The following is a 144,179-nucleotide window of genomic DNA, read 5'->3' as shown; positions in this document are numbered from 1 at the left end:
GGAGAAAATCTGGACTGCACCGTGCGATACCGCACAGAACCCCTGTTAATGTGCATTGGACTGCATCACGAAAAAATTGAATTGCTTGTCCTACCCAACTGCACTTCTGAAATTCTCCTCGGCTTGCCATGGCTCCAACGTCATTCTCCTACCCTTGACTGGACCACCGGGGAGATCAAAAGCTTGGGTTCTTCTTGTTTCAAAAAATGCCTCACGTCTGCTCCCAGCCCTGTCACTCAAACCCCTGTGGCTCCACCTATACCAGGTCTTCCCAAGGCCTACCAGGACTATGCCGATGTTTTCTGTAAAAAAACAAGCAGAGACTTTTCCACCTTATGACTGCCCTATTGACCTCCTTCCTGGTACTACTCCCCCCCGGGGCAGGATCTATCCTCTGTCCGCTCCTGAGACTCAAGGCCTGTTGGACTACATCCAGGAAAATTTAAAGAGGGGATTCATTCGCAAGTCCTCATCCCCTGCCGGAGCGGGGTTCTTCTTTGTTTCAAAAAAAGACGGTACCCTACGGCCGTGTATTGACTACCGTGGTTTAAATAAAATCCCTATCAAAAACCGCTATCCCCTGCCTCTAATCTCAGAACTCTTTGACCGCCTTCGTGGCGCCAACATCTACACTAAATTGGACTTAAGAGGCGCATATAATCTCATTCTCATCAGGAAAGGGGATGAGTGGAAAACCGCATTTAATACCAGAGACGGACATTTTGAATATCTCGTTATGCCCTTTGGGCTCTGCAACGCCCCTGCAGTCTTCCAGGACTTCGTTAATGAAATATTTGGGACTTGTTATATACCTGTGTTGGGGTTTACCTGGACGACATCTTGATTTTTTCCTCTAGTCTAGAGGAACACCGTCGTCATGTCCACCTAGTGCTCCAAATACTCCGCGAAAATCAACTATATGCCAAGATGGAGAAATGTCTCTTTGAATGCCAATCTCTTCCCTTCTTAGGTTACCTAGTCTCTGGCCAGGGACTTCAAATGGACCCAGACAAACTGTCAGCGGTTCTGGATTGGCCACGCCCTTCTGGACTCTGAGCTATCCAACGCTTCTTAGGATTTGCCAATTACTACCGACAGTTTATTCCTCATTTTTCCACCATTGTGGCTCCGATTGTGGCCCTAACCAGGAAGAATGCCAACCCTAAGTCCTGGCCTCCCCAAGCGGATGAGGCCTTCAATCACCTCAAAACTGCCTTCGCTTCTGCTCCAGTACTGTCCAGACCTGACCCATCGAAACCTTTCTTGCTGGAAGTGGATGCCTCCTCAGTCGGAGCTGGAGCCGTACTTCTTCAAAAAAACTCTACCGGACATAATATTACATGTGGTTTCTTTTCTAAAACCTTCTCTCCGGCGGAGAAAAATTACTCCATTGGTGATCGTGAACTTCTGGCCATCAAACTAGCTCTTGAAGAATGGAGGCATCTACTGGAAGGTTCCAAACACCCTATTGTCATCTACACAGATCACAAGAATCTCTCGTATCTCCAGTCTGCTCAACTTCTGAACCCTCGCCATGCTAGGTGGTCGTTGTTTTTTGCCTGCTTTAACTTCGAGATTCACTTTCGTCCTGCTGACAAAAACGTCAGGGCTGACGCCCTTTCACGTTCCTCTGATGCTACCGAATCTGAAGCCCCTCTGAAGCCCCCCTGAAGCCCCATTGTACCTCCTGAATGCCTGGTCTCCTCTTCTCCAGCTTCTATTAGACAAACTCCTCCTGGAAAGACCCTTGTCCCTCCACGCCAGCGCCTCAAGATTCTCAAGTGGGGACACTCCTCGCACCTCGCTGGCCACGCTGGCATCAAGAAATCCATCCAACTCATCTCTCGTTTATATTGGTGGCCTACCCTGGAGGGTGATGTCGCTGATTTCATTCGGGGCTGTACAGTTTGTGCCCGAGACAAGACTCCTCGCCAGAAGCCTGCTGGACTCATCCTTCCTTTACCTGTTCCTGAGCAACCATGGTCACAAATTGCCATGGATTTTATCACGGATCTGCCTTTATCCCATGGTAACACAGTCATCTGGGTGGTCGTTGATCGCTTCTCCATGATGGCACATTTAATTCTGCTTCCAGGTCTTCCTTCTGCGCCACAGTTGGCGAAGCAATTTTTTATGCATATTTTTTGGCTTCACGGGCTCCCCACGCATATCGTCTCGGATAGAGGCGTACAATTTGTATCGAAATTTTGGAGAGCTCTCTGTAATCAATTAAAAATCTAATAAAATTTCTTGTCCTCCTATCATCCCCAATCCAATGGGCAAGTAGAGAGAGTTAACCAGATCCTTGGTGACTATTTGCGACATTTTGTTTCCTCCCGCCAAGACGATTGGGTCCACCTTCAACCCTGGGCTGAATTCTCGTACAATTTCAAAAACTCTGAATCCTCCGCCAAATCCCCGTTCTTTGTGGTGTACGGCCGTCACCCTCTGCCCCCCCTCCCCATTCCCACTTCTTCTGGATTGCCTGCCGTTGACGAAGTTACCCGGGACTTCTCTTTCATCTGGAGGGAAACTTAAAAGTCCCTCCTACAAACTTCTTCTTCCCCCTTCTCTCCGTATTCCTAACTCTTTTCACGTTTCCCTTCTCAAACCTCTTGTCCTTAACCGTTTCTCTCCCAAGGTTGTCGCTCCAGCTCCTGTCTCTGGCTCCTCCGATGTCTTCACTGTTAAAGAAATTCTCGTATCCAAATGGTTAGAGGTAAAAAAAAAATTCTCGCAAATTGGGAGAATTGTAGACCTGAAGAGTGGTCTTGGGAACCCGAGAATAACATCCTCGACAAGGAGCTCATTCACAGGTTTTCAGGTTCCAAAAAGAGGGGGAGACCCAGGGGGAGGGGGTACTGTTACGCCGAGCGCTCCGGGTCCCCGCTCCTCCCCGGAGCGCTCGCGGCGTTCACCTTCTTGCAGCGCCCTGGTCAGACCCGCTGACCGGGATCGCTGCATCAATGTCACTGGCGGGTACGCGACCCGCGCCCGCTCGCGGCTCGCGTCCCAGTCACCTCACCTCTCCTGTCCCCCGTCGGCTCAGTCCCGGCGCGCGTGGCCACGCTCCCTAGGGCGGGCGCGCGCCGGCTCTCTGCGATTTACAGGGCCAGTGCGCCACCGATTGGCCCCTGGCTCAATCAGTGCTCTCACCTGTGGCCTCAGTATAAAACCTCACTTCCCCTTCCCAGCATCGCCGGATCTTGTTGCCCTTGTGCCAGTGAAAGCGTTCCTTGTATGTCCCAAGCCAGTGTTCCAGACCCTCTGCCGTTGCCCCTGACTATGATCCTTGCTGCCTGCCTTGACCTTCTGCTACGTCCGACCTTGCTCTTGCCTAATCCCTTGTACCGCGCCTATCTCAGCCGTCAGTTGGGGTTGAGTCGCTATCGGGTGGAACGACCTGGGGGTTACCTGCCAACTGCAAGTCCATCCCGCTTTGCTGCGGGCTCTGGTGAAAGCCAGTAACCTCTTAGACTCTGTTCCCCTGGTACGGCCCACGTCATCACCCCACTGACACAGAGGATCCACCACCAGTATCCTCACAGTATCCGGATCCTGACACCTGCATTTGCCTTACTCCTGCATCATGGAAGCTATATCTGCTCAGGTGGAGTCTCACTCAGCTAGTCCAGGATTTAGCTGAGAGACTTCAGCAACATGAGTCTTGTCAGTCCCAGTCCAACTTAATCCAGACTTTGACTCAGAGACTGCAAGATTAGGAACAGCTAATTCACGGCTTGCTAACCAGAATCCAGGAGCTGGAGTCTGCTCGTTGTCTCTGATATCTCCTGTCCTTGCTTCAGCTCCCTTGGAACCCCAAGTTAGTCTCCCGGATAATTTTTCTGCTAACTGGAAAACATTTAAAACCTTTTGTGAGAGCTGTAAACTGTATTTTCAGTTAAGACCTTACATGTCTGTACTGAGGCCCAAAGAGTTGGTATAATTATGTCTCTTATGCAAGGGGGTCCCCAGGAATGGGTATTTTTTCTTGATCCCGATGTTACTGAGTTGTACTCAGTGAACTCTTTATTTACGGGATTGGGTCTCTTGTACGCTCAATCGGACCGAGCTGCATAAGCTGAGTCTCAGCTGTGTACATTAAAGCAAGGATTCAGACCAGTTGAGGAGTTTTGTGCAGACTTCAGAAAGTGGTGTGTGGTCTCCCAATGGAACACCACAGCTTTAATTTGTTTGTTCAGACTGGGGTTATCTGACAATTTAAGGACATGCTGGTAATTTACCCCTCTTCTGACACTCTTGACCAAGCTATGATGTTAGCTGTGTGTTTAGATAGACGTCTGCATGAACGCAGATGGGAGTGCTCATCTTTGTTTACATCTCCTCTTCTACTTGGCTCCTATCCTGTCTCTAATCACCAACCTGTGCCTGAGGAGGAACCCATGCAGATAGGGTCCATTCGTACCCTGAAGGAGCAAAGGAGATTTCGCCAACTATACGGCCTGTGTTTCTACTGTTGAGAGCACACATATTTCATCAGGTCCTGTGTCAAGCATTCGCATCCAAGTGGTAATCATGGAGGCCACTTGGGTGCGCACAGGTATGTCATGCCTCTCAGAGAACTATGCCTTGCAAAGTTCTTCTGGGGGGGGGGGGGGGGGGGGCTCAACTGCGACAGCATGGGCAATAAGTGTTTGGAGAGTGCTCATGCAGACTTGGAGTCAGAAAAGAGTAAGGATGATTTGGAAAATGATTGTGAGGACTCCAATGAGTGGTGTGACATTGAGGATGAGGATACAGATGAGGAAATTGATGGTCCATCTGTATCCACGTCAATACCTCTGTTTTCCCAGGTTTTTAAGGGTCCAGTGGCCCCTCGTAAAAGGGGGGGGGGTACTGTAATGACTCGTCCGTGTTTGACCCGAAGGGTTAAACTTCCTTGCGTTTTTGCTTAGTTTGGTTGCTGTGGCTACGCCTAGCTGTCTGGGCTGGTCAGCTGACCTTGCTGGGATCACACCTGTGTAGCTGGCTATTTAAACCTGCAGTGTTCCTTCAGTCCTTGACAGTGAAAGACTTTGTTTAGTAACCAGCATTCTTATGGGGTTTTCTATCTTCAGGTTATTGATTCTTGGCTTTCTGACCCTTCTTCTCTATTTGCATCTTGGTACTTCGACAAATCCTGTTGCTGACTCAGCTAGCTTTAACCCTGACTTCTGCATGTTAGTCTTATTTCTGTTAGTGTTTGTGTGCCTCCAGCTGTTCCTGATCTTTTGTCAGTTTTTGTAGTTTATTATTGGGTTCATCAAACACCTGTTACATCTTACGAGTTGTGCCATAGCTGTTAAGTAAAATGGGCATATATTTGACACGGATTTGCCCTGTGACTGCATAGGGACATGGACTGGTGGTGGAAGACATGGTGGGGATTAGTGTTGCTCGCGAATATTCGCAATGCGTGAATATTCATGAATATAGCACTATATATTCGCAATTACGAATATTTGTTTTTTTTGTTTTTTTCCACAGTACACATCACAATGATCATCCCTCTCTGCTTCCAGCTTGTGTGGTGTAAAGAAGGCTCTAATACTACTGTGTGAGACTGGCGTACGAATTTTCGCATATGTGAAAATTTGCGTATGCTAATTTTTGTTTATGCTAATTTTAGCATATGCTAATTTTTGCATATGCAAATATTCACATATGCAAAAATAAAGCACGAATATTACGAATATGCGAATTTAGCGAATATGACGAATATTCGTCCATATCTTTGCGAAATATCGCGAATTCGAATATGGCTTATGCTGCTCAACACTAGTGGGGATACTGTAAGGAATAATGGTGGATGTGCTAAGGAGAACGAGTATGCCACAATCACACATTAGAAGTTCTTACTGAGTGATGGTGATGATAAAGAGGGGTTTAAAGAGGAGGATGTCGGCAGCCCTTTTGGTCTGAGCAGGTCAGGAGCAATTGAGGGTGACACTGGTGCTGGATCTGCAGGCTTGAAAAAAAAATTCTAGAACAGGGGCACAGTCAGGTGGTGATGTACCTAGCTATTTACGGCATCCTGCCATGAGGAAATTCTTTCCTATGTTACTAGATACAGGAAGGCAGGCTCAGTCCCGTATCTGCAGAAAGAAAGTAAGGCACAGGCAGGGTCCGAATTTAGGAATTTGGCCTCTATATCAGCACATGGAGAGGCATCACAAAGCCTGGCTAGAAGTATACCTAATGTCTGCTGTCTTGTGGCTATAGGTAACACTACATCACCACCGCCTGCTGTCCGCTGGCTAGTGGCTACAGTTACCAGGAGTCCCCACTATGCACAGTCAGGGGGGCCGGCCTTAGACCCCCACCGATCACCTCAGAACAAAGCAGGCTGGCAGCTCTGAGTGTTCTCCTTTGTGAACAAAGCAGACTGTCAGCTCGTAGTGTTTAGGACTCCAGCATGAGTCTGAAATGCTTGCTGCCAGGACTGGTAGGGAGACCCCTAGTGGTCATTTCTTCAAAGTGGAAAATTAAATAGAAAGAAGCATATTTTTTGAATAACATGCAATTGTAAAGTTATTCTGCATACACTAATCTATAATATATCAAAAGTTTTTTTGATGAGAGGTACCCTTTAAGGAAAATAAATGACTACTGGATAGCAACATTCTTAGACCCTCGGTATAAAGCCAAAGTGGGGGATTTTTCTCAGCTTCCGAGAAGGAGGCTAAATTGGAGTTCTATAAGGAGAAGCTACACAGCCAGCTGCCGTGGCTTTTTAGCACCAAGCACCTGCTGAACAGGGGTCCACTCTCTGCTCTCCACTCCCTTTGCTAGCATGACCCTCTGCAAGAGGAAGGATCAGTAGCAGCATCTTCATGCTGAAGCACATGATGACAACGTTTCTGCATCCGGTATTCCCCTCTGAGATCAATCATTGTCTCAAGGATGTGAACCTCCCCCTGAACAACCAGGTTAAGGCTAAGTTTCCACTTGTTTTTTTTTCTGTCAGTTTTTGGAAAACTGCCACAGCAGTTTTGCGAAAAAGTCAGACATGGATCCATAAGGGAGGAGAAGTGCAAGTACTTCCATGATATTTCCCTTTCCTTTTGAATACACTTCTGGCTTTGGCTCAAAAACTGCCAGAAAAAAAAACAAGTGGAAACTTAGCCTAAGACCTACTTTACCAGTGTCCTTTCTCTGACAGACACCATGAGCCCACACCCCATGGACTTCTGGGTCACCAGATTAGACCATTGGCCAGAACTTGCTTAGTTGGCCATGGGTGTTTTCAGTGCAGCAGATGGCAACGTCACCCCAATGCAAACAAGATTGTCAGCCAGCAACGTAAAAAAGCTGACATTCACCCAAATCTACCAGGCATGGATCAGTGAGGACGTTAAACCTCCTGTGCCAGATGCTACTGATTAGACACTAGTGTTGAGCGGCATAGGCCATATTTGAATTCGCGAATATATGGATGAATATTCCTCATATATTCGCTAAATTCACATATTCGTAATATTCTCATTTTATTTTCGCATATGCGAAAATTTGCATATGCGAAAATGCGCGTATGTGAAAATTAACATATGCAAACATTAGCATATACAAAAATTTGCATATGTATATGTTTGCATATGCGAAAATCCACACGCCAGTCTCACACAGTAGTATTAGAGCCTTCTTTACACCACACAAGCTGGAAGAAGAGAGGGGTGATCACTGTGATGTGTACTGTGAAAAAAAACTAAACAAAAAACGATGTGATATTCGCGAATAAAATTTGCATTGCGAATATTCGTGAGCAACACTATTAGACACTACTACCACCACCCCTGCTGTACGCTGACTACTTACTAGTAGCTACTTCCACCTGCCTGCCACCTCCTGCTATACACTGGCTAATGACAGTCCACCAATTCTGTTGCTACTCCCAAAAAGGGATAATTTTTGAACAGCAAAAAAATCGCTGTCATCTTCATTGCTTGGCAGACTAAAAATCTGTTGCCACTCCCAAAAAGGGATCATTTTTTTAATGGCTGAAAAAAGCCACTGCGGCATACGATTCCTCCGTGTGCATTTTAATACCAACAGACATCTACCCACAACCAGTGATACTTTATGTTGCTTTACCAGTGAATAAACCTCAGAAATCCACAAGTGCATTTAAGAAACTGTTAGTTACCCTGGGTTACCAAATGTCACCATAACTTAGCCTTAAAAAAAAAATACTTACCATTGTTAGAGAGGGCTTCACAGCTGTTAGGCAGTGTTAGAAATGTGTTTGGGGCTTATTTAAGAGTAGGTTCTTGTTGAACCAACAATTTTGAAAACGTTCAATCAACTCTTTTATAGGGATTATACTGTGCATGTAATTTCTTTACTGCATCCTTTGTATGAGAGTTTTAATTTATTTTCACTCTATTCATGTAATTGGTTTTGGCAAGAGCTATGATTAAAGGGGTACTCCGCCCCTGGCATCATATCCCCTATCCAAAGGATAGGGGATAAGATGTTAGATCGCCGCGGTCCCGCTGCTGGGGACCCCGGGGATCGCCGCTGCGGCACCCCGCTATCAATACTGTGCAGAGTGAGATCGCTCTGTGCGTAATGACGGGCGATACAGGGGCCGGAGCAGCGTGATGTCATGGCTCCGCCCCTCATGACATCACGTCCCGTCCCCTTAATGCAAGTCTATGGCAGGGGCCGTGATGACCGCCACTCCCCCTCCCATAGACTTGTATTGACGGAGGCGGACCGTGACGTCACGAGGGGCGGGACCGTGATGTAACGATGCTCCGGCCCCTGTATTGCCCGTCATTACGTGCAGAGCGATCTCGCTCTGCGCAGTAATGATAGCGGGGTGCTGCAACAGCGATCCCCAGGGTCCCCAGCAGCGGGACCCCAGCGATCTGACATCTTATCCCCTTTCCTTTGGATAGGGGATAAGATGTCTAGGGGCGGAATACCCCTTTAATTGGCAGGCTGATTTTACTTTTTAGCCATTCTTTTTTGTTATATTTTATTTTGGGGATTCACTATATTCCTTTTCTTTTCTTGTGTGACGTGGTGGATTTTAGTAACATATCATTAAAAGTTATGTTTTATGATGGCACCTCGGTCTTGTGACATGTTGATTTAAGTTATGAATTCCTTTCTGTTGTTAAAATGAAGACACCCGCAATAGAATTTATTTGCAAAGCACTGGCACTAGTCTTAGAAAAAATCTTATTTTACCTTCCACAAAAAAAGGTACAATCAAAAAATGGATACAGTACTACAATACCCCCCCCCCCCCCCCCAACAAAAAAAATAAAAAACATTTTGAAATGTATAAAAACCTATTTACAGTACATATATGATGTTTTTATATTGTGGGAAGACTCTCAGAACCAGTTAAAAAATGTTATTACATATCTTAAGTCTAATGAATGCAACATGATATTCACCATCAACTTTTGGGGAGCACAAACTTAAGTTCCTGGATGTATTAGTTAACATAAAACATGTTACTCATTACTAGCAGTAAACTGTTTCTAATGCACTTTTGCACTTCAATAGCTTTGATCCTACACATACTAAACAAGCGACGTTCTACTTATACTTAAAGGGGCATTCCAGGCAAAAACATTTTTTATATGTATCAACTGGCTCCAGAAAGTTAAACAGATTTGTAAATTACTTCTATTAAAAAATCTTAATCCTTCCAATAGTTATTAGCTTCTGAAGTTTTCTGTCTAACTGCTCAATGATGATGTCACGTCCCGGGAGCTGTGCATGATGGGAGAATATCCCCATAGGAGCTGGACAGCTCCCGGGATGTGAGTCATCAGAAAGCAGTTAGACAGAAAACAGCAACTCAACTTCACAAGCTAATAACTATTGGAAGGATTAAGATTTTTTAATAGAAGTAATTTACAAATCTGTTTAACTTTCCGGAGCCAGTTGATATATAAAAAAAAGTTTTGGCCTGGAATACCCCTTTAAACAAGCTATTTCATCCAATTTCAGCAAGGAAGATCACTTCATCTCAAAAGCAGAAAAAATTACAAATGTTTTTTTCCTACCTAGTTATCCTAAAAAAAACTGTCACAAAAAAGTAAGATTCGTCTTTTCATCAAAGTATAATAACCTGTCTAACACTATCTCTACTATTTACTATCATGAACAATTGGCACATCCTTGAAAATAACCCTGCTATAAAATAAATGGCCTTAGGCTAAGTTTTTTGTCCTGTGTTTTTTGGTTTTAAAAAAATGCAAGAAAAAACGCCAGTGCAATTTCCTGGCACTTTTCCATTTGTGTCGAAATTCCATTTTTTGCCCCTTTGGCGTTTCTTTTTTTCTTTTTCTTTTTTGGTACCCAACAAATTTGTTGGGTGCCAAAAAAAAAAAAAAGAGGATGCAGTAGTGATAGAAAAAAAAATATTAAATGAAATTTATATTTTTATAACAAAATTTTAATTAAATTTTTAATAAAGTGTGTGTGTTTCACTTTTTTCCCCCTCTCTTTTTTGAAATTTTTTAGGTAGTACTAGTACTCCCAGCATAGAACACACTGTTCCATGATGGGAGTAGCAGTACCTGTACTAATAGATATATCGGCTGATTGTCCATAATATAGCAGAGATGCGGAGCGGCTCTATACAGCACTAAAATCTCTACTCTGTACTCCAGCCAGTGATGTGAATAGAAATTCAAATAGCTCATTCATATTTTCCACCCAGAGTGGTGATTGGCCAGATGGTTGCAGCCAATCACAGCTCTCAGAGGGAAATATGAATGAGTGATGTTCTATTCACATCACTGGCCGGAGTACAGAGCAGAGATGCAAGCGCTGTATAGAGCCGCTCCGCATCTCTACAATAGAAAGGACGATCACAGCAGATGTCAGGAGTGATACCCGCTGTGATCTGTCTTTTAATGCAGGTGCACTCTGTTCCATGTTGGGAGCAGTTAAGGAAAGATCACAGTGGATGTCACTCCTGACACCAGCTGTGATCCTCCAGTATAATGGATAGATGCGGCCGGATACTCTTCTATGTTCCCCTTCACTGACATATATATACACCTATTCATATTTCCCACAGAGAGTTGTGATTGGCTGCAACCATCTGGCCAATCACAGCTCTCTGTGGGAAATATGAATAGGTGTATATATACGGCAGTGCAGGGGACCATAGAAGAGCAGCCGGCCGCATCTAAACATTATACAGGAGGATCACAACGGAACCCGGGGCAATCTGTCAATTAGTTCAGGTACCACTACTCCCATCATAGAACAGTGTGAATTCCATGATGGGAGTAGTAGTAAAAAAATAAAGAATAAAAAGTGAAAAACACACACACTATATTTTTATTATTGTCAGCTATATTTTTAGTGCCCTGCCTGCCCACATAAATTGATCTCTGATTAAAAAGTAATAAAAATCTTGTTATAAAAAAGGTTAATTTCGCTAAATAAAAATTTTTCTATCACTACTGTATCTTTATTATTATTATTTTTTAATGGTACCTTACGAAATTTTATTAAAAAGGTGTCTCCATCACTATTTTGGATCACTAAAGCCCAAAAGAGATTAAAATCACATGGCGTTTTTCTTGGCTTTTTTTTTTATACCCATAGACTTCTACGGGAGAAAATGCCACAATTTCAGGGGAAAAAACGCCAGTGGCTCAACATGCTGCAAATTTGCAAAACCACCAAGGAGCTGAAAAATGCCAAAAAAAGAGTGAAAAAACACAAAAAGGATAAAAAAAAAAAACGTCAAACTGAAAAACGCCAAGTGGAAAACGATTTTGCGATTTCTCATTGATTTACAGCTAACACCTGGCCGCAGCGTTTTTTGGCTCAAAAAAACGACAAGTAGAAACTTAGCCTTAAACAAAGCACTAATAACCTTCAGATAAAGTTTACAAAACCTTCTTATACGTAGCACTCTCCCTATAGAGAAAGAGAAAAACTGGCTAAAAAGCTGCTCACCAAAAGGGAATCACAAATGTGAATCATGCACGACTGAAAGTATTTGACTCCAGGAAAAAACATTTAATGTGGGAGGTGAAACTATTAATGTATGCAAATGTATTAAATGCAGAACCAGCCATGAAATATATTGTAGTGCTTGTTCATGTAAGCGCTTTCACATCAGCTCGAGCTCCCATTCTATACATATTCATCTTAGAGAGCATCATCGTTTTATATGGACAGGTGTTGAATAGTGTTGAGCGGCATAGGCCATATTCGAATTCGCGAATATTCGCGAATATATGGACGAATATTCGTCATATATTCGCGAATATTCGCATATTCGTTATATTCTCGTTTTATTTTCGCATATGCGAAACTTCGCAAATGCGAAAATAAAAATATGTGAATATTAGCATATACAAAATTAGCATACGCGAAAATTCGTATATGCGAAAATTATCATATGCGAATTTTCGCATATGCGAATTTTCGCACGCCAGTCTCACACAGTAGTATTAGAGCCTTCTTTACACCACACAAGCTGGAAGCAGAGAGGGATGATCACTGTGATGTGTACTGTGAAAAAAACAAACAAAAAAAAAAACGAATATTCGTAATTACGAATATATAGCGCTATATTCGCGAAATTCGCGAATTCGCGAATATGCGATATTCGCGAATAATATTCGAATTGCGAATATTCGTGAGCAACACTAGTGTTGAATCAGCCCGTTTTATCAAGCACTTGCAAGAAGAGCACTGCAGAAGCAGAGATACTTTAAATGGACACTGTCAGATTAAAAACTTTTTATATGTTGTACATCTTGGCAAAACATTAACTTTTCTAATATTCCTCATAAGAAAATGTTATTTGCTTTTTATAGAAATCATGGCTTATAAAATCATGACTTTGTCCAAGGCATGGACAAAGTTGAGTAAATGAGGGTGGGCTTTCTCCTGTCTGATAGCACTCCTCTGTGCTCCCTCCTGTCTGACAGCACTCCTCTGTGCTCTCTCCTGTCTGATAGGACTCCTCTGTGCTCTCTCCTGTCTGATAGGACTCCTCTGTGTTCCCTCCTGTCTGACAGCACTCCTCTGTGCTCTCTCCTGTCTGATAGGACTCCTCTGTGCTCTCTCCTGTCTGATAGGACTCCTCTGGGCTCTCCCCTGTCTGATAGGACTCCCATGTGCTCTCTCCTGTCTGATAGGACTCCTATGTGCTCTCTCCTGTCTGATAGGACTCCTCTGTGCTATCTCCTGTCTGATAGTACTCCTCTGTGCTCTTTCCTGTCTGATAGTACTCCTCTGTGCTCTCTCCTGTCTGATAGTACTCCTCTGTGCTCTCTCCTATCTGATATTACTCCTCTGTACTTTCTCCAGGCTGATAGTACTCCTCTGTGCTCTCTCCTGTCTGATAGGACTCCTCTGTGCTCTTTCCTGTCTGATAGGACTCCTCTGTGCTCTCTCCTGTCTGATAGGACTCCTCTGTGCTCTCTCCTGTCTGATAGGACTCCTCTGTGCTCTCCCCTGTCTGATAGGACTCCCATGTGCTCTCTTATTTTTGATAGTACTCTGTGCTCTCTCATGTCTGATAGTGCTCCTCTGTCTGATAGTACTCCTTTGTGCTCTCCCCTGTCTGATAGGACTCCCCTGTGCTCGCTCCTTGTCTGTGTTCTCTCCTGTCTGTTTCACAATGTTTTGATTGAAATTTTATGAACATAAGAAATATAACATATTATGACCTCAGATGTGTCAGAGTTTACATATGAACATGCATAATAACCTGGACTGGTGGAGCATAATCGTTCATCCAAACAGTGTTACACATATTCACAAAGGATCTATTAGGTCCAAAGGGACCGTGTTCTCTCCTGTCTGATAGTTATCCTCTGTGCCCTCTCCTGTCTGATAGTACTCCTCTGTGCTCTCTTCTGTTTGATAGTATTCCTCTGTGCTCTCTCCTGTCTGCTAGTACTCCTCTGTGATCTCTCCTGTCTGATAGCACTCCTATGTGCTCTCTCCTGTCTGCTAGTACTCCCCTCTGCTCTCTCCTGTCTGATAGTACTGCTCTGTGCTCTCTCCTGTCTGATAGTCCTCTGTGCTCTCTTCTGTCTGATAGGAATCCTCTGTGCTCTCTCCTGTCTGATAGGACTCCCATGTGCTCTCTCCTGTCTGATAGCACTCCTCTGTGCTTTCTCCTGTCTGATAGTATTCCTCTGTGCTCTCTCCTGTCTGATAGTAATCTTCTGTGCTCTCTCCTGTCTGATAGGACTCCTCTGTGCTCTCTCCTGTCTGATAGTACTCCTCTGTGCTCTCTCCTGTCTGATAGTACTCCTCTGTGCTCTTTCCTATCTTATATTACTCCTCTGTGCTCTCTCCTGTCTGATAGGACTTCTCTGTGCTCTCTCCTGTCTGATAGGACTCCTATGTGCTCTCTCCAGGCAGATAGTACTCCTCTGTGCTCTCTCCTGTCTGATATTACTCCTCTGTGCTCTTTCCTGTCTGATAGGACTCCTCTGTGCTCTCTCCTATCTGATAGGACTCCTCTGTGCTCTCCCTTGTCTGATAGGACTCCCATGAGCTCTCTCCTTTCTGATAGTACTCCTCTGTGCTCTCTCCTGTCTGATAAGACTCTGTGCTCTCTCCTGTCTGATAGTGCTCCTCTGTGCTCTCCCCTGTCTGATAGGACTCCCCGTGCTCTCTCCTGTCTGATAGGACTCCTATGTGCTCCTAGTACTCCTATGTGCTCTCTCCTGTCTGATAGTACTCCTCTGTGCTCTCTCCTGTCTGATAGTACTCCTCTGTGATCTCTTCTGTCTGATAGCACTCCTCTGTGCTCTCTCCTGTCTGCTAGTACTCCCCTCTGCTCTCTCCTGTCTGATAGTACTCCTCTGTGCTCTCTCCTGTCTGATAGTACTCCTCTGTGCTCTCTCCGGTCTGATAGTACTCCTCTGTGCTCTCTCCTGTCTGATAGTACTGCTCTGTGCTCCCCCCTATCTGATATTACTACTCTGTACTTTCTCCAGGCTGATAGTGCTCCTCTGTGCTATTTCCTGTCTGATAGGACTCCTCTGTGCTCTCTCCTGTCTGATAGTACTCCTCTGTGCTCTGTCTGATAGGACTCCCCTGTGTTCTTTCCTGTCTGATAGTACTCCTATGTGCTCTCTCCTGTCTCAAAGTACTCCTCCGTGCTCTCCCCTGTCTGATAGTACTCCTCTGTGCTCTCTCCTGTCTGATAGTATTCCTCTGTGCTCTCTCCTGTCTGATAGTACTCCTCTGTGATCTCTCCTGTCTGCTAGTGCTCCCCTCTGCTCTCTCTTGTCTGATAGTACTCCTCTGTGCTCTCTCCTTTCTGATAGTACTCCTCTGTGCTCTCTCCTGTCTGATAAGACTCTGTGCTCTCTCCTGTCTGATAAGACTCTGTGCTCTCTCCTGTCTGATAGTACTCCTCTGTGCCCTGTCTGATAGGACTCCTATGTGCTCCTAGTACTCCTCTGTGCTCTCTCCTGTCTGATAGTACTCCTCTGTGCTCTCTCCTGTCTGATAGTATTCCTCTGTGCTCTCTCCTGTCTGATAGTACTCCTCTCTGCTCTCTCCTGTCTGATAGCACTCCTCTGTGCTCTCTCCTGTCTGATATCACTCCTCTGTGCTCTCTCCGGTCTGATAGGACTCCCATGTGCTCTCTCCTGTCTGATAGCACTCCTCTGTGCTCTCTCCTGTCTGATAGTATTCCTCTGTGCTCTCTCCTGTCTGATAGTACTCCTCTGTGCTCTCTCCTGTCTGATAGTACTCCTCTGTGCCCTGTCTGATAGGACTCCTATGTACTCCTAGTACTCCTATGTGCTCTCTCCTGTACTCCTCTGTGCTCTCTCCTGTCTGATAGTACTCCTCTGTGCTCTCTCCTGTCTGATAGTACTCCTCTGTGCTCTCTCCTGTCTGATAGCACTCCTCTGTGCTCTCTCCTGTCTGATATTACCCCTCTGTACTTTCTCCTGTCTGATAGCACTCCTCTGTGCTCTCTCCTGTCTGATAGTACTCCTCTGTGTTCTCTCATGTCTGATAGTACTCCTATGTGCTATTTCCTGTCTGATAGGACTCCTCTGTGCTCTCTCCTGTCTGCTAGTACTCCCCTCTGCTCTCTCCTGTCTGATAGTACTCCTCTGTGCTCTCTCCTGTCTGATAGCACTCCTCTGTGCTCACTCCTGTCTGATAGTACTCCTCTGTGCTCTCTCCTGTCTGATATTACCCCTCTGTACTTTCTCCTGTCTGATAGCACTCCTCTGTGCTCTCTCCTGTCTGATAGTACTCCTCTGTGTTCTCTCATGTCTGATAGTACTCCTATGTGCTATTTCCTGTCTGATAGGACTCCTCTGTGCTCTCTCCTGTCTGATAGTACTCCTCTGTGCTCTCTTCTATCTGATATTACTCCTCTGTACTTTCTCCTGTCTGATAGCACTTCTCTGTGCTCTCTCCTGTCTCATAGTACTCCCCTGTGTTCTCTCCTGTCTGATAGTACTCCTATGTGCTCTCTCCTGTCTCATAGTACTCCTCTGTGCTCTCTCCTGTCTGATAGTACTCCTCTGTGATCTCTCCTGTCTGATAGTATTCCTCTGTGCTCTCTCCTGTCTGATAGTACTCCTCTGTGATCTCTCCTGTCTGATAGCACTCCCCTGTGCTCTCTCCTGTCTGCTAGTGCTCCCCTCTGCTCTCTCTTGTCTGATAGTACTCCTCTGTGCTCTCTCCTTTCTGATAGTACTCCTCTGTGCTCTCTCCTGTCTGATAAGACACTGTGCTCTCTCCTGTCTGATAGTGCTCCTCTGTGCTCTCCCCTGTCTGATAGGACTCCCCTGTGCTCTCTCCTGTCTGATAGTACTCCTCTGTGCCCTGTCTGATAGGACTCATATGTGCTCAGTACTCCTGTGTGCTCTCTCCTTTCTGATAGTACTCCTCTGTGCTCTCTCCTGTCTGATAGTATTCCTCTGTGCTCTCTCCTGTCTGATAGTACTCCTCTGTGATTACTCCTGTCTGATAGCACTCCTATGTGCTCTTTCCTGTCTGCTAGTACTCCCCTCTGCTCTCTCCTGTCTGATAGTACTCTCCTGTGCTCTCTCCTGTCTGATAGGACTCCTCTGTGCTCTCTCCTGTCTGATAGCACTCCTCTGTGCTCTCTCCTGTCTGATATCACTCCTCTGTGCTCTCTCCTGTCTGATAGGACTCCCATGTGCTCTCTCCTGTCTGATAGCACTCATCTGTGCTCTCTCCTGTCTGATAGTATTCCTCTGTGCTCTCTCCTGTCTGATAGTACTCCTCTGTGCTCTCTCCTGTCTGATAGGACTCCTCTGTGCTCTCTCCTGTCTGATAGGACTCCTCTGTGCTCTCTCCTGTCTGATAGTACTCCTCTGTGCTCTCTCCGGTCTGATAGTACTCCTCTGTGCTCTCTCCTGTCTGATAGTACTCCTCTGTGCTCTCCCCTATCTGATATTACTACTCTGTACTTTCTCCAGGCTGATAGTGCTCCTCTGTGCTACTTCCTGTCTGATAGGACTCCTCTGTGCTCTCTCCTGTCTGATAGTACTCCTCTGTGTTCTCTTCTATCTGATATTACTCCTCTGTACTTTCTCCTGTCTGATAGCACTCCTCTGTGCTCTCTCCTGTCTGATAGTACTCCTCTTTGCCCTGTCTGATAGGACTCCCCTGTGTTCTCTCCTGTCTGATAATACTCCTATGTGCTCTCTCCTGTCTCATAGTACTCCTCTGTGCTCTCTCCTGTCTGATAGGACTCCTCTGTGCTCTCTCCTGTCTGATAGTACTCCTCTGTGCTCTCTCCTGTCTGATAGTATTCCTCTGTGCTCTCTCCTGTCTGCTAGTACTCCTCTGTGATCTCTCCTGTCTGATAGCACTCCTCTGTGCTCTCTCCTGTCTGCTAGTGCTCCCCTCTGCTCTCTCTTGTCTGATAGGACTCCTCTGTGCTCTCTCCTGTCTGATAGCACTCCTCTGTGCTCTCTCCTGTCTGATTGGACTCCCATGTGCTCTCTCCTGTCTGATAGCACTCATCTGTGATCTTTCCTGTCTGATAGTATTCCTCTGTGCTCTCTCCTGTCTGATAGTACTCCTCTGTGTTCTCGCCTGTCTGATAGTACTCCTCTGTGCTCTCTCCTGTCTGATAGGACTCCTCTGTGCTCTCTCCTATCTGATAGGACTCCTCTGTGCTCTCTCCTGTCTAATAGGACTCCTCTGCGCTCTCTCCTGTCTGATAGGACTCCTCTGTGCTTTCTCCTGTCTGATAGGACTCCTCTGTGCTCTCTCCTGTCTGATAGCACTCCTCTGTGCTCTCTCCTGTCTGATAGTACTCCTCTGTGCTCTCTCCGGTCTGATAGTACTCCTCTGTGCTCTCTCCTGTCTGATAGTACTCCTCTGTGCTCTCCCCTATCTGATATTACTACTCTGTACTTTCTCCAGGCTGATAGTGCTCCTCTGTGCTCCTTCCTGTCTGATAGCACTCATCTGTGATCTTTCCTGTCTGATAGTATTCCTCTGTGCTCTCTCCTGTCTGATAGTACTCTTCTGTGCTCTCTCCTGTCTGATAGTACTCCTCTGTGCTCTCTCCTGTCTTATAGGACTCCTCTGTGCTCTCTCCTGTCTGATAGGACTCCTCTGTGCTCTCTCCTGTCTGATAGGACTCCTCTGTGCTCTCTCCTGTCTGATAGTACTCCTCTGTGCTCTCTCCGGTCTGATAGTACTCCTCTGTGCTCTCTCCTGTCTGATAGTACTCCTCTGTGCTCTCCCCTATCTGATATTACTACTCTGTACTTTCTCCAGGCTGATAGTGCTCCTCTGTGCTACTTCCTGTCTGATAGGACTCCTCTGTGCTCTCTCCTGTCTGATAGTACTCCTCTGTGTTCTCTTCTATCTGATATTACTCCTCTGTACTTTCTCCTGTCTGATAGCACTCCTCTGTGCTCTCTCCTGTCTGATAGTACTCCTCTTTGCCCTGTCTGATAGGACTCCCCTGTGTTCTCTCCTGTCTGATAATACTCCTATGTGCTCTCTCCTGTCTCATAGTACTCCTCTGTGCTCTCTCCTGTCTGATAGGACTCCTCTGTGCTCTCTCCTGTCTGATAGTACTCCTCTGTGCTCTCTCCTATCTGATATTACTACTCTGTACTTTCTCCAGTCTGATAGTGCTCCTCTGTGCTCTCTCCTGTCAGATAGGACCCCTCTATGCTGTTTCCTGTCTGATAGGACTCCTCTGTGCTCTCTCCTGTCTGATAGTACTTCTCTATGCTGTCTCCTATCTGATATTACTCCTCTGTACTTTTTCCTGTCTGATAGTACTCCTCTGTGCTCTGTCCTATCTGATATTACTCATCTGGAAGGACAATGTGGAAAAAAAAACGGGTATAGTGGAGGCGCTGCTCAGAAGGCGGAATTACAGGATAGACTCAGGCGGTGCAGGACAACAAAATTTTATTAAGAATGTTTAGGACAACGCATTGAGGACAATTCCTTCCCTAGCACTTCTACACTGAACAACAATGAAGTTCGGGGTAAGTCAGAGACCATATAACACTATGAATATCCTATAAGTTGTTAACCACACTGAACACCAATGATCCTTGGTGTGTCCGAAACTGGGCAGCACCAAGAACTAACTCCTCAATGTTCACAACCCTCAAGCTGTACATATATACATAACACATCATATATACATAGACTCTTTTCCTCTTTTGGTAGAACTACCTATGAACATGAACTATATAGGTACTTGATTTTATCCTCTACTTTTGTATTATAATTTTCTTAGACCTTGATTTTATTTATTATTTATTTGTCTTTTACTATATGAAACTACCTCTGGATCCATTTGATTTTTACATTTGTGTTTTATGCATTCTATTCATATATTATATTAGTTCCTATATATTTTTTTCTTTTTGTAACATTGCTAATCTGCATACATGTATACCCTGGTCCTGTCTGTATATATCTGTATATGTCACCAATATGCATATATGTGTGCCTTGGTTCTGTTTATATACACCTATGTATACATATATGCCTATCCATATATCCATATGCACACGTTTGTTGATTTTGATCATCCCTTTTATATCCATTTGTGAGATTTCTCACACATCTGATGACATATATCTATACCATTTTTATGCATATTTATGCTTAAGATACATAGATATATCCTTTTTACTGTTTTAGAACTGCTAAGTGGACCTGAGGAAGGCATCAGCAGATGCCAAAACGCGTTGTCCTAAACATTCTTAATAAAATTTTGTTGTCCTGCACCACAGTAGTCTATCCTGTACTTCCGCCTTCTGAGCAGCACCTCCACTATACCCGTTTATTTTTTCCCACATTGTCCTTCCATATTGTATATCGGCTTCTAGCCTAGAAGCCCGATGCCGGTAGGAGTGCTGCAGCTCATCTAATACCAAGCACGTCGTCCATTACCTAAGGGCTGCACAGGCTCAAGTGTGGCCCTACTAAGGTCGGTATATCACTGTTTGGTGTGGTGGAGGACACACATCAGTGAATATACCTACTCAGGGAGCGCCCCCTGTATCTCTTTTTTTTCTCCCTCATATTACTCATCTGTACTTTCTCCAGGCTGATAGTACTCCTCTGTGCTCTCTCCTGTCCTACCACCTCTATTTTCGGACTGGAAAGAACTACACAACTTCTTATGGAGCATACGGCAGCTGATAAGTACTGGAAGGATTAAGATTTGTAATTTGTTTAACTTTTTGGCACAAGTATATTTGAAAACATTTGTTTTCCACCAAAGTACTCCTTTAAATGGGACATTTTTAAGAGCATCCTGAATAGATCTTGTGAACGCAATATACCCTACGGAAATATACAAGTTTGAAAAAGTAAAAAACCATTGTGGTTAACCAAAACAGTTAGGGATGCGATAAATAAGAAAAAATAAGTGTCCAGACTACTGATACAAGAAGGTAGTGGGGAGGCACTAAGCATGAGAAGAATACATTCTGTAAAAAAAATTAAAATAAAAAACAAATTGGCAAAAATTGCAACAGAGAGAAAGAATGCCAAAAGGGTCCCTGCCTGCCCACATAAATTGATCTCTGTTTAAAAATGTATTAAAATTTTGTTATAACAAAGATACATTTAGTTAAATACAATTTTTTCCATCACTACTGTATCTTTATTATTATTATTTTTTAATGGTACCCCACGAAATTTTATTAAAAAAGGTGTCTCCAGAATAATAACTGCCTGAAAAAATGCCAAAGTTAAAAAAAAAAAACTAATAAAATTGGCGCTATGGGGGGTCCAGGAGCGGCAAGCAGGTGAGTTAAATCGGTGCTGGGGGAGGCGCGGCCTCAGCATCTCCCGCAGCCCGCTAGCTGCCTCATGGCGGCATGTGGACCGCCCGCCACCCGCACACTACAATTGTCTATGCCCTTGGGACAGGTTGCGGCAGCTGTCCAGTTCTCTGCATGGTTGCCCGTTAGATGGTCCTGTCAGCTTGTCTGCTATCGTTAATCTAAAGTATAGTGCAATGCTCTGCGGAGGGTTGTTTCAATATAACGTTTGCTGTATACAGTGTGGTGCAATGCTCTGCAAAGAGTCGTTTCAATATAACTTGCTGTGTGCTGCGGTGCTCTGCGAGGTATATGGTGCCCTTGCAGTATATGGTACAGTGTAATGCTCTGCAAAGGGTCTTGTTACAATATAACATGTACTGTATAACAGTATAGTGCAGTGCTCTGCAGGCGGTCTCGATACAATATAGTATACATGATATACAGTTATGGTGCAGTGCTCTGCAGATGGTCTTGTTACAATATAGTATACATGATATATAGTTATGGTGCAATGCTCTGCAGATGGTCTTGTTACAATATAGTATACATGATATATAGCTATGGTGCTATGCTCTGCAGATGGTCTTGTTACAAAATAATATATACTATATACAGTATAGTGCAATACTCTGCAGATGGTCTCATTACAAACAAACTTTATACAGTTAGTGCAATGCTCTGCAGATAACTAAATTAGACTAAATTGACCCACTAAGGGGCACAAAAGGCCAACTACAACTATTATCCAAACCCTAGGGCTGTAGCCCAGGGTGCAAAACACCTCTTGTTATTCCCCTTATAAAATATAACTTTTATTATGTTCAATGAATAAAAGATAATCCCAGAAGAAATGATTTAAAAATTATGTGCTGAGAGGGATAATTCCGGTACAAGTGGGATCTAAAGACCTCCACACTAAAGGTTCTGCAGCAACCTCTAATCCACTCTCAAACACAGCTTTAAAAACACTATATTGCCGCCTCTACATGTTTCGCTGTCTCCACAGCGTTTTCAAGAGGCAAGACAGTGGCAACAACAGTCCAAAATGGCGGAAGGGGCTATTTATAGATGCCCTTCTTACATCATCAATAGTGGACCTACTATTCCACCTATTGGAATCATGATACCATATCCACCAATCACTAGAATATATTCCATATCACTTCCTGGGTTGAGTTTATATCCTGGTCCAATAGTAATCCACCTTGCATACTTACGATCCGTCCCCCGTCAGTCATGTGTGTTTACCTCATATCATAGCATCCTCATTGGCTATTTCGTCATCACCCGGCGCAGCGCATACTCTCTCGCATTATGTCTAGCGTTCCTATCTTCCTGCCGGCATTTGGGCAGCATTGCGCACGCGCCGAATGCCGCTCGGGCTTTCGCGCATGCGCCCGCACTTCTAATATGTCAGGACTCACTGGTCCCATTGCGCATGCCCAGGAACTTGTATTATAGCGAAGTTCACTAACTCCATTGCGCCTGCGTGGGGACTTACGCTCCTATATAGTTAAGTTCCACCAGTGGTTCTTATATATAAGTACTGGTATAAGCATCATTATATTCCCCTATTAGTCATTACGTATAATAAAGAATATAGCAATATATAGTGGTGCTGTCTTATCAGTGAATTGGATAACAATGCTATCAATAGTCATATGCACCTTAGATGTTAAATACAATTATTAATGTTTCAGTGTTAAAAGTGACAATCAATTAATTGGTTAACTTAAGAGTGAAAATATATATATGAATATTTATCCCAATTCTTACTATCAATAGAAATGGATATACCGATCTATGGATAAATACACCTTTTCATAGTGACTAAATTATCAATAGGTGGCTGTTACTACCTATTGTGTCCTGAATAATACCCCCCTAATAAAGTAGTAATAATATTAATAAAAATAATAGCCTCATGTGAAAACCTTATACATAAAAGATGCATATAATTATTGTTATTCAAATCCCATTTATTTTCTATTTGTTTCCTCCAATCTTCCAAGGAGGTATATATATATACACACATATACAGAAGAGGGGACCATTTGCGTATCAATCCTAATTATCACAAGGACCATCAATGGATGAAGACTAAATCAATAATAATATTACATTATCAATCTGCAGGGACCAATTCATAAAAAGGTAAGTATATTCGGAATATATCTATAATCTTGTCCAGATCACGTTCTAGATTAGTCACCATATAGGACTGATTAAACTACACTGGGAAATAATTAGTGAAAGATAAATTTTACAAATTACAAGAATGCTGCAAACGAAAAGCCCTCATTCAAACCCTTTGGTGTTTGACTATGTAGCCTCCAAATCCATTTTGCCTCCTCCCGTAGGAGGAGGTTATCAATATTGCCCTTTCATGGGCCCAGTTTCAACTGGCATAAACCCACAAATTGTAGATCCTTAATGCGACCACCATGCATCGCCCTCATGTGTCTCGAGACCGGTGTGTCTCGTTCTGTCATGATAGAGCTCAGGTGCTGTGAAATTCGTTTACAAAATTCCTGTATCGTCTTGCCCACATACCACTTGGGGCAGGGGCATTGGGCAATGTAAATGATATTACGGGTACTAGAGTTTATGAACAGCCTAATATCATATTGGCGACCATCCACAGGGTTACTTACTATCTTCGTCTTCCTTATCTGTGGGCAGAAGCTACAATGTCCGCAGGGATGGCATCCTACCGTTGTGTTTCTCAGCCATCCTTCTTCTCTCATGGTGGGCATCAGATGGCTATGTACTAATTGGTCTTTAATACTTGGACCTTTCCTAAAGGTGACACTAGGGATGCTTCCGACTACCTCTGCTAGATCTTGATCACGGGTTAGAAGATGCAAATGTCGGCGTAATATTGCCATCACCTGGTCCGTATGCCCATCATATGTTCCAATACATCTCACTTTCTTAGACGTATCCGCCATTCTAGTTGTGGTTAACAAGGTGTTCCTATCTGACTCACACGCTCTCTTATAAGCCCTCTTGAGATGTTCATTGAACATAATAAAAGTTATATTTTATAAGGGGAATAACAAGAGGTGTTTTGCACCCTGGGCTACGGCCCTAGGGTTTGGATAATAGATGCTCTGCAGATGGGATGGTTTCAATATAACATACTATATAGGGCATAGTGCAATGCTCTGCAGAGGGTCTTTACAGTTAGCATGTGCAGTGTGGTGCAGTGCTCTGCGAGGGGTGTCATTGCAACACAGGGTGGCATGTACTCTGTTTGGTGTGGTGCAATACTCTGCAGAGGATCTCATTGCAGGGTAGAATATGCTGTGTGTGGTGGTGCAATGCTCTGTATAGCATACGGTATACAGTAGGGCGCAATGCTCTGTAGAGATATAACATTGGCTACATCTAATTAAATCATAGTATACACAGTGTAATACTCGTTATTTGCACGGTCATGGTATCCATATGGTTTATACGCTTGGTTTATAATGGGCATACACGCATTACTGGTACAAGGTGCACACGGGTAGAGCATCTTCACGGTTTGATAACTCCATGAGTTTCTTATCGTCCGTACTCTCATGGTTAATTCATACGCTTATGGCACACTGCTCGTACGTGCATAGTATGTATACAGTTTCATGTGCTAATATCATTATACGGTACATATACTCACTGACGATATATTTATAGCATTTATTCTGTGCAAACTCGTTTATGCTGTTCACCTCATGGTTATTCTCTCACTCGCTGGTGTGTTACACGGTCCACAAACTTGGCATTTATGCTGTTCATATATTCTTGGCATGTTCATGGTCTTAGGTTCTTTCTATCCATGTTACGCTCATATTCAACAGGTGAGGACTTCCAAGGGGCGGTGAGGGATATCGGCGCTGACCAGGAACGTTCCTGGTCAGCGCCGATATGCCTCATCGCCCCTTGGAAGTCCTCACCTGTTGAATATTGCCTAGGTTGGGGAGGCTGCAGACCAGACTTGTTCTCTCATTCACGCAGACCATTGTTGTGTGTGAGTTCACACAACAGCCTTCGGTAAGGGTTTTTTACTATTACTATTTGGACCCTGGAGTAGCGGTTTTACGCTATGGAGCGCTCTTCCATCTTGTTTTATGTTACGTTCATGGCAGTCAAACACCTCGTACTTATCACTGGTTCATACACTCAAAGTGTCATTCAGTTCATATGTTAATGGTATTTCATACTTGTTACGGCAGTATACTGCCTAGGGCAATTATACGGTTCATACACTCATGGCAATTAGTGGTCACGAGCTCACGGTTCTCAAGTTGTTCACATGTTCACCGCATTCATACATGCAGGGTTCATACGATTTATACGCTCATGGCAGTTATATTGGTCACATGGTCATAGTTTTGTGGTTCACACGTTCACCGCATTCATACACGCAGGGTTCATACGGTTCATACGCTCATGGCAGTTATATTGGTTACATGGTCATGGTTTTTTTGTTCACACGTTCACCACATTCATACACACAGGTTTCATACGGTTCTCACACATAGTGTAATGCTGTTACGTGCGGTTGTGGCCACGCCCTCATAGCATGTTTACAGCATTATACTGCTCATAGTACTCATACCTCATAGCGTCATACCAAATATTAATTCATAGCACTCATGCCGCACATATGCTTGACGGTTATACTGCACAGGTACTTGTAGCATTTATACTGCACATACACATGGCCTACATCAGGCCCATACGCTCAGAGCATTGATACCTCAAGTATACTCATAGCATTATACTGCTCATGGTATCATACCACTATACACTCATAGCATTTATACCACATATACGCTCGTTGTATTCATACCACAGACCTGTTCACGTCATGTATATTGTACATATAATTGGAGCAATACACTACACGGACATTCGTAGCATTCATTCTGTACATACAATGGTAGTGTTTATTCTGCTGACACGTTGTAGTACTTATTCTGTGTACATGTAGCATTCATTCTGTTATGTTCTCTGCACTAACATCCATAGCGTTTACTGCACATGGGTAATGGTATTTATTCTGCATGTTCATCCATAGCGTCTACACTACACACATGCTCCCGTAGCTTTCACTGTACGTATGTTCATAGCATTCATTCTGTGTATTAATATATAGTCTTTATACGGAAAGTTCACTCAGGTTTGTCAGAATGTTGCCCTATTGCCTGACTCCTCTTCAGGTTAAGGGGTCAATGTCGGTTGCTACTGACTCGTTCAGAGCAATCGCATTGTTGTTTATTGTCATGACCTGACACGTTCTCAGGTCAGATACAACCTCCTCTGTTGTATTTCACGACTACGTTATCAGTTAGTTATAGTACACATATTCAATTATCCGGCACAGGTACTCATTCAAAGGGTGGTCATCATTTTAGTGGCACTAATCCGCTGTTCAATACCCGGTCACCTGACCGTTGCTATTGACTCGTTTTCAGAGCAATTTTGTCGTTTGTGTATTTGTTATGACCTGACACGTTTTCAGATCAGATACAACCTCGTCTGTTGTATTTCTCGATTACGTTATTTCGTTATAGTACACTGATTCAACTATCCGGCATAGTTGCACGTTACACTCATAGTCTGGTAGTCTGGTTTCGTTCATAGCTTTATTTTGTTGTACTGCACATGGGTAATAGTTTTTCTGCATTTCCATCCTTAGAGTCTACACTACACATATGCTCCCGTAGCTTTACTGTACTCATGCTCATAGCTTTCATACTGCATATTCGTGCACAGTGTTTATACGGAAAGCTTATACAGCTTTGTTAGGATGTTACCCTATTTGCCTGACTTCTTCAGCTTAAGGGGTTAATGTCGTTTGCTACCGACGAATTTTCAGAGCAATTAAATTGTGGTTTATTGTCATGACCTGACACGTTCTCAGGGCAGATACAACCTCCTCCGCGGTATTTCACGACCACGTTATCAGTTACTTATAGTAGACATATTCAACTATCCGGCATAGTTGCACGTTGTCTTTTATCTTTTTAGATATATATTGTTTCCACTCTATTTTCTAGGCGTGTATGAGGTACTCATAATGGTGTTAGAGCATAAATTCATAACGTTCCATACATTTTCACGGTACTTACGCTCCCAGCTTGTGTATGATACATGCACCAGTACACAGCATTGTTGCATACTACCATAGTTGCATGCGGGTAGGTTATTATGTGCATTCGTTCCTAGTGTTGAATAGCAGTTGCACCTCTGGCTGTACATATATTTACAATACACGATTACAGTATTCATATTGTGCTTACATTCATAGCAGATATATCGAGCACATATTCTTAAACCTCCCACGTCTGCAGGGGGGATGCACCACATAGGTTATTGTTACAGACATGTCTCAGAGCAATAACATATTGAGTAGCGACTTGTAGTTGGGTATACTGTTAGCAGGTTATGCTGTACATACAGTTAACATGTTTCATGAGGTGCATACAGTGGATGTAGGTCATTTGGTTAGGGTATTGGACACAATTGGTCCTTTTTGTTACTGACACGCCTTCAGAGCAACACGCCAGCTTCATACAGGTTTCTTGTCAGGAATACTCATGATGTTACCCTGCTGCCTGACTCCTCTTCAGGTTAAAGGTAATTTCAGTTGCTACTGACTCGTTTTCAGAGCAATTTTGTTGTTTGTTATATTTGTTATGACCTGACACGTTTTCAGGTCAGATACAACCTCGTCTGTTGTATTTCTCGATTACGTTATCATTTCGTTATAGTACACAGATTCAACTATCCGGCATAGTTGCACGTTCTCTTTTAAGGAGGGCTAGCATTTAATTGCAGATATATTGTGTATTTAATACACAGTTACATGACTCATTTCTTTAGGATCAGGGATTGAATCGTGGTTACTGCTGTCTCATTTCAGAGCAATTGGTTTTGACGTGGTGTGGAGGTAATCTGACATGTTTCAGATAGCATATAATCTCACTATGGCATTTCACACTTACGTATTTGGAAAAAAAAAAGTGGTTTACAAAGACCTGTTACTTTTACAGGCACGATGATTTCACAAAGACCTGTCATGTCTACAGGCTCAATGGTTTCGCGGGGACCTGTGACGGGTTCAGGCACGATGGTGTCACAAAGACCTGTCAGGTCTACAGGCATGATGTTTCACCTAAACACTGGTCACGTCTGCAGGTACGTTGCTCACGCAGGGAGCTGTCATCTGCAATGGGTCATCACTCCCAAGTCCAGTTGGGTCAGTACATTGGCTAGTGAGGTATGTCTGTTGTTACAGTCTCAATCAGGTAAGGTGCCTTTGTGAACCTTGTCAGGCGACATGACCCACACGGTCTATCAGGTAGATAGGTATTTCTTGTCATTTACCTGTCAGTTTAGTTTTTGCCTCTTAAAAAGCAGGGGATAGGTGCTTGTCAGACCTGCCATGAAGTTAGCCTTTCCGTGTCCATTTGAAGTAATGTCACAAGTAGAGATGGTAATAGGTATAGTTCAGTTAGTATATTTGGCAGGGCATGTTATCATTCTCAGGTCATTACTTTACAGATGGACGTTACTACCACGGTTTCCAAGGTATGGTTACCACCTCTAGTAGTCACTAGTTGATCGGGGCTACCCTTTCAGCATACTAGGTATAGTCTACTTCGGGTATGTGAAGATTGATGCTGGGTGTAGGATGTGTTATTTCAGGAATTGTATTTATCCTAGCATGGTTGCTTTTTGCCCTCTATAGGCGTTTCCTCATTGCGCGGTTATGGCACAACTCAGACCGCTATGCTAGGGTAAGATCTTGTATAGGTATGTAGGCAATCTTTCCTGTCACTAGTGCATGCATGGAGCCTGAGCACAAGTATAAAGCCCGCAGGGCTGTATTTGTGCGAGGGGCGGAAGTAATTATCGCTCTCTGCACTTCCAGGTGGGGTTTATTGGGAACAGGTGGGGGCGTGTGTATATAACTCCCCACTCTCCTACAGGGGCGGAGCACGTGTCATTTGTGGAACCCTCCCAACCCTCCCTTATTTTATTCCTTCACTATAGGGCATGCCCTCTATAGGCGTGCCCTCATTGCGCGGTCATGGCACAACTCAGATCGCTATGCTAGGGTAAGATCTTGTATAGGTATGTAGGAAATCTTTCCTGTCACTAGTACATGTATGGAGCCTGAGCACAAGACCAGTTATCCCCTTCTGATCTCTTGCCCATAATATTGATTTGTCCATACTATGTAAATACTACTGTCTTGAACCACTTTATTCACTATTATAGTGTTGTTTTCTAATAAATATATTGCATATGAAATATGTTGTTCTTGATTTCTATGGCTTTTCCCTAACATATTTCCCCTTACCTTAGATTAGTAACGTCTCCACAATTTACATCTATGCACTCCTTAAAAACCACTTAAGCAAGATGGCAGCTCCCATAATAATGCACCAAAAATGTAATAAAAAATATTGCAATCAGAAAATCCATTCTTGGCTTTAACTTTTAATTTAAACACTGTATTAAAAACCTGAACATGTGAACAAAGCATTTATTTAAATATAATTTATTTAAAATAATAGACTTTTAAATATCAACTAGAGCTGTTCGAGAAATTATATATTTTTTTCTATTCTTCTGTTGCTTTGCTAAAGAAGTTTAAATATAATATTTAAAAAATAAGACGATATTGTTGTTTGTTCATATGATCTACTTATGGTAATGAAACTGAATACTCCATACAAGTACAGACAATTATCTCTATACAGCTTTTGTATGTACTGACTTCACCAAGTTTGTTAATACAGTAGTCCCACAGACAGGACACGCTTCCCCTGCACACCGGTGACGTCTGCCTAATGAACAGATCAGGGGGTTTAGTTACTATGGACACCATCACTACTTTTTGTACCTTTTTATCTCCGTGGAAACGAGATGCTTCTAATCTATTTATTCTCAGAACTATTCGCGACACACACTCACACATCGCCAGGAACCAGGATGCATACAAGGAGGGGACTTTAAGCAGGAGAAGTTCCTTTATCTCTGTCTATTTTTCTCAATTACCCTTGAAGAGCTCACTGGCAGTGCTTAAGTTTTTATAGTGAGCTTGTAAAACTCTGAGCATGAGAGGTGAGCAGTCATACAGTGAACAGAACATGAACTCGCAGAAACAAGAGCCCATATAACAAACCTGCTGTTCTTCAAGGCTTAAGTACAACGTCTTCAGGAACTGGAACAAACTTGAAGCCCTGTAGATAGATCAAAGAACAATATACACAGTTTTTGATGAATCCATGTTTAACTCATTATTGATTAAAGACATTGTCAGACCTTACACAGCTAGTCAACTACTACCTCTGGCTGGACGGCGTTCAACCCATTTGGTCACATATCCATCACTTCGTCCATGAGACTGACTCTTGGACTGACCAGGCAGTGGACTTTGGTGATCATCGCTAAGAATTCCTGATTTATTGATCAGCTATAATCTGCAAGGTGGACAATCTAAGAGTATAAAGAAGGCAGTGAAGATGAATGTCTCTATCCAAATGTCGTCTTCAGACAGCTATCATCCTGAGTCGGTGCTTATCCCAGTGCTCTTCTCACTCATTTTCCTCGTGGGCACAGTGGGTAACAGCCTGGTCCTGGCAGTTCTGTTAAGGAATGGCAAGATAAACAACACCACCAATCTCTTCATTCTGAATTTAGGAGTTGCAGACCTTTGCTTTATCATATTCTGCGTACCCTTTCAAGCTACCATTTACACCCTGGACAGTTGGGTATTTGGCCCCTTTATGTGCAAAGCTGTGCACTTTTTCATATATCTCACCATGTATGCCTCCAGCTTCACCCTGACTACTGTGTCACTGGACAGGTAAGAACATTTCATATTGTGGATTTGATGGTCCTTGTAGTAATGTGTTAAATCACTATTGGGTGCAGAATATAATCCCCCTTTGCTTAGTTAGGCTAAAACTACTCACAGACTGTATGTATCCAGCTACAGCTGCAGTCTAGACAGCGTTTCTCTAAGCCATGAACTCTGGAAAGAGAAGAGTTAAAACAATATTCTAGTGAGAAGCATGAGCTGTAGTTGTCTATGGCTATTGCTGTTGAAAGTATTAGCTTATGGTGACAATAGCAAAAACTGAAAAATCTCCCTGCAAAAACTGAAGTCCGGATTTGATATGGCTGTTGTCGCATTATTTTCCCCCTTTACGTTTCATATTTTTACATATTTTTTTAATGTATTTATTCTATATTCCTACAATTACTCATTATTCATCACATATTTTATTCACATCCTAAGGCTAATTTTATTTTGCTTTTACCGTTGTTCATTTTACACATATTTTTATACATATTGACATATACCCTCAGAACCTATTTTTAAATAATTATCATCCAAATGTTTTTATTACTTGATGAAGAGGGGGTTACCCTCGAAACGCGTCATCTTTATTTTTTTTATTTTTGCCCCAATAAAAGTGATCCATCTCTGGATCTTTTACAAGAAACTCAGTGACTCTGATGTTTGAGCTAGCAGCACCTGGAACCGATGGTCTATTTTCCCTATTTTCTTCTACTTACTATACTGGACAGATTCCTCTGATTCCTGGAGACCTTCTGGCTGAGCAGCAGGCTACATCAATATATCTCTATATTGGGGTGATATGCTTTATTTCTTCTGTTACAAGGTGAGTGGCCACCTATAAGGGGCAATAATAACTGACTACTTGTTAGCCACCAAATCCTTGGGTAATACACGAGGCACCGTATGCGGTCTTCCTTCTGACCGAATTAATGTATATTCATAAAAAACCTGCAAAAGGAAAGAGGTCAAACACGGTTGCAAATGTGTATTTGCAGCAAGACCTTGCTGTAAAATGTGCCAAAATTTGGTTTGTACATGCACTGGCCCTCATTTACTAAGAGTGGAGTGTAGGTTTCTTTGTGGGTTTTAATTCCCTACAATTTTTTTTCCATGGTATTTACTAAGGTTCCCTACATTTTCCACTTTCCATACATTTAGCTTTTTTTACACATGCTCTGATCTGTCTGTTTTTTTCCTCAGCTCAAATCCACCACATTTAATGGGGAAACCTTAGCGAATATGTTGGGTTTTTGTGAAAATGTCGGGAACACGCCCCTTTCCGGAGACCACGCCCCCGTTTCCCAGCAGCCACGCCCCTTTTGGGTTTTCTTAGCAAAATGGAGAGTTAGTCTGTTTTTTTTTTCAATTCTGGCGCAAATTCTGGCGCAAAATCTGGCACAGACAGAATTTCTGGCGCAATGCGACATAATCTGGTGCACAACCCGACAAAACATGTCGGGTTTGCAATAGAAAATGAGGGCCATTGTGTATATATGTTGTAGATACTTTAGATAGGACTTGATAGGAAAGGGACATGGCCATCAGTTTGCCACACTTGCACAAAAATGTTGGTATAGAATTCTGGGGCAAAGTAGCCAACTTTAATATGGCAGCAGGTGTAGACCCACTATTCTACCTAACCAGGTTGAGTGACACCCAGTAGTGGAGTCTAAGTATTCTCTAAGTTTTCATCTTTTATTTTAATCCAGGATGTGGAATCTGGAGTGAGTGGTCTCAATTGAAAGGTCTTTATAAGTCAATTGGTGCCAAAAAGTTAAACAGATTTGTAAATTACTTCTATTAAAAAATCTTTACCCTTCATGATCTTTTTAGTGGCTGTATGCTACCGAGGAAATTCTGTTCTTTTTGAATTTCTGTTTTGTCTTGTCCACAGTGCTCTCTGCTGACACCTCTGTCCATGTCAGGAACCGTCCAGAGTAGCATAGGTTTGCTATGGGGATTTTCTCCTGCTCTGGACAGTTCCTGAAATGGACATCAGGTGTCAGCAAAGAGCACTGTGGACAAGACAAAAAATTAAAAAAGAACGGAATTTCCTCTGTAGCATACAGCTGTTAAAAGTACAGGAAGGGTAAAGATTTTTTTAATAGAAGTAATTTACAAATCTGTTTAACTTTCTGGCACCAGTTCATTAAAAAAAAAAAAAAAAAAAGGTTTTCCACCGGAGTACCCCTTTAACCCCTTAAGGACGCAGGACGTAAATGTACGTCCTGGTGAGGTGGTACTTAACGCACCAGGACATACATTTACGTCCTAAGCATAACCGCGGGCATCGGAGCGATGCCCGTGTCATGCGCGGCTGATCCCGGCTGCTGATCGCAGCCAGGGACCCGCCGGCAATGGCCGACGCCCGCGAGATCGCGAGTCCGCCATTAACCCCTCAGGTGCCGGGATCAATACAGATCCCGGCATCTGCGGCAGTTCGCGATTTAAATGAACGATCGGATCGCCCGCAGCGCTGCTGCGGGGATCCGATCATTCATAACGCCGCACTGAGGTCCCCTCTCCTTCCTCCGTGCGGCTCCCGGCGTCTCCTGCTCTGGTCTGTGATCGAGCAGACCAGAGCAGGAGATGACCGATAATACTGATCTGTTCTATGTCCTATACATAGAACAGATCAGTATTAACAATCATGGTATTGCTATGAATAGTCCCCTATGGGGGCTATTCAAGTGTAAAAAAAAATGTAAAAAAATGTAAAAGTAAAAGTAAAAAAAAAGTGAAAAATCCCCTCCCCCAATAAAAAAGTAAAACGTCCGTTTTTCCTATTTTACCCCCAAAAAGCGTAAAAAACATTTTTTATAGACATATTTGGTATCGCCACGTGCGTAAATGTCCGAACTATTAAAATAAAATGTTAATGATCCCGTACGGTGAACGGCATGAACGAAAAAAATTAAAAAATGTCCAAAATTCCTACTTTTTTAATACATTTTATTAAAAAAAAATTATAAAAAATGTATTAAAAGTTTTTTATATGCAAATGTGGTATCAAAAAAAAGTACAGATCATGGCGCAAAAAATGAGCCCACATACCGCCACTTAAACGGAAAAATAAAAAAGTTAGAGGTCATCAAAATAAAGGGATTATAAACGTACTAATTTGGTTAAAAAGTTTGTGATTTTTTTTAAGCGCAATATTAATATAAAAGTATGTAATAATGGGTATCATTTTAATCGTATTGACCCTCAGAATAAAGAACACATGCCATTTTTACCAGAAATTGTACGGCGTGAAAACAAAACCTTCCAAAATTAGCAAAATTGCGTTTTTTGTTTTAATTTCCCCACAAAAATAGTGTTTTTTGTTGCGCCATACATTTTATGATATAATGAGTGATGTCATTACAAAGGACAACTGGTCGTGCAAAAAACAAGCCCTCATACTAGTCTGTGGATGAAAATATAAAAAAGTTATGATTTTTAGAAGGCGAGGAGGAAAAAATGAAAACGTAAAAATTAAATTGTCTGAGTCCTTAAGGCCAAAATGGGCTGAGTCCTTAAGGGGTTAAAGTAGCGGCTGGTCCAGTAAACAAGGTGGCACTGGTGCGTGACATCAAAGGGTCAACCGAAGGCAAGTTATGGTCCTGGCAAGGGTTGTGGGTAGGCAGCAAGGTTCACAGTCAGATGCAGGCAGAAGCGTTATGAGGGTCAGCATAGTACAAAGCAGTCAGACAATGAAGATATATATATATATATATATATATATATATATAGAGAGAGAGAGAGAGAGAGAGAGAGAGAGAGAGAGAGAGAGAGAGAGAGAGAGAGAGAGAGAGAGAGAGAGACAACAAATCTATATCCAGATCATAGGCTCAGGTCATGCTTAGAATAACAGGTCAGATTCGGGAATATCTTAGCTAATGATAAACAACACCCCCAGGCACTTGGGAGTGGGTGAAGCAGCCTTAAGAAGGTTGTGCCAGGCAGGAATATGTGAAGAATATATTTAAGTAGGAAGGAGAGAAGAGCGGAAGCTGCAAATAGTAGGGGGGTAAGCAGGAAGAGGACAGAAGTAGGGAGCACAGGACAAATGACACGCTCTCCATTGTGCCTATTAATCAGATACCCACAGTGTGTTCTAATTTTTTTCAACAACTGAAAATCTGCAGGGTATATTAGATGTATAAATTGTGATATCTATCACCATATGGCCTCATTTGAACATCCATACAAGGAACGTCACATTGCCTGGTCTGGCGTGCCAAGGCCATAGACTAGTGGTTTTCAACTGGGCTGGGGAAGTTGTCTACATGACCAGCTAATCTCACAGCATCTTTCCTCTGGGATGCGCACAATGTGTAGCACACTCTAGTGGCTGCAGGAATAAGCTGTCTTTGGGCTAGAACTAGAAGAAGATGGCAAGCTACCTTTGGTGGGGTCCTACCTACAAGAAAAACTACCTTCAAGGGGTCCTACATTCAGAAGGCAGACTAACTATAGGGAAGTCCTACCTTCAGGGGCAAAATACCTGGGGGGGGGGCTACAAACAGGAGGGGCTCAACCTACAGAGGTGTCCCTACATACAGAAGACAAACTAGCTACAGGGGGAAAGCTACCATCTTACTTTCAGGGGAAAAGCTGTCTTCAGGTGGGTCCTACATACAGGAAGCAAACTACATACACGTGGCTTGAGGAACTGCCCAGTCGGCACGAAACTGCGCTGTCCCAGCCATAGGAGGGGGGCCTCCTGTACCTCCCTTCCCCAAGATGGACTGTGTCATGATCTGCTTTTTGGAATAAAGTCCACGCATTCTACAGCAGTGGTGAGTTGCCGAGTCTTTTCTTCTGCTTTGCTTTACTTATCGTATTCACGCAATACTCAGAGCACCACCTAGCTGTACAGCGGGGATCTGGAACACCTGTCTCCTCTTTTAGCCAGTTGTTGCACTTCTCAGGGTACTAGTAGTTCTGGATGAATAGGACTCTTCTATGTTGTGTTTTACACACAAATGGGTTCTAACTTGAGGGGGGAAACTACCATCAGGGGGGTCCTACATTTAGGGAACACATTACCTATAGGGCCGTTCTATCTACAGGAATGTCTCTACATACAGAAGGCAAACTACCTATTGGAGGTAATCTTCCTTTGGGTGAGGGGGGGGGGGGGGGTCCTACTTTCAGAGAGAAATCTGCCTTCAGGGGTGTCCTACATACAAAGGGACAATTCCCTGCAGGAGCAAGCTTCCCCCAGACTGACTGATGCAAACCTGGAAAAGTAGTTGGGAGTAGTATTACCAACAGCAGGTAACACCACATGCTTCACCTAAGAGAAGCAGGTGCAACCATTATGTTGGGTTGAGATATTTAAATCTTTGATTAAATATCGCTTGCTAATTTTTAAGTTTATAATTTTGTAGGGCATGCAATTTATTTCTATAAAATCCAAGTTGCCCTTGGCAGAAAATGTTTTCCCTATCAGTGTTGTATGCCCTTTATTGGTTGTTTTAATTTATATTTGATGTATGTTTTCAACATTCTATATAATTTTTTATGTGTTGGAGTAGCCCCATTTGCCACTGACCTGGGGTCAGTCCAAGGACAACACAAGTTAACATACTCAAATAACTAATTTTAATTTTGTATACAAGATATAAGCAGTCTTAAACGCTCAAAACATTAAGACACTTAAAAAATGAATGGGAGCAGCTCAGCTCACGTTCATGTCAATGGGAGCCGAGCTGCAATAATCCAGTGCCAATACTACACAATAACTTACGGCCATGGTCATTTTGTATGTGTGCCAGATCCAAAGCTTGCACGAACAGCTGATTGGCCCTGTCTCAGCCCCCTGCTGATCAGACATTGATGATCTATCCTGAGGACAGACCACCAATGTAAAAAGAACATTTATGATGAGAAGTGATAGAGAGCAATGAAGTCTACTCTACATCCACTGTACTGGGAAAGCTGACACAGAGATGGAGCCTTAAGAAGGGTAACCAAGGGGAAAATTACAGATTAGTCATTAAGTGGCTAGAAATAATGCTGCATCTCATGCAAACACAGAGGACGGCTTATCCTGAAAAGTCACCTTGCCTGACAAAACACCAGGGAACAGAATGGTAAGGCATGGTGAACTCCACTGAACAAAACAATTGTTACTAGAGAGATAAAATAACACTAGAGGAGTCTGACAGTGACGCTTACACAGAGCCAGTGCTAAACTATTTTACGCCCTAGACAAGTCCAGCTAATCGCAAAATCCCTCATTCCAATTTTTAAAAAAATTACCAACTTTGATTTTTAAACACAGGTTTGCAAAAGCTCTGGAGTTTAATACAGGATATAACTCAGGATCAATACAGTATAAGTAATATAATGTATGTACACAGTGACCCCACCAGCAGAATGGTGAGTACAGCTCTGGAGTATAATACAGGATATAACTCTGTGTGTGTCTGCTGTGTCTCCTGAGCTCCAGGGATTTCCACCTGTTCCACCTGGGGCCTGCTTCCTCCTCCCCAGGGAGGGAGTGGGTTTCCAGGCATGAGTGAGGGAGGCGAGGCCCAGGCTTCTGCTCCTCGGAATAGGCCGCAGGGGAGCAGTAGAAGCCAGCAAGCGGCCGGAACATCGGAGGATTTGGGGGTGAGGCGTTCCACCAGGAGTCGCAGCAATGCTGCTCCAACTCCCCCCACAGAGGCGAAAAACTCCAAGGTGGGATCCTCCTTGGGAAAGCTGGGTGCTGCCAGTGGAAAGCTGGGTTCGTCCGGAAGAAGGCAGAGTACTCACGGAGGTGAAGCCGACCTCAGTGAGGAAGGCTGGGGAGTGCTGAGGACCCGGGAGTCTATTTCCACCTATACCTCCCGGGTAAAAAGTCACCTCCGTGAGTATGAAGACGCCTGTAAGGCCATCAGGAGTCTCCGAGAGGAACTGCGGTGTGCCCGTGCCAGAGCCAAGGTTAGTCCTAAACGGAAAAAAACTGAGATCCAGTCAGAGATAAAAAGACTTATGGCTGACATGCAAGTTTTGGAGGAGAGGAGAGCAGCATTACTGGAGAAGAGTGGGCCATTTAAAGAAAAATTGGAAAATGAGGAGCGCTTCAGGGTGACAGAAGAAGAAAAAAATAAAAGGTTGATGGGGCTGCAACCTGAGAGCCAGGTGGATGATGCGGAGGAGATGGAGGAAGAACAACAGCCAGATCCACCTGGTGGCCTGCGGCAACAGCAGCAGGCCCCGTACAGTGGGCCCCCTGCACAGCAGCCAGCATTATCACCTGCCGACTCAGGAGAGGACAGTGACAGCAGCTACCAGGGAGGGGCGCTAATGGCCCAGATTCGTATGCTGGAATCCCCAGTGTGTCCTCAGAACCTGGTGTTTGGAGATGAGCTCCCAAATGAGGCACCTGGGGGTAAGAAGAAAAAGACCAAGCCAAAGCAGCAAGAAGTGGTGAGTTACATCTACACCCCCCTCCCTGTATACCCTGAGTCGGCCGCAGGGTCAGCTCATTGTGCAAGCCCCGTTACCCAGCCCAGCCCGTGTTCTGTGGTGGACTCGGTGCAAAGGTGCGGGGAGAGTACAGATACTAAAAGGGCGCAGAGCTCCATGCCTGTTTGCAGTAGCAGGGATGGAGCAGAGAAGGCATCGGCCGCAAGGCCGTACAGTGGGGGCGGCCCAGCGGTGGGCGGAGAGGCAGACTCCGGTGCTGTAGTTCGCTCCCCTGTGGGAGAGGGGGGTGACTCAGTGCCGGAGGTAGTAAAGGGCATAACAGACACTCCCAAAAGTGAAGAAAAACGTTTGTTTTGCATTGGTGCCGCTGATCCCATTGATCAGCGGCGCCATGAAAAGACTGGAGATGATGCTGATGAGGCGGAGGGCACTAATAAGAACAGGGCTGGGGCCTCCTCTAGACCGGGCAAGCATGCTGCCCGGTCCCTTAAAGGGCCAGCGGAGGTTGTCCCAGCCCCAGTGCCCCGTGATGCTGAGGCAAAACAGGAAAAAACATCATCATCATCATCCTCGTTTCCCGGATTTGCTATTTCTGGTCCAGCCAGTGTGAATGAGAAGGTAAATGGGGGTACGGGGTGTATGACTGGGGAGAGGATGGAGGTTAATGTTATTGGAGAAGGTGATTTTGCTGTTGCTGTAATTGGGGGTGGTGGTGATGGGACTACAGATGAGGCTATTGGAAACAATGTTGTTGGGGGAAGTGCTAATGTTGTTATTGAGGGTGGTGGGGATGTTGTCATTAGAAGTGGTGTAGGTGTAGGGTCTGGTCCGGTTGCCCCCCCAGTGGTGACAGATCATAGGAGTTATGCCAATGTCACTGCTGGGGGAAGTAGAATACTTTCCTCGTCTCCTGACTCTAGGGACGGTTTATTGCAGCGACGTCTCCTGGAAGCTCTGAAAAAGGGGGAAAGGTCGATTAATGTAGAGGGTAGAGCAGTTGATCTGTCCTTCTGGATAGAGAGACACGGTCTCTCTGCCTTCCGAGAGGAAAGAGGGGGCGATACTGTGTGGTCCCTCCCAACAGCCGGGGCAGGTAGTAACCGTAGGAATGTGGTCCGTCTTCGGTGGCAGGGTGAAGATATGTGTCCTTCAAGGACCAAAGTGGTTGAGCTCTTGCTAAAGATGGGCTTCAAGGCAGTTGATATCTTTGCCTTGATACATCCCTACGGTGCTCCTGAATTCGATATCAGTTTTGTTCGGCCAGAGGGGCTTGAGCTTTTCTGGTCGAATTATGAATTGGTAAAGAATGAGCCCGGCTGGCGAGACTTTGCCGTACAGGCATTGTCTCGTCAAAACGAAATCAAGAGAGTGACCGTTTTGACCCGTAACGAATCACTCTCTTGTGTTGACATTATCACCTGGTTAGGACGGTATGGCGAGGTAATGGGGGTCCCGCAGAAGAACAGGGACGAGTTTGGCATCTGGTCAGGAGCCTGGACGTTTTTGGTAAAACTTAAGCGTTCAGGAAATACAGTTACCCATATTCCATCCTCTGCCTTTCTCGGCAGGGATCGTATCCAGATTTTCTACCGGGGTCAGCCGAAGCTCTGTCACAGATGTGGTGACCCCACACACTTCAGTGCAAACTGTACGGTGCAGAAATGTGCCTTGTGTGGGGGTGTAGGCCATCTTGCCGCATCTTGTGCAGAGATTAGGTGTCACCTGTGTGGTGACTTAGGTCACCCATTCAGTCGTTGCCCTCGTTCTTTCGCTAATGCGGTCTTGTCCCCAGCGGGTGAAGATCACGAGCCGGAATCTGCTGGGGAGGGGACTAGCAGGGGTGGAGGAACTGAGGGGTCAGTGAGGAACAGCAAGAGAAAGACACCAGCCCAACTAAGACGTCTTGATAAACGCCAAAGGGATAGGGTGATGGGGAAAGCCCGGGTTACTGGGACGACCTCTCATTCTGTCCCAGAGGCCAACCTTGCTGCTGAGACCCCGAGGGATGGCGAGCTGAATGAGGAGGTCAGGAGGATCCAGAATGAGGAAGGTGCCATCTCCTCAGATAGCGTGGAGGAGGATGATATGGGATGGCAGAAGGAGACACGAAAGCGGGGTACAAGTAAAAAAAAAAAGGGAGATTTGAGATCTTCTCCCACCCTGGTCCAGGTGCCAAAGGAAGGCAAAACTGACTCCCCTCTGGTTGGCCTTTCCAATCGATTCCGACCCCTCAGGGACATCTCCTCCTCTTCTTCGGAAGGGGAGGATGAGGGGGAGGTGGCAGAGGGGCTTCCAGGGGGCGCCGAGTCCTCTTCCCCTGGGGAGGTTATGTCCTCGGGGGAAGGGACTGGCCTAGAATCCGGAGATGAGGAAAGTAAAACGACGTCTGGTGAGATGGACACTTCTATTTCTCTAAAGAGGGTGAAGAGTTCTTCTGATGTGGAGGGTGAGAAGGGGAGTGGGAAAAAGAAAGCTGTCTAACTCAATCACCCTTGATGGCGGCACCCTCTCCGTTGACTCTGGCATCCATTAATGTTGCCAGCATTAAGTCAGATACAGCTCGATTTGCGGCCTATGATTTTTTTGCCCATATTAATGCTGATATTTTATTTTTGCAGGAGACCAGGCTAACAGATATGTCATCTATCTACAAGGCTAAAAGAGAGTGGAGGAATGGGCCCTCCTACTGGTCTCTTGGGGCCGAGCCGTATAGCGGAGTGGCGGTCCTTTTTACCGCAGCGGTAGAATGCCGACGGGTTATCGAGTTAGAAATGGGGAGGTGCCTGATCTTAGATGTCCTCATGAGGGGACAAGAACTTCGCCTTATTAACATCTACGGCCCACAGTCTAAGTGGGACCGGAAGTGCCTCTTTATGAGGATCAAGCCCTATCTTTTTACAAGTCGGCAGGTGGTCTTTGGAGGGGACTTTAATGCTGTCACGAGGCCCCAAGACAGGGGAGGTGCCAGAGACAAGCTGACTTATGATAGCGTCGCCCTTAATAGCATAGCGAGTGAGGCTCGCCTGGTGGATGTCCACATCCGGCACACCCCAGGCCACGCGGGATTCACCTATCATAGGGGTAGTTGTAGGTCTAGGATAGACAGGTTTTATTTAAAGGAGGAAGCCGTCTCTTCAGCAGTGTCTGTTGTTGAGGTTGAGTTCTCCGATCACTGTTTAATTTTGTTTTCTCTGAATGTCACAGAGACCCCCCGGATGGGCAGAGGCTATTGGAAGCTGAATTCGTCTCTCTTGGAAGAAGCGGAGATAAGACAGTCCTTTGAGGATTTTCTTCAGAGCCAGATACCATTGCTGGGCCTTTGTAACAGTAAGTCAGAGTGGTGGGAGATCTTCAAGGAAAGGGTTGCGAGATTCTTCCGCCAGCTCTCGGGCCTCAGAAGCCTAAATAGGTACCGCTTGTACCAGGGCCTGAGGAAGAAACTAGAGAACCTTGTCTCGACTGGAGGTAGCCGAGAGGATATCTCCAGAGTGAAGTCCTTGCTGATGAAGTGCCAGTACGATAGGCACGCATCTTTGGTTTTTGAGAGGGATTACGGGAAGTACCGCTCGCCCGACCCTTACAGAAACTGCAAGATGTCAGTGAATAGTAAAATAGTCTCAGGACTGATTGATAGTACGGGATCCTTAAAAAGGTCCAGATCAGGGATCCTGGAGGTCGTCAGATCCTTCTACTCGCACCTCTTGGGAAGGAAGGATCTAGATCGAGATAAGGTATCAGCTTTCTTGGCTGAAACCATCCCTGAACCAGGAGTAGACCCCTCTCTTGACGTTTTGACAGAGATGATCAGGGAAGAGGAAGTCAGGACTGCTATTGATGGGCTTGCCCTCAAGAAGTCACCCGGTCCGGATGGCTTAACATCTGAGTTCTATAAGACCTTTAAGGACACTTTGGTTCCCCTCTTGACTGCGGTTTTTAATGAGTGTCTATCCTCGGGCACTCTGCCAAAGTCAATGAGGAGGTCAGCACTGATCATCCTGTCAAAGGGTAAAGACCCGTCCCACATTGAGAATTGGCGTCCCATAGCACTTCTCAATGCGGACAGAAAGATTCTGGCAAAAGTGCTGTTTAACCGGTTGGTGGAGTTTGCACCCCGGCTCCTTTCGGGGGCTCAGCATTGCTCTGTTCCGGGCCGCAGTACATTCAGTGCTGTGCTCAGTGTCCGAGAGGCTGTGGAGCAGGGTAGGGCTGGCCACTGGAAGGGGTACTTGCTGTCCTTGGATCAGGCAAAAGCGTTTGATCGGGTTAACCATGAGTACCTCTGGTCTGTCCTTCTGAGATATGGCCTGCCAGGGGGTTTTGTTGATTGGCTTAAGACCTTGTATGTAGGGGCAGAGAGTTTCCCGCTTGTGAATGGTTGGATTGGCCGCTCTTTTGAGGTTGGGTCTGGTGTCCGTCAGGGTTGTCCTTTGAGCCCTTTGCTGTACGTGTTTGCAATCGATCCTTTCCTTAGAAGGATTGGTTGTGGACCGTTGGCGGGGGTGAGAATGGACCTGGCGGTGACGGATTCGGCTCTGAGGGTGGTAGCGTACGCTGATGATATCACCGTGTTTGTCTCCTCACAAGAGGAGGGCAGATGGTTGATGTCAGAGGTGGACCGCTACTCGGAGGTATCCGGGTCCAAGATCAATCAGGATAAGTGTGAGAGTCTCTGGCTGGGAGGGGGAGATCCTGATTTTAATCTCCCGGACGCCCTTCCAGAGCCCCAGGAATCCGCAAAAGTCCTCGGCATCGAATTTGGTCAAGGGGATTACCCCAAACAAAACTGGGACAGCAGGCTTAAGATCGCCGCTCAGAGGGTGGATCAGTGGAAGGGTTGGTCTTTGACCCTCCGGGAAAGGGTTAACCTGATGAAAACTTTCCTGCTCCCTTTGCTGATATATCTGGGCAGTGTATGCATGTTGCCAGAACCTCTTTGGACCCGGGTCTACAGTGTGTTCTTCCAAATGTTATGGGGGAATAGACTGAACCTAGTGAAGAGGGAGGTTACTTACCGTACGAGGAGACTAGGGGGGTTGTGTATGGTCAACCCTGTGGTGTTCCTAGTGAATACCTTTCTTAAGACCAATATAGCAAACCTCTGGTCAGAGAGGGCTCCTCCGTGGGTATCCTCCTGTAGGGGATGGTTTCGGCCTTTCTTCCAGGAATGGGAGACAGGAGGGCAAGTGAAGGATCTTCGCACACCACACGGGCATCTCCCGGCTTACGCTACCCCGGCTCTGAAGGTTATTCGTCGGTGGGGTCTGGGGATGTGGGAGATTAGGACTCTGTCGAGGAAATTCCTTGACAAGAGGGTCCTGTCTTCTCATTTCCAGAGGCCATTGGCGCTCAAGGACTGCCCAAGTCGGGATCTGGAGGTGGGTTTAGAGCTTTTGAATTCTATCAGGATCCCCTTGAAGTTTTGGGACTTGACTTGGCGCTGCTTCCACGGGAAACTGTGTGTGAGGGACAATCTGAAGTGCAGGAGCTCTGATGACCGGGGATGTCCCCGCGAAGAGTGTGGAGGCATGCTGGAAAGCATGGAGCATTTTCTGCTTCATTGTCCCTTTAACACAGAGGTTTACAACAGGGTGGGCGCTTCCATTGGTTGGCCTCGGCTGGCCAGTCTCTCCTATGCGGAATGGGCCTATGGGGCATTCAGAAACCTTGGAGGCTGGGACCAGTGCACTTTATTCCTAGTCAGCTCAGTGGTTAGGTACTACACGTGGAACGCACGGTGTTTAGTGTCGACGCAGCGTAAAATCCTCCCTGTGGGTGAGGTGGTTAGGAACATTCTTGGTGACCTGGTGAAGGTGCGTTCTCTGGAGTACGAGAGGCTGGGTGCTGGCAGGGCCTCTCGTCTGTGGAGGGGCTCTGCCTTTAAAGTGCCTTAGCCTGTTGTCTCCCCCTGGTGGTGGGCTGATGCTGGCACATTAGTCTTTTTGTTTTGTGCTGTAGATATATGGTGATATAGGGCTTGCAGGCACTGAACTTGAGCTTTAGGGGATTGTGTGATTGAAAAGCCTTATTGTTGTTTGTTTTGTATAGTTTGTATTATTTTGTATATATTTGTTTTGTTTGTACATTTATGTATATGTGTATATATGTATATATATTGTTTTTTTTCTAGGTGTTGTGTTGGGGTTTAGTGTTAGGTTGGGTGGTGGGTAGATGGGGGGAGGGGGGTTTCTGTGTGGGACCTTTTATAAAAAAAAAAAAAAAAAAAATCCTGGACTGGTTCATGGACGTCTGTTATCATGTACTGGGGGCATGGGATGCGGGACCAGCTCAGGGCTAAAAAAAAATAAAAATAAATTGTGTATTCTGTTTTTCTGTTTGCGGTGTTTGTTGGTGGTTTGACACATATTTATTATATTTATTATTTTGGGTGGGGAAATGCAACCGGACCAGTTTTTTGTTATTATTATTACTGTAAGTATTATTATTATTGTAGAGTGTTTAGTAGTTGTTGTTCTTATAGCGGTGTGTTTGGTGAGAATGAGGCTGGACCAGAAGATACTTGGTTGGACATTTTTGGACTAATATGGACTCATTTTTGTATATATTATACAGGTGTATGTTGTTTGTATTATTGTTATGGTGATGTTCGTTCTTTTTGTAATGTTTTATATTTTTTAATAAAAGATCTACAGGATATAACTCAGGATCAGTACAGGATAAGTAATGTAATGTATGTACACAGTGACCTCACCAGCAGAATAGCGAGTGCAGGTCTGGAGTATAATACAGGATATAACTCAGGATCAGTACAGCATAAGTAATATAATGTATGCACACAGTGACCCCACCAGCAGAATAGTAAATTCAGCTCTGGAGTATAATACAGGATATAACTCAGGATCAGTACAGGATAAGTTATATAATGTATGTACACAGTGACCCCACCAGCAGAATAGTAAGTTCAGCTCTGGAGTATAATACAGGATATAACTCAGGATCAGTACAGGATAAGTTATATAATGTATGTACACAGTGACCCCACCAGCAGAATAGTGAGTACAGCTCTGGAGAGAGGGTGTGTTCTGCTGAGCTCCAGAGTTTCCTTGAGAAGCAGTGATTTTCTTCCACCCCTCCCCAGGTGTGTGGCAGACACCTGGGTAGGTTTTCCTGCTATGGAGCCCCGGGAAGCTGGGGCTTCATCTTGCACTCCCCGTTCTCGGCTGGCGGGGTGTGCAAAGGAAAATGCAACAGCCAGTAGTCAGGATGGGGTGAGGAGATCCACCAGGGTCCACAGCCATGTGGGACCCCCTCCCCCGACCTCAGCTGGGAGCTGCAAAGCTTCCAGCAGAAGCTCATCCAGGCAGCGGAGTGGAAAGGCATCTGCATCTGTTTCCTCAGAACCCCAGCAATGGGGGGTAAAGGGGCCCAGAGAATCCCTGGCCAGCTTTGGGTCGAGAATCCAGGCCAAGATGGCTCAATATGAACAGCTCGGCAAACAACTAAGAGGCCTCAGAGAGGAGCTGAAGTTTGCAAGTTACCAAGCAAACAATGCAGCAAAGACCAAGAGGGCAGCATTTTCCACCAAGGTGAGAGCTCTGAAGAAACAGGTGGATGAGATTGTGAGGCTGAGATCGGACATTGTGGAGGGAGGTGGTATACTCAGCGAGAAACTTGTGAACAAGGATCGTTTCTCCAGCATGAAGGTCTCAGGACAAGTGAGTAACCAAGATGACTGCCAGAGTGAGGAGGAGGAGATGGAGGGAGGTGAGGAGGGGGATGTGAGTGAGGGGGATATGGATACTGGACCTGTGTGTACCACCACCACTGTTACCCCAGACCCCCCACATACCCTCAGTGAGGACTATGTAAACCCGGCTCAGGTGGCCTTACCTCCCTCCAGTGAGGATGATGATGATGATGATGACGGCAGTGACTGCAGTGATGGCAGCGGCTTGGCAGATGGGGGTCTCCTGCGGGCAATTGTTATGCAGGAGTCCCCCACCCGTCTGGAAAACTTTTCCTTTGGGGATGATTTGGGCCCAGAGGAGAAGGGAAAGAAGAAGAAAGGAAAGGGCAAGAAGAGGAAGAAGACACAAGGAGTTAAGTTTGTCTTTTCTCCCTTCCAGCAGTCTGGGTCGGCTGAAAAGTCGGTTCAGGGTGCTGGGTCCCCCAATCTGCCAGACCCCGTTTCTGTAGTGGAGCGGGGCCAGCATGGGGGATACAGTAGTGCACCCAAAATCGCCGCGGGTGCTATAGAAAAAAAAGGGCACCCTCCTGTGAGGGGGGAGGGTGTCCAGGCACCGGAAAATGGCGGCAGATTCACCCGTTCGGGGGGCGGTCCCCTGGTTAAAGTGGGCGGTACAGGTCCTGGCACTGCAGGGCACTCTCCTGTGAGGGGGGGGGAGTGTCCGGGTGCCGGACCTTGTTGGTTCAGGGGGCGGTCCCCTAGATGGCGTGGTTGGTACTGGTTCTGGCGCCAGGGGGCACTCCACTATAAAGGGGGAGGTTCCCTGCACATCAGCTGTAGCGGGAGTTAGTCCGGAGGGACAGTCTTTTTGCGAGGGGGCGTGGCCACCCATGTCAGAGGCGGAGCCTGTGTCTGCACCCCAAGACACAGGAAGAAAGAACTATGCAGCACAAATCCTGAAACCGGCAACCCTTAAACATGAAGCAAAAGACCCAGCCAGCCCAGTCTGTAACACACCAAGGGAGAGTGAACGCAAGAATGAAAGTGAAAGGAAAAATGTGAATAAAAATGGTAATGTGCAGAATGTGAGTTATGGTGGTGTGCATGGGAGGAGTTGTAGTAGCAGTGTGGATGAGGGGGGTGCAAGCGGAGTGCAAGATAGGGGTGCAAGTAGTGTGCAAGAGAGGGGTACAAGAGGAGTGCAAGAGAGGGGTGCAAGAGGAGTGCAAGAGAGGGGTGCTAGTGAAATACAGGTAAGGAGTGGTAGTGGAATGGCAGAGAGAGGTGTTATGGCTGATGATTCTGTTAAGAGTAAGGGTCCAGGTTTGGCCTCTGGGTCAGTTCCTGGTTCGACTGCCCCCCCGGTAGTGACTGCTTCTCCCAGAAGCTATGCCAGCGTCACTGCCGGGGGATCAGGGGGATCCCCATCTCCGTCTGGCTCTGGGGGTCACTTGCAACAGCGCCTCCTGGAGGCTCTACGTAGAGGAGACAGGTCAATCCATGTAGAGGGGAGGGGTGAGGTTGACCTGTCTTTTTGGATAGAAAGACATGGCTTAGGCGCCTTCCGAGAACAAAATGGGGAGGTGGTCTGGTCCCTCCCGACATCCGGGCAGGAAAGTGGCCGTAGGAATGTGGTCCGTTTAGTGTGGAGGGGCGAAGATGCGTGTCCGCCTCGGGGTAAGGTGGTTGAGCTCCTCCTCCGGATGGAATTCAGGGCAAGTGACATCTTTGCCCTGATCCACCCCTATGGTACTTCCGAGTTTGACATTAGCTTTGTTCGGCCAGAGGGTTTGGAACTTTTCTGGTCGAATTATGAGGTGGTGAAAAGCGAGCCCGGCTGGCGGGATTTCACCGTAAAGGCGATATCCCGTCAGAATCTGGCCAAGAAAGTGACCGTTTTGACACGTAACGAGTCACTATCTTGCTATGACATTATGACCTGGCTTAGCCGATATGGGGATGTGACGGACATGCCAAAAAAGAACTATGACGAACATGGGATCTGGTCTGGGGCCTGGACGTTTTCCGTCAAACTGAAGCGTTCGGGGAGCACTGTTGCCCACATCCCATCAGCTGCTTTCCTTGGGAGAGACAGAATCCAAGTTTTCTACCAGGGGCAGCCCAAGGTCTGTCACAGGTGCGGCAGCCCCACCCACTTTAGCGCAGCCTGTACCGTGCAGGTCTGTGCACTGTGCGGTGGGGTAGGTCATCTTGCCGCATCCTGTAGGCAGATCAGGTGTCATCTGTGTGGTGTCTTAGGACACCCTTTCAGCCGTTGTCCTAGCGCCTTTGCCCGTGCGACGGTCACCTTGGCTGGGGAGAGCAGTAATGTTGCCTCAGCTGGGGAGGGCACGAGTGCGGGTGAAGGTGCAACAGGGTCAGTGAAGAGGAAAAGTCCCGCCAAGCTGAGGCGGGAGGCTAATCGGAGAAGGAGCAGGGAACTGGAGAGTTCCCATGTGGCAGGGGTAGCTTCTGACCCTGCTCCAGAGGTTAGTCCTGAAACTGCTGAGACCCTGGGGGAGAATGTGCTGGATGAGGAAATGGGGAGAATCTGTAAAGAAGAGGGCAGCAAGGCCAATCTTTCCGATTCCTCCCACTGTGAAAGTGTGGATGAGGAGGGTGAAGAGCGGCCAAAAAAGAAGGGCAGTAAAGGGAGAAAGAAGAGGTCGGAGCTCTCTAGTCCCCGTGCTGCAGACCAGGTCCCAAGCGGAAGCTTACCTGCCCCCCTCTGATTGATCTGTCTAACCGGTTCTCTGTCCTTGAAGACATCTCCTCCCCCTCCTTGGAGGGGGGGGGGTCAGGGATGGGGTGCCTGAAGTGGGGGAGCCTCCAGGGGGAACTGGGCCCTGTCCTGATGGGGCAATTTCCTCAGGGGATGGGGCCAAATCGGAGCCAGGCGGAGATGGGGATTCTAAAATGGACCAGTCAGAGTCTAAAAAACGGTCCAAAGAGAAGGAAGCCTCCTCATCTGGGGATGAGCGGGTAAAGAAGAAACAAAAATGAGGGGGTTAGGGCCATCTATCTCAATCACCCATGATGGCGGCACTCACCCCATTGACGCTGGCATCTATTAACTGTGCCAGTATAAAGTCTGATACGGCTAGATTCGCAGCCTTTGATTTTCTCGGCCGTGTTGAAGCCGATATTTTGTATCTGCAGGAGACCAGGTTGTCAGATCTAGCCTCTCTGGTAAAAGCCAGGAGAGAGTGGAGGCGCGGGCCCTCCCACTGGTCTCTTGCGGCTGAGCCGTATAGTGGGGTGGCGGTCCTTTTTACCGCTCCTGTTGAATGCAGACGGGTTATTGAGTTAGAAATGGGGAGGTGCCTGATCTTAGATGTCCTCATGAAGGGGCAAGAGCTCCGGCTTATTAACATCTACGCCCCACAAACCAAGTGGGGACGAAAAGATCTCTTTATGAGGATTAAGCCCTTTCTTTTTACAAGCCGACAGGTGATCTTTGGAGGGGATTTCAATACTGTCACGAGATCCCAAGATAGGAGAGGCTCCAATGATCGGTTGGCTTATGATAGCATAGCCCTCAATAGTATAGTTAGGGAAGCTCGCCTAGAGGATGCCCACATCCGGAGCCCCTCAGGCCACGCGGGTTTCACCTATCATCGAGGTAGCTGCAGGTCTAGAATAGACAGGTTTTATTTGAAGGAGGAAGCTGTCTCTTCTGCAGTGTCCGTGGTTGAGGTGGAGTTCTCCGATCACTGTATGATTTTGTTTTCCCTGAATGTTTCAGAGACCCCTCGGATGGGTAAAGGTTATTGGAAGCTGAATTTGTCCCTCCTGGAGGAAGCGGAGATAAGACAGTCCTTTGAGGATTTTCTTCAGAGTCAGGTACCTTTACTGGGCCTATGTAGTAGTAAGTCAGAGTGGTGGGAGATGTTCAAGAAGCGGGTTGCGGGGTTCTTCCGCCAGCTCTCGAGCCTCAGGTCCCTGAATAGGTATCGCCTGTATCAGGGACTGAGGAGGAAACTCGAGCTTCTCGTCTCGACTGGAGGTAGCCGGGAGGATATCTCCAGAGTGAAGTCCTTGCTGATGAGGTGTCAGTACGATAGGCACGCATCTTTGGTTTTTGAGAGGGATTTCGGGAAGTACCGCTCGCCCGACCCTTACAGAAACTGTAAGATGTCAGTGAGTAGTAAAGTCATTTCAGGACTGATTGATAGTACAGGATCTCTGAATCGGTCCAGATCAGGGATCTTGGAGGTCGTCAGATCCTTCTACTCGCATCTCTTGGGAAGGAAGGATCTAGATCGAGACGGGATGTCGGCTTTCCTGGCTGAAACCATTCCTGAGCCAGGGGTAGACCCCTCTCTTGATGTTTTGGCAGAAGAAATCAGGGAAGAGGAAGTGAGACTGGCGATTGAGGGGCTTGCCCCCAAGAAGTCACCAGGTCCGGATGGCTTAACATCCGAGTGGTACAAGACCTTTAAGGAGTCTTTAGCTCCCCTCTTGACTGAGGTATTCAATGAGTGTCTCTCCTCGGGCACTCTGCCGAAGTCAATGAGGAGGTCAGCCCTGATTCTTCTCTCAAAGGGTAAAGATCCCAGCCATATTGAGAATTGGAGGCCCATAGCTCTTCTCAATACGGACAGGAAGCTTCTGGCCAAGATACTGTTTAATCGGCTGGTGAAGTTTGCTCCCCGGCTCCTTTCGGGGGCCCAGCACTGCTCTGTTCCAGGCCGAAGCACCTTAAGTGCTGTTCTCGGTGTCCGGGAGGCAGTGGAGCGGAGTAGTGCAGGTCTCTGGAAGGGGTACTTGCTGTCCCTGGATCAGGCCAAAGCATTTGATCGGGTGAACCACGAGTACCTCTGGTCCGTCCTCCTGAGATATGGCTTACCGTGTGCTTTTATTAATTGGCTTAAGACCTTATATGCAGGGGCAGAGAGTTTCCCACTGGTGAACGGGTGGTCTGGCCGCTCTTTTGAGGTGGGGTCTGGAGTCCGTCAGGGTTGTCCTTTGAGCCCGCTTTTATACGTGTTCGCAATTGATCCCTTCGTCCGGAGGGTAGATTGTGGGCCGTTGGCGGGAGTCGGGATGAGTCTGGCGGAGCTGGATGTTGCCCAGAGAGTGGTGGCGTACGCTGATGATGTCACCATTTTCGTGTCCTCGAGAGAGGAGGTCGATGTGGTGATGTCGGAGGTGGAACGCTACTCGGAGGCATCCGGGTCTAAGATCAACCGGGATAAGTGTGAAAGTCTCTGGCTGGGAGGGGGAGATCCCACTTTTGATCTCCCGGACACCCTCCCAGGGCCCCAAGACTCAGCAAAAATTCTGGGCATCACATTCGGCCAGGATGATTATCCCACCAAAAACTGGGACAGTAAGCTACAGGATGCCACTCATAGGGTGGATCAGTGGAAGGGTTGGTCTATGACCCTCAGGGAAAGGGTACACCTGATCAAATCGTACCTGCTCCCCTTGTTTATCTATCTGGGCAGTGTATGTATCTTGCCAGATGCCTACTACACTAGGATCTACAGCCTGTTTTTCCAACTGTTATGGGGGAACAGGATGAACCTAGTCAAGAGAGAGGTTACGTACCGCACGAGGAGACTAGGGGGTTTATCTATGGTAAACCCTGTGGTGTTCTTAACAAACACCTTCTTGAAAGCCAACATCTCAAACCTCTGGTCAGAGAGGGCTCCTCCGTGGGTACTCTCCTGCAGGGAATGGTTTCGGCCTTTCTTCCAGGAATGGGAGACAGGAGGGCAAGTGAAGGACCTCCGTACGCCCCATGGGCATCTTCCGGCTTACGCTACCCCGACTCTGAAGGCGATACGTCGGTGGGGCCTGGGAGTGTGGGAGATCAGGACCCAGTCAAGGCAGTTCCTTGACAAACGGGTTCTGTTGACCCACTTCCAGAAGCCTCTGGCGCTCAGGGACTGCCCAGGTCGGGATCTGAGGGTGGGGTTGTATCTCTTAAATATGAAAAGGATCCCCCAGAAGTTTTGGGACTTGGCCTGGCGCTGCTTTCAGGGGAAGCTATATGTGAGGGACAATTTGAAGTGTAGGAGATCTGATGACCGGGGATGTCCCCGAGAAGAGTGCGGGGACATGCTGGAAAGCATGGACCATTTCCTGCTTCATTGTCCCTTTAATATAAGGGTCTACAACCGGGTGGGTGCTTCCATCGGCTGGAGTCAACTTGCCGGCCTTACCTATCCAGAGTGGGCTTATGGGGCATTCAGGAACCTGGGTGGCCGAGATCGGGGCACTTTGTTTTTAGTCAGCTTAGTGGTTAGATACTACACGTGGAATGCACGGTGTTTAGTGTCCACACAGCGCAAAGTCCTCTCCGAGGTGGAGGTCTGTAGGAATATCACCGGTGACCTCGGGAAGATCAGGTCTTTGGAGTATGGCAGTCTTGGTACCAGTAGGGCTTCTCTCCTATGGAGAGGGTTTTCTTTTGATGTGCCCTAGGTACTAGACCTTTTGGGTAGAGTACCCTTGTTTTTGTTAGGGACAGTGATATAGGGACAGGGTTAGGGTGATAGTAGGGTCAGTTTATTTTTAGGGATAATGGTAGGGTGAGAGGTAGGGTGCAGTTAGGGAAAGAATATACATTTTGTATGTATCAGGATTGCCATCCTTCTTCCTGGTGGTGGGCTAATGCATGTGCACCCTAGCTTTTTGTTTTGTTTTCAGATGCTATGGTTATGAAGGGCTTACAGGCACAGAACTTGGGCCTAAAGTGGGTTTTATTGTTTGCTTATGTATGTTAAAGCTGGTTATGGTTAAGTTGGTTGGGAGGAGTTCTAGGTTGGGAGGGTATATTTGTGGGTGGTGGTGGTCTTTTCTTTTGGTGGCCCTGGCATGGGTCAGTGGACTGGACATTGAGGACTATGAACTGTATAGAAAAAACTCTGACCCATGTACAGGAGGTTGGGTGGTGTGGGTGAAGGGTCAGTTTAGTGTAGAATGTTCTTTTATATTTGTAGGTGTGTTTTCTGTTTATAGGTGTATATAGTTTGTGTATAGTATTGTACATAGTAGTGTATATAGTCAGTTATGTATATAGTATGTATAATGTATGTTATATTATTATATTAAAAAAAAATAATAATTTAATTTATTTTTTAATTTTTTAAGTATATAGTATTTTAGTAGAGATAGACATGGCAGTCGAACCAGTTTTGTTTTTGTAGTAATGTTTCTTTAGTATCCCGTTGTGGATTTATTTTCTTTGGTTTATATATGTAGTATGTAGTAAAGATGTGTGTAAGCATGTGTGTATTGTGTTTTCTGTGATATTTTCCCGAGTTTGGGTATTTTGAGTTGAATTTAATTTATTTATTTATTTATTTTTTTTATTTATTTTTTTTGTTTCTTGGTTAAATGTAGTTAATATATTGATATATATGTGTGCATGTGTGAGTGTGGTATAGTGTTATTATTATTATTATTTAAAAAAAAAAAAAAAAAACATGGTGTGCAGTGTGAGTGCTTGTTGTGTTTTCTATGTATGATTTTCCCCGAGTTTGGGTGTTTTGAGTTAAAGCGAAATAGTGCTATATTTATGTTTCTTATGAGTGTGTTGTTTGGCTATGAAAGGTGTAATTATAATATTTCTAGTTCTAGTAGGAAAGCTGGGCTGGCCGGTTAGGCAGGATTTTTGTTCTTTTATTTAAATGTAAAGTTTGGGTTTATGTTATTTCATGTTGTTGTTTTCCGTTATGGCAAAGTTGTGCTGGTTTATGTTTTGTTATGATTTATATTTTTCTAATAAAAGATTTACAGGATATAAATCTAGATTTTCCTAGCTTGTGACGGAAAATATTAGTTATATGAAGACAGGAGGCGAGTATCTTATGCATTATTCTTTCTTTAATAATGCCCATAGCAGAAACAAAATTCAGTAACAATCAGTGTAGAGAAAAAACTACAACTCCCAGCAGCCCCAGGACCACAGCAGCCACTCCTAGACTGTAGCCCCTATATAAGGACTGCCCACATATAGATCCTCCTCTTTCTTCATGCGAATCAGAGCCGCACAGGAAACCGAACTCCAGCCAGACGTCCCCACCGCTCCTTGCATCTTCGGCCAGCCGGCCCGGAACTCAGGAAACAAGGCCAAACGACGGCCTAACTTCGTCCCAACGGGGACCGTAAAGAACTTAAGCAATGCGTAACCAACAGGTTATCCGTAATCGGGAAAACAGCCGATGCATTCAGTATCCTGAAAAATATAACAAAAAATCGTAATAGGGTGGGTAGGGAGGGAAGATACTCGCCTCCTGTCTTCATATAACTAATATTTTCCGTCACAAGCTAGGAAAATCTAGATTTATATATCAGACAGGAGGCTCATATCTTATGCAAGTTCAAAGCTAACAAATAGCGACAAAAGACGACAAACCAGACATAGCATTATAAAACTGACATGGAAACATGGGCCTCCGGCCTGAAGTAGAACCGGCGAAAGGTGGTCTCTGAAGACCAATCAGCAGCCATGAGCAAGTCAGAAAGGGAGCCCCCTGTTGTGACTATTTTAGTAGCCATAGCACCCCTGGAAGAATGAGCTCCGAACAGGGAGACGTCTATGCCCGCCATATCCATGGCCGAACGCACCCAACGCGCCAGAGTAGCGGAAGCCACTGGATGATGAGGTCTGACATAAGAGATGAGAAGTTGAGAAAAAATCCGGAGAACGCAGATCCGCAGTCTGCGATTCGTACGCCTGCAGGCAACGAACCACACAAAGTCGAGGGTGCGCGGGAAAGAACGGGTAGAAAACTGAGTGGATACCCGTCTTGGTCCGTCGGACCACCGAAAACTTGACCCCCTGAGGCGAAAATTGTCGCCTAGAGATGTCCAAAGCCTTCACGTCCGAGACGCGCTTAATAGACACTAAACATAAAAGGACAGTCAGTTTATATGACAACAGTTTCAGGGAAAGACAGTCATTGTCCTCCCACGAAACAAACATCTCGAGTAACCTGGAGACATCCCAGGTCGACTGATATCTCGGTCGAGGGGGACGCTTGAACTTAATGCCGCGCAGAAGCCTACATACCAGCGGGTGCTTGCCCACCGGCAAAGAGTCCACTGGGCAATGGTAAGCCCCGATAGCTGATCGGTATACGTTGATGGAACTATAAGATTTTCCAGATTCAAAAGAATCTGCCAAGTAGTTCACCACTACAGACACAGGTGCATGTACGGGATCAATCTGTCGTTGATCACACTAACGAACCCAGAGCCTCCAGGCTGATCGATAAGCCGATCTAGTCCCGGGGGCCCAGGCCAGGGCGAGGAGATCCCTAGCTGATCTTGAAAGGTCGTGATCCGCATCCGGGACCCCGAAACCAACCACGCTAGGAGAGGAAGGTTGCCCTCCACTACCAGAGGGTGAAGACCCCCGGTCGGGTTGGAGAGAAGCTGCGGAAATTGGGGTAGAAGTCTGGGATAGTCCACGGCCATCCCCAGAAGGAGAGGAAACCACGGTTGTGTCGGCCACCAAGGAGTGATCAGCACAATCGTCGCCCTCTGGTTCATCGTATGCAGGAGGACTCTGGAGATCATCTGGAATGGGGGAAACGCGTAGTGCGTTCCCCTGGGCCAGATGAGACGGAAAGCGTCGACTGCCGACGCCTCCGGGTCCGGTCTCCAGCTGAAAAAACGAGGCAGCTGATAATTGAGGCGAGAAGCGAAGAGATCCGTGCATAATGGACCCCAAAGCTGTCTCAACCGTACGAAAACGGACCGATCCAGCCGCCAATCGCTGGAATCTAGTAAATAGCGCGAATTCCAGTCGGCCACCGTGTTGGAGACCCCCGGAATATACTCCGCCACCGGGATAACGTTGCGATGTAGGCAGAAATGCCAGAAGTCCTTGGCCAGATCTGCTAGGATCTTGGACCTGGTGCCCCCTAGGCGGTTGACGTATTGGACCGCCGCCACGTTGTCCATGCATAACAAGACACAACAATTGGATGCCTGTGGCATGAAACTCTTGACGGCAAAAAATGCCGCCAGGAGTTCCAAGGCGTTGATGTGCAGATCGACCTCCGTGGCGGACCAAGTCCCTCCTGTGGAAGCCTCCCCGCACCGTGCACCCCAGCCGAGACGACTCGCGTCCGACTCTATGATGATGTCCGGACAGGAGTTGAATATGGTCTTGCCGTTCCACTCGACGGCATGACGAAGCCACCATTGTAACTCCTCGATGGCTGCCGGACAAAGAGGAACCTCGTCCGCAAATCTGAGGCCCTGACGCAGATGCATGATCTTGAGTCTCTGAAGGGCCCTGTAGTGCAAAGGGGCCGGGAAGATGGCTTGGATCGAGGCCGCTAGAAGCCCCACCAAACGTGCTAGTACTCTTAATGATAAGCACCCTCTGCGCAAGACTGCCCTGATCTCCTTGCGGATCAGGGCCAATTTGGATTTGGGAAGGCGGAGAACGGCCTGGTTGGTGTCCACCAAGAAGCCAAGGAACTCCATCTCCTGCATTGGGACCAAAACCGATTTTTCTCGGTTGATTATGAATCCCAGACTCTGCAGTAGCAATACCGTCCATGACATGTGGAGAGAGGCCTGAGCTTTGGAGCGGGCCATGATGAGGAGGTCGTCCAGATAAATAATCAGACGTACCCCTCTGCTCCTCAAGGATGCCACCACCGGTTTCATCAGTTTTGTGAAACACCACGGGGCTGATGAAAGGCCGAACGGAAGGCAAGTAAACTGCCACATGTGGTCTTTCCAGAGGAAACGAAGAAAATGTTGGGAATCTTGGTGGATAGGGACGGTGAGGTAGGCGTCTTTCAAATCCACCTTTACTAGCCAGTCGCCTGGTTGCAATAGATCGCGAAGGGAGTGAATTCCCTCCATCTTGAAATGGCGATACGTGACATGTTGGTTTAGTTCCCGAAGGTTTATGACCGGACGGTAACCGCCCCCTTTTTTCTTCACTAGGAAGAGGTTGCTTACGAATCCTAGGGAAGATGGGTCGATCTCTTGGATCGCCTGTTTGGATCGGAGATCCTGGATCTCGTTGTCTATGAGAACTATGTTTTGTTGTGAAAATCGGATAGGGATTGGTCGCACACCTAGAACCGGTAGGGATTGGAGTTCTATGTGGAATCCCGCTACTGTCTGAAGAATCCACGCGTCTGCCGTAATCGCAGACCAGGCGTGGGAAAAATACATCAGGCGCCCCCCCCACAGGAATGTGAACATGTGGAATACCAGGCACACTTACCGGTAGGTGGACGGGAACGGGGGTATCCACGTCCGCCACGTCCGCGCCAAGGTCGGCCTCTGGGAGGGAAGAAAGGCGACGGTTGTGCCAATGGGACGGTGTAGGACGGAGGAGCCTGAGGATATTGGTATTGGGCATGGGGTCTGCCCTGTGGCCTATAGGAGGGGGTGCGGCCGGCAGATCGGCCTCTACCTCTGCCGGTCCGAGGAAAAAGTTTACTGGTCCCTGATTTCTTTAATGAAGTCTGGGCCTTATCCAAACCTGTAAATAAGCCGACAAACCTGTTAATGTCTTTCATCAGGTTGTCCCCAAAAAGCATCCCTGCTGCTGCAGGCCCAGACTCGGTCTCAGCCAGGTGGGACAGTTGTGGGTCGAGGCGCATAAGAGTCGACCTACGTCTTTCAGTCGAGCAGGTGGTGTTGGCGGTACCTGCTAGACATATGGCTCTCTGGGCCCACCCGCGGAGTTGACGGGTATCGACGGGTTGATCCGTCGTTGCGGCCTGTTCAGACAGGATGAGTATTTTAGTGAGCGGGCCCATTAAATCCAGAATACGCTCCTGAATGGTTTTAAAGGAGCGTTCTATTCCCTTTTTAGGGAATTTACCCGATTTCATAAGATATTTTGTCAAAATGGGGTCTACTTCGGGGGTAGCCACCACTTTGTTGGGAATAAAGGGTCTAGGACACTCAGTTTGTTACGGCTGGTCCTGTCTAGGGACTTACGAGCCCAAAGCTCCACATACTGGGCTACGTGGGGGAGTGGGGACCATTCGCCCGATCTTGGATGAGAGATTGAATCAGGGTGAAAAAGGGGTTCACCTAGGGAGTCTAGGATCACAGTGCCCTGTGCAACAGGGTTGGCGTCGGTGTCAAACGCCGTATCCCCAGCATCCTCGATATCAGGAGTGGATTCATAACCGTCAGACTCGTTGGATGATCCCGACGAATCCTCATCCGAGGAATCTACGTATGAGTCGGGTTTGGTCCGCCTAGCAGATCTGTGCCTCTTCTCTTGTAACTCCCTGAGGCCCAGGGGTCGAGTGGAGTCTGATGGATGCTGGGGTTGGCAGACCGGGGTAGGGGCTGCCTGGAGCACATTATTGTCTTCCCCTGCCGGGGAGTCAGATGTCGCCAAAGTATGCTTCCTTTTATGGGAAACTTTGCCCTTTTTAATCGGCGGTTCTCCACCCTGAAATGGTGGGATAGACACACCGGATACCACAGGTAGTGATCCGGAGGGTATCATAGCGGAAGCCAAAGCCGCCTGAACAGATTTATTAATTAAATCCTGTATCTGGTTGGCGGTCATGAATTGGGCAGCATCTAAAGAAGAACTCTCCCCTCTGAGGGGAACAGATGAAGGTTCTTCAGCCATGGTGAGTAACAGGTTAAAAGTATAGTATAGCAAGGGAAAGGAATAAATTCCCATCTTAGGGGGGTAAATCTACCTACAGGATAATAGAACAGCTAAAGTAACAAGGGAAAGGAATAAAATTCCTGTCTTAAGGGGTAAATCTACCTACAGTAGAACAGTAAGGGTAGTACATGCTCCGTCCTCCACACCGCTAGCGTTGCACTGACGCAGCGGTGGGAGGTGAGCCCGAGAGTCCCTGTACCCGGGAACGAAGTCTCACGAGACTACGTCCGGCAGGGGTCTGATTGGAAGGCGCGGGAGCGCCTTCCAGTGACGAGAGTAAGAAACTCCTCCCCTCTCAGAGAGAAGGCCGCGAGGAGGAATGCGGCCGACACCCGGAGGATCCGCCCCTTTCCCGCGCGCGCGAAAGCGCCGAAGATGGAGAAGAAAAGAGCTGAGGCGCAGGTAAAATGGCGCCGGAAGAGGGGAAAGGGAGGACGGTTAAGGGTAGGATGAAGCGGACAGCAGAGAAAAGAATAGCGGAGCGGTAAACCGGCGCAAGGGGATAGTACCGGAGAAGCCGCTGACCGAAAAGGAAAACAATGTACAATATATGAAGGGGAGAAATAACCGCTCCCATAACACTATAAGCTCTAAAATCTACAATATCTATAATAGCTTAGAATGAGGAAAACACAATGTATGAAATCACAGAAAAACTTAGCTTGCATGCTCTGCCATGAGCAGAAAGAAAGAGGAGGATCTATATGTGTGCAGTCCTTATATAGGGGCTACAGTCTAGGAGTGGCTGCTGTGGTCCTGGGGCTGCTGGGAGTTGTAGTTTTTTCTCTACACTGATTGTTACTGAATTTTGTTTCTGCTATGGGCATTATTAAAGAAAGAATAATGCATAAGATATGAGCCTCCTGTCTGATATATAACTCAGGATCAGTACAGGATAAGTCATGTAATGTATGTACACAGTGATCTCACCAGCAGAATAGTGAGTGCAGTTGTAGAGTATAATACAGGATATAACTCAGGATCAGTACACGATAAGTAAGGTAATGTATGTACATAGAGACCTCACCAGCAAAATAGTGAGTGCAGCACTGGAGTATAATACATGATATAAGAGACATGGTCTTTCAGCCTTCCGAGAGGAAAGAGTGGGGGATACTGTGTGGTCCCTCCTGACTGCCGGACCAGGTGGTCTTCGAAGGAATGTGGTCCAGCTGAGGTGGAGAAGCAGTGATACATGTCCTCCAAGATCTAAAGTTGTTGAGCTTCTGCTGAAGTTGGGCTGTAATCTACTCCTTGAAACATCCTTATGGTACCCCTGAGTTCGATATCAGCTGTGTTCGGCCGGAGGGGCTTGAGCTCTACTGGTTGAATTACGAGCCTGGCTAGCTAGATTTTTCCGTTCAGGCGGTGTCTCGCCAAAACAATGTAAAGAAAGTGACTGTTTCAACCCGTAACAAATCACCCTCTTGTATTGACATCATGACGTGGATAGGTCGGTATGGAGATGTGGTGGAGGTCCCAAAAAAGAACAGGGATGAATATGGCATCTGGTCGGGGGCCTGGACGTTTATGGTCAAGCTTAGGCGTTCAGGAAACACAGTTACCCATATACCATCTGCGACCTTTCTCGGAAGAGATCATATCCAGATCTTATACCAGGGTCAGCTGAAGCTCTGTCACAGATGTGGCGCAAATAGGCCATCTCGCTGCATCTTGTGCAGAGATTAGGTGTCACCTGTGTGGTGACTTAGGTCACCCATTCAGTCGCTGTCCTTTGTCAATGCGGTTGTTGCCCCGGTGGGAGTAAGCCATGAGGTGGATTCTGCTGGGAGGACAGCTGGCAGGGATGAAGGGGTGCAGGGGCCAGGGAAGAAAAATAAGCAAAATACGCCTGCCCAACTGAGGCGTCTCAAGAAGCGTCAAAGGGATAGGGAGATTCAGGCGTCACAAGAGCGTCAGCCTACTGAGGTGACTTCTGATCCTGTCCCTGCAACCAGTCTTATGGCTGAAGCCCTGGGGGATAGTGAACTGGATGAGGAGATTGGGAGGATCCACAAAGAGGAGGATGCTGTCTCCTCGCTGTCCTCCCATGGTGAGAGCACGGATAAACAAAGAAACAAAGCTGGGTACTCGGAGGAATAAGCAAAAGGGAGATTTAAGATGTTCTCCCACCCGCCAGATGCCAAAGGAAGGTAAAACTGACCCCCCCTCTGATTGGTCCCTCCAACAGGTTCCGAGCCCTCCACGACATTCCCTCTTCAGAGGAGGCTGAGGGTGAGGTTCTGGATGTTGCCATGAGGCTCACAGGGGATCCTGATTCCTCTCTCTCTGGAGAACCTAGGTCTTCAGGGCCCTCCCCCCCCTGAAGACATAGGTTCCCCAGGGAGAGAGGACTCAGGGTCTCCTAAGAGCCCCACGGCAACATCCAGAACCTCACCCCCAGCCTCCTCCTCCGAAGAGGAAATTTTGCGGACTGGCCCAGAGTCAGGGCACAAGGAAAATATAAATAGAGGGAAAATGGACACATCCATCTCACTAAAAAGGGGTAAACCATCATCTGATGAGGAGGGTGGTGGAGTGGATGGGAAGAATGATGGGAAAAAGAAAGCTGTCTAACTCAATCACCCTCGATGGTTGACTCTGGAATCCATTAACGTTGCCAGCATTAAGTCAGATATGGCTCGATTTGCGACCTATGATTTTTTTGCCCCTATTAATGCTGATATTTTATTTTTGCAGGAGACCAGGCTTACAGACATGTCATCTATATATAAGGCTAAAAGAGAGTGGAGGCATGGGCCCTCCTACTGGTCTCTTGCAGCAGAGCTGTATAGCGGAGTGGCGGTCCTTTTTACCGCTGCGAGTTAGAAATGGGGAGGTGCCTGATCTTAGATGTCCTCATGAAGGGACAAAAACTTTGCCTTATTAACATCTACGGCCCACAGTCTAAGTGGGACCGGAAGTGTCTCTTTATGAGGATCAAGCCCTGTCATTTTACAAGTCGGCAGGTGGTCTTTGGAGGGGACTTTAATGCTGTGACGAGGCCCCAAGACAGGGGAACTTCTAGAGACAAGCTGAATTATGATAGCGTCACCCTTAATAGCATAGCGAGTGAGGCTCGCCTGGTGGATGTCCACATCTGGCACACCCCAGGCCACGCGGGATTCACCTATCATAGGGGTAGTTGTAGGTCCAGAATAGACAGGTTTTATTTAAAGGAGGAAGCCGTCTCTTTAGCAGTGTCTGTTGCTGAGGTGGAGTTCTCCGATCACTCTTTAATTTTGTTTTCTCTGAATGTTACAGATGGGCAGAGGCTATTGGAAGCTCAATTCGTCTCTCTTGGAAGTAGCGGAGATAAGACAGTCCTTTGAGGATTTTCTTCAGAGCCAGATACCATTGCTGGGCCTTTGTAGCAGTAAGTCAGAGTGGTGGGAGATCTTAAAAAAAAAAGGGTTGTGAGATTCTTCCGCCAGCTCTCAGGCCTCAGAAGCCTAAACAGGTACCGTTTATACCAGGGCCTGAGGAAGAAACTTGAGCACCTTGTCTCGACTGGAGGTAGTCGTGATGATATCTCCAGAGTGAAGTCTTTGCTGATGAATTGCTAGTACGACAGACAAGCATCTTTGGTTTTTGAGAGGGATTACGGGAAGTACCGCTCGTCCAACCCTTACAGAAACTGCAAGATGTCAGTGAATAGTAAAGTAGTCTCAGGACTGATTGATACAGACTGATTGACTGGAAGGGGTACTTGCTGTCCTTGGATCAAGCAAACACGATTGATCGGTTTAACCATGAGTACCTCTGGTCTGTTCTTCTGAGATATGGCCTGCCAGGGGGGGGGGTTGTTGATTGGCTTAAGACCTTGTATGTAGGGGCAAAGTTTCCTGCTTGTGAATGGTTGGATTGGCCGCTCTTTTGAGGTTGGGTCTAGCATCCATCAGGGTTATCCTTTGAGCCCGTTGCTGTACGTGTTTGCAATTGATCCTTTCCTTAGGGGGATTGATTGTGGACCGTTGGCGGGGTCAGAATGGACCTGGCAGTGCCAGAATCGGCTCTGAGGGTGGTAGCGTATGCTGATGATGTCACCGTATTTGTCTCCTCACAAGAGGATGGCCGATGGGTCATGTCATAGGTGGACCGCTACTCGGAGGCATCCGGGTCCAAGATCAACCGATATATCTCTTACTCTTACTTATATCTCTTATCTCTTATAAGTGTAAGAGTCTCTGGCTGGGAGGGGGAGATACTGGTTGTGATCTCCCGGACGCCCTTTCAGAGCCCCAGGAATCTGCAAAAGTCCTTGGCATCAAATTTGGCCAGGAAGATTACCCCAAACAAAACTGGGACAGCAGGCTTAAGATCGCCGCTCAGAAGGTGGATCAGTGGAAGGATTGGTCTTTGACCCTCCAGGAAAGGGTTAACCTTATCAAAACATTCCTGCTACCTTTGCTGATATATCTGGGCAGTGTATGCATGTTGACAGAACCTCTCTGGACCCGGGTCTACAGTGTGTTCTTCCACATGTTATGGGGGAATAGACTGAACCTAGTGAAGAGGGAGGTTACTTACCGTACGAGTAGACTAGGGGGGTTGTGTATGGTCAACCCCGTGGTATTCTTAGTGACTACCTTTCTTAAGACCAATATTGCAAACCTCTGGAAAGAGAGGGCTCCTCCGTGGGTTCCTTTCCTGCAGGAATGGGAGACAGGAGGGCAAGTGAAGGATCTTCGCACACCACACTGGCATCTCCCGGCTTATGCTACCCTGGTTCTGAAGGTTATTCGTCGGTGGGGTCTGGGGATGTGGGAGATTAGGACTCTGTCGAGGAAATTCCTTGACAAGAGGGTCCTGTCTTTTCATTTCCAGAGGCCATTGGCGCTCAAGGATAGCCCAGTCGGGATCTGGAGGTTGGTTAAGGGCTTTTGAATTCAGGATCCCCTTGAAGTTTGGGGACTTGACTTGGCACTGCCTTCATGGGAAACTGTGTGTGAGGGACAAACTGAAGTGCAGGAGCTCTGAGGACTGGGGATGTCCCCGCGTGGAATGTGGAGGCATGCTGGAAAGCATGGAGCATTTTCTGCTTCATTGTCCCTTTAACACAGAGGTTTACAACAGGGTGGGCGCTTCCATTGGTTGGCCTAGGCTAGCGAGTCTCTCCTATGCAGAATGGGCCTATGGGGCACTCAGAAACCTTGGAGGCTGGGACCGGTGTATTTTATGCCTAGTCAGCTCAGTGGTCTGGTACTACACGTGGAACACACAGTGTTTAGTGTCAATGCAGCGTAAAATCCTCTCTGTGGGTGAGTTGGTTAGGAACATATTCGGTAACCTGGTGAAGGTGCGACAGGCTGGGTGCTGGCAGGGCTTCTCGTCTGTGAAGGGGCTCTGCCTTTAAAGTTCCTTAGCCTGTTGTCTCCTTTCCTGGTGGTGGGCTGATGCTGACACATTAGTCTTTCTGTTTTGTGCTTTAGGTATATGGTAATATAGGGCTTGCAGGCGCTGAACTTGGGCTTTGTGTAGCTGGAAAGCCTCATTGTTGTTTGTTGTTTGGTTTGTATAGTTTGTACTATTTTTGTATATATTTCTGTTTGTGTATTTATATATATATATTTATTTATTTTTTCTAGGGGTTGGTTTGTCACATTGTGTTGGGGTTTAGTTTAGGTTGGGTGGTGGGAAAAAGGGGGAGGGGGGTTTCTATGGGACTCTATATATACAAAAAATCCTGGACTGGTTCATGGACGTCTGTTATCATGTACTGGGTGCATGGGATGCGGGACCAGCTCAGGGCCCAAAAAAACAAATAAATGTTAAAAAATTTTATTTTCTGTTTGTGGTGTTTGGTGGTTAGTAACAAAAATTAATTATTTATTTATTTATTTAGTTTGGGTGAGAAAAATGCAACCGGACCAGGGGTTTTTAGTGTAATTATTAGTATTAGGGTTAGAAATGTTATGATTATTATTTGGTGTTATTGTTATTATTAAGTGGTGTTAGATAGTTTACATGTGTGGGGTTGTTGTCATAGCGGTGTGTTTTGTGAGAATGTGGCTGGACCAGGAGATACTTTGATGGACATTTAAGGACTTACATGGACTCATTACTTATATATTGTATATATTGCATGTTGTTTGTATTATTGTTAAAGTGTTGTTTATAATTATTGTAATGTTTTTTTGTTTTAAATAAAAGATCTACAGGATATAGCTCAGGATCAGTACAGGATAAATAATATAATGTATGTACACAGTGACCTCAACAGCAGAATAGTGAGTACAGCTCTGGATAATAATATAGGATATAACTCAGGATCAATACAGGATAAGTAATGTAATGTATGTACACAGTGACCCCACCAGCAGAATAGTGAGTACAGCTCTGGAGTATTATACAAGATATAACTCAGGATCAGTACAGGATAAGTCATGTAATGTATGTACACAGTGACCCCACCAGCAGAATAGTGAGTACTGCTCTGGAAGTATAATACAGGATGAGGATATAATTCTACCTCCCGGCTGCTCCTCCTTGGCGATGTGCAGGGCGACATGGTACAGATAAAAACGATTTTGTTTAGAAAAGTTTAATGCAGCCATATCTTTGGCTGCAATCTGTCAGCTCGTATGATCATAATAATTGCTTTTAACAGTAGACAGCCACAGTCAGACAGGCATGGTCAGGGGTTCGCAAAGCCCAGGGGCCACCACGCCAATCTCATTGACGTAAGCGCTGGGACCGCTGTGAGACTGGCACAGGTGCTAATGCATGCGTCCTCCATCGGTTCAACATACCCACAGTGAGTTCTCTGAGTTCCCCTGAGTTGCCTGTCTGCTCAGAGCACACATGTAATGCCAGAGGCAGAGAGCTCGTTCACTCTAGTGACCGCAGCAACCATTGCATCGCCTGCAGCATAACAAGAAGGAACAGGCATCAGGAGCGAGCTCTTGCTCAGAGAACAAGTGCTTACAGGCATGACTAACCAATAGAGCGCATGGGCTTTCATCAACGAGACAGGTACGTCGGCCCTGGGGCATTGCAATCCCCTGGGGAAGCCTATCTGACTGTGGGTGACTCCTGGTAAAAGCAATTTTTATGATCATACAAACTGCTAAAATGCAAACAAAGTTATGGCTTCATTACTATTGTACACACCTGTTACAGACTATTGTTAAGTTAAGGGGGTAAAAATTTGGGACAGTTGCAAATCAAAGCTGATTTGCTAATGCCGGACATCATTGATTAGTTTGATGTCCGGCATTAACCTTTTAGACGCTGCAATTAAAGATGATCTTGGAGTCTAAGGCCCAAATTCCATTGATTTCAACTAGATTGTGCTGCGCAGTGAACATCTCCGGAATTTCCGTGCCAAATGTTTCTGGCATGGAAATTCCATTTTCCATGCCCGCACAAAGAATGAACCTGTTCATTCTTTGTGCGGACTCCACATGGAATGCATAGAAGTCTATGAGACATGTGGTCCTAGCACCAGCAGATTCCCATGTGGTCCTAGCACCAGCAGATTATGCTGGCACCCGCCTGCCCGGAATGTCAACATGGAGATTTTACATGCAGACATTCTGGACGTATGAACTTAGCCTAAATGTGATAAAAAGCATTATCGGTTAGCTCAGGGGAGCTGATTGGGACCACCATCGTGAAATTGTGGTGTCCCCATCAGCTAAGAGGACAGGCAGAGAGTCACTACCTGCCTTTTGCTCATCCATCGGTGCTCCAACAGTGCAGGAAGCCATTGCAGCCTGCACTAATGGAGTGCTGGTAACACTGGTCAATGCTGTGCTATGACAAAGACTCTATGTGATAGTCCCCTACGGTTACTAAAAAAATTGTGAAAAAAAAATTTGAATAAGCCCCTTCCCTAATAAAAATTTAAATCATCTCCTTTTCCGATGTGTTAAATTAAATAATGTAAACAAAAATAAATATAAACGTATATGGTATCGTCACATGTGTATATGTCAGAAATGTTAAAATGTAAAGTTAATTATACCACACAGTCAAAGGCGTAAACATCCAGAATTGCGTACTTTAGATAATTTCATATACCAGATCAAAAAGTCCCGTCAAAACAAAAATGGTACTGATAAAAACGACAGATCACAGCACAAAAAGATGAGCCCTCGTACAGCCCCTTATATGGAAAAATAAAAGTTATAGGGGTCAGAAGAGGACAATTTTAAATATACTAACTTTTGTACAAAAGTTATATTTTTCAAAAAGGATGGTGGTATGGGATTAAGGTAGATGGGGGGTTAGATGGCTATGAGTCACGGGAACCAAGGACATCTGGTGGTCAGTCCTGACACTTAGCAGTAGCACAGTATTGCAGAAAGAATGCTGACAGACAGCGACCATTGCAGCATCCCCCCTGCTACATGCGCTCAACATACTGCACTTACGTCGTACGTCACTGTGGCGTGGCGTTGGCTCTTTTCCCGGGCAGCCGCTGCAGTACTCTTAAAGGGCCGCAGTGGATGCCTGAAGAAATGATTGAGCGGGGAAGTCCCTCCAGCTCCCTCCACAGCAGGTAGTTAAAAGAAAATAAAACATTTTTGTCAGCGCAAGCTCCGAATGTTTTGACCTAGTGCCAGCCCTGGTTTCGATGCTTGTCCAAACCACCCACATAGGCTTACTAATTTGGGAATCCAGTACACTTGTCCTGGATCCTCAGGTTAGCGAGCTCTAGATAAAGGTGTAAGCCACAGTCTTCAGGCTAAGTTGCTTCAAAAACACCACAAAATGCCCAAACTACCCCACAACGTTTTTCTAAAAACGCAGCGGCCAGATGTTAGCAGAAAGTAAATAGGGAAATACAAAATGCCAAACCCACTTTGCGTTTTTGGCATTGTTTCCTTGATCTTGGAGCTTTGCTGTGATTTGGGAATCACTGGCAGTTTTGCCAAGTTGCAGCATGCTGAAACTATGGCGTTTTTTTAAGCAAAATTCGTTACAACATCGGAGGGAGCCACCACCAGGACTGAGCTGTGTCCACAGCTATAAAGTCGTGGGCCTAGCTTATGCTGGGCAGGAAGTTTACTTCATATATCTCCTACCCATCAACAATAAACAGTAAAAACAGTGATCTGTAACAACTTGCTGGTCTATGTGTCAGCCCAGTGCTATGCTATGTGTCAGCAGTGCTAATTAACTCCTTAAGGGGTATACAGTATATAAAGCCATCTATATATAGCTGCATATACTGTATACTATGGCCAGACGATCACTTATCACCCTGGCTCCTGCTATGGCATGTGTAGTCCTACTTCTAATGATGAGGGGGCTACTGGGCTTCGATGGTAAAAGCCTGACAATATTGGGCAATAATGGGCAATAAAAGTAATCCTCGCCCACCTTTGTAACGTCAGGGAACCACATTTTTATTTATTTATGGAAAAAACTAGTGGGATTAACAATATTTGCACTATTTTCACAATATACACACCAAGAAGCAACAGCCTGACTTTACCAGGGTTGGGAAGGCCATTGGTATTGGCACTCACCAGCCTAAATAATGTCAGCTTGTTACCACCTAGGTCCAGGAGAATCATCTCTGACATTGTGGGCCTGTTGGTAATGCCTCTTCCCGGTACTCCTGTGGGTGTAGAGCTAGCTAGTTTTTGGGGCTAACACCGAGCCCCTGCTTAGTAATGGATGCCACTGCTAAGCCAAAAAAGCAAATAAAAAAATTTCTTACACATGGGAAAAAATTATCACAAAAAACACTCCCCCACAAGCCATTATTAACCATTGTATTAGAAAAATAAACCACGCTGGTCATCGACATAGTCAATGGAATTCAATGTAATCCTCTGTATACATCTGTATCTGAAACTAAATGAAAAGAAAAACACAAATGGGTTAGTATATGTAGAGTGCTCTCCTCCCAAAAAGGGCATTGTGAGCATTGTGTTTCCAAACTAGGAGCCTGCAGGCGCTATATTACAACCATGATTATTCCCAGACAGCATTAGCAACATCTGGATGCTCCTTGTTTGGGAAGACACTGCTAGAAAAGGATCGAGATCAGATGGGAAGGAAGAGTGACAGTGAGGACCCCAATGAAAAAGTTTACCACAGGAGAAAAGGTCTACCACAGGAGAACGCTGGCACAGTCAGGGTAAACCAGCAACTACACAAAAGGACACATGGGGCATTTATCATTGTGTTTTAGAGTAAACAGACCAGATGTTAAGGATTAGTCTTGTGCAGCGGTAATGAATGTATCAACTGCAACTGTCGCAAAACCCACCATTAAGGCACAAGTCAACACCAGCCCAGACCTAGCCTAGCTTATTGGTGTATGTGAAGAGTGACATTTCAGAAAATGTGTATCCTCCACAAAATTTATCAAATGCCCTGTGACCATTTAATGCGGAGTCACGCAAAAAATAAATAAATAAAAAATTTACTAAATCACACACATCTTAGTAAATCCACCCCCATCCCCCCCCCCCCCCCCCCCCCCGTTTCCAAGTGTGATATAGCTAATATTACTGGAGGGGGTGCTAAAAGGAAGCATAAAAAAATTAAATTGCAGCAGACTTAACCTAAAATACTAAAATAAGTATTCTTTATTGAAATCCAAAGAAAAGAAACACATAAATGCCATACATAAAACATAAGATGGCAGCAACTCATAAATAAAAGTTCCTGGGTGCTCAGACAAACAATACTAGTTAAATGCAATTATGTATTATGGGCTTTACCATTAAGGAAGTACACCTCAACAAAGATAAGATGGGTACATATTGGCAATGCAAAGATAGTTACAAAATATAAAGTACCAGCATGTAATATATAAATGTGAACACAAAAAGCAATGGCCACATGTATAAATCATGTATAAATAATATATGATTGCATTAAACTAGCATTGTTTGTCAGAGTCTCCAGGGATGTCTATTTATCAGTTGCTGCCATCTTGTATTGTATGGATGATTTTGATGTGCGTCTTTTTTTTTTTTTGTAATTTCCATAAAGAACAATTTTGTACTATAGAAATAGTCTGCTGCGTGTTTGCGGTGGCAGTGGAGCCCCTGGCGCTCCTCATCCAACAGGATCCTGTTTATGTGGGTATGAATATTGGAGGTGGGGATGAACGTATTGGCCTGTTCGCCAATGACCTATTCATGGCCCGGCCCAAGACAGTTTTACCCTATGTTATCCGTTTGATGGACCAGTTCGGGGTTTTCTTGGGCCTGTGCATTAACTGGACGAAATCTGCATTCATGCCTCTGCTGGAGGGAGCATGGCCATCGGTGGTATGTGGCCTGCCGGTTGTCCAGTCCTATAAATATCTTAGTATTTACATCAATAGAGGCCTTTTCATGGATCTACAATCCAATGTACTCCCCTTACTCCCATATGTCCGTGCCAAATAAAAAATTTGGGATTCACTTCCCTTGCCTGTAGCAGGCTGTATAAACCTAATTAAGCTGATCATTCTCCCTAAATGCCTTTACTGCCTCTTCGTTGAATTGATCCCAGACCCCCGACGTGCTCTAAATGGAAAAAGCCAATCAACGCAACTCTCCCGTTCATACATAATGTCTACAAATATAGGAAATGTCCAGATAAATTCTACAGGGTGTGGGGTGACTGGTGTTCTTCTCCCCTTACCCAATGTAATTCCGCCTATGCTCCTTGCTCCCTTTGGTACCCATCCCAGAGTCTAGTCTCGGGAGGGGCACTATGAGAGTATTTAGTGTTGGCGGACAGAAAATAAGGTGTTGCTTAACCCCTTAAGGACGCAGCCCATTTGGGCCTTAAGGACGCAGAAAATTTTATTTTTACGTTTTCATTTTTTCCTCCTCGCCTTCAAAAAATCATAACTCTTTTATATTTTCATCCACAGACTAGTATGAGGGCTTGTTTTTTGCGCGACCAGTTGTCCGTTGTAATGCCATCACTCACTTTACCATAAAAATACTATTTGTGTGGGGAAATTAAAAAGAAAACCGCAATTTTGCTAATTTTGGAAGGTTTCGTTTTCACGCCATACAATTTATGGTAAAAGTGACATGTGTTCTTTATTCTTTGGGTCATTATGATTAAAATGATACCCGTGATAACATACTTTTCTATTACTGTTGCGCTTTAAAAAAATCGCAAACTTTTTAACCAAATTAGTACGTTTAAGATCCCCCTAATTTGAAGGCGGCATGAGGGCTCATTTTTTGCGCCGTGATCTGTACTTTTTATTGATACCATATTTGCTTATATAAAACTTTTAATACATTTTTTATAAATTTTTTTGGGAATAAAATGCTATAAAAAAGCATCTATTTTGGACTTTTTTTTTTTTATGTTCACGCCGTTCACCGTACGGTATCATTAACATTTTATTTTCATATTTCAGATATTTACGCAAGCGGCGATACCAAATATGTATATAAAAAATTTTTAACACTTTTTGGGATATGGAAAATTAGGCAATTTACGTTTTTATTGGGGGAGGGGTTTTTTCAATTTTTTTAAACTTTTTTTTTGCTTTTATTTTTACACTTTAATAGTCCCCACAGGGGACTATTTAAAGCAATCATTCGATTGCTAGTCCTGTTCAGTGCTATGTATAGGACATAGCACTGATCAGGGTTAGGCTGGGTCCACACTACGTTTTGTCCCATACGGGAGCGCATACGGCAGGAGGGAGCTAAAACCTCGCGCTCCCGTATGTGACCGTATGCGCTCCCGTATGTCATTCACTTCAATGAGCCGACCGGAGTGAAACGTTCGGTCCGGTCGGCTCATTTTTGCGCCGTATGCGCTTTTACAACCACGGTTTTAGGTCCGGTTGTAAAAGCGCATACGGCGCAAAAATGAGCCGACCGGACCGAACGTTTCACTCCGGTCGGCTTATTGAAGTGAATGACATACGGGAGCGCATACGGTCACATACGGGAGCGCGAGGTTTTAGCTCCCTCCTGCCGTATGCGCTCCCGTATGGGACAAAACGTAGTGTGGACCCAGCCTTATCTGTCATCTTCTGCTCTGGTTTGTGGGAAGGCAGATCAGAGCAGAAGACTCCCGGAAGACAGCAGAGGCAGGTGAGGGGACCTCCGGCTGCCGTGCAGGATGATCGGATCGCTGCGGCAGCGATGCGGGCGATCTGATCATCCAATTAAGTGACCGCGATGCTGCAGATGCCGTGATCGGTATTGATCACAGCATCTGAGGGGTTAATGGCAGACATCCGCGATCAACAGCCGGGACCTGCCGCGCATGATCCGGGCATCGCTCCGCTTCCCGTGGTTATGCTTAGGACGTAAATGCATGTCCTGGTACGTTAAGTACCGCATCACCAGGACGTACATTTACGTCCTCCGTCATTAAGGGTTTAAGGAACTTACAATATTATTAACCCCTTAAGGACGCAGGACGTAAATGTACGTCCTGGTGAGCTGGTACTTAACGCACCAGGACATACATTTACATCCTAAGCATAACCGCGAGCATCGGAGCGATGCCCGGAACATGCGCGGCAGGTCCCTGCTGATGATCGCAGCCAGAAACCCTCCCATAATGGCGGACATCCGCCATTAACCCCTCAGATGCCGTGATCAATACAAATCACAGCATCTGCAGCATCGCGGTCACAAAAATGGATGATCAGATCGGCCGCAGTGCTGCCGCGGCGATCCAATCATCCAGCACAGCAGCCGGAGGTCCCCTCACCTACTTCCGCTGCCTTCCCGGCGTCTTCTGCTCTGATCTGCCTTCTCGCAGACCAGAGCAGAAGATGACCGATAACACTGATCGTATACATAGCACTGTACAGTATTAGCAAGTATTAAAGTGTAAAAATAAAAGTTAAAAAAGTAAAAAAATCAAGTAAAAAAATGCGAAAAACCCCCTCCCCCAATAAAAACGTAAATTGTCTCATTTTCCCTATTTTAACCCCAAAAAGTGTTAAAAAAATATTTTATATACATATTTGGTATCGCTGCATGCGGAAATATGTGAACTAGTAAAATAAAATGTTAAGGATACCGTACGGTGAACGGCGTGAACGTAAAAAAAAAAGTCAAAAATCGCTGCTTTTTTATAACATTTTATTCAAAAAAAATAAAAATCATAAAAAATTGATTAAAAGTTTTATATAAGCAAATATGGTATTAATAAAAAGTACAGATCACGGCGCAAAAAATTAGCCCAAAAAATACAGCCGCTTATACGGAAAAATGAAAACGTTATAGGTCTTCAAAATAGGGGGATTTTAAACGTACTAATTTGGTTAAAAAGTTTGCAATTTTTTTTAAGCGCAACAGTAATACAAAAGTATGTTATCATGGGTATCATTTTAATTGTATTGACCCAATGAATAAAGAACACATAATTTTTACAGTAAATTGTACGGCGTGAAAGCAAAACCTTCCAAAATTAGCAAAATTGTGGTTTTCTTTTTAATTTCCCCACAAATAGTATTTTTTTGGTTTTATGGTAAAGTGAGTGATGGCATTACAACGGACAACTGGTCGCGCAAAAAACAAGCCCTCATACTAGTCTATGGATGGAAATATAAAAGAGTTATATTTTGAAGGCGAGGAGGAAAAAACGAAAACGTAAAAATAAAATTGTCTGAGTCCTTAAAGGGGTACTCCACACCCCTAGACATCTTATCCCCCATCCAAAGGATAGGGGATAAGATGTCAGATCGCCGGGGTCCGGCTGCTGGGGACCCCGGGATCTCGGCTACAGCACCCACCTGTACGGCTTCCATCTCACACTGGCAACGCTGGAGGCTTCGGATCCCGACCACAATGGCAGACGAGCATGAAGTCATGCCCCGCCCCCTATGGGAGGGGGCATGACGAGCATGAAGTCATGCCCCGCAAGTCTATGGGAGGGGGCATGACGGACCTCCCATAGACTTGCATTGAGGGGGCGGGGTGTGACGTCACACGGGGCGGAGTTGTGATGTCACGCTTGTCCGCCATTGTGGTCGGGATCCGAAACCTCCAGCGTTGCCCGTGTGAGGTGGAAGCTGTACAGGTGGGTGCTGCAGCTGAGATCCCGGGGGTCCCCAGCAGTGGGACCCTGGCAATCTGACATCTTATCCCCTATCCTTTGGATAGGGGATAAGATGTCTAGGGGTGCGGATTACCCCTTTAAGGCCCAAATGGGCTGAGTCCTTAAGGGGTTAAATATATCATACAGTCCTAACCTTTTTTACGACAGAACTTCCCATGCGGAATTCAGCACGGAAATTCTGCTGCAGCAGAGTCCCGTTGAATTCAACAGGATTCTGCTGCTCTGCAGAATATCCATGCCAGATATTTCCAGCATGGAAATTCCGTTTACTGTATCCGCAGAAAGAATGAACACATTCATTCTTTCTGCAGACACCTTGCGGACATTTCGTAGTGTGAACATGGCCTTACATTACAAACAGATAGGATATGTTTAAACAGATATATCAATATTATAAAGATACAAGACATTTTAGGCAGTTTACGTATAATTTATTAGAATGTTTACATAAACAGGACTATACATAGGACATGTGGTCACACACTTAGACTGGTAGAAATGAGATTTTGTCTAAGGCAAAGGAAAGGGAATCCTCTGCCTGCAGATGCGGTTTTATTAGAGTCTGTACAGAGGTTTAAGCAGCAGCTGGATGAATACTTGCAAAAACATAACATTAAGGGATATAGGCCCAGATTTTTAATGATCATGTTGTGATGCCCGCGCTGTAGCACGTTGCAGAAAATTATTTCCAGCATAATAATCAAATATACCAATTGCCACAGAATGGGAAAGTGCTAAAGAAGTTTTTACCATTTAAAATTACAGCTCCCAGTATGACCTTAAATATGTGGTAAGGGGATGCTGGGAGTTTTTGTTTCAACCATCATTATTGCAAAACTTACAAGTGACTCCAGCTCTGTGCGTACAGAGGGGCTCAGAGCTTGCCTTTCCGTGGGGAAAAAAAGGAAGTCTTCTTGGTGCCTTGGAGGGTTGGATTGTTGAATCCCTAAGCAAGGGGTTTCAGTGAAGAATGCAGAATACCGAGTGCATTTTTTAAACACAGTATTTATTTGATATCAGTGATATAGACAACGCGTTTCGTGAAGGGGCCCTCGCTTCGTCTGGTCTTATATAGTAAAATGGTAGTTGGCTGTTTATATACACTTCACAGATATAAAAATGTGCGGGAACAGAATTCGTCATCGTGACGTAATCCGGGTGGGCGGATCTGATGTCCCGACACGAAATGGAGAGAGTTAATCCCATTTATATACAAAAGGATAAATGTACATAAGGGGGACATGGAGTATGCATAAAACATGTAAAACCTAAAGCATAAAAAAAGGCGGAGTGGCATGGGACATATAATGGTTTATATTTTTGAATGTCACAGGTTGATTCTACAAAATTCGGTGCGAAAAAATATATATAAAAGAATAAATAGGCATCAAAACAGGAAAGGGAATTTGTACATAGCAAAATTGTGGATCATTGCGCAGGGTTGTGCATATATATATATATATATATATATATATATATATATACAGAGTATACAAAAAAGAGGATTGCAGCAGCACACATTGGTCAAAAAATTGAGGCTCTTAGCGCACTTTTTGATCAAAACGCGTCCCCCATCCACCACGGGGAGGTGGCCTAATTTAGGATGGGACCCTTGCACAAATTCTGAGCCCAACACTCAACTATCCACTCACCTCTGCTGGGCATATAGCCTCTGACTGGGTGACATGCTGGATCCATTTAAAACTCCACCTGTGAAAAAGGGGGAGGGGTGAACAGCTAAAGAGGGTGCCATTTCCCCCTGAATTGTACATACATACATATATACATATATATATATATATATATATACACATATATTCTTTCGGATATCAATGTAGTGTGTCTCATTTTCATTATATTTATATCGGGGAAACATTGGTGTATCATACATTAATCCTAAGCTCCGGAGTGGATTCTTTCCAGCGATGTGCTTACGGTTATCTAGAGCCAGTGCTGGCTTGGGATGCGGGCTAGCGTGATGTTTGCAGACATGTGTGATCCTGGTTTGAAGCTGGATGGGAGGGATGATTTGGGTGACATGATTTTTCTTTTATTCAGAGATTGGTGGAGAGTGTCTGAGGGCTGATTGGCTGGAAGAACATATACTCGGGATGTGATTGGCCTAGCTCTTGGCTTTGTGTTGATTGGGGAAAGCAGTTCCCGTACAGGAAGATGGCTCAGAAATTCCTTACTAGATGGGTGATGGGTTCATACAAGATATTCCTTTTATAACGTATGAATTTGGTCGCTTCAATTAGACCACCAGGGATTAAAGTTCCCAGCTGAAAAATCCAGTACATTTCCCGTTTGGTTAACTCTTCAAACCTATTACTGGAATCCTCACTTATCTGATCTATTGGATAGATACAGATAGGGTCTTTCACATCCGCATGTTTTTCATGGCAATGATGGGAAACTCTGTGCAAGAGGTAACCCTTCTTTATGTTTGCACAATGGTTATTAAGCCTCAGATGCAGTTCTTGGGTTGTGCGGCCAACATATTGTTGTCCGAACTTGCATTCTATAACAGATGACATATTTTGAGCAACATTGTTTGATGGGAAATATTTCTCCTGATGTATTGCTTTTGTGATATTTGATGTTAGCTTTGATGGTGCTGCAGCAAAGGCAGTGGTTGCTTCCACATTTGAAAACACCATTATCCTGTTGGTTTGAGTTTCTCTTTGTTTTTTTTGTGTGTTGTTTTAACTTCCTGGGGGCTCTGAAAAGTTAAGTTTAGAAGAGGTGGTAGAGACTCTCTGAGGATCTGATCAGCTTGTAGTATGTGCCAATGTTTCTTAAACACCGATCATGGTAATCCTGGTGGTTCTTTTTTGGTGAGGGGATCCACATTTTTCTTTAGCTAAATACTAGTACACTAAACCTGTGACTTTCAGAAAAAATATGAACCATTTTATGTCCCATGCCACTCCCCCTTTTTTTTATGCTTTATGTTTTATATGTTTTATGCATACTCCATGTCATCCTTATGTACATTCATCCTTTTGCTTATAAATCGGATTAACTCTCTCCATTTTGTGTTGGGACATCAGATCCGCTCACCCGGATTATGTCCCGATAATGAGTTCTGTTCCCGAACTTTTTTAAATCTGTAAAGTGTATATAAACAGCCAACTACCATTTTACTATATAAGACCAGACGAAGCGAGGGACCCTCGTGAAACACGTTTTCTATATCACTGCTATCAAATAAATAGTGTGTTTTAAAAATACACTCGGTATTCTGCATTCTTCACTGAAACCCTTTGCTTAGGGATTCAACCATCCAACCCTCCAAGGTGCCAAAAAGGCTTCCTTTTTTTTCCCATGGAGAGGCAAGCTCGGAGCCCCTGTGCATGCATACTTTATCCACATACTGCCATCCTTGGATGATCAGGCATAGGAGCCAGGAGGAATATTTTGAGTATATATTACGCACACATGCGAACATCAGTGTTGTGCCTGTTGCGCAACACAGCAAGTGAGTTGAACCACTCACCTGCCTTTCTCCCCTACTCTATACCATATTATCCAACCTAGATACCGGCACTTAGATAGCGCCACCCTGTTTCTTTTTTCCTTTTTTCTCTTTATAATCCAGCTCTGATGGGACTGTCAGGCAGCATACACAATGATGTCAGTGATTACAGGTGATGTCTTTTCTATAGTGAGGAGAATACACAATGATATCCGTGACTACAGGTGACGTCTTCTCTATAGTGAGGAGAATACACAATGATATCAGTGACTACAGGTGACATCTTCTCTATAGTGAGGAGAATACACAATGATATCAGTGACTACAGGTGACGTCTTCTCTATAGTGAGGAGAATACACTGATATTAGTGACTACAGGTGACGTCTTCTCTATAGTGAGGAGAATACACAATGATATCAGTGATTGCAGGTGACGTCTTCTCTATATTGAGGAGAATACACAATGATATCAGTGACTACAGCTGACATCTTCTCTATAGTGAGGAGAATACACAATGATATCAGTGACTACAGGTGACGTCTTATCTATAATGAGGAGAATACACAATGATATTAGTGACTACAGGTGACATCTCTATAGTGAGGAGAATACACAATGATATCAGTGACTACAGGTGACATCTCCTCTATAGTGAGGACAATACACAATGATATCAGTGACTACAGGTGACGTCTTATCTATAATGAGGAGAATACACAATGATATTAGTGACTACAGGTGACATCTCTATAGTGAGGAGAATACACAATGATATCAGTGACTACAGGTGACATCTCCTCTATAGTGAGGACAATACACAATGATATCAGTGACTACAGGTGACGTCTTCGTTATAGTGAGGAGAATACAGAATTATATCAGTGACTACAGGTGACGTCTTCTCTATAGTGAGGAGAATACACAATGATATCAGTGACTACAAGTGACGTCTTCTCTATAGTGAGGGGAATACACAATGACATCTGTGACTACAGTTGACGTCTTCTCTATATTCTTTCCTTATCTAATGTAGATGTACATACCGCTGGGTCCAGCTAAATGTTCTCTCTGCATAAGTATTGTAATACTGCCAAACACCATATCTTTTGAATATATTACTAACAGAAACTCTATTATGTGAATATAATACTAGCACACACCCTCTGAATATAATTCTGACACATTGTACACACTCTGAAAATACTACAACACACTGTCCCCTCTGAATATAAAACCGCAACACACAATACCCTCTGAATATAAAACCACCACACACCGTACCCTCTTAATCCTTATAATATACACTATACCTCTGGAATGCAAAGCACTCTGTGCCCCTCATATATAATATAAATGCCCCATCCTGTGCCCCCACATATAATAATTATGACTCATCCTGTTCCCCCCCCCACTTAATAATAATGTCCTCTGTCCTGTGCCCCTAGCATATAATGCCCCCGTCATGTTCCCCTCACATATAATGCCCCTCTCAGGGGGCATTATATGTTAGGGGCACAGCACAGGGGGCATTATATGTGAGGGGCACAGCACAGGGGGCATTATATGTGAGGGGCACAGCAAGGGGGGCATTATATGTGAGGGGCACAGGACATGGGGCGTTATATGTGAGGGGCACAGGACATATAATGCCCTGCTATTATATGTGAGGGGCACATGAAAGGGGCATTATAAGTGAGGGGCAAATGTCAGTGGGGCATTATATGTGGGGGCACATGACAGGGCCCCCCCCCCCCGTCATATGTCCTCCCTGTCATGTGCCACTCACATAATGTCCCCCTGACATTTGCCCCTCACTTTTAATGCCCTCCTGTCATGTGCCTCTCACATATAATGCCCCCTTGACGTGGTCCCCTGACTTATAATGTGCCCTTTTCTGCGCATTGCCTCGCCACCCCCCTGAGTTTTAGTTTTAATAATTACCCTGTACCATACAGCGCCCGAGCAGCTCTCTCTAGCTGTCACCCTTCTCACACGCTGCTCCATTCTTGCAGAGTTTGAGTCGCGGAAACGTGATCTCCGTGTGCCAGCGTCACATCATCGCTCCAGCCTGCAGTGGATGGCGTCCCCGCAACTCACACGCTGCAAGAATGGAGCAGTGTGTGATAAAGGTGAGGGAATGGTGGAACGGGAACTGACAGCTTCCGCTCCACCATGCTATAATACGGGAGGGACAGCAATTGCCTCGTTGACCCCCCCCCCCCGATCCGCCACTGATACATCCCCATGTTCTGTGTATGATATGCTGTTTCTTCCCCTTGTATGTTCTGATTTTAATTTCTATGTGTTACCCAGGCAGCTTGGACACATGCCTTTCATTTTGTTGCTCTGTACTATACTATTGTTTTGTCAGGGTGGACGGAGGTATTGGTTCTTTGTATGTGTACATGATACGTTTGGTATGTTCTATGTTGGGTTTTCATACCGCTGTTACCGGTCTCATCTGTGTAGTATTTGCACTTCTACGGTCGGACTGACCATTTCTACATACTGTTGTGTACAGTTTATTGTTTTTCCTTGATGCCCTTTTTCTTCTGTATTCGTGATCTGACATGTAACCAGTGTTTTTTTTTTTATTGTTTCAATAAAACAAATTAAAAAGAAAAGAAATAGTCTGCTGCAATATGATTTTTGTAGGTTTTTGTTAAACCAGCAACTAGCATAAGTCTCTAGAATATGGTGCAAGCCTTGGAGACCACTTTACTCCGGTAGCTTCCCTGGAGCATTTCCTGAAGCACATGTTAATGCAGGTAGAGAAGAAGATCAGGGGGCTGAGAGGAGCAAGATAATCTCTGCTGTTCCAATTTAGAACTAGTTTCTATTGGAGAGAGATATTCAGGGCTAGTTTAGTACTAATTAAAGGCTTGTTATGCCAGTATGGAGGCAGATGCACCTGCAGTGTGCACTGCCTCTCAATTATCATCTTATGTACCAGTGGATAATAGTGCAATTAAAATCATTTCACTGCTAACATCCTTAATCCTCTCTCATTTTCTCTTCTTTATCTCTTATACTAACCATATTATGTTTTCGATTCAAATCACAACTTGTTTAACAGGATATTCTTCAAATAAACGGTGTAAAGGTGAATCCTTTGTTTAGGCCCAAAGGACTCTTCAAGTGAAAGATCCACTTTGCCTCTTCTTTCAAAAGGATCTTATCCAAACTGCGCCCTCTAGGGCCCATTTTAATTTTTCGTACGCCAAAAATTGCAAATCCTTTGGATTTCCTTTATGTTTCGCCAAGATGTGTCTCGCCAAAGGAGTCTCTTCATGAGTATTAATGCAGCTAATGTGTTTTGATATACGCTGTCTTAATTCTTGTTTAGTCTTCCTGATGTAAAGCATAGGACATGAACACAAAACACCATAAATGACTCCCTGACTGCGACAATTAACAAAATCCAATAATCTATATACCTTTCCATCAGCGGGGTTGATGAATTCCTTCCTTCTTTTGAGGTATATGCAAAAGCTACAGCTGCTACATGGGAATGTGCCTAGTATTGAATTTTGGAGCCACATCTGTTTTGTCTCTGAGGAAAAGGGGCTATGAACCAATTTGTCACGTAAGTTAGGGCCTCTTCTATATGTCAATCCAGGGTAATTTTTTAAGATATCTTTTAAATCTTCATCAGCTAGTAATATAGGCCAATAGCGTTTAAGAATCTTATTGACTTCATTCGATCTGTTGTCAAAAGTGCCGATATATCTAATCGTTTTGGTTGAACCTGATGCCCCAACTGCTCTTCTATTCTGATCACTCAGTAAACTTGATCTAGCGCTCTCTCCTTAGCCCTCCTATATGCTTTTTGAATCAATTATGTGGGTAGCCTCTATCCAAGAAACATTTAGTTAGTTTCATACTTTCCAGTCCAAAAGTTTTCGCTTCGGAACAATTCCTTCTCATGCGGAGGAATTGACCAGTGGGAATTGCTCTTTTCAGAGGTATAAGGTGCCAACTCGTCCAGTGAAGCAGGTTATTAGTAGCTGTCGTTTTCCTAAAGGTGCAAGTCTGCAGGTCACCCTTCTCATTTTTTTAAATAGTTAGATCGAGAAAGTTAATCCTCTCTTTTTGGAATTCAGACGTGAAGTGATTCCCCATAAGTTTTATAAGAGAAGGGATAATGAGGAAATAAGTGCCTCATGGGCACATCTATTGTTTAATAAATCTCTGCCCCCTAGCTCTTTTTTAAAGTAATCCGGGAGATCCTCCCAGAAAAAGTTTACCTGGGCTTCATCATTCCAGGACAACCTTTCACTTTTTTCACATTTTGTTATGTTGCGGCCATGTGCTAAAATAAAAAAATGTCTTCCATCATTCTGCAATCTATACCCATAATGAGTATGTTAAAACAGAGTTTTAGAAATTTTTTATAATTCATTAAAAAAAATAAAAAATTTGACAAGGACCAATGTATTTAGACCCTTTACTCAGTACTCAGCACTAGAGTTGAGCGAACTTTTGAAAAGCTTGGTTCGCCTAACTTATCGGAAATTGTGAGTTCAGTTTGGCTCAGTTCGACTCAGACCAGCAATAAAATAAACCCCTTAACACGTTTATAACACTGCCTAAACGCTCTAAACACCTGTCTAACACAGTTAGTAATGTATTCAAGTAGTTTTAAAGGGTTTTTAAGGCCCAGTTATAGCAACATGCATCAACCATTACAGCTTGCCCATTATTTAGGCTTATTCACACCAAAATAAAGCGGCATAAAGTATCTCTGGTTGTTGGTAGATGCCTGCCAGTGTTAATATGCATGGGAAGACGTAGTGGCTTTTTCCAAATGTGCCAAAAATTATCCCTTTTTTTTTGTGGATGATGGGTTGTGTATGTGTAGGCCTAGTTGTAAGTATGGTGATGGTGGATTGGTGTTACTAGTAGTATCCAGCATACAGCAGGTGGTGGCTGACTGATGATGCTAGTACAGCAGGAGATGGCAGACTGGCAGTAGCAGGAAGGCGTCATTTTTTAAATTAAGATTCATGACTTCTGTTATCTCATAAGGTCCAATGAAACGTGAAGCCAACTTTTTAGACAGAACCTTGAGATGTAAATTACTTGCAGAAAGCCACACTTTAAATTAAACGCCACAAGTACGTCTCTTGTTGGCAAATTTACTTTGTACCTCTTGGGCTTTCCTCAGGTTCTCCCGAACCTGGGCCCAAACTGTGTACAGTTTACTCATAGTTGTTTCGACCTCAGGGTTACCACTAATGGTATTAGTACAGGAAGAAAACCGTGGACGGAACCCATATATACAGAAAAATGGTGACACACCGATAGAGGAATTCTCTTAATTATTCAAGGCAAACTCAGCAAGAGACAAAAAAAAGAAACCCATTCATCTCGTCTATTTGCTTCATAGCATCTAAGGTACTGTTCAACATTCTGATTCATTCTTTCTGTCTGACCATTAGATTGTGGATGAAAAGCAGAAGAAAAGGACAATTCAACTCCCAACTGTTTACAAAAAGCTTGCCAAAATTTAGAAACAAATTGTACCCCTCGATCAGATACAATATTCTCTGGTACCCCATGGTACCTAACACCATGTCTTAAAAACAAATTAGCAAGAATTTTGGCTGAAGGGAGATTCTTCAAAGGAACGAGATGAGACTGTTTACTGAACCTGTCCACCACCACCCATAGAACAGTTTTCTCCTCAGATGGAGGCAGATCAGTCATAAAATGCATAGAAATATGAGTCCACAGCCTCTTAGGTATAGACAATGGACACAACTCTCCTGTGGGACATGTCTGAGGAGTCTTTGGTCGAGCACAAACTTCATAAGCAACAACAAAAGCCACCACATCCCTGTTGAGAGTTGGCCACCAGAATTTCCTTTGAAGCAGTTTCCTTGTACCCTGAATACCAGGATGAATGGCCAATGGGGAACAATGAAATTCCTCAATAATTCGGAGAGGAAACTGATTGGTTACAAAGATCTTGCCTCTAGGAGTCTCTAGAGGAACCAAACCTTGATTGTTCCAGATCTCAGAAGTTAAATCTGAGGACACTGCTGAAATTACCACACCTTCTGGGAGAATTGTCTCGGGATTAGAATCAATTGGCTGAGAAACATTGAAACTCCGCGATAAGGCATCAGCCTTGACATTCTTAGTATCCGGACGATATGTAATGACAAAATTAAATTAAGTAAAGAACAAGGCCGAACAAGCCTGAGAAGGATTGAAATATTTGACAGATTCAAGGAAGGTTAAATCCTCATAGCTCCCCTTTTTGTGATCAGTAATAACCGTAATCTGATGAACCCCCCTTTCCAGATAATATCTCCATTCCTCCAAAGCCCACTTGATTGCCAAAAGTTGTCAATTACCAACATAATAATTTTGTTCTGCTGCAGAAAATTTTTGAGAGAAAAAAGCACAAGGATGTAAAATAGTCAGAGGAGGAGTTCCCTGAAGCAATACTGCTCCAGCACCAACCTCTACAATAAAGGGCTTGGTTTGATCTGGTTGGACTAATATCGGACCAGAGATAAAACACTCTTTGAGATGTTTAAAAGCTGCCTCCGCCTCCGTAGACCAGTTTATCAGATCTGCCCCTTTGTGAGTTAAATCAGTCAATGGTTTTGTGACAATAGAATCTTTTTAAAATAAATTTTCTGTAATAGTTCGCAAAGCCCAGAAACCATTGTAAAGCCTTTAAAGAAGAAGGCTGCACCCAGTCTGAAACAGCCTTAACCTTCTCAGGATCCATTTTAAAATGTCCTGGAGTTAAGATATACTCCAAAAATTGTACCTCTTTGACACCAAAGATGCATTTCTTGTTTGACAAATAATTTGTTTTCACAAAGTACCTGCAGGACAGAACGTACATGATTAACATGAGATGACCAGTCATGAGAAAAAATTAGAATATCATCAAGACAAACCACTAGGAATTTTCCCAAAAATTCCTGAAAAATATCATTGACCCAGTTCTGAAATACTGCCGGTGCATTACTGAGACCAAAGGGCATTACCAAATATTCAAAATGACCTTCAGGATGTTAAATGCAGTTTTCTATTCATCACCCTCTTTGATTCTGATTAAATTGTAGGCCCCTCGAAGGTCAAGTTTAGTGAACCAACATGCCCCCTGTATTTGATTAAACAAATCTGGAATAAGAGGCAATGGATATTGATTCTTAACATTAATCTTATTCATAACCCAATAATCAATACAAGGCCTTAACCCTATATCTTTTTTTGCCATGAAGAAGAACCCTGCTCCCATTGGAGACACAGATGGACGAATATAACTCTTTTGCATACTTGACTTTGTTAGGGGCAGCGCTCCGGACATTCATCTTTGCCATGAGCGCTCCCTCTCCTCTGTTCCCAGGGGCAATGCTCTGGCCGTTTTGTCCAGCCGTGAATGCTCCCAATCTTGTTCCCCCGGTGGCTCCAGGACTCGCTATGCAAGATGCGCCCGCATGCGAGTCCCGAGCGTCCTCTCACCTCCTCGCTCTTCTGCTCACTACGCCACCTGGAACGGGCACCATTAATTGGTGCTTGTGTAGTTTGACCCTATATAACCCCGCACTTCCTTTAACCCTTGCCGGATCTTTATGCTTAGTGCCCTGTGATGTGATTGTGCCTTAATTGTGTTTCTAACCTCCAGCTTATTAACCACAATTACCCCAGGTATGTCCGGGATTCCAATATAACTAGCCACAATTACCCTGTAGGCTGACAGCCCAGGGTACAAAATACCTATAGTACTGACTACCTATAACTTAAAACTTTACTGTTATTGTTGTTTATATAAGATAACACAGTGATTGTGAGTTAAAACCACAAGTTACTGTGTCCTGTATAATCACTTATATTGGTGGGTGAATACCCACACACTATATAAAGTGGGGACCCGTCAAGTACCACCACCAAATTGACCCATTAATGTGTAGATCACATCCAGGCACAGTAAACACGCTTATTAAAATCACAACTGCCTCCCTCTACATGTTTTGGTGAAACAACAACATCATCAGGAGGTAACAATGAGGCAACCATTCGTCCACGTGCATTGGTGGGGTATCTATAGGATCAGGACCCTACCTCATAAATCCGTGACGCCCGCTGGCCCAATCATCCTTAAGGCGCGCTTCCTACCAATCAGATGTGTCACTTAGTAGTCTTTCCACCAGTCAGAAGAAAGTATCTGTGCTTACGTAGTCGTTCAGGTCATTGTTTACCTTCTGCTAGGTCTTCACTATGCACCGCAGTGATCTCTTGCAATGTTCTCTCATTCCCACGCATGATCGCGGACTTGCATCTTGCATCAGTGGAGAGGTTTTACTGCGATGGCGCCTCAGTCCGCGCATGCGGGTGGACCTAGAAATAAATCCAGAACACATAAGCAGCTACACCTGCCTATGCATCTCATAAGTGTAGCTCATATGAGGAGCATTCACTCCTTATTAATTAGTATCCACATAGAGTATAGTTTATAATCAATTCCTGACACAATCTATATACATAAAACTCAATGGGGGAGATTTATCAAAACCTGTCCAGAGGAAAAGTTGCTGAGTTGCCCATAGCAACCAATCAGCTCTCTTCTTTCATTTTTAACAAGGCCTCTGCAAAATGAAAGAAGCAATCTGATTGGTTGCTATGGGCAACTGGGCCACTTTCCTTTTGCACTGGTTTTGATAAATCTCCCCCAATGTGTGTGTGTGTGTGTGTGTGTACGTATATGTGTGTGTATGTATGTGTGTGTGTGTATGTTCAAGCATCACGTCCAAACGGCTAAAGATATTAACATGAAACTTGGCACACATGTTCCTTATATGTCAACAACAAACATAGGATAGGTAATTTAACCCTTACCCACCCCCATTTGCCAGGGTCGGGGTTTTTGTTTAAAGTCCCATACAAGTCTATGGGAAATATATGTTACTGCATAACTTCCAAATGGTTGGAGATATTTCGATTATACTTGGTCACATGTTACTCATATGTCCACTTAAAATATAGGATAGTTAATTTAACCCTTAACTACCCCCATTTGTGAGGGTCAGGGTTTTTGTTTAAAGTCCCATGCAAATCAATGGAAAATGTATGTTCCCACATAACTTCTGTACGGCTGGAGATATTTCAATACCTGGTACACATATTACGGGTAGGGATAGGAGGTTGAGATAGGAGGTCGAGATATGAGGACGGGATAGGAGGTCGAGATAGGAGGTCGAGATAGGAGGTCGGGATAGGAGGTCGAGATAGGAGGTCGGGATAGGAGGACAGGATGGGAGGACGGGATGGGAGGACGGGATAGGAGGACAGGATGGGAGGACGGGATGGGAGGACGGGATGGGAGGACGGGATAGGAGGACGGGATAGGAGGTCGGGATCCTTCCTAAGCATGTCTATTACTGTCTAGTAGGTACATGCTAAAATCACTTTACGGCAGACAACCCATTTAATAATTTACTGATGACAACCATTTTGTTTTCTATGACAATAAATGAGTTGTTGTCAAGATTGCAGCTCAATACAAGATATTTGTGTCCCATAATAGGGTAATTCCATGGTTAAAATATCTCCTCATGTATTAAAGGGGTACTCCGCCCCAGACATCTTATCCCCTATCCAAAAGATGTCTGATGGCAGGAGTTCCACCGCTGGTGACCCCCACGATATCTGCAGCTGTACCCCGCCGTCATCACTACAGAGCACACTGGCTCTGTGCATGCTGATGGGGAGCTGCAGGGGACGGAGCATTGTGATATCACGGCTCCGCACCCATGACATAACGTCCCACCCCCTTAATACAAGTCTATGAGAGGGGGGCGTGATGACCCCAGCGGCAGCACCCCCAAGAATCAGACATCTTATCCCCTATCGTTTGGATAGGAGATAAGATGTCTGGGGCGGAGTTCCCCTCTAGGGAAGACACTGATGTAGACACTAAACTAGATGAAGAAGTATAACCGATTGTTAATTATTCTGTTATGCTTACCTAACCACACCAAATCCATTGTTAGGGTCTTAGAATATGTGTATATATTACAGACACATATCTTATAATGTGCTTTACAAGCAGTCAGGGATCAAACTTTTTAAAAATGTCTCCCACAAGTAATACCTCTTAATGTAAGATCATTGGTGCAGACTTCTCTGTGAAAAAATAAATGAGATGTGGATTGATCATTACCAGAGGTGTAGCTTGTAGCTTCTGGGCCCCGATGCAAAATCTGCAACAGGGCCACATATGCCAATTATATTGCTGGTCTCTAATGGGGCAGATGTGCTTTAGAGCCCCCTTAGGCACCAGGGCCCGATTCGACTGCTATCTCTGCTTCCTCTATAGCTACGCCCCCCATCATTACAATGAAAGGTGCTTTACTGAAGTGTTTCTAGTAAAAAAGGAATGCCTTGAAAAGTAAAAAATTGAAATCTCTTTATAAAAGAGGCAAAAGCAAAGAGCTTATTCTTCCAAGCTCATATGATCACTCAAATTATGGTTCTGTACAATCCAAAGTTCTATGGAACTGTAATATGACATCTCTAGAATGCTTCAAGTTACTTATGGAAACACGCAAAAATTTTCTAGAAAATATATAGTTCTCAGAACCACTTATCAAAACGGACCAATAAGAATGCACCAGGTACAATGGAATGAGCCTTGAGAACAATGGAAAATACAGTATATAAATTTTTCTTAAAAGATAAATAAATCACCATAGAAGACAAATACTAATACTGGTATAAACAGTGCTAGTGATGTTCTATGCAGAAGATGTGTGCTGTATTAATAATAAGGTTCATTGAAAAATGCTTACACAAAAATGCTTACACAAAAAAAAAATACACTTATAATTTTAAAAGTCTACTTCCCAACCATAGACGGTAGCCAATAGATGGTATAAATGCCACTCGGCCCTTGCGGCGTTTTGCAACCCTTTCCAACATTAGGCCATAGAGAACTTATTGAATATTCAATAAACCCATAAAACACATAAAAAGCTTTGTCATTGTCATATTGTCTTTTTTCATTTTTCTGTGTGCCTCGATATAGTCTCTCTGCTTTATGTTTATACATTAAAATTTACTTAATGTTACATTAAAAGGTATAATCTTTCAATGTTTTTCTTTCTTTCAGGTACCTTGCTATACGTTACCCATTGCGTTCAAGAGAACTACGTACACCAAAGAATGCTCTGATGGCTATCACCCTTATCTGGAGCCTGTCGATAATTTTCTCTGGACCTTACCTCAGTTATTACCAGGAATTTCAGATTCAGTCTAACCTTACCGTTTGCCACCCTGTGTGGCAAATCTCTCATCGTAAAACTATGGATCTGTGCACTTTTATCTTTAGCTATGTTATTCCTGTGTTCGTTCTTAGTTTGACCTATGCTCGCACTATACGATATCTGTGGACTTCTGTTGACCCAATTGAAGATATGTCTGAATCAAAGAGAGCCAAGAGGAGGGTGACTCGGATGATCATCATTGTTGCTGTTTTGTTTTGTTTGTGTTGGCTTCCTCACCACCTTGTAATTCTTTGTGTGTGGTTTGGATACTTTCCCCTGAATAACTTCACATATGCCCTACGTATTCTGTCACACTTGGTGTCCTATGCCAACTCTTGTGTAAATCCAGTGGTCTATGCCTTAGTCTCAAAACACTTCCGGAAGGGATTTCGCAAGATTTTTTGTTGCCTGTTGTTGCGCCAAAGGTCAGCCAACAAGATCCATGTGGTCCCTGCTGTCCATGCAGGAGTCAGCACATTAGAAGTGGCGTGTACAGAGGTTACCCAGTTAAGCGAAAGTCCATTGCAGTGCTCAACCTGTTGTCATGATCCTGGAAGCTCATGGGAAGAGACAGAAAGGAATGGAGATAAAAGAGGCCCAGCATTTATTACATTTAATGTTACCTAGTCATGAGAGTCAAGGTGGAAGCGATGAATAAAGACATCTTCAACAACATTCTTCACCACCTCCATCCATTTCAGATGTGCACAAACTCACTTACTTTCTACCAATAAACATATCTAAAACCAAGCAGTTCCTTTGCCCCTGAAAGCTCAAAAGACATATACACTGTGAGGAATACAAATGTAAATCAATACGAGCACCATGAGCCAATGTGAACACCAGCCCCATTTACCATTCCTAAATTGACTTTTTATGAAAAGAGATGAATTGAGACTCTATTTTAGCTTGGGACTGATGAGTGATACACATTGGTCTGCAGGCTACAATATATATAACCACTTTACCGCTATTCTTGATTGTTCTGCCCGGAGCCTTCAATTATCATTACTGTGCAAGAAAACCTAAAGTCTATAACAGCAGTATATTACTGTGTGTCTTTAACAACATGTTCAGAAATGTTCCCATTAGGTCTGAAATTAGAAAAAGTGTCAGCTTTTTTTCATAAAGAGCACCACTCCTGTCCAAGGTTTAATCTGGTATTGCAGCTGATATCTTTTCAAATCTCCTGGCAATCCTTTTAAAGGAGTACTCCACCCCTAGACATCTTATCCCCTATCCAAAGGATAGGGGATGAGATGTCTGATCGCGGGGGTCTTACCGCTGGGGAACCCCGCAATATAGCATGCAGCACCCACCTGTATCTGCTTCCGGAAGCGCTGGAGATTCTGGCTCCCGACCACGGAGATGGAAGATCGTGACGTCACGACTCCGCCCCGTGTGATGTCACACCCCACCCCCTCTATGCAAGTTTCTGGGAGGGGGCTTGACAGCCACCAGCCGTAGACTTGCATTGAGGGGGCGGGGCGTGACGTCACACAGAGGCGGAGGCATGACGTCACGATCTTCCGTCCCCGTTTCCGGAAGCAGATACAGGGGGGTGTTGCATGTTATATTGTGGGGGTCCCCAGCGATCAGACATCTTATCCCCTATCCTTTGGATAGGGAATAATATGTCTAGGGGTGGAGTACCCCTTTAAGCACTGATCCCGGCCTCTTTTTCATCGATGCCAGCATGCCTTAGATAGTGCAGCACAACTATATTCATTACTTTATTATTATTATTCTTAATTGCTCTAAGTCGCTGTTCTGTTATATTAAAGTGCAGCATAGCAAATAAGATGTATACCCACAACATTAAAAAAATAAGACTGAGAAAAGAAAAGTTATCAGCGTCTTTTGCACATGCCTGGGAACCTACAAAGAACAGGCCATAAACATAATTGTTGTGCTTATCAAGCTGTAAAAAAGTGTGGATACAACAGTGTCAAGGCTCCATGAAGCTTTGGGGCTTTCGTCAATTTGGGAACTTTCATGGCCATCCCTTTCTGCTCAGACTGAAGCTTTCCATAGGGTCGTTGTCTCAGTTATATTTGTTAGACCAATAGACTAGGCTTTGTACATGTGTTTGCAGTAGAAATTAGCTGGCCAGCACTGCTGCAATCTGTGACACCCCTCCTACAGCTCCCACTGGACAAAGTACACTTTCAGGCTGGAATAGTGGTGCTCAATTTTAAAGAAGAACAGTTCAAATCGCAAATACACATATTGAAGAATGAGAAATGGCACTCACCAGTATCCTTATCTTCTCTTTATTATATCAAAAAGTGCAGGTATACAGTCACCATATTCCCCCGTTAAGGTGCGGACACCAGTGTGTGTGCTTAACAGGTAACAATTATTTTGCGCGAGATTTCGCTTCAACAGACCCTCACCTTCCTTTGCCCTCACATCCATCTAATACCTTTTACCTGGATGAGGACAGCATGTGGGCGTGGATAACAAGCATAGGTTAAAATAAGTAAGTTAATACATATATACAAAGATAAAACCATATTAAGCAGTTTTTACAGGAATAGACCCAAATCAATACGATCATTGAGGCCCGCGAGCTCCTGGCCTCCTGTCTTTAATGTCCAGCAGGCCTCTATTTCATGTAGAGCTTTTATATTATCTTTGCCTTCGCAGCCTGTTAACCTTTTAATTTTCATGATTTTTAGAGTGCTAGTATCTCCATTATGTTCTTTTTTAATATGCTCTATTAGTCTGGGTGAGCCTTTACCGGATCTCACAGACCAGACATGTTTACGGAACCGGGTGTTTAGGACACGGGTAGTACAACCAATGTAAAACCTTCCGCAGGTGCAAATTAATGCATACACTACGAAAGCTGTTCTACAACAGATTTAGGACATCCTCCTATGGAGACATATTTTCCTGGTGTGAACTGCAAGCATCAATTGCATCAACCACATTTAAAATTCCCTGTTACTACTGCCTCTTCTAACCATGTTGACTGCACTACGTCAGCTAAATGATGCAGAAACATACACTAAACTGACAAAAAAATCCCATGAAAGGGTTATGGTCTAAATGACAAACAATCCTGAGAAGACAAACAGAGATAGGAATACTGTCAGAAAAACCGACAGAATGGTTGCTACCAAAATCACCAAAAGAAGCAAACTGGTATTTTTACCCAAAATTCATAAGACGTGGAGGCCCCACCTGGGAGACCAATAGTCTCCCGGGTGGGGTCTCTGACAGGGTCTTTATCAAAATATAGCGACTGGCTTCTGAGACCAATCCTCAGGAGTGTTCCCTCTCGTTAAAAGGATACCAACGATTTCCTCTGTGCACTCAACGGCATACCCTGGCAGGAAGATTTTCTATTTGGTGAAATACCGGTAATCACCAAAGGATATAGAAAAAGCACAGCCTCTAATATCTATTTGCATTTTTCAAGCTACCATCCTACACATACCAAAAACGCAATTCCATATGGCCAGTACCTCCGATTAAGGAGAATAAACAGTTCAGATGAGACATTTGAATAGCAAGCTTTTTCCCTCTGACAACATAGAGGGTATCCTCAGGAAATGTTAAACAAAGTGCTTGACAGGGCAAGAAATATGGATAGAAAAACACTATTAAATAAAAAATTGAAAGATAGATTACATCACAAAAAGAATGACAAAAATTAAAGATTGTCCTCATTTAAATATAGCCCTGTATTTGATATTATAAAACAATCTATTTCCTCCAATTGGCACTTAATAGACAGAGATTCATCATTAGGGAATGTCAGATTACAGGAGCCTATAATTACTTTTAAAAGAACAAAAAAATCTAAAAGATGAACTAACATGCAGTAAATTCAAAGAAACAGATAAAAATAGAACATGGTTAGAAGAGGCAGCAGTAACAGAGAATTTTAAATGCGGTCGATGTAATTGATGCTCGCAGTTCACACCAGGAAAATATGTCTCCATAGGAGGACGTCCTAAATCTGTTATAGGGCCTTTGTAGTGTATGCATTAATTTGCACCTGCGGAAGGTTTTACATTGGTTGTACTACCCGTGCCCTAAACACCCGGTTCAGTAAACATGTCTGGTCTGTGAGATCCGGTAAAGGCTCACCCAGACTAATAGAGCATATTAGACAAGAGCATAATGGAGATACTAGCACTCTAAAATTCATGAAAATTAAAAGGTTAACAGGCTGCGAAGGCCAAGATAATATAAAATCTGTACGTAAAATAGAGGCCCTCTGGATATTAAAGGGGTATTCCAGGTGTCATCAGAGAGCACTTAGACAGAAAAGAACAACTCAACTTCAGCAGCTCATAAGTACTGAAAGGATTAAGATTTTTTTATAGACGTAATTTACAAATCTGTTTATCTTTCTGGAGCCAGTTCATATATAAAAAAAAGTTTTTTCCTGGATAACCCCTTTAACCTCTTAAGGACCAAGGACATACCGGTACGTCCTGAGTCCTTTCACTTTCTATAACACGGGGCCACGGCATGGCCCCGCGTCATAGCTGGTCGGGCCCGGCCTCTAACAATGGCCGGGACCCATGGCTAATAGCGTGCAGCACTGATCGCGGTGCCGTGCCTTTAGACGCGGAGTTCAAAGATGAACGCCGTGTCTAAAGTGAAAGTAAAACCATGCCGGTTAGCTCAGGGAGCTGTTCGGGATCGCCGCGGCGGAATTGCGGCATCCCGAACAGCATACAAGACAGCCGGAGGATCCCTACCTGCCTCCATGCTGTCCGATCGCCGAATGACTGCTCAGTGCCTGAGATCCAGGCATGAGCAGTCAAGCGGCAGAATCATTGATCACTGGTTTCCTATGAGAAACTAGTGATCAATGTAAAAGATCAGTGTGTACAGTGTTATAGCCCCCTATGGGAGCTATAACATTGCAAAAAAAAAAAAAGGTAATAAAGATCATTTAACCCCTCCCCTAATAAAAGTTTGAATCACCATTTAAAAAAAAAAAACCTGTGTAAGTAAACATATGTGGTATCTCCACGTGTGGAAATGTCCAAATTGAAAAAATATATCATTAATTAAACCGCTTGGTCAATGGCGTACGCGCAAAAAAATTCCAAAGTCCAAAATAGTGCATTTTTGGTTACTTTTTATATCATGAAAAAATGAATCAATAAGTCCGATCAATACAAAATGGTACTCCTAAAAAGTTCAGATTGCGGCGCAAAAAATAAGCCCTCATACCGCCCCATACGCAGAAAAATAAAAAAGTTATAGGGGTCAGAAGATGACAATTTTAAACGTATACATTTTCCTGCATGTAGTTATGATTTTTTCCTGAAGTATGACAAAATCAAAACTATATAAGTAGGGTATCATTTTAATGGTATGGACCTACAGAATAAAGAGAATGTGTTATTTTTACCAAAAAATGTACTGTGTAGAAACGGAAGCCCCCAAAAGTTACAAAAGGGCGTTTTTTTTTTCAATTTTGTCTCACAATGATTTTTCTTTCCCGTTTCGCCTAAGATTTTTGGGTAAAATGACTGACATCATTACAAAGTAGAATTGGTGGCACAAAAAATAAGCCATCATATGGATGTTTAGGTGCAAAATTGAAAGAGTTATAATTTTTTTAATGTAAGGAGGAAAACATGAAAGTGCAAAAATGGAAAAAACCCTGGTCCTTAAGGGGTTAAAGACAGGAGCCCAGGAGCTTGCGGGCCTCAATGATCGTATTGATTTGGGTCTATTCCTGTAAATACTGCTTAATATGGTTTTAACTTTGTATATATGTATTAACTTACTTGATTTAACCTATGCTTGTTATCCCCGCCCACATGCTGTCCTCATCCAGGTAAAATGTATTTGATGGATGTGAGGGCAAAGGAAGGGGAGGGTCTATTGAAGCGCAGTCTTGCGCCAAACAATTGTTACCTGTCAATCACACACACTGGCGTCCACACCTTGCCGGGTGAATATGCAGATTGTATACCTGCACTCTTTTCACATGTGTGTAACTGTGATAGAAGGTCAGAAAAGGTACAGTACAGGTCTCAAAGATGTCATAGGTGCAGCTATAACCTTTTTGCCCAGGCGTCTACCCTAATCTTGATCTGACCTTTTACAGTCAATTAAATTGTTCAGAAAAAAAGTAGTGCAATAAAAAAATTGCAGGAATATTCCATTTGTTAACAATATCTCAATAAATGTATTTTCTGGATGTGTGGGTAAGTTATTGCCATATTAATACACCCACCACTACCTTTATATATATATATATATATGTCTTTAATGGGTAGTGCAGCACAACTTCATTACTTTATTTCTATTAAGTCGCTGTTCTGTTATATTAAGATGCAGTATTGCTAATTGGTCGTTAACCAGAAACGTTAATTAAAAAAATACTGAAATAAAAAAGTTATCAGCGTCTATTGCACATACCAGGGAACCTTGAAAGAACAGGCCATAAACACGAATGTTGGGCTGATCAGGCTGTAAAGAAAAGTTGTAGGTATAACAGTGTCAAGGCTTCATGAGACTTTGGGACTTTTATCACTTTGGGGACTTTTACAGCCGCCACCCTCTGCTAAGGCTGGAGCTTCCCATTAGGTAAGCTGTCTCATTGAGTGGGCTATTCTCTTACTGTATCAGGAGGTTTGCTTCTCTCTCTACTTGTAACCAAACATGGTTTAAATATATACAGTACTCTGTACAATGATTAATACACAAGCGTACCTTACTGTCCTTATAATGTTTCATATATTTCATGAGGTTGTTTATCCTTGAGGTGAGCACCATAAAGATGTGTGTAAACCTATAGGCCAGTCCTGCTCCATTGGGAATTCTGAGAATATGCAACGCAGCTCTCTGATTCCACCTTTTATTGGTATCTTTCCCTTTAAAGAAGATGTCCAATGGAAAAAGCGTATCCCCTATTCACTGCCGTGATGACATTTCCCACCCAGCATGTAAGCTGGTCAAAACACGCCCCGTCCGTTATTCTCTATGGGGGAGACACAGCGTTTGTGTGTTTTTGCCTCTCCCATAGAAATGAATGGAGGGGGCGTGTTTCGACCTGCTTACATGCTGGGTGCGAAATGTCATCACAGCAGCAGAGCCAGGGCCCCAATCAGGAGATTTCGGGGGTCCCACTGGTCAGACCCCCCCCCCCCATGATCAGTCTCTTATGTCTATCCTGCGGATATGGGATATGTTTTTTCCATTGGACAGCTTATAGTATGTGCTGGGTGCGAAACATCATCACAATAGCAAAACTGGGGCCGAGCCAGGGCCGCGTGTGGGAGATCACTGGAGGCCCCACGGGTTGGACCCTCCGCGACCAGATACTTGTCCCCTATCCTGTGAATAAGGAATACGTTTTTTTTCCACTGGACATCTTCTTTAAGTCAGTGTTTGACTCCTGAAAGACTCCTTTGAGAGACTTCCAGTGAGCATATCAGCGGAGGTTAGGTGAGGTGAGCAGATCCGTGACTGATGCTGCTTTTCTTCTCCCTCTTCACTTGGTTTACCTGCTGCCCGTGTGCCCCCTCACCTCAGCATAACATGAAAACATTTTTCTGCCGGAGTGGAGACCCCAGCACATGAGGACATCCAAGATGGCAGCAGACCTCGATGCGGGACATGGTGGCATGAGTTTCAAGTGGAGATGGCTCCTATATATATATATATCCCCTATCTCTGTATTAGGTTGGGCCGACATCCAGTCTCTCTTTACAAACTGAATCCCCCTCCTTTTACATCTTACCGATATCTCCCACCTGCAGACAGCCTTCACATCCTTCCTTTGGAAGGGTAAGGGTATTCCGGTGATAAACCATTTTTTCATATCAACTGGCTCCAGAAAGTTAAATAGATTTGGAAATTACTTTTATTAAAAAATCTTAATCCTTCCAGTACTTATAAGCTGCTGTATACTACAGATGAAATTGAGTTGTTCTTTTCTGTCTGACCACAGTGCTCTCTGCTGACACCTCTGTCTGTGTCAAGAACTGTCCAAAGTAGGAGGAAATCCCCATAGCAAACTTCTATTGCTCTGGAGAGTTCCTGACATGAACAGAGGTGTCAGCAGAGAGCACTGTGGTCAGACAGAAAATAACTCCACAACTTCCTCTGTAGTATACATCAGCTGATAAGTACTGGAAGGATTAAGATTCTTTAATAAAAGTCATTTACAAATCTCAAGATTTGGAAAGAGTGTTTCAGCTCACCTGATCCCACTCGTGAACGGCCAGCCTCTGGAGCAAAGCAGGTACAGAAGAAGGGTGGAGCCAGCACTGAGTAAAATAATTCTTTAATTTGTATCCAAAGTAAAAATTCCATGGCAGGCAAAAAATGTAACACAAGGACAAGAGTGCAGTGCAACATAGCTTGGAGTCCTCAAATGCCGACGCATTTCAGGCCATATGCCTTAGTCATGGCATACATGTAATCAATTCAACACCTTCTTTTATACTGAGATAGCTCAGGTGTTCACCTCCCACAAGGGGAGGGAACACCGGAATTAATCACCTAGGACAACCAACTTTATTGTTCACTGTGCATTAAAATAAACATATATAAAAATGAGGAACAATTGCAAAAAATAAAGAAGACATGGTAAATATAAACATACGTATAGTAAAGTATAATGTATACCAAAAGATAGGCCAAATCTATAAGCAAATGCAAGGGCTATATACAAAAAAGAAATATGTTATATTTATTAATTAATCATGTACAGGAAATGCAGAAAAGAATTAAAATTCATATTCCACATTGTCCACATGATCTAATAGTGAAGAATTAGGTCAGTCCTATTGTTCAAACCGTGGGGAAAGATACTGTTAAACAAGTAAATCCACATAGTTTCCCTATTGCGAAGGTGTCTGATATTATCACCACCTCTTTTGCTGGGTATGATTTTTTCAAGAGCACAAAAATGAAAGCTGGGAACATCACCATTATGGACTGAGAAAAAATGTTTTGATACATTAGACATACCACCATTGAGGGGACCACTAGAACGACGGATATGTTCTTGAATGCATTTTTTCAATGACCACTTGGTACTACCAATATAAGTCAAAGAACAAGCAGAACATACAATTTTGTATATAACTAATTTGGAGTTATAATTAATGAAACTATCGATCCGGTGTTTTTTTATTATCAACAGTGCCCTCAATGGTCGTACATCTAGTGGCATATTTGCAAACTACACATCTTGCTTCTGCACATTTAAAAAATTTTTTAGTTTTGAGCCAAGTGTTATGAGTGTCACGGTCAGCAACTGTACTATGTGACAAAGTATTAGCTACTGTAGGTGCTTTGCGGCTAGAAAATCTAATACCTTTATGTAATACTGTACTTAAACCAGAATTTAAATGTAATATAGGAAGATGTTTTAAAATAACTTCTCTAATTTTATTGAGCTGTGGACTTTAGGTAGTGACAAATGTTATGGGATCACTAACCTGTTTGCGATCTTTCTTTATAAGAAGGTTTGATCTTTGTAAAGGATCTACCCGCTTGCAAGCTTTGTCAAGGATCGTATTTGGATAGCCACGCTGTCTAAAGCGTGTGCACATAGAATTAGCTTCCTCTTGCTATTCAGACTCCTCGGAACTGTTCTGTTTCACACCGGTCAGTTCACCAATAGGAACACCCTTGATGGTGTGCTCTGTATGGCAAGAATCAGCCCTGAGTAAAATATTGCCAGAAATGGCTTAACGGAATGGACGCACTTCAACGCTGTTGCCATTAGCAATCAAGAGCACATCCAGGAAGGGTGTACAAGTTTTTGACTAGGTGTGAGTAAATCATAAGTTACAATGATTATCGTTAAAATAAGACATGAATGAATTTGCTAAACTTTCGTTATTTTTCCATACAACAATGTTGTCGTCGACGTACCTGCCAAACCATGTGACATTGTCTCGATAAGGGTTGTATTCAGAAATGTTTTTTAAAGTTCTCCCACCAAAACACAAATAAATTAGCGAAAGCAGGTGAAGATTTTCACCCATAGATGCTCCGCTTTTTTTCCAAATAAAAAACACCATTAAACAAAAAATAATTGTGTTTCATAACATAAACAGTAACATCTAGAATAAATTGTTTCAATTCGAAATCATAATTAGAACAATTGTCTAGAATGTATGTAAGGGCTGTTATTGCTAAATGATGGGGAATACAAGAATAAAGAGATTCAATATCGCATGTGAGCCATGAGTACTGTTCACACCATCAAAATGAGTCAAGAATTGCCAAAAGGTGCTTTGTGTCTTTAATAAAACTAGGACAATTAGAAACCAAAGGTTGTGAGACTGAATCAAGTCATTGACATACGTGTTCGTTAAGAGAACCGATTCCCGCGATGATGGGTCGCATCGGCGGTGGGAATCGGTTCTTATGAAGCTTAGGTAAAGCATGAAAAATAGGAATTAAAGGCTGCTCCATGAACATGTAGTCAACTTCTTTTTGACTAAGAATAGAACTAGAAGCACCCTTTAGCAATTCCAATAAAGATTTTTGAAATGAGACAGTAGGATCAACTAAAAGTGGTTGATAAGTGTTGGAATCAGACAACAATTCTTCTCCTAATTTGATACATAACCCTGTGTCCATGCAAACAACTGAACCGCCCTTATCGGCCGATCTAATTGTAAGATCCATGTTGCTTTGAAGATTAGACAATGCACGTCTTTCGCCCTTAGTCAGGTTATCTTTAATGTGGGATGTATCCTCACTTTTTAAGGCTACTAAGTCCTTCATGACTAGGTCTTGAAAACGATCTAAAACAGGTTGACGTGCATGGACCGGATAGAAGTCTGGGTTGGATGTTTTTAAGTGGTGAGATTTGCTAACGGAGTTGATCCTGCTGTCGGACTCAAGTATATGTAAGTCCCGGAATGCCATCTGTTCCTCCAAAGATTTCAAAATCAGATCTGGTGCAGCCGCACCATGTGAATCATGCTCTGGTTGATCCATATTAACGAACTGTTCATCTATACTACTATCCGGCAAGAAATGTTTCTTGACAGTCAATAGGCTTACAAATTTGTTTACATCAAGGATGGTTTTGTAGACGTCAAATTGTATGGTAGGTGAAAAACCTAAACCTTTAGATAATAATTTTAGCTCATGATCATAAATAATATAAGATGAAATATTGACTACTTGATGATTTACTTCACTTATGTTTTCTTTTTAATTTTGGTATGTTTTGATGTTCTGGTTTTTATGTTTTCTCCCCCCCTCATAATTCGTTTTTCGACCACTTTTTTCGGTCATTTCTTTGAGGAATGTTCACATTAGGTTCGGATTCGGCACCCGTATCTGAAAATTCTGACATATCAGTTGTATTATCGGAAGAACTTTGATCGGTAGATGTGAAGCCGACATGATTATTTCTTCTTTTTTTGTAATATTTATTCTGACCTTTCTTCAGTATAGATTTGGGGTTTGAAAAGATATTTTCCCATTACCTACAGTCCACAGTTCAATAAAATTAGGGAAATAATTTTAAAACATCTTCAACATCTTCCTATATTACATTTAGATTCTGGTTTAAGTACAGTATTACATAAAGGTATTAGATTTTCCACCCACAAAGCACCTACATTAGCTAATTCTTTGTCACATAGTACAGTTGCTGACCGTGACACTCATAACACTTGCCTCAAAACTAAAGTTTTTTTTAAATGTTCAGAAGCGAGGCGTGTAGTTTGCAAATATGCCACTAGATGTACGACCATTGAGGGCACTGTTGATAATAAAAAACACTGAATCGATAGTTTCATTAATTGTAACTCCAAATTAGTTATATACAAAATTGTATGTTCTGCTTCTTCTTTGACTTATATTGGTAGTACCAAGCGGTCATTGAAAAAAACGCATTGAAGAACATATCCGTCATTCTAGTGGTCCCCTCAATGGTGGTATGTCTAATGTATCAAAACATTTTTTCTCAGTCCATAATGGTGATATTTCGAGCTTTCATTTTTGTGCTCTTGAAAAAAATCATACCCAGCAAAAGAGGTGGTGATAATATCAGACACCTTCGCAATAGGGAAACTATGTGGATTTACTTGTTTAACAGTATTTTTCCCCATGGTTTGAACAATAGGACTGACCTAATTCTTCACTATTAGATCATGTGGACAATGCAGAATATACATTTTTATTTTTTTCTGCATTTCCTGTACATAATTAATAAATAAAACATATTTCTTTTTTTGTATATAGCCCTTGCATTTGCTTATAGATTTGGCCTATCCCTTGGTATACATTATACTTTACTATATGTATGCTTATATTTACCAAGTCTTCATTATTTTTTGCAATTGTTCCTCATTTTTATATATGTTTATTTTAATGCACAGTGGACAATAAAGTTTGTTGTCCTAGGTGATTAGTTCCGGTGTTCCCTCCCCTTGTGGGAGGTGAACACCTGAGCTATCTCAGTATAAAAGAAGGTGTTGAAGTGACTACATGTATGCCATGACTAAGGGCCTGATCTTGGGGGTCTCTGCGGCTGGACACAGAGGGGCGGAGTACCCCTTTAAGTCCTTTATGTCGACAGTTTAGCAAGTAGACATACTCCTTACTACCTAAAGAGTATCTCTCATTAACTTGATAACTTTTGGAATCCTCCTAGTTCACTGCCCCCATCATGATAGACCACCTCTGCCTTTATTTTAAATTTTTTTTTTCTACCTTGATATTGCTCTGTATTTTCTGCACAGCCTCAGGTTCAGGTTCACAGACTGGGAAGGGGTATTACTCAGCAGGCTGTGACATCATCTGAAGCCATACAGGGGAGAACTTCTTCCCTTACTCTGCAACCAACAGAAAATGGCAGTGAACCCCTTAAGGATGCAGGGTTTTCAGTTTTTTTGCACTTTTTTTTCCTCATCACCTTCTAAAAATCATAACACTTTCAATTTTGCACAAACAGACCCATATGAGGGCTTTTCTTTTGCGCCACCAATTGTTCTTCATAATGACATCAATCATTTCAACACAAAATTTACGACAAAACCAGAAAAAAAAATATTTGTGGGGGCAAAATTGGGAATTTTTTTTTAACTTTTGGGGGCTTCCGATTGTATGCAATGCACTTTTTGGTAAAAATGACACCATATCTTTATTCTGTAGGTGAATACGGTTACAAGGATACCCAATTTATGTAGGTTTTATTTTACTTTGCTATTTAAAAAAAATTATAACCACATGCACCAAAATTACTATATGTAAAATTGTCATCTTCTGGCCCTATAATTTTTTATTTTTCCATATATGGGGCGGCATGAGTGAAATTTTTTTGTGCTTTGATCTGAAGTTTTTATCGGTACCAATTTTTCTTTGATGGGACTTTTTGATCGCTTTTTATAAATTTTTTAGGGTATACAAAGTGACCAAAAATATGCAATTTTGGACTGGAATTTTTTTATGTGTATGCCATTGACCGTGCAGTTTAATTAACATTGTATTTTTATAGTTTGAACATTTACACACGCGGAGATACCACATGTTTATTTTTATTATGTTTACATATTTTTTCTACTGAATTTGGGAAAAGGAGGGTGATTCAAACTTTTAATATGGAAGGGGTTAATGTGTGTTTTTAAACTTTTTATTTAACTTTTTTTTTTTTTTAAACACTTTTAGTTCCCTTATGGGACTTTAAGGAGGAATCAGTAGATTTGTCACACAGATTAATGGGATTCCATAGAACCAGCCAGGCTATATCAATCACAGAGGCGGGAGCCAGAGAGGTAAGCCCTCTGGCCACCTCCATTGGACCACCAGGGATGGTTTAAATGTCGCTTTAGATGCCGCTGTCAACTTTGACAGCGGCTATCTATAGGGTTAATAGCTGCATGTCAGCTATTAACGCCGGCCCCCAGCTACAGGAATCAGCTGGGAGCCAGCCGGTATGGCAGAAGCCTGTGCCATACACCGCTTGCCGTGTCAGGATGAGCCAGCTCGTCCTTAGGCGGCAACCAGTTAAGTGTGAGAGGAGCTATGATTGGATAAGGCAGCACACACCCCCCTCAGCACTCCAGACTGCATTACCTGATTTTGGACTTCTGCCAGGCCAGTAGGAGTCCAAAGTCTTTGCAAAAGATGGGGAGAAATGTGCTCTGGACAAGTAGGGTTACACCTAGTTACACCTACAAAGTATATTAGAAGGATTTGTTATTTACCATAAGGAGTGCAAGAGCAAGAAATAGTTTTAATGAGAGTTCCCAGTTAAAGTATGATTTTTCATTACATCTTGCTCTCTCCTCAGGACCTAGTGCAAGTTAGCGGTGTACACCTGACACCTTGCCGTGGTGAAAGGTCTCCTCTGGCATTGTTTGCAGAAGTAGGCTCCTAGACTCACCCAGGACACACTGAGGAATCTTCGTCTTTATTAAAGCCTTTTTTTTGGGGGGGGGGGGGGGGGGGGTTTCTTTATTGGGTAATGAGGTACTACTCTTTCCTTTCTTTTTTTTTTCTAGTCTCCCTTCTCTTTCCTCCTTCATGGTCTGGGGGGGGGGGGTTCTTCTTTTCCTTTTCTTCTTTCACTCTTCTTCTTTTGGTGGGTGGAGGGGGCTACTTTACCGTAACTCTTTCAGTTCATCCATTTGTGTTTATTTGGGAGATAGGGTGAAATAGTTGTTTATCTGTTCTGTGAAGAGATTTATTGTATTCTGCTATATTGTTCTCTGTACATAACTTTTAACCTGTACATTTGCCTCTGTGTGTTGGAACAGAAGGTCACTCTATCTGTTCTATCCTGTTTGTTATATCCTGATTCATCTTGAATAAAATATTAGAAAACAGAAAAATAATTGTAAAAAAAGGCCTTTGAAATGATTGTAGCTAGGCATTGGGCACAGATCCAGCTTAGTACACTGTTGTTATATCTACACGCTCTGGTCAAGGCAGTGAGCTTGGTTGTATGTCTCCTTTAATCCAGCATGTGGGACACATGCACCGAAAGTGCCCTTCTTACCACTGCTACTCCCACCTTTTTCTCTCCAAAATAATGACGGAAAGAGAACAGTGACTAAATGTATCATTCTTTGTCTCAATGTAAGTCTATGGGACTGTCTCCCTGCTTGTTCCAGTGATTGGTCAATGTTCAGACTCCTATAGACCACTAGAATGAGCAGGAAATGAAGTGCACAGCTAAGTGCTATTTTCCCTATCTTTGTGCATGTGACAGAGATTGTCCCATAACTTGCATAGTACTTTTTTCTCCGTCACGTGGCACAGAGTCGGGAAAAAATGCATTTAGAGTGCTCTCCTGGCTAATTCTAGTGATCGGTCAGATTCTGGACACGCAGATCTTGACCGATCAAAACTTTAGATCTGTCTCTACGACAGTGTAACAGTGTCTATTTAAGTAATTTTGGTTTTAAAAATATAGTTTTGGGTCTACAGATGAGCTGATGCATATCCATGGTAACAGACAACAAATCTGATTCTGTCCCTTAACCACACCAGGACCAAGGGTGTACAGGTACGGCTCCGCATCCTGGGACCAAGGGCGTATCTGCGGTTACTGGCTGTGAACGGAACGGGATGCTTGCTGAAATTGTACAGCAGGCATCCTGTGCCAACACCTGGGGTGGAGACCCCCATGTCGGGGATCAATCGCTGGTCAATTCATATTCTGGGCCATATGGGTCTCCAGTGACCAGAGAAAAAAATGGGTGATTGTCTCGGAACAGCACCAATTACCCTTTACTTTGCCCTGCCGTTCAATCTGACCGGATATTGCCAATGTAACTACTATACCGAATAAACAACACAGCATTGGATTGGTGAGTGAACCGCTTCTTTCACTCTCTTTCGTAAATGATGTTCAATGTGAACCAGTGGCAGCTCATATGCGACACCTGCCGTTTGCTCAGGCCCTTTGAAGAAGCCACATTATTTGTAAGTCGCCATGATTACGTAATGAAAGACGTCATTCCACTGCTTCATTTCTTACAACACGTGTTGGAAACGATGGCTGGTCAGGGCACTGGAGACATGGCACCTACATCTCATGGCCATATGAGCCCTGTGAGGGCTGAACTGGAGGAGGAGGAAGAGGAGGGGGAGGGGCACAGTGGAGCACAGTTTAGGTTTCCCTAAATGGGCAGTTTTTCTAGCAATCTGACAGGAGAGGAGGAGCAGGAGCAGCTAGAGGGTTATGAGGAAGGTGAGAAAGAGGACCCAGACACACCGTGGAGGCAGGGAGTCCCTCTGAGTCACTTGCACAAATGGCACGATGCATGCTCACTTACTTGCATAGTGACCGCCGAATTGTCCCCATTCGGCAGCGGGATGACTTCTGGCTCTCTACCTTATTGGACTCTCGCTACCGGCATAAAATGGGGGCCTTATTTACCCCCACTGAGAGGAAGGACAAACTGACCTACTACAGAGACATCCTACGTAGTCAGTTGGCCGATGCCTATCTGCACCATCATCCATCCTCTCGCAAGTCTGACTAGGGGGGCCCTCTGTGCTCACCTTCAACTGCCATGGCTGCTGGGGAGGGGTGGGGTGACAGGAGCAGTACCAGCTCCATCAGCAGCAGCCTGAGTCTACAGTCGCTGATGTGTAGCTTTCTACACCCGCATAGTGAAGCAACTCATCAGCAGCAGGTGCACCTGGAGCAGGACCTGAACCAGCAGGTGGTGGCAAACCTTGACATGCCCATGCCAACACACCTTGAAGATCCGCTGGACTTCTGGGCAGCCAAACTTGGCCACAACTAGCAGAGTTTGCCCTGGAAAGCTGTCCTGCTCGGCCAGTAGTGTGCCATCAGAGCGGGTGTTTAGTGCGGCGGGAGCCATAGTCACCCCAAGGAGAACTTGTCTGTCCACAAAAAATGTGGAGAGACTGACCTTTGTGAAGATGAATCAGGCATGGATCAGCCAGGATTTCAAACCACCAATGCCTGATGCACGAGAGTAGATTGACCATGGTGCCATACCAACACTTCACAAATATGGATAGTGCCAAACATATTTAAAGCGTTGCTCCTCAGTTACAAACATTCCTCCGCATCAGACCTTTTTCCCCCACCTTCGTCACCAGGTACTAGTATTGCTACCCACCGCACCACTCTGTCACCGGGTCTATTTCAGGACTCCTGATGCTGCTGTTGCCACCTCCAGGCTGTTTCATTCGGCCACTATATGGTCTCTTCTCATGCATCAGCCACCTCCAGGCTGTGCCATTCATCCAATATATGGTTTACTGATGCTTCAGCCAGCTCCAGTCTGTGTCATTCAGCAACTACATGGTTTAGTGATGCTGCTCGGCCAAGGACATTACCTATATGATAGCACTAGGTACCATACATCTTCAATGGAAATGTTAAAATTCATCTTTTATTCTTAGAGATTGTGAGGCCCTATTGTCTCCTCATCTGCCGCCAACTCTAGGCTGTGCCATTCAGACACTATATGGTCTCTTCATGCTGCCACAAACTCCAGGCTGTGCCATTCAACCACTATATGGTCTCCTCATGCTTCAGCCACCTCCAGACTGTGCCACTCAGACACTATATGGTCTCCTTATGCTGCCAGAAACTCCAGGCAGTCATTCAGCCACTATACGGTCTCTTCTCATGCTTCAGCAAACTCCAGGCTGTGCCATTCAGCCACTATATGTTCTCCTCATACTGATGCCAACTCCAGTCTCTGTCATTGTGGGACACTAAAACTTGGAAGTTAAAATTTCAATTTCAAAATCCTTAATTTCAAGTAAAAAATTTTACATTTCTATTTAAAAATCTTAAATTTCAATGGTCTCCTCATGCTTCTGCCAACTCCAGGCTGTACAATTCAGACACTATATGGTCTCCTGATACTTCAGCCAACTCTAGGCTGTGTCCTTAAGCCAATATATGGTTTACTGATGCTGCTGGGACTGGGCCTAAAAAATATTTATGGTAGCACAGGCTACCCCAAATCCTCAATTTAAATTGGTCTTTTAATCTTAGGTATTGTAAAGCCCTAGTGTCTTCATGCTGCTGCCAACTCCAGGCTGTGCAATTCAGACACTATATGGTCTCCTGATGCTTCTGCCAACTCCAGGCTGTGTCATTCAGCCAATATATGGTTTACTGATGCTGCTGGGCCTGAGTCTGGGCCTAAAATTTTTTTTTTATGGTAGCACTAGCTACCCTAAATCTTCAATTTAAATTTCCAAATTCGTCTTTTAATCTTAGGTATTGTGAAGCCCTTGTGTCTCCTCATGCTGTTGCCAACTCCAGGCTGTGCCATTCAGACACTATATGGTCTCCTAATGCTTCATCCAACTCCAGGCTTTGTCATTCAACCAATATATGGTTTACTGATGCTGCTGGGCCTGGGTCTGGGCCTAAACATTTTTTTATGGTAGCACTGTACTATACTGTCCCAAAATGAGGGACGGTTCGTCTTCCTTAGGACTTAAAGGGGTTCTCCGGTGCTTACACATCTTATCCCCTATCCAAAGGATAGGGGATAAGATGCCTGATCATGGGAGTCCCACTGCTGGGGATGCCCGTGATCATCATAGCTATCACTCCCCCTCCCGTAGGCCTGCATTGAGGGGCGGAGCGTGACGTCACACGGGGGCGAAGGCGTGACGTCACACGCCGCCGGCCCAGTGGTCGACCGTAATCAGACCCGGAGCCAACACTCTCCAGGGACTGATTACAAACGGGGTGCCGCGTGCATGATCACGGGCATCCCCAGCGGCGGGACTCCCATGATCAGGCATCTTATCCCCTATCCTTTGGAAAGGGGATAAGATGTGTAAGCACCGGAGAACCCCTTTAACTGTCCCTCATCCATCGGTAGTGGTTTGTGTGCCCTGTTCCTCGTGGGTTTCTTGTGTGGCAACCAACCCCTCTTCCTCGGACACAAAATTCATGTTGCTCTCAGTTGTACAATTTAATAAAAAAAATGTATGAACAATTATTTATAATTTTATTAACACTGACACATTTATTTTGTTTGATTAATGCTATATTTTCTTTTCTTTCAGGAATTATTAACCAAAGATTGACTGTTACTGACTCTATGAGCTTTCGGCCCGGGCCAGAAACAACAGCTGCTGGAAATATTTGTATTTTTTTGGCGTTGTTGCTCCACTTCCACTAGCTCCATGCTTTTTATATTCTTTACGGAAGAATCACGCAGGGACCGCCATCTTTCAGTCACAACTTCCTCTACTAGGATAACCAAAATATATTATATGGACATGTTTGTGGAATATTGAAGGAATTCCTAATTTTAAATCAAGTGATGAAAAAACACTACAAGTCTCAGCAATGAAAAATTACTAACAAGGGACACTTGACATTTCTAATTCTTTGGTCTGTCTTTTTTTTTTTTTAGGAGAAAAATTTTGGAAAAAGAAATTTGCATTGTCTTCATCATTGTACACATGCCTGGACCAGGAGAATGCACATTTTCCTGGGATAGTGTTGGTTAATGGGGCCACAACAAACTGTATTTAGCTTTTCTCACACTCTAGACACCTCATATGTTACTCCAATATTAAATTTTGGAAATTTGTAACAATGTCATATGCAATGTTATAATTTTTCAAAGAACATTTTTTAAAATATTCAACATTTTTCATTGTGATGAAGTAAGTTTCTTCAAATTTTTGATTCCGACAATTATGGATCACAATACCAATTCAAAATAGTGGCCTTAGCATAAAAATTAAATAAAATATTATGTGTATGTATAGAACATAAATAATGGATTGGTTAGAGACAATATTGAAAATAAACTAAGCAAGGTAATTGGTTACTATGGACAACTGGCTACTTGCCTTCTAACAATGTTTGACAGTATATAAAAGAAAAAGTGGACGAAACAAACCTATTGCCCCTTGCTCCTGCGCATTTTTGCTGTCCCATGTGGAAAAATAGCCCCTTGAAGACCTTAGTCCACGCCTCCTCCTTCAAGAACCAATCTTTATTTGCCTCCAGGGACCTGTCCCATGATATGAAACGTGCTTCCACCTATAATTTTTTAAAGTCAGTCAATTTCAAACTCAAAAAACAATTTCAATAATTCTGAGAAGCAAACCACACATTCGCAACATCGCTTTGGTCATGACACCCCCCCCCCCCCCCCCCCCGAAAAAAAAAAAAAAGATATATAACTAATGTTCGCACAGTATAAAATTAATAACACACATGACATGACAATAATAAGCATACAAATAAGTATGCAAAAAGAGCATACAAAAATGCAAAAATACTTTGTCATGCTCCTTTGTAGCTTTGCATTTTTAAAGTTTGCCAAAATGTGCTTGTTACCAAAATATACATTTCTGGCACTAATTTTGTACTTAAAAATGTTAACAAATATATAAGGACCCACTTTACCTTACCCACCCCACACACACACACAAAACCCCAAACCCCACAAAACATCCACCTAAACATCCACTATATAATGTGCCCAAATAACACCCACACACACACAGCAAGAAGTATACTTACAAGCTGAATAAGCTTGTCTACATTAAATGATATGTGGGGTGCCATGCTGCTCCCAACTCTACACACAGCTAGCAATGTCCAGCCTCTGAATAAACTTTTTGGGAACAGACCCTTTTTTACCATAGGTGAAAAAACACCAAAGAAGAACGCCAAATGCAAAATATATATGGTGTTTTTAATGGCCAGAGGCTCAAATGGCCGGAGGCTCAAAAATGCTGCGACTTTGCAAAACCGCAAAGGAGCTGAAAAATGCCAAAAAAGAGAGAGAGAAAAAACGCCAAAAGGATTTAAAAAAAATGCCAAACTGCAAAACGCCAAATGAAAAAATAATTTTGCGATTTCTCATTGATTTACAGCTAACATCTGGCCACAGCGTTTTTTGGCAGAAAAAAACCCCATGGGGCAGATTTGGCATTTTTCTCAGCATTTTTCCCAAAAATAACCAAGTAGAAACTTAGCCTTAGCTGGCAGTCACAGGAGGACAGATGTTTCTTATAGTTGGCCACTAGGTTTGCACACGTCAGAAGGGATTTTGTCTCATCCACTTCTTTGTTGCCTTGACTGTGGGTGTTAGGTCATTGGAATACTCATCTACAACCCATTTTCAATACACTGGCTGAGGGAAGGAGATTTGCACCCAAGATTTAACGTATATAGCCCCATCCATTGTCCCTTTGAAGTTGTCTTGGTACCTTAGCAGAAAAATACCCCCAAAGCATAACGTTTTCATGTCCATGTATGACAGTGGGGACGGTGTTCCTGGGGTCATAGTCAGCATCCCTCCTCCGGCAAACACGGCACGTTGAGTTGATGCCAAAGAGCTTTGTTTTGGTTTCATCTGACCACAATACTTTCACCCAGTTCTCTGAACCATTCAGATGCTTATTGACAATCTTCAGATGGGCCTATACATGTGCCTTCTTGAGCAGGGGGGGGGGGGGCCTTTTGGGCACTGCAGGATTTCAGTCCTTCACAGCATAGTTTGTTGTCCCCAGCCCGCTTAGGGCTGAGTGACTCTGACTGCACAGACAAGGGGTAGGGAATAGACAGCAGGGAGAGAGCAGCCAGACCACTAAGGGTTAACAGACAGATCCTGGGTGGGGATGTGCAAGGTAAGCCCCCTGGGTATATCAGAGCCTCCTCTCCCTCCTCCTTTCTCTTTTACCGGCTTACCAGCATTAGAAATCTGTGTCCCACCCTCCCTCCCCTTTGTGTTATGACCTGTTTATTGGTAGGGCTGTTCGTTGTTGGACCGCTCTGCTCTTGTTACCACTTTTTACTTTATAAAAAATAAAAAAAAATAAAGAAATTTTATTATACAATTTATAAAGGACATACAAATAAAAAAAAACTTTTGAAGATTTTCTACTTTGCATATATCACTCCTTTTCTTTGTTATTTATGTCTTTATTTGTCTTGTATGTCACAGCTGGCAGTGTAAGATGATCAGAGAGGTGAACCTGGAGGCATACATGCCCGTCGGGGGACCGGCGTCTGGCATACCGCTACAGCCAAGAAGATCAACCAGGTCAAATACAAGTTATACATTTAATAAGTTATGGATATATACCGTATTTATCGGCGTATAACACGCACTTTTTAGGCTAACATTTTTAGCCTAAAGTCTATGTGTGTGTTATACGCCGATACACCCCCAGGAAAGGCAGGGGGAGAGAGGCCGTCGCTGCCCGCTTCTCTCCCCCTGCCTTTCCTGGGGTCTAGAGCCCTGCTGCCGGCCTTTCTCTCCCCCTGGCTATCGGCGCCGCTGCCCGTTCTGTCTCCCTGACTATCGGTGCCGGCGCCCCACTGCCGACACCGATTGTGCGTCCCCTGCGTCGTTGCTATGCACTGCACACTGACGTCATGCGCCACGCCGTGCAGCGCATAGCAACGACGCAGGGGACGCACGCCGGAGGCCTGCAGCAGCGCGGACCCGACCCAGATAATTATGCCACCGGGGATGGGGGGAGGCAACGGGGCAGCGGCGCCGGCAATGGATGCCGCTGCCCCTTCTCTCCCCCTGGCTGTCGGCGCCGCTTCTCTCCCCCTGGCTATCGGCGCTGGCAATGGGGCGCCGGCACCGATAGTCAGGGGGACAGAACGGGCAGCGGCGCCGATAGCCAGCGGGAGAGAAGGGCCGGCAGCAGGGCTCTAGACCCCAGGAAAGGCAGGGGGAGAGAAGCGGGCAGTGATGACCTCTCTCCCCCTGCCTTTCCTGGGGGTATATCGGGGTATACGCGCGCACACACGCACCCTCATTTTACCATGGATATTTGGGTAAAAAACTTTTTTTACCCAAATATCCTTGGTAAAATGAGGGTGCGTGTTATAGGCCGGTGCGTGGTATACCCCGATAAATACGGTAGTTAAGCAAGTTAACTGCTAAGCAGTTTTACCCCTCTAGTTTTTGTTAAACTGTTAATAAATAGCTGTGACCGACCACCCAGTCCAGCCACTAAAGAGAATTATGCCTCGTGTTTTATTTATATATAGTTGGGATGGCAAATCTTAAGGGTTAATTGTAAGTATCGCATTATGTTCTGGGCAGTCTGTCACCTATTGTTTTTTTTTTGGTGACTATAGGCCCAGCTGCCATGAGATCATTGACAAGATTCTCCCATGTAGTTCTAGGCCGATTCCTCACTGTTCTCAAAATCATTGAAACTCCCCATAGTGAGGACTTTATCTCCTATATTTACCAACTCCTCTTTCTGATGCTTTGCCTAAGCTTGGTTATATGCTTAAGTAGGAGCAAGGGTATCCCTTCCCATTTCAACATGGCAGGTGATCCAGCAGCAGATGGCTTAATCATCTTTATGTATCCAATTCAAGGAGATCCAATATAAACTACTAATGCAGTGCTATAGGACACCCTTCGTGCTTCATAAATTTTCCTGCCTTTCTGAACACCTGTTGTGTTGATGTGGGGTGGCCCCAGGTACCCTTCTTCATGCGTTCTGGGATTGCCCTGTTTGGGGATTACTGGTTTATCATTTGTTCGACTATACGGTCGGTCCTTGGTGTTTATGGCCCTCTTATCCATCTTCTTTTCTCTTTGCTATGCTATTGGGAAACCTTCAGGGGTGTTTAGTAGATGGCGCCAGGATGCATCTCCACATGTTCACAGCAGCAAAGTCACTCATTCCCCTTCATTGGAAATGCTCTTTATCCCCTTCTGTTGACTACCTCTAGACTCCAGGATGTCCACACTATAGAATGTATGACTGCCAATTTGCACAGTACTATGGACCACTTTAACCCCTTAAAGTGGTCCATATGGACCAAGAGTTTTTCAGTTTTTGCACTTTCGTTTTTTCCTCCTTACATTTTAAAAATCATAACCCTTTCAATTTTGCACCGAAAAATCCATATGATGTTTTTTTTTTTTTTACGTCACACACCGCCAGCCCCGTGGTTGCCGGTAATCAGACCCGGAGCAAACATGCTCCAGGGACTGATTTTAACTGGGGTGTTGCATGCAAGATCACTGGGGTCCCCAGCGGCGGGCCCCGCACGATCAGGCATCTTATCCCCTATCCTTTGGAAAGGGGATAAGATGTCTAAGCACCAGAGTACCCCTTTAAAGAGTACCTTGTATAGCCCCTATAGGATTTGTGCACTGCAGACGTTATAGATCAAAAATGGATTCTGGCTCCTGAATGAGAATTGTGGCTCCTGTTCTTACAAACACACACACACACACACACTGGGGGTTTATTTACTAACCCTCCCCAAAAAAACTCCATTTTACAAGAAAAGAAACTGAAAAGGGTGTGTGGTCTAGACAAAAGGGGCGTGTCCCTGACAGTTTTGAAAAATCCCAACGTATGTACTAAGGTTTCCACAGAAAATGTGGTGGATTTGAGATGGAAAAAAAAAACAGACAGATCAGAATAGTTGTAAAATCTGCAAAATGTAGGAAAACATTAGTAAAGACAGTGGGAAAATACCTGTCGGAAATCAAAACCCACAAATAAAACTATACTACACTCTTAAATAAAACCCACTGTCTGTTTTTCTTTGTTCTTTATCTCTGTCCTATTTCTATCCCTATATATCTCTCCCTCTGTCTGCCTGTCTGTCTCTCTCTCTCTCCACTCAGACTGAGTGCAGGGAACAGCTGTCCTCCCAAATCATAACCTGGGGTTATCATGTGATATGTTGGTCACCTGACGTGATGCCACCGCCCCTTGGTCCTCCCTTTTCCTCTGGGCACCATACACCATGCTTTCTATGTATTTTCCACACTTTTACCGGTTTGTGGAGCCAAGTAAAATCCAAAATTCATGTTGAATTCGGGTTTGCCGGGATCGGCTCACTTATGTCTACTTAGCAGTAAACCAGAAAAAAGTTTACAATGCTAGATGCTTACTACACCACTTTGAGTATGTAGAAGAGAAGAAAGGTACAAAAAGGCGCGGAGTCCAACACCTGTTACAGCGTGTATCATATATATGTAATGGTGATGTCCTCAGCAGCTGCCTGCGTCCTAGTCAATGATCAGAAGAGGAAGCAGGCTTGCGGATGGCGCTATACCGATCCGTGGTAGTAAACAATCAGGGACCACTGGACCACATTAAGGCCGGGTCCATGGATCCTGCAAGGAAATGTAAGGAAATGCATTGCGGAGCATTTCTGAATGGTCCTAGAGCCCACCAGATTATTCAAATGTGCGGAATATCTGCACATGTTTTCCGTGCGGACATTCTGTATATTTTCTGCTGTGTTAACATGGCCTAGTGGCCTAACAGAGACTGAAGAAAACTAGACACACAGACCACACATTGCAGTAGAACAATCAGCTAATGCAGGAACTTCAAGGACTAAAATGGACCCTAATTTAAGCTCAGGAAACAGGAATAGCTTCTCAAACCAAACATTACAAAAACTTGGTATAACACTATTACTATTATGCAAACTGCTGACAGCACTGACACAATACATGAGGGGTATTCCGGCCTTAGACATCTTATCCCCCCCATCATGCCCCCTCCCATAGATATGAATAGAGGGTGCATTGCGTGACGTCACACCTCAGGAGCAGTGCCCGGCACAGAATGCCGGGGACTGCACAGAGATTGCGGGGGTCCCAGTGGCGGGACCCCTGCAATCAGACATCTTATCCCCTATCCTTTGGATAGGGGATAAGATGTCTAAGGTCTGTGACAGTGTGGCAAGGAAAGGGTGCATTTCCCACACTGATCCTGCAGAAATCTCCACCTGTGGACTAATCAATGAGGCAGTAGAAAGGGGAAGGGTCCTTAAAAGCAAGAGAAACAGAATAATCTGGGCTCTCCCCTAGACAGAAGTGGCTGTTAGAGGGGGGGGAGACACAGTGTCCAGTGCCAGGCGGGCACAGCAAGGGCTGCTGAGGACACAAGCGTGGACTCCTGGAGTGAGAGACGCGGCTCCTGTAACATATAGCAGGTGGCTGTACGAATGGGACTTTATGTTCAAATGTGAACTGTGTCTTATAAGGCTGCAGGACTTATTGTGTTTAAACTGGCAGGGAAAAGCCCATCAGTTATTAGTCAGGGCATGCTACATGTGTAGTGAGTGGCTAGACGGCCTAGGAGTTATTTCCTGGACAGTTTCTCGATGTCTCTCTGCTCACTCGCAGACTTCTCTTTCACTTCAACATTATCTCTCTGCTGTCCAGCAGATACATCAAGGAACTTGGAGTCTGCAGCAACATCTGGTTTAATGGTTCTACCTTCCCAGTCAGGATCCATTTCTGGTCCAGATGTCACATGTACCGGCTCCACATGTACTTTCTTCAGTACTTTTGCTTTATCCACAGCCATCACTGTAGCTTCCTTTTCGGCCACCATCTTCCCTTCTAGATGACCACGCAATTTCAGCCCCCCTTTACCTTGAGGATGGAACCTATGTTCCAGAACCTGGTTTCCGTTTCTGGTTTTACTGAAGACTCTCTTTCAGTCAGAGGCACACTCTTCACTTGAGTCTCCGGATCCTCTTGGACTTGACTCACAGTCTGTTCTTCAGCTCTCCCAGAAATCTGGCAGACCCCTACCTGACATGTGTCTAGTGACTGCTGATACTCCCCGTCCTCAGCCTCTGCTGAGTGACTCAACTAGTGTGTGATGCAAGTCAAGTGTTGTGAGCCTATCAGGTGTACCTGCTCTAGTCACCTGACAGTCTTCCCATAATTGCTGAAAAAATTGAAAATTTGTCCCCAGTACTACATCATTCTCCAAGGAGGGTGCTATTGCAACCTTGTGACTCACTGTACCATAGGGAGTAGAAAAACAGACATCAACAGTTTTATAACCCCAAAAATCAGCCTGTATAGACACTATGTCAGGATCTGGCTTTCTGCTACTGGTCTTTACCAGACTTATTGCCATCCTTGGGTCTAGAATAGCCGCCATCTTTTTACCATCTACAACCAACTCACACAAGTTTTCTTTTGTCCTGTCTGAGTTGGTAGCAGTACACATTACTTCAGAAGATATAGGCATGCATGTTTCACACAACACTATCACATTGCACATGTTCAGAATGGACAGTACAGTTCATATCTACATGACCTAACTCAAGCAAATTGCCTTTTGTAATATTTTCTCCCAGTCCTGCATCCAACATTTTCTGTTCACTAGACTTTTAGTCCAACCTGCAGAGTGTGAACAGTCCCATCAGCCTTCATGAGGGGCACCCCACCCTCACATGATTTTGCACTTAGACACAGGTTGGAGACATCTTGGACAGAGTTCACACAGTCATCTAGCGAGACAACGCCAACCTTTACCTCAGGAACCTTTGTGTGCGATTTCTCTGGCACATTCTCCCCATTCCACAAAGGCCAAAAATATGGGAAGTCTCTGCCCAGTATAAACTCCACATTAAGCTCTGCACATACCTCCATAACATGGCTTACTGTCCCATAACAAGTTTCAAAGTCAATAAGAACAGTCTTACCAGTCTCTGGTCGGGTCTTCAAAAAGGGTAGTATGTCCGGCATGACTCTGGATACAGCCTGGCGACAATCCAGTTCCACAAATAGCGGGATACCACCTACTATCACCTCACGAGTCCTCACGTCCATCTTTTCTGACCTCCCGGCCAGAGACTTATCAGGTGTGAAGACATCTTCTTGCTGAGCTGCCGCTGATCTCTTTAAGGTGCTCACCACTCCATGCCTCTTGGCGATATCCGGTTGCTGTCCTTTTCAGTTGCTCCTAGCAACGTCCTTGCGACATCGACCCATCTTTGCACAAAATCTTGCACAGCTCACCGCTGTTTTGACACACTTGTCAGACACTCCTGCTGTACCAACAGTCACTTGTCGGCAGGATCGTTGCCCCTAGCAACAATTCCAACGTGTTGCCACCACAGGCTCAGTCCTGCTCCACTTGTAACATGCACAGTTGGTTGCTCCCGGCAACAACTCCACTGCAACTTGACCACTGGTTGCTCCTAGCAACGTGTGCAGCGCATCCTCCACCAATTGTAAAGGGTTTCACTCTGGGATCGTCCGTTACCGTAGCCAAAGGACACGTTTTTCCACAATAAACCGGCAAACAGCGAGTCCTTTCTGCAATTCTGGCTCCTCGCCAGGTTTATTAAACTGGGTGCAGGATAAACAAAATAAACAAAACACAAAAATAACTCCTAGGCCGTCTAGCCACTCACTACACATGTAGCATGCCCTGACTAATAACTGATGGGCCTTTCCCTGCCAGTTTAAACACAATAAGTCCTGCAGCCTTATAAGACACAGTTCACATTTGAACATACAGTCCCATTCGTACAGCCACCTGCTATATGTTACAGGAGCTGCGTCTCTCACTCCGGGAGTCCACGCTTGTGTCCTCAGCAGCCCTTGCTGTGCCCGCCTGGCACTGGACACGGTGTCTTCCCCCCTCTAACAGCCACTTCTGTCTAGGGGAGAGCCCAGATTATTCTGTTTCTCTTACTTTTAAGGACCCTTCCCCTTTCTGCTGCCTCATTGATTAGTCCACAGGTGGAGATTTCCGCAGGATCAGTGTGGGAAATGCACCCTTTCCTTGCCACACTGTCACAGGTCGGAATTCCCCTTTAAAAACAGGAGCAGACATGGTAAGAGTTGTCTTATCATGAATAACAGGTCGTCCTAGAACCAATTACTTTTGTGCTATAATTTTGAAGTTTGTGTGCATGAGCCCATAGAGCATCAGCCACAAAGTACCAAAGATGCTGAGATCGAAACATAGAATATGTCGGCAGATAAGAACCATTCGGCCCATCTAGTCTGCCGAATAATCTGAATCCTATCAATAGTCACTGGCCCTATCTTATGTGAAGGATAGCCTTATACCTATCCCATGCATGCTTAAACTCCTTCACTGTATTTGCAGCGACCACTTCTGCAGGAAGGCTATTCCATGCATCCACTACTATCTCAGTAAAGTAATACTTCCTGATATTACTGTAGAAACCTTTGCCCCTCTAATTTAACCTGTTCAGGACGTGGGACGTATGCATATGCCCTGCATCCCGAGTCCTTAAGGCGATTGCAGAAAATTGCATGTCAATTCAGACATGCGATTTTCTGCTATTCCGGGCTGATCAGGTCTCTGGTGACTCGATCACCTGGAAAATAGGGATGATCGGAGCTGTCAGTGACATCCCCGATCATCCTGATAGGAGCGAGGTCGCAGTGTTGCGATCTCCTCCTATCCCCTGCCATTGGTCAGAAATTAATTCTGACCAATGGCAGCGCACGACAGGTTGTTGCCATGGAAACCCCCCGCTCTGCCCTCCCCTGGATGTCGGGCAGAATGGGGGGAGAAGATGGAGGCCGGTACCTGGAGGAGAAGATGCCGTGAGGACCGCCGATCGTCGCACGACGCAGGTAGGGAATCGACGGTGGGGGTAAAGAAAGGGGGCAGTAAAGCAATCTTTACTGCTGCCCTCATAGTGGTTGCCAAACTGCAGTGGTGCCCAAACGGTGGCCCTCCAGATGTTGCCAAACTACAACTCTCAGCATGCCTAGACTGCCCATGCATGCTGGGAGTTGAAGTTCTGTAACATCTGTTCCTTCAGACTGCAATTTTCATGAACATTTTGAAAATTGCTGCTCTACTTTGAAGCCCTCTCATTTTTTCAAAAAGTAAAAATATTGTATTTGTGAATCAATATAAAATGTATTTGGAATATCCATTTTCCTTACAAGCAGAGAGCTTCAAAGTTAGAAAAATGCAAAATTTTCAAAATTTTCATGAAATTTGGGGATTTTTCACCAAGAAAGGATGCAAGTAACGACAAAAATTTACCACCAAAATAAAGTAGAATGTCACGAAAAAACTATCTCAGAATCAGAATATTCGGTTAAATCATCTTAGAGTTATTAATACTTAAAGTGACGGTGGTCAGAATTGCGAAAAAGGGCTCAGTCCTTAAGGTGAAAAAGGGCTGCGTCCTTAAGGGGTTAAAACTATGTCCTCTTGTTGCAGTGTTTCTTCTTTTAAGGCTAGGTTCAGACTACGGAATCTCCGGGCAGAAAATTTCCGCCCGGAGATTCTGAGTTCCGCCTGCGCCGACTGAATCAGTCGGCGCTAATACCGCGCGGACACTGCAGTCTCCCATAGACTGCAATGTGTTCCGCAAGGAATTCCACCTTAAGAAAGAGCACCGTCTTTCTTCAGGCGGAAATTTCTAAGCGGATTTACTAAGCAGATTTTCCGCTTCACAAATTCCGAAGTGTGAATTTGTGAACGGAAAACCATTCACTACACTAGACGTTTTAGCAAGCGGAATTTCTGACGGAAATTTTACAATGAATTTCTGTCGGAAATTCCGTAGTCTGAACCTAGCCTAAATCTCCTCCTTTACCATCTTGATTCCCTTTATGCATTTAAAAGTCTCTATCATATTCCATCTGTCTCGTGTTTCTTCCAAGCTATACATGTTCAGGTCCTTTAACCTTTCCTGGTAAGTTTTATCCTGCAATCCATGTACTAGTTTAGTATCTTCTCTGAACTCTCTCTACAGTATCTATATCCTTCTGAAGATACGGCCTCCAGTACTGCCCACAACACTCCAAGTGAGGTCTCACCATTGCTCTGAGCACTTCTCTCTTTCTACTGCTTATACCTCTCCCTATATACCCATGACCACCTATATCTTTCTACTGCTTATACCTCTCCCTATACACCCATGAGCACTTCTCTCTTTCTACTGCTTATACCTCTCCCTATACATCCAAGCATTCTGCTAGCATTTCCAGCTGCACTATCACATTGTCTTCCTACCTTTAAGTCTTCTGAAATAATTACTCCTAAATCCCTTTCCTCAGATATTTAGGTCAGGACTGTGTCAAATATTCTATATTCTGCCCGAGGGTTTTTACGTCCCAGGTGCATTATCTTGCACTTATCCACATTCAATTTCATTGTCCAGAGTTCTGACCATTCTTCTAGTTTGCCTAAATCCTTTTACATTTGGTGTATCCCTCCAGGAACATCAATCGTGTTACATATCTTTGTGTCATCAGCAAAAAGACATACCTTACCATCGAGACCTTTTGCGATATCACTAATGAAGATATTAAACAAAATTGTTCCCAGTACAGATCCCTGAGGTCCCCACTGGTAACAAGACCTTGCTCTGAATATTCTCCATTGCTAAAACCCTCTGTTGTCTGTCACTCAGCCACTGCCTAATCCACTAAACAATATGGGAGTCCAAGTGCAATGACTGTAGTTTATTGATAAGTCATCTATGTGGGACAGTAACAAAAGCCTTACTAAAATCTACATAACCGATGTCTACTGCCCCTCCGCCATCTATTATTTTAGTCACCTAATCAAAAAAAAGAATAAGATTTGTTTGACATGATTTCCCTGAAGCAAACCCATGTTGTTTTTAATGTTTCAATCCATGGGATTTTATATGTTCCACAATCCTATCCTTTAGTAGGGTTTCCATCAATTTCCCCACTATTGATGTTAGACTAACTGGCCTATAGTTGCTTGATTCCTCCCTACTACTTTTCTTGTGAATGGGCATGATATTTGCTAATTTCCAATCTGCCGGATGACTCCAGTCACCATTGATTGGTTAAATAAATATAGAAAAATAATTCTCTCAGCTCACCTCTTTCACGGTCTGCAAGGACTCGAGCCCGGCCCGGCTTGGTACTTGTAAGTAAATGAAGAATAGGTAGTCCAGCAATACCTTTAAAATGTAGATCCTTTATTGAGCTTTTTTTTTAAAATGCAGAGCACACACCATACACCTTCACCTGGTCAGCAAACCTCTCCTATGGACGCGTTTCGAACACATGCGCGTTCTTGATCACCACACCACCTGTGTGTTCCTCACTTCCTAAATAGTGAGTTCAGGAGGGAGGAGCACTTGCTTCAAGAAGACTTGTATAAAACACCCTATTGTGTTCTTTAAAACTTCACCCAAAAACAAGCGAGCAGAGGCTTTGAGGAGAGCGGTGTGAGTCTCTCGCCAGAGAGAAGAGAAATCCCGGACAAGGTCGTCAACGGCAGGTACGGGAGAAGAGGAAGTCAGCAGCAGAGGTGGAAGAGGATGGCGACCAAAAACTACAAAAAATGGAGACTTGTTAGAGGCAGAGGAGTGCTTGTAATTATAGGAAAATTCTGCCCAGGGAAGCAGATCAGACCAGTCATTGTGGCAAGAGGAGACGAAGTGGCGTAGATAGTCTCCCAAAATTTGATTAACCCGTTCCACCTGGCCATTGGACTGAGGATGGTGGGAAGATAAGAAGTCCAACTTGACCCCTAGCTGTCCACATAGAGCCCTCCAAAATTCAGAAACAAATTGTACCCCACGGTCTGAGACAATGTGCTTGGGAAGACCGTGGAGGCGGAAAATATGCTGAAAAAATTGTTTGGCCAACACTGGCGCAGACGGAAGACCAGGTAGAGGTACAAAGTGGGCCATCTTCGAGAAGCGATCTACTACGACCCAAATGACAGTCATTCCATGGGAGGAGGGGAGATCGGTAACAAAGTCCATGGCAATGTGAGACCACGGAGCCTCAGGAATAGGGGGGGGGGGGGCAAGATGAGACCAGCAGGCTTCTGGCGAGGTGACTTGTCCCGAGCACAAATCATACAAACTTGGACGTAGTCTGAGACATCCTTCTCCAAAGTAGGCCACCAGTATCTTTGGGAGATAAGCTGGAGAGTTTTCTGTACCCCAGGATGACCTGCAAATAAAGAGGCATGGCCCCACTTGAAGACTCGTAGGTGCTGACGTGGAGGCACATAGGACTTGCCTGGAAGGAGAGGGCGCAGATCCACTGGAGCAACGGCAATTAGGCGCTCAGGCGGAATTATAGGCTGGGGAGTTGTGTCGTCGCCCACCACATCGGAAGAGCGGGAAAGGGTATCCGCCCTGATGTTCTTGCTCGCTGGATGAAAATGAATCAAAAAATTAAAGCGAGCAAAGAACAACGACCAGTGAGCCTGACGTGGATTCAGCCTTTGTGCGGATTGAAGGTAGGCCAGGTTCTTGTGGTCCGTGAAAATGCTCACAGGGTGGATGGAGCCCTCGAGAAGATGCCTCCACTCCTCGAGCGCCAATTTTATAGACAAAAGTTCCCTGTCACCAATAGAATAGTTTCTCTCGGCGGGAGTGAAGGTCTTAGAGTAGAAGCCGCAAGTGAGAGTCTTGGGTGACTTTTGGGTGAGTACGGCTCCGGCTTCCAAGGAGGAGGTATCCACTTCCAGGGAGAATGGCTTAGTGGGGTCAGGTCTGGAGAGTACGGGTGCGGTGGCAAAAGAGGCTTTCAAAGACTGGAAGGCTTCTTCAGCTTGAGAAGGCCATGATTTAGAATTAGCCCCTTTCTTCGTCAAAGCTACTATGGGAGACACCAGAGTGGAGTAATGGGGAATGAATTGCCTATAATAATTGGCGAAACCCAAAAATCTTTGAATAGCACGGAGACCTGAGGGACGTGGCCAGTCAAGTACCGCAGAGAGCTTGGCCGGGTCCATCTGTAAACCCAGGGCTGAAATGATGTACCCTAGGAAGGGCAGACTGAACTGCTCGAACAGACACTTCTCGATCTTAGCATAGAGGCGATTCTTTCTAAGGCGTGAAAGAACTAGACGAACATGGACTCGATGTTGGTCCAGGTTGGAGGAGAAGATGAGGATGTCGTCAAGGTATAACCACGCAGGTGTAGAGCAAGTCTCTAAAAATATATTATAAAGTATAAATACTCTCCCTCTGAGCTCTAGGTATAAATTTCTTCACTGACGAGGGATGGGAGCTGGTATAGTGTAGTCGGCTATTACGATCTGTCTCTTTACGAAACAGATTGGTCTTTAGACCCCCTTCACCATCCTTCAGTACTATCGTATCCAGGAAACTCACCTGGATTTGATCACTAACCATAGTGAATTTTAATTCAGATCTCACATTATTCAAGTATTCTAGAAATTGTACAAGGTAAGAATGTGGCCCCTCCCATACGCAAAAAATATCATCAATGAACCTCTTCCAGGTCCTTATATATATATAAAAAAGGTGGTGTGGGTATACATAGATCTCCTCAAAGTAAGCCATATAGGCATTTGCGTATGGGGGGGCCACATTCGCCCCCATTGCCGATCCTTGTCTCTGCATGTAAAAGGTGTCCTCGTACATAAAGTAGTTTTCTTCTAGTACTATTCGTAATAGACCTAAGAATTTTTTTTTTGTGCAACTGTGTAGTCACTAGTATTCAACAGCCAACCTGCTGACTCAATGCCCTTTTCATGCACTATAGAGGTGTACAAGCTTGATACATCAATAGACACCAACCATGTGTCCTCAGTAATATTGGTAACCCCCGATAATGTTTGCAAAAAATCTGAGGTATCCAACAAAAATGCCTTAGTTGTTTTTGTTAGGGGAGTCATAGTTTTTTCCAACAGAATACTTAAAGGGAAAGGACAGAGTCAACTGAGGCCACTATGGACCTCCCAGGGGGGTTAGTCAGATCCTTTGGATTTTAGGCACCGTATAGAATACAGAAGTGATTGGGGATTCCTTAATTAGATAACTATACATTTTCTTATCAATGACACAATTATTTAATGCTTCTGTCAAGAAATCCCCAATCCTTCTCTGTATCCTAAATAAAGGATTGCTATCCAACTTTTCATAGGTGACCTGATCTGACAGCTGACGCTTTATTTCATCCTTATATTTAATAGTATCCATTACCACCAGCGAGCCTCCCTTATCGGCAGGATCGTAATGGTTTTATTTTGTCCAAGATCCTGCACGGCTGTCTCCTCGCTGGTGGTAAGGTTATGAAACACCTCCTGACTGTCCTGTCTCACATCCTTCAATGTTTGTTCCACCTCCTGCCTAACCATTAGAACATAAGTTTCCACTGGATGTTGATTTCTAGGGGGATTAAATTAACTTTTGGTTCTAAGACTAAACCGTTCCAACTTCAAAGTGTCCAATTGTCCCCTTGAGGTATCTCCCTCAGTTCCCAGAAATGGCCTGTCAGAAAAGAAGGTTTTCAAATGAATGTTCCTATAAAACCTTTCTAGGTCCATTTCTAACTCAAAAGAGTTAAAAGTTCCCACCGGACTAAACGATAGGCCTCTTTCTAGTACGTCCATCTCTGTAGCTGACAGGTACTTGGACGAGATATTTACAACTAGCGAAGATCCCCTACCTGGGAGCGTGTCGTCACGTTGCGATCGGGATCTCCTATAATGCGGCCCGCTCTTCTTGTCTTTAGCGGCGTTCTCTCCTCTGCTGCTGAAAAGGGAAACGCTGTTCTCTTCTCTGACCACCCGACTGGTCGCTTCCAGAACTCGATGGTGAGTAACCTCTTCCAGTGTTACGACCTCCACCTCGACGTGCGAAGGAAGTGACATCACGCCAGCGTTAAACCCTATTGCTCAGGTAATCCTCCGTGTCCCGGAGGAATTTCTTCCTTTTCTTCGCCTCAATATCCTGTCGGTAGGTGGAGAGTTGGTCTTCCAGGCTTTGCTTCAAAGTAGCGAAATCTACCGATTTTAACGAGTCACGTAGCTGTTGTTCTATGGCCAGGATCTCCTTTTTCATGGACTCTACTGTCCACCGTTAGGAGAATAATATCCTTTGAGCATTTATTTATTATTCGTTCAAAATCCCGGCAATTTTCCTCATCCTCTGAGAACAATGTGGGACGTAGATTGACACGGAGTCCTCTCGGTATCTTGTCAGTTCGATAATATTCAGCTAACGTTGTAGCATGCAAGTCAAGTCATATGAGACCAGCTTTCGCGATTCTCTTTCTAGAGTGCGTTTTTTTAGCTCGTCTCCTGGTATTCGCAGAAACTCTGCTCCGATAGTTGCTTGTGACATGATTCTTGTGGCTTCCTCGTCACTGTACGTTAGAGTCTGTGACATCGTAAACCCGGTGCCAGCACCCGTAACAGGTACAAAGGCAGATAGAAAAGGGCGGCACTCGGGTCCCTCGGTGGTGCACGTGGAATAGTGTAGCAATGTGAGAAAGAAATCCCGGCACTCACTTCATCTTCTGCTAAGTGTTATGTGTTTATTGAAACACGGTGCAAGTACAAATTGACGCGTTTCGGCCAAAGCCTTTATCAGACTGACATACAAACTCTGAGTATAGTCACAGTACATATACATGTGGAAGCCCCTCCCACTTTAGGCAATTAGGATGTTTACAAACAAGCATGTCACATGAAATCTATAATGTCAAACAGAGCATATAAATGAAACATAAACAAATTAATATAAATGAATAAATGTACTGATCTCATAAGTGCTGCATGTTTCTGATACAGTTCATCCCCTCACTGTCGAATCTAAGATATAACAAGAAAAATACAAAAAGTTAAAAACATATTGTGATTTATCATAAAACCTACCAAATATCACAAAAAAGAGGACAACTCATAATCCCTATTCAAACCTCTAGGTTCTAAGGTAGACAGGCGGTGGATCCAATATGCCTCTTTGTTCCTCAATAAGGTTTTAATATTACCTCCCCTCCTTGGGCATTGCACACGGTCAATGACCTGATATCGCAGTTGTGATACACTATGACCCATTTTCTCAAAATGTGATGGTATGGGGTATAGCAAATTCTTGCATCTAATAGACGACTTGTGTCTATTAATGCGGTCACCTACACGCTGGGTAGTTTCCCCTACGTATAGGAGATTGCATGGACACTTGATGGTATAAATGACATTCCTTGAGTTGCAGGTACTGAAGTGTTTAAGTTTAATACACTCTCCAGAATGGGGATGTAACAGACTATGGGGGACATTTACTAATCTAGTCTATTCTGGGTATGCTTCTAGACCAGCATATGTGGTAGTCTCCTGTCTATTGTGCTCCTAATTTATCAAAGGTCTCACAGCCCTTGATAAATTCTGTGCTCAGACTTCAGGGTCTACAGCTTAAACTGCATTTAGACCTGCTCCAACATGGTCTGACATTTCAGCGTATTTTGGGCAGATGCGACTTGTCGCCCAAAAGTCGCGCTTGATAAATTCAGCACCAATGCATTTTCCAATGCATTTCCGTCTAAAATAGACTTGCATGCATCATGTTCTAAAAATCCTCTACAGCAAAAGTCACAGAAACGCACATATTTAGACTGCGACTTTCTGTGCGACAAATTTAGGCAGGAAAAACCAGTCTAAATCCTTTGATAAATCTCCCCCTATCACTCTTAATTACATTATTACACTGTGCACAGTGTAGGCATGGATACGTGCCCTAACGTTGTGTTTTCAGGACCATTTGTTTTCATTCAGTCTTCTGTGACCCCACATCAGCCCGGACCAACTTGTCCTTTAAATTTGGGTCTCTCTTGTTACAAATAAGTGGGGGACTCACAAATTCCTGAATCTTGGGGTAGGAGCTTTTTAATACCTGCCAATGCTTTTTCACTATGTTGTCTATTTTGTGAACTAACAGATGGAACTGTCTCACAAAAGGAATTCTGACCTGTTTACTCGTCTCCCTGGTGTCATTAGGGGGTATCTTAGCTTGTTCTAATACATGTGTTGGGTAGCCTCTCTGGCGAAATTTTGCCTCCAGTTCCTCTAATCTCTGCTGTCTCACTTGAGGATCTGTAACTATCCATTGAACTCTCTCCCTCTGAGCTCTAGGTATAGATTTCTTCACTGACGAGGGATAGGAGCTGGTATAGTGTAGTAGGCTATTACGATCTGTCTCTTTACGAAACAGATCGGTCTTTAGACCCCCTTCACCATCCTTCAGTACCATCGTATCCAGGAAACTCACCTGGAATTGATCATTTACCATAGTGAATTTTTATTCTGATCTCACATTATTCAAGTATTCTAGAAATTGTACAAAGTCAGCAAAGCAGACTCTGCAGAGGAAACCCGGGCAGGTTCCTCGAATACACTCCAGATCTCATGACAAAAACTCTGGGCGGAGGTAGTGGCTGGATCAAAGCGGTCCCATAAAGGAGTAGCCCAGGCCAGGGCCTTCCCGGAGAGCAAGCTGAGAATGAAGGTCACCTTGGCTCGTTCAGACGGGAACTGGTCGGACAGTAACTCGAGATGGAGTGAGCATTGTGACAAGAACCCTCGGCACTGCTTAGGATCACCGTCATACTTGTCCGACAAGGACAAGCAGATTCTGACACCGGAGACGACTGCAGGCTGTGATGAAGCAGCGGGTGCTGGCGGAGGTGACGGCTGTTGCTGGGCAGGCAGGAGTTGCTGCATCATGGCAGCCAACTGGGCCAGCTGTTGACCTTGCTGGGCAATCTGCTGGGTCTGTTGAGCCACTATGGTGGTAAGATCCGCAAGGCTAGGAAGTGGCGTCTCAGCGGGATCCATGGCCGGATCTTACTGTTACATACCGGTCAGGAGGCAGGTGGTGGATCCACTGGGCCAGAGGGGCGATGACGTGGGCCGTACCAGGGGAACGGAGTCTAAGGGGCTACTGGTCTTCACCAGGGCCCGCCGCAAAGCAGGATGGTCTTGCTGCGGTAGGTAGCCCCCAGGTCGTTCCACCCGATAGCGGCTCAACCCCTCTGGTTGCTGAGATGGACGCGGTACCGGAGGAGCAGGCAAAAGCGTAGTCAGACGTAGCAAAGTTCAGGGCAGGCAGCACAGGTTCACAGGCGATAGGCAACAGGTCAGGGCAGGCAGCAAAGGTTCACAAGGCGGATGTCAAGGGCAACGGGTCGGCAACGGGCAAGGACAAACACAGAACTATGGGAACGCTTTCACTAGGCACGAGGCACTAAAAATCCGGCGAGGGCAGGAAGGGGCTGGGGACCTTTATAGAACAGTGAGGGCCAGGCACCAATCAATGGTGTGCTGGCCCTTTAAATTTCATGAAGCCGGCACTCGCGCCCTAAGGAGCGGGGCAGCGCGTGCCGGGGGACAGAGGCAGCACAGGAGGACGGAGACGGGGGTAAGGAGATACGGGGTGCCCCGCGTGTGCGGGGACCGACCGCCACGCTAACCGCATCCCCGACAGAGGAGATCCTGCGCTCCCGGTCAGCATGTGTGACCGGGACACGCAGGGACACCGGAGACTGGGGCAGGGACGGCGAGTGCTCCTGTCCAGAGGAGGGGACCAGAGCGCTCACCGTTACAGTTATTACTCTCCAAAAATGCATCCAGCTGCTTTTTGAACTCTATTACAGAGTTCACCATGACCACCTCCTCCGGGAGAGAATTCCACAGTCTCACTGCTCTTACAGTAAAGAACCCCTGTCTGTGCTGGTGTAGAAACCTTCTTTCCTCTAGATGTAGAGGATGCCCCCTTGTTATTGATACAGTCCTGGGTATAAATAGATCATGGGAGAGATCTCTGTACTGTCCCCTGATAAATTTATACATAGTTATTAGGTCTCCCCTAAGCCTTCTTTTTTCGAAACTAAATAATCCTAATTCTGATAATCTTTCTGGGTACTGTAGTCCTCCCATTTGCCGTATTACTCTGGTTGCGCGTCTTTGAACCCTCTCCAGCTCCACTATATCTTTCTTGTACACTGGTGCCCAGTTCTGTACACAATATTCTATGTGTGGTCTGACTAGTGATTTGTACAGCGGTAGAATTATTTCATTGTCCAGGGCATCAATGCCCCTATTGATGCACCCCATGATTTTATTTGCCTTGGCAGCAGCTGCCCGACACTGGTCACTACAGCTAAATTTACTGTTAACTAAGACTCCTTAGTCCTTTTCCATGTCAGTCGTCCCAAATGTTCTCCCATTTAATACATAATCCCAGCCCGAATTTTTCTTCCCCATGTGCATTACCTTACATTTATCAGTGTTGAACTTTAGTCATTTACCATTGAAGTTTATGGTGATGCAAGTAATTCCATTGTACCCCATAATTTTTATCGTTTATTTCATCCGTTATTGATACTAGCATGCTCAAAAGGAAAAAAATGGAAATGGCTATGGAATAACTGACATCAATGGACATAAACGGATGTTTTACAGATAATAACGGATGTTAACGGTTCGTTATTTTATATGCAAGTTATACATAATCTTTTACCATTTTACTTCTGTTACCATCAGTTTTATACAGTATCCATTAGGAATGACCTCCTTTATGTGTCAATAATGGACATAACGAATTTGAACTAGTGTTGCTCGCGAATATTTGCAATGCGAATTTTATTCGCGAATATCGCATATTTGTGAATTTGCGAATATTCGCGAATATAGCACTATATATTCGTAATTACGAATATTTGTTTTGTTTTTTTCACAGTACACATCACAGTGATCACCCCTCTCTGCTTCCAGCTTGTGTGGTGTAAAGAAGGCTCTAATACTAATGTGTGAGACTGGTGTGCGAATTTTCGGATATGCGAAACTTTGCATATGCTAATCTTCGCATATGCGAATTTTCGCTTATGCTAATTTTCACATACGTGAATTTTCGCATATGCGAAAATAAAATGCGAATATTACGAATATGCGAATTTATCGAATATATAACGAATATTCGACCATATATTCACGAAATATCGCGAATTCGTATAAGGCCAATGCCGCTCAACACTAATTTGAACAACGCTGAGGTAAACATAGCCTTATACAAGAAACAAACTGACATTAGGAGCACTCCTTTTGAGAGAGTGCTCTTGATCTCAGCTTGTTACCTGTCTAAAAGACACCTGTGAGCTTGAAATCTTGCTGATAGGGAATCAAAGACTTATTTTACTGAGCAAATTGCAAATCAATTCATAACATTTGAAATGCATTTTTCCTGGATTTATTTGATTGTTATTTTGTCGCCTACTGTTAAAATAAAATGACCATTAAAATTATAGAGTGATCATTTCTTTGTCCGTTGGCAAAATCAGCAGGGGATCAAATCATTTTTGCCATCACTGTATTTGCTGCTTAGAGCTGCAGACACGGTTAGATAGCTGTTAGGGTATAATGTAAACTGTACATTTCCTGCAGCTGATGGTGGTTGGCAAACTTATAAAACCACCTTTTTATTTCTAAGCCAAGGAGACGGGGCCAAGCAGCTCAAGTGCCACAGCTTGGCACACCTTCTCTATTGCTCTTATATTCCAGACCCTTGATTGACATAGTACTCTGTACATCAGTCAAGAAGGGTCTGGAAGGTGAGGGTAAGGGTAAGGGAGAAACCTTGATTAACCAGGAGTATGGACCCTTTGGAGAAGGCAGACAAGCTAATGGAATGCAGATACACAGCCCAGGCTCTCTCCCATGCATAGCATTAACCAGTCCTTCTACCCACTACTGTATTCTGCCTTTCTGCGCCTAGAAACAGAATTTCCTAAACAAATATGATACGCAGATATTCTTGCTTCTAGGGAAGAATACCTGTACATGCAAAATTAGACGGAATCCTCAAGCTCTCTCTCTATGTATGAATATTACATTTTCTATCAAGATCTGGCTTTATCCCTATAATTCAAATTACTCCAAAGTCAGGAATAATACTTATCTATAACAAGGCTGCAAAAAGCAATTGGTTTTATTATGCACACCAGATCCACTGGGATATAAAGCTTATATTTACAGCTTGTGCTGTAACTCTGAAATCCCTCTCATAAACCTGTCGGCCTGCCGGTGTGTTAGTTCTACCGCTGAGGATGAGCAGGGCTCTTGTTTCTGAAATGATTGTTAATAATGCAGTAATACTACTCTGCTTTTTAGGCATTGTTTCCATGAAGACCACCAATTCTGCTGCTGCCCTGAAAAGTCTCAATGCCTGGTTACTTATACAGATTAAAGCTGATTCCACACAACAATCTAATATCTTTGGGGCTGTTCTGGAGAAAACATAAAGAAAGGGGTACTCCGCCTCTAGACATCTTATCCCCTAGGATATCCAGAGGATAGGGGCGCGGGGGTCCCGCCGCTGGGACCCCCTGCAATCTCTGCTGCGGCACCGCAGTGATCAGGTGCACAGGGCAAACTTTGCTCTGTGCACCTGATGACTAGCAATGCAGTGCTGACGTCACAACCACGCCCCCCCTCATGACTTCACGCCCTCCCTCTCAATGCAAATCTATGGGAGGGGGCTGATGACTCAGACCATATCGGGGAGTGGAGTCTAAGGTGCCGCTGGTCTTCTCCAGAGTACACCACAAGGCAGGATGGGCTTGCTGCAGCAGGCGACACCCAGGTCGGTACCCCCCACACGGCTCAACCAAACAGGTTGCTGGGCAATGCGAGGTACCGAAGGATATGCAGTAGCGTAGTCAAACGTAGCAGAAGGTCAAGACAGGCGGCAAAGGTGTGGAGTCTAATAAAGTAGAGGAAGATCTGGATACACGGGAAAGGCTAACAGGCTGAAGGGTCACTTAATCTCAGGCTAGGGGCACTGAAGATCCGGCAGGGAAATGTGGGAGGTGCAGGGACTTTATAATGTAGTGTCGGGTGCAAACAGTAGTTATGGTCATACTGGCCCTTAAAATTTCAGAGCTCCGGCGCGCTTGCACCCTAGGAGACAGGGACGCGCGCCGAAGCTGAGAGACAGGGGAGGAGGCGGTAGCGGAACATGGTGAGTGGCGGGCCGGGATTCGCATGCGGCACGCCCCGCGATGCGAATCCCGGCTCTGCTGGCAGACGGGGACACAGGGACTCTGCACTCACGGCCAGTGCTTTCGGCCGGAGCGCAGAGTTTAACAGAGGGTAACTCTAAAATATTGACTGCAGACCATATCAGAATATTAAAGGGGGTTATGTCAAGAATCAAAGTTATATTGTAAATTTCTGATGGGTGGGTTCTGATCCTAAGACCTCCACGATTGTGATAACCAAGGTCAATTATATGCAAGGTGAATGGAGCAGCAGCCCACATGATCGCTAATCTCTCCACCTGATCGCCCATCTCGCCACATGATCGCCCATTTCTCCATTCATTCTCTAGGGGATTTCTGTACATTGATAAGATCAGCACTCAGCAATCTTAATAGGGCATGAATAGACTGGCCGCTGCTGCTCCATTCCCGTGGAGGACAGGTCCCAGTGGTCATACCCTACTGATCAGATACTTAAGAAATAACCTGTAAATATATAACATTAAATCATAGAATACAAACCCCATATCAGACCAAAAGACTTCCCCCTCCGCATACTGCTTCTCCTGGCCCCCATCTCACATGTACTGGTCCTATCCCCCCCCCCCCCCCATATACTGCTCTCTATGCCTCCCCATATACTTTTCCCTTTGCCCCTCCCCCCCATACACATTGGTTTCCTCACAGCCCCCTGCACCATGCTTTCCCCTATTACCTCCTTCTCCTTTTCTGGAAGGACCTGCAAATACATCAAGAAAAATGTGCCTTCAGATACAATGTGTGTCTGTGCCGCTCTATGGACCCTGTGCAGCTGAAAATTTGCTGCAATTTTACTCTGCAAAATGCAAAAATGTTTATATGGTCCTATAGATGTTCAGAAGGCCTTCTTGGGGTTGGGGGTTTGTAGTTTGTATTTAGACCTTTTGGTTCAATCGTATTGAGTTTATGTATTCAAAAGGCCTTAATATTCCAACAAATTACAGGAGAATAAGACAATAGCCAAGACAATCCCCTACAAATACCTCTTGCCTCCCAAAAATACTGATTTAGGGTTTAAGGATATGCAGATCCTATAATAAAGTACTCATTCCCATAATAATGCAAGTAAAACAAGAAAAGGCTATGAAGGGTTATTTAAGGAAAGAAAAGGTCACAATAGGGTCCTACACAGTGAAATGCCGAAAGGCTCAAGTGACTTCCAACAGTAGGTATAGTCAGGAGATCTATAGACCTCGTAAGGAACCCGCTAAACACCCTCTTAGGAACCATGACGTGTCCTTGAATGGGCATACCACTTGGCCAATTTCAGAATTACTAAGAAAGACAACAATGAAGCTCCACCACTTTTTAAAGAAAGATTTAACCAATTTCTCTCTCATGCGGCTGAACATTTTAACTGTTGGATTACTTCAGAGGTGTGTAGTATCAGGAGTGGGTCAATTAGAAGATCCATCTCTATCTTTCTATTATTGAGGGTAAACAAGTCAACCCAAAACCTGCTAACAAGCAGAAAGGTAACTAGTCCATGTAAGAGATCCATTTAAGCGATCCATGTAAGAGATCTGGGCAATCAGGTGTTTTTGGAAGAGTAAAGCCATAGACAGGGTGATACATGATCTTGAATTGAGTATACCATCAGGATTTGCTTATGATTGTAGAGGAGAGAAGGTAGGGACCAAGGGTTCCTTTTACATCAGGAATTATTTCCCTAAGATTTGAAGGTCTTTGGTGGTTCCTTAAATTCTTCTACTTGTGGAAAATATTTTTTTAGAATGGGCCAATGTTTCCTGACTATATTGTCAATCTTTTACTGTGATGTATGGAAACTTCTGACAAAGGGTATCATTTATTTATTTTACTTTTATTTTTACTTTATTGGTGCATTGTCTGTACCTTGCAGATAGTGTGTTAATGAGGCCCTCTTAACTATGCCCAGAGTAAAATGGCAGATCAATGACTATCTCACTTTCTACTTTTCCAGACACATCTAAGGTAAAGGCCTTGGAGGCCAAGTTAACTAGACTTTCTTTTGCACATCAACAGTCCTTATCTTTGAATCTTTACAATGCAAGTAAGGATAGCAAACTGCAGCTGGACACTTTCCTCCCAACTGAGGTTGAAAGGTTGGACGAAGTACACTAACTACAAATTTGCTAATAAGCCTCGTTTATTGGTATCCATGCTTAACGGGGTACGCCGGTGGAAATGTTTTTTTTTTAAATCAACTGGTGCCAGAAAGTTAAACAGATTTGTAAATTACTTAAATTAAAAAATCTTGATCTGTCCAGTACTTATTAGCTGCTGAATACTACAGAGGAAATTATTTTCTTTTTGGAACACAGTGCTCTCTGCTGACATCATGACCACAGTGCTCTCTGCTGACATCTCTGTCCTACTCTGGATAGTTCTTAAAATGGACAGAGATGTCAGCAGAGAGCACTGTGGTCATGATGTCAGCAGAGAGCTCTGTGTTCCAAAAAGAAAAGAATTTCCTCTGTAGTATTCAGCAGCTAATAAATACTGGAAGGATTATAATTTTTTAATAGAAGTAATTTACAAATCCGTGTAACTTTTTGGCACCAGTTGATTAAAAAAAAAAAAAAAAAAGTTTTCCACCGGAGTATCCATTTAAGAAAATGACTTCCTTCAATTGTGTACATAGTGTCCTGCTGTGCCCTGGTTATTGCACCTTGTACCTGCACTGGATTTATTCAGCCTTCCATTATTTTAATACAAAGTTGTATACTGAGCCTGTCCATCCTCCTAATACTTGTCTTTCTCACTCAGGGTATGTTCACACTGCGGAATTCCGCGATGTGAACTTAACATTAGTGTGAATGGGTCTCCGAGCAGACAATTCCGCTGCTGAAATTGTTCCGGGCAAAGAAAGAACATGTACTACCGCCGCCGTCGGCTGCCAGACTGAATCTCCGCTCGCGGAATTCTGCGAGCAGAGATTCCGTTCGCACTCCGTAGTGTGAACATACCTCTTGATCTCATTCGTTTACAGCTGTTACCCAATTGAAGGCACAAATCTCCACAGAGGAGGTCTCAATGGCGTTAGCTCAGTGGAAGCTGGGTAAGTCACCTGGGCCAGATGGCCACTTACTACAAGAAATGTACTCCTGTTTTACTACCCCATCTCACATCTTTCTGTAACTTCTGTAATTCCCAAAAAGACCCCCTTTGTCCTGCAAATTATCGCCCCATCTCTCTCGCCCCACAAACTTTTGCCTTTATTGATCCATTTTTATCAAGTAAAATTGCCTGAGTCATCATGCCCCAAAAAGTTTACACAAAGGGGGAGATTTATCAAAACCTGTGCAGAGGGAAAGTTGCTGAGTTGCCCATAGCAACCAATCAGATCGCTTCTTTCATTTTAAACAAGGCCTCTGCAAAATGAAAGAAGTGATCTGATTGGTTGCTATGGGCAACTGGGCAACTTTTCCTCTGCACAGGTTTTGATAAATCTCCCCCCAAATCCCTAATTTAAATGTTGAATGACTACTTCTATGATAGCTTTGGGCATAGAAAAGGCCTTCAACTGTGTTTACTGATGTAATTTATTTGCCATATTGGCAACAGTTGTTTTTTTCCGGCTTTTTTTGTACATGTTCTTCCTTTGTTCTACTCAACCTCGGCAGCTTATTTGAAACCTCCCTCAACTACCCCTATGTCTTTTACTAGACCATCATTAGAGAACATCCTCACGTATGCAGTCCTACTATTAGTTCCTCAAGTATGAGGTATAAAACCAATCTTTCGGATGACATTTTACCCCTCCCAAATTTGTTTTTCTCTTTGTCGTTTTTGTTTCAGCTGTCGGGGTTAAGAGTTAACATGGTCAAATCAGAGACTTTATTTTGTTGTTTTTCTGTTTCAATATGTTTATTGAGTTTACAAGGTAACAAGATACATAACATGAGGTATGCAGATAGGTATATGAAAAAATGATAATACGTACAGAGTCAATCAATGAAGAGTAATCATAATGGAATACCGATGAACACTATAGTTTATACAAGGCATAACATAGGTTCTCTTCCAGATTCGTGTAACCATGTGGGCATACCAGAACCTAAACATCTGGCGAACATGAGAAGAAAACATGGATAGGGAGGGAAAGGGGAGAGAAAGGGATGGAAAGAGGATATAGGCACTTTATTATGAGCTAAGATGGCTAGCAATATCTAGGTACATCATAAATAACCTAACTACAGAGTCCCTGGTAGGTAGCCCGGGAAGGGCCAGGAGTGCCATCGTTTGATGCTGGCTCCCAGGCTGCAATTGTTATACGCCATTGCGCGTTCACTAAGGAAGGATTGGTGGAGTAAGGCAAGCAGTTCTCCCATGGAAGGGGTAGTGGTCGATTTCCAATGTCGTGTTATGACAAGTTTAGCAGAGACAAGAATTTTGCAGAAAAGGGGTCTAAAGGAGGGAGGAAAGTCATGGATACCTATCAATAGTAGGGCCAAGGCAGGGGTCATAGAGACCTGTAAGCCTGATACAGTGCGAAGCATTACTTCTATTTCCCCCCAAAATGTGTGTATTAGGGGGCACTCCCACAGGATGTGTAGAAGGGTACCCCGATGTCCGCAGGACCTCCAGCACAAGGGTGAGGCGTCCGTGTAGATGAGGTGTAGTCTGTCAGGTGTCAGGTACCAGCGTAGTCTAGTTTTTATAGCTGCCTCTAGATGAGAAACACACGGAAGGGCCCTCCTAACACACCGGAAAGATTTCTTCCAGTCTTCCTCCGAGATATTAATGTGTAAGACCTCGCTCCATTTCTTGAGTGGGGCGCAGGCGGGCAGGGGGGTGGTAGGGCTGAGAGCATCATAAATTACCCTTAGACCTCTTTGCCGTGTACCCAACAAGCGATATACCGTCGGATCATAGACCCAGACGAAGGAGGCCTTCCCCTGTAGAAAATGTCTAATTTGGAGAAATTTAAAGAAATCTCGGTTATCTAAACTATAGGACATTTTTAAGGCCTCAAAGGAGCGTAAGGACCCCTTGTTGCACAGTAACGAAATGGTATTAAGCCCCAGTGACATCCAACGTGATACATCTAAGCCTGTAATCGCTAAATGAAGTACGGCAAGAGGGGTAGATGGTGGCCACGCATCCTGTGGGTGTAGAGCTGAGGAGTGTAGGGAGTCCCAGCAGCGCAGACCTGCAAGCATCACAGGGGATAATGTCTGGGGATAGGTAAGGCCCCAAGTGTGCAAGAACAGCAAAGTGCGAGTGTCCACAGGTCTGCTCCAATGAGTCTCTATATGTAACCAGGGGGAGGATGTGTCAGGTGCCCAATATGAGCGTATCTGGCTGGCTAGGGTCGCAATATAATAGTTGTGAACATTAGGGAGACCCAGGCCCCCATGGTCCCTGTGTTGCATCATGATGTGTCGTGCAATTCTAGGCCGTTTATGATTCCATACATATGAGGAGAGAAGTGACTGCATCTTGGCAAAGAAATGTTTGGGAATGGAAATAGGAAGGTTTCTAAAGAGATAAAGCAGCCTGGGTAACAGCAGCATCTTAAACGAGGCTATTCTGCCTAGCCATGATATCTCCACTCTACCCATTCTGTCCATATCCAACTTGCACGATTGAAGAAACGGAACATAATTGCAAGTGTATAGGTCAGCAAAACTAGGTGTAAGTTTCAGTCCCAAGTAAGAGACATAATCAGTCCTCCAGTCAAAAGGGTAGGCAGATTGTAACTGGGAGGTTGTTGCTATGGACAGATTCATAGGTAATACCTGCGATTTGGACATATTGAGTTTATAATACTAAACGGTACTGAAATCTTCAATAACAGAGATGGAACCCGCCAAGGACCCAACTGGGTTCACGAGGGTTAGTATAATATCATCCGCGTATAATGATAGTAGGTGGGAGCGGGAACCGATCTCAATACCATGGATAGCAGACGAATTCTTCAGCATGAGAGCCAACGGCTCCATACAGAGAATGAATATTAGGGGGGACAGTGGGCAGCCCTGGCGAGTTCCATTCGTGATATCGAAATCAGTAGACAAAGCACCGTTCACAAACACCCTTGCATGGGGGGCAGAATATAAGGCTTTAATCGCAAGTAAGATGGGGCCAGTAAAACCCATGCCCTGGAGCACCGAAAAGGCATATCCCCAGTGAATGCGGTCGAACGCCTTCTCGGCTTCCAGGGCCAGAAAAACAGATGGAATACCCTCAGACTCCACATGGTGAAGGAGATTCAAGACTCTCTTAGTGTTCTCGTATGATTGCCTACCTTGTACAAATCCCACTTGGTCGGCTGATATCAAATGTGGGAGCAAGGGGGCTAGTCTATTGGATAGTAATTTAGCATATATTTTTAAATCTATATTTAATAGGGAAATGGGCTTAAAGTTACAGGGTCTATCCGGCGGCTTCCCCGCTTTAGGTAGGGCCACTATAATTGCTTCTTGGTTCTCTCTAGGGGTAGCTCCAGTGGCCATTACATCCATAAGAAAGGTCAGGAGGTGGGGAGAAAGAATCTCAAAGAACTCTTTATAATAACCAGCTGTAAGTCCGTCTGGACCCGGGGATTTCCCTACGGGGAGGGATTTTATGACTATATTAAGTTCGGCCATGGAGAGGGGAGCATTCAGGGTCTCTAATTGGGAGGGAGAGAGGTTTGGCAATGAAGTATGTGACAAGAAGGCGTCTATGTCCGACTGGGTGGGTTGGTGGGTCAGTGGGTCGGTGGCCAGATTGTATAATTCTGAGTAAAAGGACATGAAGCTATCAGCAATGTGTTCGACTCTATATGTGGGATGTTTGAGTAAAAATTCGTTGGATCTCCACAGATAAGCATTGGAAGGTGCTACCCGTTCCTGTATGTCAAGAGTGATCGGTCTATGGTCCGACCATTTAAGATGGCCAATCGTGGAGGTCTTGTGGGAGTCTAGGAGGGATTTGTCCACTAGGATCATATCTATTCTAGAATAGTTGTTGGTAACCTGGGAGTGAAATGAATAATCCCGTTCATTAGCGTGATAAATGAGCCAAATGTCAAACATGTCTTCCTGGAGGAAAAGGGAATGCAGTGAGACAGGTCTAAGTCTATCTGGGTTAGAGAGATCTACTGTTTGGTCAGCTACTGCATTAAAATCCCCCAATAGTAAAACACTTCCCTGTTGGTATTTGTGTAAGATACGGAAAATTTTCCTAGTAAGCGCCATTTGTCTCCTAGTAGGGGCATAAATGGACATAATGGTGTAAGTCACATTGTTTATATTACACACTATCAAAACGTACCGTCCCATTCTGTCTGAAACAACCTGAGTAAGCTGAAACGCCACCGAGTTGCGGATGGCAAGCAGAACCCCCCTAGATTTTGACCCAAAGTGAGAGTGAAAGATGTGGGGAAACATAGGGTGTTGTACTCTGTGTGCGTCAGTCGCTAAGAGGTGCGTCTCCTGTACAGCAAAAACATCGCAAGCTAGGGATTTAGCCTCTGCCCATAGATAAGATCTCTTGCGGGGGGAGTTTAGACCATTCACATTCAGGGAAGCAAACTTAAGTACCATATTTACAGTTCAATATGCAGTAGAAGAGAGTCTCTGATGAAGCAGTAGTCAACGGGAGCTCCAGGTTGGGTGTCAAAGTTTTGCCTCTCGTCGCACAGCACCTAGAAAAGACAGGTGGGGAGGGAAGGGGGAGGGAAGACAAAACAAGGGAAAACAAAGAAAAATCAGGAACAAAGGATTTCCAAAGGTCCAGGGAACCGAGAAGGTCCAGAATGTGGTGAGTAATATTCATCACAGCAAAACGGGGTAGAAGAGTCACTTGTAGAATGCAGAGGAGCGAGCACATCAAGATGCGCACTAGTTCAAGTATGCCCCTGCGATGGGAAACCACCTTCCAATCTGACTGTAAACGAGAAGGTGAGGAGGAACGTTCACTGGGGGGTAGATGCACTTCCACCCCCCATGTCGAGAGTAGACGGGCTCCGTCTTGAGGAGACTTGATGACATGCAGACGGTCGTTTTTATGGATGAGGAGACGCGTTGGGAAGCCCCACTTGTACATAATCTGGTGGTCCCGGAGGGCAGCCGTGATGGGGGCCAGGCTTCTGCGAGTTTGCAGGGTGACAGCCAACAGGTCAGTATACAGGGAGACCATGCGATATTCTTTTGGGATTGCATCTCTTTGCCTCGACTTGGCCATCAGTGCCTCTTTTATGTGGTAAAAATGCACTCTAACTAGTACGTCCCGGGGGGCCATCCTCTGCCAAATGTTGTGGTCGAGGCACCCTGTGGGCCCTATCCAGGAGGAGATCCTTTTGTGAGGTATCTGGCAGCAGAGCAGACATAATTCCGTACATGTAAGAGGTCAGATCTTTAGTCGCCACATCTTCTGGTATGCCCCTGAATTTAACCCCTTAAGGACCCAGCCATTTTACACCTCAGGACCCGGGCATTTTTTGCAATTCTGACCACTGTCACTTTAAACATTAATAACTCTGGAATGCTTTTAGTTATCGATCTGATTCCGAGATTGTTTTTTCGTGACATATTCTACTTTAACATAGTGGTAAAATTTTGTGATAACTTGCATCCTTCCTTGGTGAAAAATCCCAAAATTTTATGAAAAATTTGAAAATTTTGCATTTTTTTTTACTTTGAAGCTCTCTGCTTGTAAGGAAAATGGATATTCCAAATAATTTTTTTTTATTCACATATACAATATGTCTATTTTATGTTTGCATCATAAAATTTATGTGTTTTTACTTTTGGAAGACACCAGAGGGCTTCAAAGTTCAGCAGCAATTTTCCAATTTTTCACAAAATTTCCAAACTCACAATTTTTCAGGGACCAGTTCAGGTTTGAAGTGGATTTGAAGGGCCTTCATATTAGAAATACCCCACAAATGACCCCATTATAAAAACTGCACCCCCCAAAGTATTCAAAATCACATTCAGTCCGCGTTTTAACCCTTTAGGTGTTTCACAGGAATAACAGCAAAGTGAAGGAGAAAATTCACAATCTCCATTTTTTACACTCGCATGTTCTTGTAGACCCAATTTTTGAATTTTTACAAGGGGAAAAAGGAGAAAATGTATACTTATATTTGTAGCCCAATTTCTCTCGAGTAAGCACATACCTCATATGTCTATGTAAAGTGTTCGGCGGGCGCAGTAGAGGGCTCAGAAGCGAAGGAGCGACAAGGGGATTTTCGAGAGTACGTTTTTTTTAAATGGTTTTTGGGGGGCATGTTGCATTTAGGAAGCCCCTATGGTGCCAGAACAGCAAAAATCCCCACATGGCATACCATTTTGGAAACTAGACCCCTTGAGGTACGTAACAAGGAATAAAGTGAGCCTTAATACCCCACAGGGGTTTCACGACTTTTGCATATGTAAAAAAAGAAAAATAAAATTTCACTAAAATGTGTGTTTCCCCCCAAATTTCACGTTTTTGCAAGGGTTAATAGCAGAAAATACCCCCCAAAATTTGTAACCACATCTCTTCTGAGTATGGAGGTACCCCATAAGTTGACCTGAAGTGCACTACGGGCGAACTACAATGCTCAGAAGAGAAGGAGTCATATTTGGCTTTTTGAGAGCAAATTTTGCTCGGGGGGCATGTCGCATTTAGGAAGCCCCTATGGTGCCAGGACAGCAAAATAACCCCCACATTGCATACCATTTTGGAAACTAGACCCCTTGAGGAACGTAACAAGGCATAAAATGAGCATTTACCCCCCCACTGGTGTCTGTCATATCTTTGGAACAGTGGGCTGTACAACATTTTTAATTTGCACAGCCCACTCTTCCAAAGATCTGTCAGACACCTGTGGGGTGTAAATTCTCACTGCACCCCTCATTACATTCCGTGAGGGGTGTAGTTTCCGAAATGGGGTCACATGTGGGGTTTTGTTTTTTTTGCGTTTGTCAAAACCGCTGTAACAATCAGCCACCCCTGTGCAAATCACCTCAAATGTACATGACGCACTCTCCCTTCTGGGCCTTGTTGTGCGCCCCCAGAACACTTTACGCCTACATATGGGGTATCTCCGTAGTCGGGAGAAATTGCGTTACAAATTTTGGGGGGCTTTTTTCCCCTTTACCTCTTGTCAAAATGAAAAGTATAGGGCAACACCAGCATGTTAGTGTAAAAAGTTTATTTTTTTACACTAACATGCTGGTGTAGACCCCAACTTCACCTTTTCATAAGGGGTGAAAGGAGAAAAAGACCCCCAAGATTTGTTAGTCAATTTCTCCCGAGTACGGCGATACCCCATATGTGGCCCTAAACTGTTGCCTTGAAATACGACAGGGCTCCGAAGTGAGAGCGCCATGCGCATTTGAGGCCTGAATTAGGGATTTGCATAGGGGTGGACATAGGGGTATTCTACGCCAGTGATTCCCAAACAGGGTGCCTCCAGCTGTTGCAAAACTCCCAGCATGCCTAGACAGTCAACGGCTGTCTGGCAATACTGGGAGTTGTTGTTTTGCAACAGCTGGAGGCTCCATTTTGGAAACCGTGGCGCACCAGGCGTTTTTCATTTTTATTGGGAGGGGAGGGGGGCTGTGTAGGGGTATGTGTATATGTAGTGTTTTTTACTTTTTATTTTATTTTGTGTAAGTGTAGTGTAGTGTCTTTAGGGTACAGTCACATGGGCGGGGGATTACAGCGAGTTTGAGCTGCCGCGCAAAATTTGCTGCATCGCAAACTTGCAGCCCGATACTCACTGTAAGCCACCCTGCCCATGTGAATGTACCCTGTACATTCACAGGGGGGGGACCTCCAGCTGTTGCAAAACTACTACTCCCAGCATGCCTGAGAATGTTTGGGAGTTGTGGTTTTGCAACAGCTGGAGGCACACGGGTTGGGAAACACTGAGTTAGGTAACAATGTTTCCCAACCAGTGTGCCTCCAGCTGTTGCAAAACCACAACTCCCAAACATTCTCAGGCATGCTGGGAGTAGTAGTTCGGCAACATCTTTAGAGCCAAATGTTGCCGAACTACAACTCCCAGCATGCTGGGAGTTGTAGTTTTGTAACATCTGGAGGACTACAGTTTGCAGACCACTAATACAGTGGTTCTCAATCTGTGCCCTTCCAGATGTTGCAAAACTACAACTCCCAGTATGCCAAAACTGTCCAGGCATGCTGGGAGTTGTAGTTCTGCAACATCTGAAGGGCCAGATGTTACAGAACTACAACTCCCAGCATGCCTGGACAGTAAGGGCATGCTGAGAATGTGTAGTTTTGCAACATCTGGAAGGGCACAGTGGTCTCCAAACTGTGGACCTCCAGATGTTGCAAAACTGCAACTCCCAGCATGCCCAGACGCCAAGGGCTGTCTGGGCATGCTGGGAGTTGTAGTTTACAGGGTCCTATTACAGCAATGCATGTCGCTTTACGGCGACGTGCATTGCTGTAAAGGGCCCGACCGCGGCTGAAGATCTACTCACCTGTCGCCGCCGCCGCCGCCATCTTCCTCGCCGGGATCCGGATCTTCAGGGACGAGGTAAGTACCGGGGCTGGGCCCCAGCACTCCCCCGTCCCCCGCCGCGTCCTCCGGTCTTCCTCCCGTCCTCTCCGGACTTTCAGGGGCCGGGCAGGACGGGAGGAAGTAACCGCCCCCCCCTCCTGCGATTGGTCGGTTAACTAACCGACAGATCGCAGGGTATAGGAGGAGGTGGCAGGCTTGCCACCTCGCTCCTATACGTTAGCATGGTCCTGGCTGTCTGTGACAGCCGGGATCATGCGAAATTACCGGGTGGTCGGGTCCCAGAGACCCGATCAGCCCGGTATCGCCGCAGATCGCAAGGGCGATTTCCCTTGCGATTTGCGGCGATCGCCGACATGGGGGGCTTACATGGCCCCCCTCGGCGTTTGCCCTGGATGCCTGCTGAAGGATTTCAGCAGGCATCCGGTTCCGATCTCTGCCCGGCGAGCGGCAGAGACCGGAAAACGCCATGACGTATGCATACGTCATGGGTCCTTAAGACCCAGGGTGTGATGGCGTATGCATACGTCATGGGTCCTGAAGAGGTTAATATTATTGCGTCTTGACCTATCCTCTAGATCAACGATTTTGCTCCTCATGTCTTGAACCTCCGACTCCAGATCATAGTGAACGTCTATGAGGTCATTATGGGATTGAGCGAATTCCGCCATTTTCTGCTCTGTATGTTCAATGCGATTTTCCGCTTCGCCTATGGCCAATCGTATCGGGGCCAATGATTGTTGCACAGTAGCAGATAAAGTGAAGGTGAGCGCCAGGAGCATGTTTTTTAAAGTGACCTCAGTGACAGGGACATCTGCAGCAGGGAAATCAGTGAAGAACTGCGTATTTGCAGGGTCGGAAGGAAGAGATCCCTCTGTCAGGTCCCCACCAGCAGCTGGAGACATGCGGGGCCTTTGCTTCAGAGGACTAGCAGAAGCCGGGGAAGGAGGCAGGGAAGAGGACTGCAGCAGTGCATACCTTGAGGACGCGGCCTCCGGAGGCCGGTGGATGAGCTGCTCCAACACCGTGGTAAGTCCCAGAGTGTCCCCAGTAGAAGCGGGTGACGGAGGCAGTGAAGTGCTGCGGCGTTGCAATCCCGTGGACAGAGCCGGAGTGGGGTGAGAGGCTTCGCCATTGTTGCCGCGCGGTCCCCGAGAAGACTGGCCGGCGCCATCTTGGGAGCTGCGGCTGCTCGGGGCCGTATAGAAGTCGGTAAGTTTTTTCGGCTTCCCGAGGTTCCTGTTCCTCCTGCGAGTCGACATATTGAGCTGTGCCGTTCAGACAGCAGTTGGAAGGGGTTGTGAGGAGAATAGGCAGCTATAACTCGGGGTAAGATGCTGAGTAAGTCGCTGTGTGCCGGAGCTCAGAGATCAAGCGTCCATTTCCCTCTGCAGCCAAGCCACGCCCCCTATTTTGTTATTTTTCATCATACTCACAATTAATTAACCTTCATTTTGGTTTCCAACTGCTCTCTCCAAACTCCCATATGTGGACTTTGTACCCAATTGTCTCCTTTTTGCCTTTTTCGGCCTAGGTTATTTTGTTCCCGTTATCATTGTGGAGATACATTTCAAGTTTTCCTTACAGTCCAGTTTTCCCTTCTTTTGCTTTTC

The 144,179-nt window shown here is 44.6% G+C and overlaps 1 protein-coding gene across 1 annotated transcript; it reads left to right on the top strand.

The window, feature by feature from the left end:
* The first annotated feature begins 30,296 nt into the window (after window positions 1-30,296).
* Window positions 30,297-89,824, top strand: GALR2 (galanin receptor 2). The gene is made up of 2 exons (XM_056550091.1): window positions 30,297-31,140; window positions 88,443-89,824. Exons 1-2 carry the CDS (start codon window positions 30,797-30,799, stop codon window positions 89,221-89,223), a joined length of 1,125 nt encoding a protein of 374 aa, XP_056406066.1. The 5' UTR covers window positions 30,297-30,796; the 3' UTR covers window positions 89,224-89,824.
* Window positions 89,825-144,179: the final 54,355 nt, after the last annotated feature.

This window comes from Hyla sarda, chromosome 13 (genome assembly GCF_029499605.1).
Source record: "Hyla sarda isolate aHylSar1 chromosome 13, aHylSar1.hap1, whole genome shotgun sequence".
Taxonomy (NCBI): Eukaryota; Metazoa; Chordata; class Amphibia; order Anura; family Hylidae; genus Hyla; species Hyla sarda.
The sequence above is the reverse complement of the archived record's forward strand: the minus strand, read 5'-3'. Positions and strand labels throughout refer to the sequence as shown.

What these genes read in the sequence shown, in the direction of transcription:
- GALR2 (XM_056550091.1), top strand. Translation starts at nt 30,797, where the DNA reads ATGAATGTCTCTATCCAAATGTCGTCTTCAGACAGCTATCATCCTGAG. An exon ending in ACTACTGTGTCACTGGACAG is followed by an intron (nt 31,141 to 88,442) that starts GTAAGAACATTT and finishes TCTTTCTTTCAG; the next exon opens with GTACCTTGCTATACGTTACC.